The sequence below is a fragment of the Lichenostomus cassidix genome, chromosome Z (genome assembly GCF_008360975.1).
Source record: "Lichenostomus cassidix isolate B80296 chromosome Z, HeHo_3.0, whole genome shotgun sequence".
NCBI lineage: Eukaryota > Metazoa > Chordata > Aves > Passeriformes > Meliphagidae > Lichenostomus > Lichenostomus cassidix.
The window spans coordinates 19,108,831-19,253,009 of NC_139511.1; the positions used below are offsets into that span (position 1 = coordinate 19,108,831).

At 38.3% G+C, this 144,179-nt stretch overlaps 1 protein-coding gene across 2 annotated transcripts; it reads left to right on the plus strand.

Annotated features, from left to right (window-relative positions):
* Positions 1 to 8,977: 8,977 nt before the first annotated feature.
* Positions 8,978 to 72,476, plus strand: HSD17B4 (hydroxysteroid 17-beta dehydrogenase 4). 2 transcript variants are annotated; one of them, XM_085043243.1, is made up of 24 exons: positions 8,978 to 9,132; positions 12,002 to 12,055; positions 16,127 to 16,234; positions 16,751 to 16,810; positions 17,806 to 17,827; positions 17,936 to 17,982; positions 18,726 to 18,810; positions 20,584 to 20,771; positions 23,182 to 23,273; positions 23,864 to 23,888; positions 25,520 to 25,648; positions 32,659 to 32,765; positions 33,449 to 33,682; positions 34,088 to 34,139; positions 35,450 to 35,521; positions 37,020 to 37,123; positions 39,802 to 39,867; positions 49,513 to 49,582; positions 53,560 to 53,666; positions 53,983 to 54,069; positions 56,758 to 56,847; positions 59,334 to 59,472; positions 69,856 to 69,983; positions 71,961 to 72,476. In XM_085043243.1, exons 1-24 carry the CDS (start codon positions 9,078 to 9,080, stop codon positions 72,048 to 72,050), a joined length of 2,211 nt encoding a protein of 736 aa, XP_084899369.1. In that variant the 5' UTR covers positions 8,978 to 9,077; the 3' UTR covers positions 72,051 to 72,476. The 2 variants fall into 2 exon arrangements, with proteins under 2 accessions (XP_084899369.1, XP_084899370.1); XM_085043244.1 differs by lacking the exon at positions 8,978 to 9,132 and adding an exon at positions 11,671 to 11,737 and having other exon boundaries at positions 71,961 to 72,380.
* The last annotated feature ends 71,703 nt before the right edge of the window (positions 72,477 to 144,179 follow it).

A 144,179-nucleotide genomic window follows, 5' to 3' on the forward strand; every position in this document is an offset into this window, starting at 1 on the left:
TGCTGAGACCCCTCCATGACCTCTCTGTGCTGGCAGCCAGAGAATGGCTGCAGAGAGAGACAGGGGAAATGGGGAGGATGACCTGTCTGCAAGCAAGGCATCTTTGGTCACTGCAAAAAACTTCTATCTTCAAAGCCCCAGAGACTTTTAGAGCACTAAGGCTTTGGGGAGGCACCATCTGTTGGAGGCCATGCTTTTGCATTGTTCAGTGAAAGGTGCTACAGATTTTGACGTGGATTCAATATCTAGTTCCTGGTGATGGTGAGAAACTTCTTCCCCTTCACTCATGTTTGCAGACAAGTCTGTGTTCCCAGTGAACAGGCCTTTGCAAATCTCCATGAGCAAAACCATTTAAAAAGCAAATAAAGTACTTGAAAATTAGCTTTATGATCCAAAAAGATCTTTTAGCAATATTAAAAAACACAGACTAAAAGAAAGTCAGGCAACTTTTTTATTCCCTCTGATATAAAAGTTTCCAAGGTGCTCCCGCCTCCAGCTGCAGACAGTATAAACCACTTCCAATGGGATTAAGACTCCTACAGAACCTACAACACATGCAACCTACTAGATTATAAAAGATTTAAAGAAAAAAGGCCCAACCCAATTATCTAACCTATTAATCAGAAGAATGACGTTAGAGCACACACCAAATTTGTTTCAGTGCACAACATGAAAATTCTCTGTTAATAAAAGTTACCTGCTCTAGGCATTGAAGCATAACAGGAAGGAAACATTATCACATTCAGTATTACAAGGTACTGTGTGGGGTTTTTGGCAAATATTTCCTGGTGAAAAATGTCTGATATGTCTGTATAAATGTTAATATATGTCAGTTCACACTGCTCACTGAGAGACAAAATAAAGCAAATTTCGTCCTTCTTTTTGAACTCATTTATTTTGCTACCAGTTTCAATGAGTTTAAACCCTGTCTGGCTGAGTTTGGAATGTAGATATCCTGCTATTACTCTTGCACCATGGCTCAATCACTGAAAAACCACTGTGACACCTGCTCTTGATTTGTGGCTTGACACCTACTCTCTTCACGTTTCCACCTGAATTCATGTTTCTACCATCACCTCACTTTGGTTAGCAGCAAATAGTAGCAACCCTCATACCTTGTTTCAGGCTGATGCAGATATTTTCTGATAGCCGTGTGAGTTTTGGAACAAAGCTCTTCTGACTGCTAATGGAACCCATCAAACACCTTTCCATCCTGAGTGGTTCTTTGTATTTCGGATGTTTTTAATACAGACAAGTTTCACTTTAAAAACGTAAACTATTGAAGTGATGTACTGTCTCTCCAGTGCACTTTTGTGTTTTACAGGGAAAGACCCCAATCTGTTCAGGAAACTCTTGTTTGTTGTTTTGAGGTGTCAGCTCTTTCTTGATTTTATTCCCAGTCTATGCACAAAAATAAGCTATAAAAGGTCCTGACTTGCTAACAAGGCCCGTTTGTTTGGTCTAAAGAATGAATTCTTCTACAGAACTACCTCAGGGACTGGTTTTATTTGGGCCATGTAACTACTGACTTCTAGGTAAATTCAAGAGTAAGTCGTGTCCTTTAATAGCCCATCATCTATAAAAAACAGGAGATGGAAGACTATGGAATGTGAAAGGCTAGAGCTGAAATGGCTTATTCAACAACATGTATGATCTGGTGCTGGACAGAATCAGCACTGAAAATGAACCAGGTTCTCTTAGGACTTGTTTATAGAAGCGCCTACAAATCTCCACTGCTCTAGATTGATATGATGACATGAGGGATAATGCAAATAAAATTGGTTCTGAAAGGATGACCAGTCCTTGTGGGTATTTCCAGTCTTACTAGATGCTGCTCTCTCAGTATCCTGGGCACTTCCCTTTCTTTTCCCAGGTGGGAGCCCAATCCCACGCTGTAGCAACGATAAACAAAATATTGAGTGTCGAGGCTAAACCAAAGCTCACAGATGTTAAGGGCTCAATCTGTTACTTCCTCCGACAGAGCAATTGCAGTCTGACTCACTGCTCTGCCCTCCTCCCCCCAGGAAAGAGCTTCCTCCTGCGGCCAAGCACAGCACAGCCAAACCACAGTCTGCGATGATCTCTCTGCAAAACACACCCAGCTGCACCGAGCCTCTCACTGCTGGGAAATCCGCTATCCTGTTGAGCTGCACTGAAACGAAACAGTCAAACTTCGGAAGTTTAGTTAGCTGCGAAGGTATTTTGTGCTGTCACACAGTGTAACACACTGCCAGTGCAATGGGCTCCCTCCGTGCACACTCAGTAATATTTCCCACACTTAAAACTTGCGATTCGTTGTAGGCTATTTGCCTAACGCATGTTGCCTTGCGTGCCTCCAGAAATGTGTTTTTTTGGTGTAGTTTCCAGCAGTTTCCCCGTGGGTGGTACCGTGAATGTGGCACTGCGGCAGTTTCACCGTACCACGAGCTCGCTCTAGTGCTCACAGCGAAAGTTGCACTTGGTGTTTCCAAACCCCTGCGAGCCCAACGCTGGGCCATAAAATCACACACCATTCGCCTGTTCCTACTGTTTCTGAAGGAGTGATTGCCACACAGAATCACACCGAATGAACTAGGTTGGAGAATACATTTGAGATCATCAAGTCCAGTCTGTGACCTAACACCACCGCATCAACTAAACCACGGCAGTGAGTGCTACATTCAGTCTTTTTGTATACACATCCAGGGACTGTGATTCCACAACCTCCCTGGGCAGATGATTCCAGTGCCCAATCCCTCTTTGGCTGAAGAATTTTTTCCTGATGTCTAACCTAAACTCCCCCTGGCGCAGCTTAAGACTGTGTCCTCTTGTTGTCGGTGGTTGCCTTGGAGAAGAGGCCAACCCCCACCTGGCTATGACCTTCTTCCAGGTAGTTGTAGAGAGTGATATGGTCTCCCCTGAGCCTCCTCAGGCAAAAAAACTGCAGCTGCCTCAGCCATTCTTCACTGGGCTTGTGTTCCAGGCCCTTCACTACCAGTCTTGCTGCCCTCCTCTGGGTTTGAGCATCTCAACGTCTTTCCTAAATTGAGGGGCCCAGAACTGGACACAGTGCTCAAGGTGCAGCCTCACTAGTGCCAAATACAGGGGAAGAGTGACTTCTCTGCTCCTGCTGGCCACACTATTGCTGATACAGGCCAGGGTGCCATTGGCCTTCTTGGCCACCTGGACATGCTGTTGGCTCATGTTCAGTTGGCTCTTGACCAGTACCCCCAGGTCCCTTTCTGCCTGGCCACTGTCCAGCCACTCTGTCCCCAGCTGGTAGCACTGCAGGGGATTGTTGTGGCCAAAGTGCAGACTCGGCACTTGGGACTTGTTAGACTTCACGTTGTTGGACTCAGCCCATCTATCCAGCCTGGCCAGGTCCTCCCAGAGCCCTTCTACCCTGCAGCAGATTGACACATCTCCCAGCTTGGTGTCATCTGCAAATTTACTGATGGAGGACTCAGCCCCCTCATCCAGATCATCAGTGAAGATAGCACTGATCCCTGGGGGACACCACTTGTGACTGGCTGCCAGCTGGATTCAGCAGTGTTCACCACCACACTCTGGGCCCAGCCATCCAGGAAGTTCTTGACCCAGCAAGGAGTGCTCCTGTCCAAGCCATGGGCTGCCAGCTTTTCCAGGAGGATGCTGTGGGACACAGCATCAAAGGCTTTGATAAAGTCCAGGTAGACAACATCCACAGCCTTTCCCACATCCACCAGGCAGGTCACCTGGTCGTAAAAGGAGATCAGGTTGGTCAAATGTGACCTGCCTCTCCTTAACCCATGCTGGCTGGGTCTGATCCCCCAGTAGATGCTGTGTGATGGCACCAAGGCTCCATAACTTTGCCAGGCACTGAGGTCAGGCTGACAGCTCTGTAGTTTCCTGGATCCTCCTTCCAGCCCTTCTTGTGGATGGGCGTCCCATTGTCCACCTTCCAGTCACCTGGGACCTCCCTGCTGAGCCAGGACTGATGGGAAATGATGGAGAAAGGCTTTGCAAGCTCATCTGCCAGCTCCCTCATCAGCCTAGGATGGATCCCATCTGGTCCCATAGATTCATGAGCATCTGAGTGGCTCAGCAGGTCTCTGACTGCTTCCTCCTGGATAGCAGGGCAGCTGTTCTGTTCCTTGACACCATCTACCAGCCCAGGAGGACAGTTGTCCTGAGCACAACCTGTCTTTCTGTTGAAAGTTGAGGCAAAGAAGGTGTTAAGTACCTCTGCCTTTTCCTTGTCTTTCATTACTAAATTACTTTCCACCTCTTATAGAGAATGGAGGTTGTTCTTGCCCTTCCTTTAACTATTAATGTGTTTATAAAAATATTTTTATTGTCCTTCACAGAAGTGTCTAGATTGAATTCTAACTGGGCTTTTGCCTGTCTCATTTTTTTCCTACATGCCCTAGAAACTGCCTTAAGCATTTCCTGAGATATCTGACCCTCCTTCCAAAGGTGATACACCCTCTTTTGCTTCTTTAGTTCCTTCAAAAGCTCCTTGTCCATCCAGGCCTGTTGTTTTTCTCATCAGATCATCTTTCAGCACACAAGGAGAGTCTCTTCCTGTGCCTTCAAGATTTCTGTTTTGAAGTACATTCATCCTTCCTGGACTCCATTTGTATTTAAGGACTCTTCCCAAGGTACTCTCCAAATAAGTCTCTTGAATAGGCCAAAGTCTGCCCTCCAGAAATCCAGTGTGGAAGTTTTACTGATGTCCCTCGTTTCACCAGATATTGAAAACTCTATAATTTTATGATCACTGTGCCCCAGGCAGCCTCTCACCACCACATCTCCTACCAGCCCATCTCTGTTTGCAAACAGCAGCTGTAGCATAGCCCCTGCCCTGGTAGGCTCACTCACCAGCTGTGACAGGAAGTTGTCCTCCACACCCTCTTAAGAACCTCCTGGACTGTCTCTTCTCTGCTGTGTTGAGTTCCCAGCAGATATCTGGCAGATTGAAGTCACCTACAAGAACACTTTTTGGTGATCCTGAAATAACTTCCAGCTGCTGGTAGAGTAAGTTACCCAGCGCTTCATCCTGGTTGGATGGTCTATAACAGACTCCCACCAGGACATCAGCTTTGTTGGCCTTCCTACTGAATTCTTACCCCTAGGCACTCAACCTTAGTATCATTAATCTCAGTTTCCATGGTGTCGAGAGCCTCCCTAATACAAAGAGCTACATCTCCACTTCTCCCTCTGCTGCCTCTTCTGTAGAGCTTGTAGCCATCCATTGCAGCGCTCCAGTTATGCGACTCATCCCATCATGTTTCCATGACGGTGGCTGTGTCACAGCTTTCTTACCTGTACCATGGCCTCCACCTCCTCTTGTTGGTTGCCCATGCTGCTTGCATCAGTGTACATGCACTTCAGCTGGGCTGCTGGTTTCACTCCTTGCCCTGGCCTACCACCCTTGGGCTTGTTTCTGGAGAGCCAGCTTGCACCCCTTCCCCCTCCAAACCTAATTTAAAGCTCTCTCCATCAGTCCTGCCAATTCATGGGCTAGAATCCTTTTGCCCTTGAAAGACAGAACAAGCCCATGTGGCTCCAGCAGGCCAGGTGCCATAAAAGTTGCCCCATGATCAAAGAACCCAAAATTCTGCCAATGGCACCAGCCCTTGAGCCACTTGTTGATAATGCAGGTTCTGCTGTTCCTTTCATCATTTGTCCCTGACATTGAAGGGACTGAGCAGAATACCACCTGTGCTCCTGCCCTATCAACCACTCGACCCAGAGCTCTGAAGTCCTTTCCAGTTGCCCTGTGCTCTTATTTTCAAGCTCATCTGTGGCAGCGTGGAATCACGATTCACAAGCGGCCACCCCACGCTGCAATGTGCAGGGAGCCGCCCGTGGCCAGAACACGCCAGGCAGACACGTGGCTGTAGCAGGCAGTGGAGCTGCGGGGGACGCGAGACTCCGTGGAGGTGTGGCGATGGAAGAAATGCAGGATCACCATCTGAACTTTCCAGGGATTTATTAAGGTCCACAGTCGAGGGTCAGAGGAGGGTGGAGAGGGACGGAGAGGCCGGGGAGGGTTCGGGGTGCTGGAAAGCCAAGATGTTGAACCCCCTCCAAGATGGTTCCGCTCTCTCAGCGGGTTATCAGGAGAGGGAACAGAGGCGTGGTTACTCAGAAGAACCAACTAGGGGAAGCCAGAGGGGAGGAGCCAGGGAGGAGAAAGGGGTAAACCAATAAGATTACAGCATGGGATGGTACAGGTTTCTGCTGGGGAGAAGTCTCTAGAACAGCATAAGCACACAACAGCACTCATCACTGCCAGCCTGGAGTATCAGCAGTGGGTAATAATCAGAGGGCTGAATCAGCCCAGGCAGTCTCCTGGTAATATCCCATACCCAGGCCCCAGGGAGGCAGCAGAGCTCCCTGTGGGATGGGTATGGTCAACATAGAGGGCCCTCTGTTCCTTTCAGAAGGGAGTCACCCACTACAACTACCCTTGTTTTCTTTTTTGTGCTAGAGGTAGAGATCTGTCTGACAGATGGAGTGGAGTTGGGAAGCTCTCTGGGCAGATTTTTTCTTGGGGGTCAGGAGGAATTTTCATTTCCTCCCTGAGTAGGGACCCATTTCCACTTGCCTTCCTCTTTTAGGTCTCCACCTTCTGCCTAATGGTAGGGAGGCATGGGAGTCCTGTGACTCCTGGTGGGCTTCTCTCAGGGATGGAATGGTGAAACTCCACCCATCTATTTCCCTTTCCCTAATACTCCTTAGTCTTTCTACTTCTTCCCTAAGTTCTTCCCCAGACAGAGATCATTCACCTGTTCACACCATGGGCAGGCATCTTTTGCACCATCCCCATGTACTACTGACAGGCTCAAGCACTCCTTACAGGAATGTGTCTGGACAGATGTGTCCTTCTTGGGGCTTTCTGTTTGGGTTGGCACACTTTTACTAGCTATAGCTTTTGATCGTTTGGATGCCATTGCTGAAAAAGACCAATCCCAAAACAAACAAAATCCCAACACAAAATAAAAACCCCACTAGCAGGACGATGACTGCAACCCTGCCTGGTTGCCGTGCCTGCATGAACTGCCACACAAACTGCCATGCCATGCTCTCAATGATGTGCCACACCCATTTGCCTGCTCCTATTTGCCGAGCTTGCTAGAGCCTTCTTGTAATTGCACCTCCGATGGCTGGAGGAAGCTGCTCCCTGCCCCTGAATGGCTAACAAGAGGAGAATGATAATTTGAGGTCAGAAATGATAATTTATTCTATTTTGGAAGTCTCCAAATAGCTGTCACTCAGGAAACTATCACTTTTCTTTAGTGTAGACAGTAAGGTATTCACAACCAAGAAGATATCAAGGCAGCAAAACCAATTTTCCTTTCTATTAGCTCAGAAATAATCCAAAGTTTACAAGAAAGGTTACTCGTCAATTAAAGTTCATCTGTGCAGAGGGAATAAGCAGATGATTTCCCCCAAAAATATTTCTGTGTGTGCCTTATGCAATCCTCTGCTCCCTGAGCACCCCCTAGACATAAGCAGTGGCCCTATGAAACTCCAGCACAGTTACATGCTGAATAACAGCATCTCACACTACTCCTGCAATAATATAATGATTAAATGTGTACTTTTGTATTCAGCCCACCAGCTGGCTCAACTACACACAATGCACTCTCTGCTACTCTGTCCACCTCACTCTTTCCTTTGCTTCACCATGGGGTCACTCCCACAGGCTGCAGTTCTTCATGGACTGCTCCAGCATGGGTCCCTCCCACAGGGTGAATTCCTCCAGGAACAGGCTGCTCCAGTCCTCCATGGGATCACAAGTCCTGCCAGCAAACCTGCTCCAGGGGCTGTCTCACTGTGGTGTGTTCTAGGCGCTCCGGGGAACCTGCTCCTGCAGCTGAAGCACCTTCTCTCACTCCTCCTTCTCCAACCAGTGTGTCTGCAGAGCTGTTCCTCCCTCATCTTCCCCACTCCTTCACAATGACTGCAAAATAGGTTTTATCTTTTCTTAAACACGTTCCTAGAGAGGCACCAGCAGCACCCGCTCCGAGGGTCCTTTGGATGCGGCGGGAATGCTGTGCCTGGCACTGTCACCCCAGTGCCCTGCAGCCCCCGGGCACTGCACCCAGCACCGCCCCCTGCTCACGGGCAGCCAAACCCGCCGGGCAAAGAAAGGGCGGGCAATTGCACTTTAATTACTCGATACACAGAGTTCTCACAACCAGAGCTGAAAACAGTGATTTGGATTGGGAAATAGTAAACAGACCAAAGAAAACTGCACACCATGAACTGTAAGATTAATATGAACGAAGTAACTATGGATTAACTTTAGGCAGAGGCTGATGTCTTACACCAGGGCAGCCTGGTCTCGCAATCCCGCTCCGCAGGACATCCATGTCGGGCAATCCATGCCCGACAGCACAGCCCACTCTTTCCCACCTTTCACAACCAGCCTGGAAAAGCAGTGCTGGGCGGTGCTGATCCCGGGCACCACCGCCTCCGTCCCGGGGCCTTGCCTTGCACTCTGCATCCCTTCCGTACCTTTCCTCTTCCTTTCCCCACCCCATCCCTTCCTTTCCCCTCCTTCTCCCTTCCTCTCCCCTTCCCTTCCCCATCCCCTTCTCTCCCCTCCATTCCCCATCCCTTCCCCACCCGTTCCTTTCCCCTCCCCATCCCCTTTCTCTCCTCATCCCATCGTATCCTTTCCCTCCCCCAACCCTTCCTCTCCCATCCTTCCCACTTCCCTTCCCTTCCCTTTCCTTAAACTTCCCGAAAACTTTCCTTCCTCCCCTCACCCCATCCCATCATATCCCTTCCCTTCTTTTCGACAACCCTTGTTCCTTTCTCTCCCCTCCTTCCCGCCCCTCCATTCCCCATCCCTTCCTCCCCGCTTCCCTCCCTCTCCCCTCCCAGCCCATCCCGTCCCATCGCGCACTACAGTTCCCAGCGGGCGGCGGTGCTGGCGCATGCGCGGTGCGGCGGCTCTCCCCGCCCCGCGGCGCCTCTCCCGGGGGCGGGCCGCGCAGTGGGGCGGGCCGGCGGGGGAGTGGGGCGGGCCGGCGGAGCGCTGGGGCCGAGTGGGCGCAGCGGGGCCAGGCCGGCAGAGCAGTGCGGCCGGGCGGCGCGGAGCGATGGCGGGGCTGAGGTTCGACGGGCGGGTGGTGCTGGTGACGGGCGCCGGAGGAGGTGAGCGCCGGCCGGGTGTTCCGCACTGGCGGGAGGCGGCGGAACTGCTGGGGGAGCCCGGGCGGTGCGGGCTTCGCGCAGCCGCCGCTGCCCGCGGCCCTGGCAGGTGCCCCGGGGGGGCCGGTCCGGCTTCGCCGGGACAAAGCGGGTCGTTTCTTGCAGAGGAGAGAAGCGGGGCGGCGGGGGAGCGCTTGCCGTGCCGGGCCCCGGCCGTGCCAAGGCCGTGCAGGGGTCACGGCCGTGCCTTCTGCTGCCCTCGGGAGCTGCTGCCCTCCGAGCCCGGCCCGGCACTGCCCAAAGTTGGTAACCCCCCTAACGCGTGATTTCTGCTCTTTAAACACACGCAGGGACCCGCGCCGCTGCGCCCCTGTCAGCAGTGGATGTCCTGCCCCAGCCAGGATGTCCTGCCCCTGTCCTGATATCCTAATTCCTTCCAGCTGTGCCTTGGACCCAGTGCCTGACGCGTGAGCCGCGGTGGTTTGGCACAGCCAAGCTCCGGCCGGGGTTTCGCGTGTGCCATGGGTGCTGGGCAGAGCAGCCACCCACCTGCTGCTGCCTGCCCCGCCCCGGGTCCCGGAGCCGCCTGGAGGCACCTACCTGGGGGCGGGCAGCCCGGGGCAGCGGCGGCGAGAGGCAGCGAGAGGCCTCTGACAGCAGCAGCGGGCCGGCCTGCGCTCTTGGTGGTCTGCAGGCTTGGGCTCTCCAGGGAGCGTGGTCTGCAGAGGAATGCTTGGTTTTGCCAGGAGATGTTTTCGTATTTGTTGTTATGGCGTGGGCTTGGTTCGGGTTTTTTGTGGTGTGCTTCCTCCCCGTTTTACTATTTTTTTTCCCTTCCTCTGTGTCCATGCTTTGACCTTTGCCTACTGTGATAGTTAAGCAAAAATATGATATGTCAGTGTGGACGAGTGAGAGGCAAAGTTTGTGTTTGTGATGAGCTGCTAAAGGAGCTTGTTCTGCCATTCTGTAAGAAAGGTTCTGCCCTCCCCACAGTGGAGTTTTGCACTCATTTTGTGGTGCTTCATATAGCCAGAGGAGTCATTTTGGGGCCCTAGATTAAGTGATGTCTTGTGAAGAAGGGGCTTTGCAAAGCACTGAACAGTTCATGTACATCATCTGAAGGTGACCAACTTGATAATAATTGAGACCAAGTTATTTATGGTGCTTTTCTGCTTTTACCAGATCTGTATTTATAGGCTTCTTCCTAATAGGAAGGTTCACTAAAGAACAGGTTAGGACCTTGCGTAATAGCAAAACAAGGTCACTGTGACAGTAACAAAGCTTCTAAAAAGCATTGCACTGAGTAAAAGTTGCTTGTCATAAGTGTGTGTACAGTGACCCTTGTACTCCTAGTATTAGACTGCTTGAAAATTGTTTGTTAATAGAGAAAACTGCCCTTGGATGTTTTATTTCACAACAGCTTTTTAATAAGTGGTTGATTAAATTTAAGCCAAGATAAAGGGAGGTCCTATAATCTGCAGATTAGTTCTCATTTTGCTTTTATTTAGTTTACAACACTGTAGTTAGACTTCATTACTAATAGCATGTTTTTCAGCATTGATTTTTTTTGGATGCTGGTGAATAGATCGGAGCTGGGAGTTTATTTAGACATTTGTATCACCAATTTATGTTAAAGTGATACCTTTTTTCACATACACAGACATCTAAAAAGTATTTCTTTTCACTTTGAGCATGTCTCTTATGAATTACTGTTCCTGCCTGGCTTTTTAAGATTAGTTTTGGTTCTCAAGTGTTCAGTCTTTCCTTAGAAGTTGACAAGGCCAGCACGTATAACATGGTCTTGGTGTTGTGCACTTCTCAGTTGTATGGCTTTTCAAAACTAAAGAAAAAAAGTTTTCTTTGACTTGCATTACATGAGGCAGGGGATGTATATGCACCTCACATGTAAAACTATTCATTGCAGGGGTCTAAAGGAGTCTTAAGAAAATTTCAACTTGTTGCTGTGAGATTAGTGTGCTTTAAAACAATCTAAACAGTTCTTGTTTTTTAAACCACTGTTTTTTTTGAGAACTGGCTTTGAATGTTCTGGTGAGGGGCAAAGAGATACTCTTTGCACTCTGAAAAAGTTTTTTCTGATCATCATTCAAATCTCCTTTTCTTTTAAAATGAATAAAAAAAGATTAGTGCCATTGATCCCAATAACTTTTGACTGGTACAATGGATAATACCTCAGTAAATCATTTATTTTAAAGAACCACTGATGTCAAACACAACTAGAATCTAAGCCTTAATGAAGGTCCACTGCACTCACTTTTGTATGTAATGCAGAAATTACAGTCTTAGGATAGGCAAACTATGTATCTGTTTGGTTAACTGAGATATTAGGCACTCCTTTGTATCCATTTTTCTCAATGCATCTTCAGTCACAGTTAAATTTTGTTCAGTTTCTTTTTCAAATCTTAACTTTAACTAGGGAAGTATCTTATTCACTTGGAACGTAATTAATTAACTTGAGACATCCCCTCCTTCTTCAGTGTTACCCCAGAACATTAAATGTTCTTCCTTTCAAGTGTGTTTCTCAATCACAAGCACAAACTCAGCAGCATACAGCTTTCCCAGATGCATCTGTTGAATCCAATAACAAGAAGTAAGCATGGTTTGTTTGGTTTTTTTTACTCTTGACTGGAGGTTTTGTTTACTGTTTATCTGTTTGTTTACTTTTATATTTTGTACTTAAAAAAGACTTGGAACTCCTGGGGGAAATAATGTTTTACTTTGAAGGTGCAAGGTATTTGTGTTGAATTGGTGCATTTTTCTTGATGCAATTAATTTTTGTGTAGCTTTTGTCTGAATTGTGATCCAGGAAATGAATTCACTCTTGTTTTTAACTTTTTCTTTTTTTTTAAACTAGGTTTGGGCAGAGCATATGCTCTGGCTTTTGCCGAAAGAGGTGCTTCAGTAGTTGGTAAGTTTTATCTTAACTAACTTCATCTAGACTGTAACCTTTGCCTTTTCACAAAGCTTTCACATAGCTTTGATAGTCCATGGCCTTTTTGACAGTAACCTTTGTTATGTAATGGTTTTCTTCTTATCTTTTGCTGTTTAAATTTTGCCTCTAATCTTTATTCTCTTATGAAGCAAGTTGCCCAATTTTTTCCAAGGGCTTACCTTTGCTGGAAAGCCAGTTCAAGTCAAATAATTTCCTAGATTCGACTTTTATGCATACAAGTCTTCAGCACAGTCTTTGGCCAGAGTGTATTTACCTGTTGTCTCAGGTAAATACTGCTCAGAAGCTTCCAATATGACCATTTGATTATGTTGTCTTACAGAGCCTTCTCCCAGGAAAGAAGTTACTGAAATGTAACTCAGTAGCATTGCTTCTTTCTGCAGCTCATGGGACAGAAGAGCTGTCTGGTCTCAGTGCCAAAGAGCTGTCAGGAAAGGATTTCAGATGGTTTTGTAGTTCCTTGGTCGAACCTTCTCAGTGCGTATTTAGTTGTGAAAAATGCTGCATCACAAGGCACTCCTGAAGGTTAAGTTATATTCTTGGGTACTCACCAGCAGTCAGCACTGCCATTTTTAGATTGGCTGTTGGGAAAAATTTGTTCACTTTCTGAAAGGGTTTTCAGGCGCTGGAACAGGCCATGGAAGTGGTCGAGTGACCACCCCGGAGATATTTAAAAGATGTGTAGATGTGGCACTTAGGGACATGCTTTGCTTCTGGACTTGGCAGCGTTAGGTTAATGGCTGGACTTGATCTTATAACACTTTTGCAGCCTAAATGATTTTATGATTTCTCTGCCTATGCATGAATTTGTACAGGTATTGTTGATGAATTCAAGATGAAATGCTTAAAGAGATTACGGACAAGTAATCACTGCTCTCTGCTTTTTAGTAGTTTTCTAATGAACATCCCAATCTCAGTTTACAAAATTTGATAAAATTTTTCTTAATTGATTACAAATGAGTATGTGTGCAGACAACTTAAAAAAAAGATGTAGTTTTTTCTTTTTATTTTCTGATAGTTGCCACCTTTGATACTTGCTGTATTTACTGTGCATGTCAAAAATTCACATTTAGTTCTTATTTAACAAAAAGTATGTCACTAAAGCAGCCCAAATATTTTATTGACTATCTGTAGCTGGTGGTGGTCTGACTGTCCAGAATGATCTGAAGGAAAATGTATTATATTGCTAATACTTCTTTAATAACACAAGCTAATACTTTTTTATCTCTTGGCCTTACTGTGTAATAGCTAAACAGTAAGTTAAGAATTGACTGTAAGGGCAAATTCTTGTTTTGTTTTGGAAACTTCACCACACTTTAGCTTGTCTTGCAGTATTGCTTTACAGTTAGCTGTACATGCTTGTATTTGTTTCTCTTGTTCTCTTATGATTCTGACTTCAAAGAGTTGAGAATTTACTTGTGTAAACATGTAGTTTTTTAAAACTCAAGCAGATATGAGAATCATGCCTTGTCTCTTTTAAACAAGTTCCCTTTTTTCAGTTATGGAAGTGAGGTTACATTGTAAGAATAGTGATCAAATACTCTGGAGGAATATTTTGAGGCGCTGGAAGAATATCAGTAGGTCCCAACATGGCTCCTCTTCTGTCCAGTCCTGTGTCTCTGTTGAGTAAGTTGCTGTTGGTGTCGTTAGACTGACAAGAATAACTTAGATGGAAAAGTCCCCCTTCTCATCACCCAAAGGTTACTTGCCATTACTGATTTTTGTCATGCTTTGTATCTTTCATGCCTCTCATCAGGAAAAGTTGAAAGCAGGGGGGAGGGATGGTTTGCCTTTGTCTTGCAACCTATGTTGTGTTCAGACATACTGTTTCTTTCAGTCTACCTGAGGGCTCTTCTGTGTCGCTGTTTTTGTTTGGTTTAAGTAATGCTTTTGAAGTGTCTCTCCTGATGTGTATCTTACTTGTATTTTTGTTTGCATGGTGAAATGGTATTGAATTGCATGAGTCCTTTAAAAAACAAACTGGAAGATGCAATCAAGCACTACACCTACATTGTTCCACATGTGTGTTTGGTTTGTGACACCAGACTACAGCAAGAAATGAGCTGGCTTATTGTTTAAAAAACTTGTACAGCACCAACTGTTTCACCCTTCACATTTGTTTCTGCTGTTCTACTAATGGCACACTCATAGCCTTGGAGGAGTTCTTCTCGAAGGTTCAGACTATAACCAGGCTGTGTCACAGCTACTATTGTCTCTGACTCTTACCTGCTGCATGTTTTTGACTGAAAATTGCATGATGTAAAGCTTGGGCTTAAAAGAATGTAATTTGTCTATTTTATTGTTCGGGGTTTCTTTTAATTGCTCTATCACACTCATGGAATTATTTTATTATTTTCAAAACCTAGAATGACTCAATTCTTTCTTGCATATTCATTTTTGTTTCAACTCCATTAGGGCCTATGCTCAGCTTGAGGTACTTTCCTGCCTTGAAAAATTTTCCCTAATATTTAATTACGTTTTTGTCCGCAAATCACTGTTGAAGTGCAGGATAAACATATGTAAACTTGTCTGTGGGAGATAGTTGCAAGGTCTTAACAGGACTGAATGCTTTGTATGTATGTTTACCACAAAATCATTCACCCTTCTTTCCCAGGACAAAGTAGGAATCCTAGTGTTGTTCCTGACTCGCTTTCCGTTAGTATCATGGATGTTGTAGGTTGAGCAGTCTGCCTGGGTTGCCTGTCCTAAGACTTTACTACAATTAGAAATTTTCCTTATGAAATGCTTCACCCAAACTGTGTTAGCTGCATGTCTGGACTGTTAAACACTGATCTGTTTAGCTTGAAGATCTTGTCTCCTTTCTTTTTTGCATCAATATGTTAATATATTTGTACTGCCTGCTTCAGGCTGAGCATTTTTTGGTTTGGTTTGTTGTTGTTTGGTTGTTCGGGGTTTTTTTTGTTATGTCGTGTCCCTGCCCTTTCCGTGCTGACTTCTACTGGGCTTTGGCACTTTCAGTTACTCTTAAATTTTCTGGAGACTTTCTTGATCTAGGTAAAATAGAGGGATTTTGTGAGGTGTCCTGCAAGCTGTGTTCCTGTTTACATGGAGAGTTTAAAAAAAAAAGGCACAAAATGGGTCTTTTTCATTTTGTGATCACACAACAAACTTGCCATTGCTGTTTATCATCAGGACCAGCAAGAATATTTTGTGGATTTCACTGAGTCTGGCTTCTTGAGGTTAGAAGTTAGAAGGCAGAAAGCTGGAATTCACCATATCAAAAGACTGTTTAGCAAAATGGCAGTGTTGCATGTAAATTCAGTCAATTCTGGCTTTCTTACAATTCCATTTTGAACCCCTTTAAATAAAGCTTCTTACCATTTTTAGAAGCTCTTTTTCCAAGTACAGAGTTTGTGTGTGATTTTTTGGAAGTGTTTTTGTTCACCTGGTAATTCCATGAAGCTGTGGGGTGTGCAAATACAGGAGTGCAGCAGAGTGTGGTGATGGTGCATTCCAGCTGCCATTAGTGATGCGCGCCCCAGTGCAGAGAGCAGAGAACAACTTCTCATGTGTTCAGGTCGCTGGATCTCTTGTGTAGTGGTGTTGACCATGAGCAGTTTAGCTACTCTATTAATAAACAGGAACAAAGTATTCTCAGTCTTGCTGATGGTTCATGCAGTAGTTAGAGCAGTTTGACAAGAGACTGGAATAAATTGCCTATGATTTGGTTGTAATCTAGATCTTAATCTCTGAACTACAACACAATTACAGAGGTAGCCTGGGCAGGGCAAGCAAGTGGAATGCATGGTGAAGGGGGGGGAAGAAAAGTTCTGTTTTCCACATTATTTAAAAAGGGGGTAATCTATGTTGCACTGCTTTTCAAAAAAAAAAAAAACCAAAACACATGTCCTACTATTATTCTCTCATCACCTGTAGTTTCCAGTAAGATGCAGATGCAGCAGGCCTTATTAATACTCCTTATAACTTCCAGTATGATAATGAGGTAAGGACAGACCATGAAATCTAATCTTGAGTGTTAACAACAAAAATTTCATTTGTCATGCACAGTGAATGATCTTGGAGGTGATTTCAAGGGATATGGCAAAAGCTCCTCAGCTGCTGACAAAGTTGTCGATGAAATCAGAGCAAAAGGAGGGAAAGCAGTACCCAATTATGGTATGTTATTTTTCTAGACGAGTGTAATACTTTATCTGTAGGAGAAGTGGACATGTTAAATGAAAAATTGACGCTGCTTAGTAGAAGAGCACTGCCAGCTTGCCAGTAACACCTACATTAAACAGGTGTAATATTGTGTGAAGTGGGAAGACAGATGCTAAAAGCAATGTATTAATTGCTTCTTGTTATTGAGATTTGTCTACTAATGCCCTTCTCTGATTTCATAACATTGAAGTGTCCATCTGCAGTTTTTAGAAGCAAAATGGGAATGGATGATTCTTGCTTGCTTTGCTTTGTATTTTTCTTACAATGGTGAATGTTGTGCCGTTTAGACTTACTGCACAGCTGTGGGATTTGCTTTAGGCCACATGCAGACAGGGGCTGAATTTGAACTTAGTTCTCACTGGGATTGTACACAATTTATTCTTCTTAGATCTATGGAATTACTCATTAGTATCCTGGAAGTGCAGTGTATCTAGTTAATTGTCTTTGAAAATTTGTACTTTCTTCTTATAGATTCCGTGGAAGATGGTGAAAAGCTTGTGAAGACAGCCCTGGAGGCTTTTGGGAGGATAGGTACAGTTGCTTATTTCATGGTGAAACTTGTTTGCAAGTGAAAGCCATTACAAACAGTGCAATTAACAATGTGTATGAAATGCAGTGTGACAACAGTAGTATTCACCAACCCTTGATGCCTATGGTCAATGAAATTGGAATAAGGGGCTTTCAGGTTTTAATCTGAATGGTCAGCTTTTCTGAATTTTTTGGTAGTTTGAGCAGAAGTTTAAAGCTTCGTATATGATTCTTGTTTTCCTGCCCTTCAGAATTTTGGAACTTTTAATTATGGTTAACAATTTCTGTCACAAAACACAGAGTTTATGAAATGTTATAACTAGCTGCATAGAATTAGCATAAATAATGTTGCTGAAAGCAACACTCTTATGTTTTGGAAGCTCTTCTGCTTATATAAGGTCAAAATGTATTAACAGAAATGAAAAAGAAAACCCTGAGGTATTTTATCTAACAATAAGAATTCTTTTTTAACCGTGTGATTGCCACTATATTAAACCACTTAGTGGTTTTAACTCAGGGTTACATGACTTAAAGTACACATAATCAAAGCCAAAAGGAACCTATTTAAATTTCTGACAAGAAATTGTTATGATCCAGGTTGCTTTTTTAGCTTTGTGACTCTGTGGTTCCTCTAGTTGTCATTTGGGCTACTGCAACAACGATGGTGGCCCAAACTGCATAATCGGGGCACTCTGAAATTCAAAGCAGGCTTCGAAACTGTACAGGATGGCTAGGCAGCCAGCACTTCATAGCTATGCCTCCCTGTCAGGCTTTGTCCTGCTGATGTCCCAGTCAGGGTGAGATTTGCCTGTCCTGAAGTATTATGTTGTACTTACTCCTGAGGTGTAGAATTCATGAGAACAAGGAGCTATAGAATATATGTAATATGATTTATATGTCCAGTGTTCTGTTCTGTATATAGGTAGAAGTCGGAGAAAAATAGAAACAAGCTTGTATTTTATCAGTGCATTGAATTAGTTTACTTTTTTTTTTTTCAGATATTGTTATAAACAATGCTGGGTGAGTATACGTGAGGGTCTTGTCTTGTTTGAGTGTGGGCTATCCCTTATGTTTAAATAAATGTTGATCTTGTGTTTGTGGTTTTTTTTTCCTGATGTTGCATTTTAGGATCCTAAGAGATCGTTCGTTTGTTCGGATAAGTGATGAAGATTGGGGTGAGTTGATTTTAAAATTACTTCAAAATGTATTTTCTCTGTGAAGGGTGACGGGTACATCCCCCACACTGGAACAAGAAGACAGGGAAGGCTTACCTTTTTCCCTGCAAATTTAGTGGTAAGCTTCTTATGTTCAGTGTGCAAACCAGGTCTGTGCTGCAATGCATTGTAGGTGTATGTAGTTCCAAAGGGGAAGAAGGGCTTTTCTTCCCACTCCTGGTTGCCAAAAGCGGTAAGAAAAAGAGCCATGTGAATTACACACAATAGTTTTTGTGAGCAGAACATTCCAAGTGCCAGCACTGAGAGGCTGAATACTAAACAGACTTGAAAGACCCAGAAGGAACTAGAGAGGAAAGCAAGCTGATGTGCCAAGCAACAGAAGAAAATGCAAACCCTTCAGTTAGATTGTAGATGGTGATAAGCTGATGGAGAATACTTTGGCAAAGATAGACTATCTTCTGTAGTTCTTGTCTGAGTCTGCTAAGTGCAGGAATTTTGAATTCTGTGCCGGAGAGTCCCATCTAAGAGGCAGTGTATGTGGGCAGCCCCCTCATGATCAGTGTATGTTCCGGCAAGTGCTGAAAAATGGTCTATCAAAAGAGAAAAAAGAGCCCATCATTCTTTTAGTAACAGTTTCAGAGTATGAAGAGATTGTGTTTTTTGTCATGAAGAAGACACATGGTGCATTTCAAGCTGGGAGACAAAATCCTGGAATTACTAAACTGACTTCAATTTCTTCCTAGATATAATTCATAGAATTCATTTGAGGGGATCGTTCCTGGTCACCCGAGCTGCATGGAATCATATGAAAAACCAGAAATTTGGCAGGTAAAAATGTGTCTTCTGTTTTGCATTTTTCAGTAGGGTATAGCAGACTGATGCATACCCAAACAGTGAAGGAGTTTTGCATTATTTTCTTTCACTTTCCCAGGGGTGAAGCAAAATCAGTTCAAATGCATTTTCAGTTCTGATCCCCTCTCTCTACCTGCCTAGCCAAATGTTTAAAGGGGTTTTTTTTTTCCCATGAATTTAAATATGTTTTTCTGACTGTCTCAGACAGAAGTTGTAAGACTATAAAAATACCATTTCTGTTCATGGTTAGAAATGTTTGTAACTTGTATGTTACTGCTACTCAGGAGTACTGTGGGACTCTTGTCCTGCTCCTTCTCATTCAAATGACTGGTACATGCAGTTCTGTCCATAGATCGTGGGGTTTTTTGTTTGGTTTTGGGTTCTCTTGGATTTTTATTTGTTTGTTAGTTTTAAACCTTTGGACAAATGTACTTGTCTTAGAAATTATGTGATTGTTTTTAGTCTGTTTTTTGTATGTATTACTGTTAACTCAAAAAGAGTGCAGTGAAATCAGATCTTTTATGTTTTTTCATTGTTGTTGTTTTATCAGAAACCTTATCAAAGCACAGATGTTGTGATTGTATTAATCTTAACCATACCCACATGTTGAAAACCTGTGTGAGCTGTTTTCTCTTCCTGTGGCCTAAATAGCATTCACACTTACCTGGGGAACTGAACTGTGAGGATAGCAAAGGTCTTAAGTGTGGGAGTTTGAAATTTAATTATTTCTTCAAAAACAGTTTAAGTCTAGAGTTGCATCCATTTAAGAAAATGCTTTCCTGGGCTTCTTTTTTGTATTTGCTCAGATAAGTGGTAGTGAGTGTTTCTGCAGTTTGTGTATAGACATGTACCATCTACAAAATACTTCCTTTACAAAGGGTTTGTAGCTTTTCTCCATCATGTTGAGCCAATACTTGCAACACATTTCTTTACTTAGATTAAAAACATTAGATTGTTGGCAGTGAGGCAGATAAAAGAAAATGAAATATACGTTGATCCCAGCTGAGCAGTATGTTTACAAGTAGATTAGAACAGAATCCGATAAGGATTCCTTTAAAAGTGAAGTTGTAGACCCATTTCTTTCATTTGAGATGACCTGCAGCACAACTTTTTCTTTCCTCAAACCCGCTGTGAACTGCAGCTGTTTTCAGAGGTCTCATGTGAGCAGTTCAGTCACCTCCACAGCAATAATGGGGACAGTAAAGAGCAAGACTTTGTCTTCTTCTGTCACACATTTAATGCATATTAGAATTCTCTGAATGTGAATTCTTTGAGAATGGGTCTTCAGATATTACCAGGTAGATAATAATAAGGGAAATAATTTTCAGTATAATATTCAGTAAAGAAGTTTTCTTCTAAGTGTTGAAACCATTTATTAGTTGTAAGAATAACACTACCTGAAATGTGGTTAGAAATGAAATCACATTTCTCTGTACTGGACTTAGAGTCACAAAATAGCTTCCCTAGTTTTGCAGTATAACTCAGAAAACCTCAGGACCTTGTTAGTTTTCTGTTATCTGACAGTACTTCAAGATTTACCATGTTTGTTTTCTGGCAAACATTAAATAGTTACCTGATTGTTAGCAAAATCAACAAATAATATTTTCTTATTTTGCATACTTTGTTTTGTGGAATATGGAGACTGTAATGCCAAAGCTGGAAAATATGGTTGTGTAGAATCAAATAACTTGAAGGAATAATTGATTTTTTTTTTATTTTTTTTTTTTTTTTCCTCTCCTCCCTCCTAAGAATAATTATGACATCCTCAGCTGCTGGAATATATGGAAACTTTGGTCAGGCAAACTACAGTGCTGCAAAACTTGGCCTTTTGGGTCTTGCAAACACAATTGCAATTGAAGGCCGGAAGTATAACATCCACTGCAACACAATTGCTCCTACTGCTGGATCCAGGCTGACCCAGACTGTCATGCCACAAGGTGAATCATTTGAAGTCTACATGTACTGATATTTCTCAGTGAATTGAAGCACAACAAACTTTCTTACCTCTTAGAAAATGCAAGTCCTTCATATTTCATATACTACAAATCCATTGTTCCAGTATCTTTTTGTCACTGAAGTGTCAGCTTACTTTGTCTGTTGTGAGAAATTCTTATCTTCTGCCACAAGATATGAGGCAAAGTTTCTCATTTGCAAAAGCAATTTCATGTGGCAAACCTCTTTAATGGTAATCTCTTCCAAGCTCCTCTTACAGTAGTGGTGAGGCTTGTTTGTTTCATCACATGTGCAATCAGGTATGTGCATAAGGTGTCTGCACTTGTTACAATATTGTCTAATTGCAAAATACTGAGTTTTTGCACAACATACCATGTGTGTACTTAGTGGTTCCATGATCAGCAGGAGATGATAGTAAGCTGAGTTTCCTAATTTATTGCACAGCTACTATCTTTCAGTGTTTGAACAGGTTTTAACAGAGTATTGCATTGGGAAGTTAGTGTAAGGAACATTTTAGGAGACAGTTGTTTGTAAAGTGTAAATTTAGGATAAATAGACTGACTAATTACTTTGGCAAATGACTAGAAGAAAGAAAAATAATTTGGAAAAAAAAGTCTGTAAAAGAAAATTGCTCTCAGAAAGTCTTCTAGAATCACTCCTGACCTTCTTTTCCCTGATGATAGGCAGATTTCAAAGCCAAGGAAATAATCACATTTATCAAACTGGTAGACAGGGTACTGGTGAGTAATATATTTTGTACCTCATGCGCAGATTGAATGCTTGATTTTGTTTGACTGAAGTAGCCTGGTTTAAATATAAATAATCCAGGTGGTCATGACTCTAGCAGTCTTACAGGTTGTAGGTTTCAGTGATTTATTGCACTTTTTTACAAAAGATCCAAATACATTAATCATGCAGTGTAAAATGGAGTACAGTAGTTGGTATGTTCTGAAGATATTTAATCTACATAGGATGATAAAGAATACCTCATAATTTTCTTTCTCAGTCATTTTAAGAAGAGTGAGATCCTTTGGTCTTCTCTGTAAAATACTTACAGCACTCATAACTTACTTGTTGTCTCATTCACTCTGTCCCTGTCAGTTTTCAAATACTCTTAAAAGATTTGAAACTTTAAAGAACATTTTCAGATGTCATATCAAATTATCCATGTTATCTTAGTCACTACTTTCCTGTTTGTCTTCAGATATGTGGAGGCATCTATGTTTTTTCATTGCCAGTTATGTGTGTTCAACTTGGTCCACATACTGTTGTTCTTTCTAAGAGCTCTTAAATGTAGTTTGCATCTTTGGTGTTGTTTCGTTTGTTTTTTTTTTTTAAACTTCTACTACCTACTTCTTAATTTCTACTACCTATTTCTTAATTGCTTTAATAGTGGATTAAAAACATTAATGATAACAGTCTAGTGCTAATTTTTGAGACTAAATTGTGTGTGGCATAAGGTGAAATATTTTGGAAAAGCCTAAGCAGTTTGCTATGCAGTTAAAACATGCTGTATTAAATGGAATTCAGCTTTCTTCTACTTTTATGTAACTTCTAAAAATGAATTTCTGTTTACTTTAGTTTTGCTATTAAAGTCGTACTCAGAATGATAAGCTTTCCCAGCTCTTCATCTGGGAAAATCTGGCTGTAATTGAAAATGCTTGATGACCTTTAGCTGAGGAACAGCTATATTTCTGTTGCTGCTGAAAGAATAATATTCTAAAAGCTGGAAAAGGAAATTAGGCAAAGTTGTTATTCAGACAGTGGATAGAATATGTGCCAAGAGCTGCCTGGACAACCATACTCTGTTCCATGACAATGTCTCAATTGTCAGATAGTTTTCTGTTGTGCCAGATATCAATGAAAATCCCAAAAAAGTATTGAAATATAAATTTAGCAGGGCTGATAATTCCCTATATCATTTGGAAAAAATCAGCATTTCCAAATGAGATAAATCTTACACATTCAGCAGCTGCAATTATTTTTGTCATGGCTCATCTGTATAGTGGACTAGCGGACTGAAAGCAAAATTTCTCAGGTACATCTCCATGAGGATAATGTATAGCTGGCTTATTCTTGTTTCAGGCTGCCTGTCAGATGGAAATGTGTGAAGGTTATCTGCCTTTGCAGTCTGCCCGAATTCCCAACCTTTAAACAGGCTTTCATCTCTCTGGCTGAGAAGCAATATCATGGGGTTTGGTGGCATATATGTATCTCACAGGATGTTCATATATATTGAATCTTCAAATGTTTCATTTGGTTTGTCGTTTCTGTGACAGAACACTGTTGATTAAATTCTCCTGGCTCTGCTGTTCATCAGAGGGTATTAGATTAAATAATTTGGGGAAACTGTGGAGTATTTCTATTTCATGATTCCCCTCCAATTTCCTCTAGATCTGGTCGATGCATTCAAACCAGAGTATGTTGCTCCCTTAGTAGTTTGGCTTTGCCACGAGAGCTGTGCTGAAAATGGCAGTCTGTTTGAGGTAATTTTTTATTTTCCCTTCTTCTCCCTCTTTCCCTCTCTTTGCTCCTCTCCCCAGAATCAGTTGTTTTATGCTGTTCAGTCTTAAATTTCTTGCTGAAGCGAAATTATTAAGTATGAAAAACATACTTATCATAGACAGATGAAATGTTGACCCTGTTGTGCTGTATTTGACAAGTAATTCAGGCAGTAGCAGCCTTGTCAAATTCTGGTCTGTGCTCAAAATGCTACCCATTTGATTGTTACAATTCTTACTGTATTCTTTTAAGGTTTAAAAGAAACCAAAATTCAAAAGACATTTTTGTTTTCTAAATCATTTAAACATGGAAAGTAACTTGCAGGAAGGATTAATTACCTAATTATGATATTCATTACAGGTATTGTCTTTAAGCTGCTAACTCATACATTGCATGGAAACTGTTTTATGTTGATCACATTCAGGTGCTTAACTAAACTGTTAAATACAACCAGCAGCAGTTCAGAAATTTTTAATGTTGAGTTTATTCTGGAATATAGTTTTGTTTCCCAACATTACTAAAGCTTTGCTTTGTGGCACGTTACAAACTGATCATATTATTTTTTTCTTGGCAGGTGGGAGCTGGATGGATTGGAAAATGTGAGTACTTTTTTGTTGCAGGATGGTTCTTTGAATTGACATCAAAGCTGTGCAGATTTTCTTTACAGTTAACCTGTATGCTCAAGACATTTTTTTTCAGGTGAGAAGATTAATAAAAGCTCAGGGTTCAGAGGAAACTGAACCCTACTAAACTTACATACAGTAAAAGTAACAAATCTAACTTCATGTGGGAAAAACTGGTAGGTTAGGTATGTGCATTGTTATGCATTTGAGCTAACAGTAACAGAAAATCTGCCTAAGTACCCTTAACTCTTGGATCCCAGGCATAATTTGAAGTAGAATTTGTGTTGCTAGGTATACATTGCTGCCTTTTCTTGATAATTTTATTTTTTCGTGATATAAAAGTAGCACATGCTGGTAAACAGGCAGCTTTTTCAATGCTTTCTATGTTAACTTACACTTCTATTAAAGTAGTGTGTATGCATGTTGAGGCAATTAGTCTTCTTAAATAACTAGTTGCCATGTCACCTCTGTATTTTCCTTGAGTGACTCCAGTAACTATGTTAAGTATGAATGTAAAGAAAACTTGCAGACAATACTGAGGACTTAGGGAAAGAAAAAATATTCAGCGTATGACGTATCTTGACATTCTTCCTAAATACATTGAACAAACATTAATTTTGATAACTGTTCCACTTTTCAGCCTACATGGGTATCACCAGTGGCTTGGAAGTAGGGCTGTTAGTTCAGGAAGTCATTTTATTTTTTTGAAAAAAAATTTTTTTTCCTTACTTGATAACCACTTACTTTACTACATTACATTACATTTCTAACTAACTGCACATGTTGTGTGTAACTGGAATAGTGTTTCCAGGAAGTGTGGTAAACAGTTTAAAAGAAGCAGGACAGCAGTACAAAACATCTCTCTGACCTGCACAAGGAGTCAGGTTTTAGTACAGCTGAAAATCTGCACTTTGAAAAAGAGAAAATACCATTTTTTGTCATTATAATGGCTATCGTTGAAGTTACTGAAATTAAACCAGGTTGTTAATACGGTACCAGTATGGCCTTATTCATTGGCTTTTGCTAATTGAGGACAAACCCTACGTGACTGTTTAAGTATTAGATTTACAGTTCAGGAAGTCTGTATCCTTATGGAACTAATTTCACATTGGCCTGACCAGTTTCTCTGAGGTTACAGTGTTGGAATACAACTTCAGAGACCATTTGGAGATCCTGGCTACTGGTATTAATGTTCTTTCATAGCTAACAAGTGGTTTTCACTTTTTCCCTGTAGTTTTCCATTCTTTCAGAAGTCTTTCAGAAGATGCCTAAGCGTTAGTAGTCAAAGTCATGTCAGAAGAGAAATCCTCTAAGTATATACTAAATACAATTTTTCAGCAGACAGGATCCTAAAACTAGTATTTCTGGAGAGTCTTTTGTAGCTTCAGTGAAGTTTAAAACCAGTGCTGTTCCCTTTCTAAATGCTTGTGAAAGCAGAGAGCCCTTTCAGTCCAGCTAGAAATTACACTGCTGAGTTACATTGGAGTACTTAACACGTTTCCTTTATTATACCATCTTGAAGACAGTGGCTGAGATGAAAGTTACCTGAAGTAATGAAAAGCTTCTTTGTCTCTAACTTAAACTTTCTGGCTCATGTTTCCCATTAGTGCGCTGGGAGCGATCCTTGGGTGCCATTGTCAGAGGAAAGAATCAGCCAATGACACCTGAAGCTGTGAGAGATAAATGGGAGAAGGTGTGTGACTTTGATAATGCCAGCAAACCCAGAAGCATCCAAGGTAAGGGAGACTTTTGAGAGCTGGGGTTGTTCAGCCTGGGGAAGAGGATGCTCTGGGGAGACTTTATTGCAGCCTTTCAGTACTTTACAGGGGCCTATGAGAAATATGGGAAAGATGGGACAAATATTATAGCAGGGCCTGCTGCCATAGGACAGTGCGTAAAGGTTTTAAACTAAAAGGGGATCAATTATATTAGATACAAGAGGGAAGATTTTTACAATGAGGTTGGTGAAACACTGGCAGAAGTTGCCCAGAGAGGTGGTGGGTGCCGCATGCCTGGAAATATTCAAGGTCTGGTCAGACTGGGCTCTGAGCAAACTAATTTTCTTGAAGATGTCCCTACTCAGGGGATTTGCAGGGAGGTTGGACTAGCTGCCCACTGGAGGTTCCTTCCAACCCAAACTGTGCTTTGATTCTCTGTATGTGGTTCCAAGATACCAAGCTATCTGGGGTAAGCAAAGCTTGGAAGAGCTTTCTTTCAAACATTTGCTGAAACTTCAAAACCTACAGAACCAGTGAATTTTTTTGTAAATGTGTTACATTAATAATTTACTGTTTCAGTATGATCAGATCTTTCTAAAGAAACTTTTATGTTCTTACCTATAGAATTAAGACATAATTTATCTTTCTTCAGGGTTTCTAGAGAAGTGACATCACTGTCGTTTTAAGCATTACAGTCAGAATGATGACAGTGTTTCGATTGTGCCTACATGCATTCAGCATAGTGTAATAGAGAGAATATATTTTCCTTTCAGTCCTGGAATCTTGGTTTTTGGTGAATGTCTCTCTATCAAAAAGCTCTGATTAAGTCTTGGGATATATCACAGCAAATAAGTTCTTATTGTGCCTTGTGTTCTTGGGTCACATCACCCTGCTGGCTGGAGACCAAAATGTTTTTCAATGCTTTGTTTAATTTGCTTGTTCCTTGCCAGCATTTAAGAGTGTAGGGCAGGAGGGAAAGAGGCATACTTATGTACAATGCCAGTTGAATTTCAAAGATACTTAAATGCACAGTAGATGTTTAAGCTGTCGATTCAGAAATCCATTAGGACGTTTTATTAAAAACCTTAGGGGTAGGCTTCTAGATGCCTATACTAAAACCGGGATATGGAAACACTTTCCTTTCCCTCACATCTTTGCACACTGGGAATGTAGCCATCCAAATAGTAGTTCTAGGTCACCTTACTGATCTTTGGCTTACAGATACCCTGTTTCTAAATGTGTGCAAGTTTGTACATGTTGTCTGTTCTGCTATGGAATGGTATTTATAACAACATACCAACTTTATCCCTTCTAATCTGTTCTGCAACCTGTCACATATACTGTGTTGTATTTATGCGTTGCTAGCAGAAAAGTGTTGTAGATGGGGATTTCTTTTCAAAGTTGCTTCAACATTATATATGGTATTTCACATCTGCCAGTTGATGCCATGAAGAATAAAAAAACTGAAGAAGATTTTGAACTCCTGAAGTAAAAGTGCTTACACTACAACGTGGCAGGTTTCCACTAGTCAGGAGGTCGTAAATACTACATTGGCATGAAATTTCCATGCCTTAGCTTCTTTTTCTTTATGAACTTAGCCAAGTTACAGCTTTTTCATTTTGGTGCCATCAAGCCACAGGTACTGAATAAAAACTTGTTCATTAATTGTTGTATTGTGTATTTGTGAGAATCTGCATTAGGGTTGAGGAAAATTCTCAAGTTAGCTGAATAAAATTTTTAGTTTTACTAGAAGTTTTTCTGCTGTCAAAGTCTCCACTTTATTGCATGAAGGTATCTGACTGTGACATAATGGAAACTAATTATAGTACTTGCATTAAAAATTAAAAAGTACAATCCTAATATCTGCAAGTTAAAACTCTTCCTGCAGAGTTCATTAATTTGAGTGATTTGATAGTGTGAAGAGCAATTGTGTACTAAACTTTGTATCTAGTAAAAAAGACCCCAAGCCCCCCAAAAAAAGCAATTAGATAAAGTGTTTGCTTTTAATGTAGCAGAAAACCTTGTAATCCAAGATGCTAATTTTGGTATTAATATATTTGCTATATTATATAAGAGAGGCTTGACTTTGTATTCACACAAGCAAAAGACACATAAGCAAAAAGACCAAATCAAGTGTGATGCAGAAGCTTCTGAATGTGTGGTGCATGGTGCAGTAGGTCACATGCACTGCATGTTGGTGTGTTTTCTCCTTGCCTCTGTGGTGTACTACTTGCTCTTGTATCATTGTCCAGTTCTTCCTGTTGTGGAAAGGGAGTCAGATTGTACTGTGATAGGGGCCATTCCTATCTTGCAGACTGTATACTGTACACAGCATTCTGTAGTATCTGTGGCACCAGTTAGCATGTTTACTTGTTCTGTTATCTGGGGAAGCATGTGTTACCCATATGAGACATTCTGTCTGAATATCCTCTTCAGTTGTGATGATGTGAGCCAGTTTCAGCTAAATAGAATATTTTATAGGTCTGCAATTGGCTCTTAGAAATTTGTGTGCATTTTTAATTCCCTTAGAAGCTATCTATTTACAGAGAACAACTTGAGTACTCTCATTGTTTGACTTATGGCACATCTCAAAAGCGTATGTCTGACATAGAAAATATTAATGCAGAATACATAGAATATGTGTGTATGTATGTAGGCACACTTTGTATATTAAAAAAGAATTTGCATAAGAGGAGAAGTGTTCCAGCTTCAGTGTCAGCTTTCCTTATATGTGTTAAAAAGGGTTTAAACGCTTGCACTGTTTTCTCCATTGTAAAAGCATATGGTTCATATGCAATGTCCCCTTTGGAAGGAGACCGCCTTTGTTGTGACTATTTTCAACCTTTGTTCTCCAGCTTAATCTTTTCCTGCTGTCTGCTAATGATTTGCTGTATAATAGCAGGCCATTCGGAGGTGGTGAACATTTAAGTTTTTAGCGGTCACTGGTAGTATAACAATTTAAAAAATACCCCCATACCAATAATAAAATAATTGTGTTAATTAAAAGGTTTTCTGCTGGGTTTGTTTCTGCCAAAATTATACCCTTTGGTGTAATTGTATATTTCTGGGGTCTTAAAAAGAACCTTACTCAGTGTGAGGAGTCTTACGTTAAAAAGTACAGATTGTCATAGTTAAGTCTACTGCTGAAGCCGTAATTTCAGATATCCTTCTGTGTTTACTGAAAAGTCTTGTCTTGTAACGCTCTGCTTTCCTGCTCAGTTTCAACTGGTAGTACTCAAAATGAATGCAAAATTTATCAGTGTCTAAACTTCACTTACCGGTTTAATTAGTGTTTCATCTTTCTTTTTGGGTAGTATGATATTGCATTGCTAGCTCATAATGATGTATTTGATCATAACCCTAAGTCCAGTATCGTATGCCAAGCAGCAGAAATGTGGGGAAGACTGAAATAAATTATGTGTTGAGACATCACACTTGCATGCTGCTGCAGCAGTCCCTGGAAGATGAAAGGAATATGTCAGTACTGGGGCTCTTACCTGGAAAAGTTATGTAACATAGTAATTCAGGGAGGTGGAAAAAGAACTTAACTTTTTTTTTCACTTTATTAAAAAAATCGAAAACAACAGCAACACCCTTCCCCCAGTTTTGCTGCCTGTATTTGATGATATTCTAAGAGCTTGCTTGAGCATCTTCAGGCATCCCAAAGGAGTAGCATCTTAAAAGTAGCTTTGATACGAGAGGATGAAAACCACCTTGAAACATAAAGAACAGTGTACACTTTTTGCTGATACTTTCAAAAAAGTTTGGGCCTGGAACCGTAGACATACCTCACACAGCTGACGTCTGTCATAGATACAAGGGAATAAAACCAGGAGTACTTGAAAGAGCATTTCATATTTGAAAAGCAATAAATGTGTTACTAAATGATTCTGGTGTAATCCAGTTCAAGTGCTTTTGCTGATTACAAATGTAACAGTAGGCCACAGTCTTTAAAAAATCCAAAACTAAAACAATTTTGATGAGACCTTCGGCATCAAGGATGGACAACATCACATCATACATTTAAAAAAAAATCAGAGAGGTGGGAATTCCCAACTTGTCAGTCTCACCTCTGTGCAGGGGAAGATCCTGGAGAACAGGGAAGTGGTGTGAGACAGCCAGTACAGATTCATGAAGGGCAAGTCCCGTCTGACCAGCCCAATGGCCTTCTGTGATGGAGTGACTATATTAGTGAGTAAGGGAAGGGCTATGAATGTAATCTGTCTGAACTTGTATAAGGCCTTTGACACAGTCCCCATAGTGCCTGTCTCTCTAAATTGCAGAGGTACAGATGTGATGAACTGTTCAGTGCAGGTGGTGTTGGTTGGTTGATCACATCCAGAGGGTAGTGGTCAGTGTCTCAATGTCTATGTGGAGATCAGTAATGAATGGTGTCCCTTGGGGGCCTGTATTGTGAACAGTACTGTGAGTGCACACTCTGCAAACTTGCTGAGGGTGCACTGGGCTGAGTGGTGTGGTGACACACCTGAGGGATGGGATGTCATCCGGAGGGACCTGGACAAGCTTGATGAGTGAGCCTGTGGGAACTTCATGAGCTTCTTCAATGCCAAGTGCAAGGTGGTGCACCTAGGTTGGGGCAAGCTCCAGTATCAATACAAGATGAAGGCATCAGAAACATCCCTCTGGAGAAAGACTTGGGAGATGCTGGTGGAGGAAAAGTTGGACAAAAGCTGGCAATGTGCACCTGCAGCCCAGAAGGTCAATTGTACCCTGGGATGCATCAAAAGAAACATGGCCAGCAGGTTGAGGGAAGTGACTTTGCCCCCAGGAAGTCTCATCTCTACTTGGAGTACGGCATCCAGCTCTGCAGTCTTCAGCACAGGAAAGACACAGACCAGCTGGAACAAGGCTAGAGGAGGCCTCAAAAGTGATCAAAGTGATGGAGCTCCTCTCCTAAAAGGAAAGGCTGAGAGAGTTGGGTTTGTTCGGTGTGGAGAAGGCTTCAGTGACATCTTTTTGCAGTCTTTTGGTAGTTAGTTTTTTCGCAGGGCCTGTTACAGCAGGATGAGGGATAATGGCCTGCTGTAACTAAGAGAGGGTTGATTTAGATGAGCTGTAAGAAGTTTTTTACAATGAGGACAGTTAAAAACTGGAATGGATTTTTCGGACAGGTAGTAGATGCCCCATCCTGTAAACATTCAAGGTCAGGTATGCCGAGGCTCTTGAGCAACTTCATCTAGTTGAATATGTATCTGATCGTTGCAGAGGAGTTGGTCTAGCTAACCTTTAAAGGTCTCTTCCAGCCCAAACTATGCTATGATTATGTGATCTCCTTAGTGTTCAGCCAGACATTAGTGAGCTCAACAGTTTTACTGTCCACTCGTATCATACGTTCTGGAAGAGGGACTCCTTGAAAAGGAGATTGTAGTATTGTGCACCATTATTAATTTACAGGTTACCTTTATATTGTTGGTTTTAATTAAGACATTTTGTCTAAAATGCATGTTGTTGATCTTTGGGTTTCACCATTAAAAGTGATCATTATATTCATTCATGTGAGTAGTTTGTCACCATGCTAAGTTGAGGAAACATTCAGGTTTACTTGGAGGTCAAGCCTGTGTTTTCCTGTGAAGATTTTAAAGTGATGTGAAACCTTCCTTTGGTTCCTGCAGAAAAAGTAGAAACAGTCTGTTACTTCTCCCAGTGTTGCAAAACCATGAATAAAAACTTTAGTAGTAGTCATGCTAAGGCTTGGAGGGATCAGTAGGCCTGAGTGTAAACACTGTTGTGTAGCGAAGTTGCCAGTAGCGATCAAAAGGATCAATAGAGCATACTGATGAGGGGAGAAAGACTTGTCTAAGGAATGTAGCTATAGAACAGTTTGTTTATTTAAGTAATCTGCTAAGTGGAGTGTGTGACTTATCTAATAGGGTGTAGTAGATTAATGATGATAAAGAATGTTCAGTTAACGAAAAACAAAGTCACAATGTAATCATAAATCAGGTAGATGTGTCTAGAAATCAAATTCGTTAAGATGAAGCAAATTGGAAAGAAAACATATATATACTCAGTGATTTTGTAGCAGGTTTGGGGGGCTCTGACTTTGGACATTAGTCCTCAGGTCCCCAGGGCCCTCAATAAAGCACCGCATAAAATAACTTCGGTTGTTTTGTGTTTCCTCGGTTCGGGCAACACCAGTAGCTCTATATTTCTTTTCTTATATTCATTTCATGAAATAGTTTAGGAAAACAAGATTCTACAAGACAGCATGCAGTTACCTTGCAGTAATAACTGCAATAACTTAGTAATAACTAAGAGTTATTGGAGCAGGGCTGTGTGATAGAACAGCATTGTGTTAGTCCAAACAGCAATGCAAGTCAGTGTGGGCACAGGGGTTTTGAAGTGGAGGAGAGTGACTCCAGATTAAGGTAGTTAAGTAATGATTTTGCACTCCTCTGATTTTTATTTTTCTGTGCAAGATTCTCATCACCTTTTGTATGATTCTTTCTAATGCTTAATATTGATCTTTAGCCATATTATGCTTCAAGGAATAAGCTGCTCTTGATGGCCAGTCTTTACCTTAGCTGAACTCAGCCACACATCATCTCACTTAAAATTGTCATTGTTCAGTCTCAGACTTACTTGCTTTTCTGTCTGTCTGTCTGATTCCAGAAAGAAGGTAACAGTCAGGAGATTAGACCTGTGACTTGTAGTGTAAATAACTTTTGTGATAAGATAATAGGTAGTAATTTTCAGATGCTTGTTTCTCTGAGAGTTGAAACATACAGTGCTCATTATCTTCTCCTTAACATGTGGAGATAGGTGTCATGGTTGATTTGTGGATGCAGAACTGATGTATAGAAATCACTTATGCTCTATTTTTGTGGGGGTGCTTGTTAAATACAGCACTGTGCTCAATTTGCAGATGTATATTTATTGTGTTTAAAAGTGAACTGAGAAATACCAAGGCTATATCGTACTTGGTAATGTGTTTGTTTTGTGTCTGTAACTCATGTGTGTCATGTATGGTTATCTATAAGTGAGTTTTCTTCAATTCCTTTCTCTAGAGTCCATAAGTGTATTGAGTGATGCTCTGAGTCAGATAGAATCTCAAGGGAGTGTTTCTATGAATTCAACAAGCTCTGGATCAGTGGTCTCTTCATCTGTTGACACGGTAAGTATATCTGTCTACCAACTGGACACAAAGGTGGGTGAAAACCTTGAGCAGAGAGACTTGTGCTGCTGGCCAGCTTGTACTATGGCTTGCTGTCTGCCAAAAGAAAGGTGGGGTTTAAACTGTGAAGGAGGGAAGCAGAACAAAAAATATCTCCAGGCTTCAGTCTGTATTTTTCTTATTAATGACTGGAAAACTTATGGGTGAATAAACTGAATAATGCAGAATCTAGGTGCTAGTAATCTCTGTTAGGCCTCTTTAATTAGGGTATTGTTCAGAAAAGGGGCAAGGCTTGGGTGGTGTTCGACAGTGTCATTTTGCTCTGGCTCCTTCTCTGTGGGTAATTTTTCCTTGTTACAGTCTTATGGTGTTAATTATTTCATCTGTGGCTTGTTTTAGAAAAAATCTTGTGCACTGCTGGGAGTGCAGCTGTATGAAGCTACACCATTTATTCTTGAAGTAGATTGCCTGAAGCAAGGCATAATGCCTTGCATTCATTCATTGTATTGCAATGAATTAATTAATATTTTATGGTATATTTATTACTCATACTTAATGTGTACATGTGACTGTAAAGAAGATGCTTAAATGTCAAGTTTGTCTCATAGAAGAATTATAGAAAGAGTGCAAGTTCAATATTAACTATTTTTAATTTTTATTTTATATTGACTTCTAATTTCCAGGCAGGCATTGTTGGCCGTGAATTGGCTACCAACGTGTATAAATATACTCACTTGGAGCCTATTCTATATGCTCTTGGTGTGGGAATGTCAACTAAGGATCCAGACCATCTAAAATTTCTCTTTGAAGGGAGTGAAGAGTTCTGCTGTTTACCCAGCTTTGGAGTAATTCCTGCTCAGACTTCCATGTTTGATGGTGTCCCTTCTCTTCCAGGACTAAATATTGATCTTGCAAAGGTATGGAAGAGTAAAGTAACTAATTTTGCTTATGTGTCATATAACTGTATGTTGACTTCAATTAGTATTTTTGTAACATTGTTAAGTACCCTTTGTTCTAGAAAAGTAAAATTCAGTGTTTGATATTCTTACATCATAAGAAATTATTCATTTACTTCATTTGTATAATGTGTCTTCCTACGATGATATGTATGATGAATTTGATATTAGATTTTAATTTCTGTTCACTATGCATTTTTTAAACTGCGTAAAACTTTATTTGAAAATACTTTGGGGATGAAGTTAGAAAAACAAAATAATAAAACTTGGGTTTTTTAAAATTTGTTTGCTCTCAACACTTTCTAAAATAGCTGTATATTGACTTGGGGGAGAAAGCCATCAATTGATAACACTTTCTTTACATAGATGCTGCATGGTGAGCAATATCTGGAGCTTTATAAACCATTACCAACTTCAGGTCAGTCCTTCTGTGTTGCTGATTTGTTTTTCACTGTGACAGCAGTTCCTGTAGTCATATTGTAAATGGACATAGAGAAGCTTTGTTTGAAACTGTATTACTGCATATCCCTTTTACAAGAAGTGGGGGAGAAGAGAGGCGACCTGTTGTGTCCTTGAAGGAATTCTGAAACTGCGTTTTGAGATCAGGTGTTGCTTTTCTATACTATACTTAGTAAAGTATGCTTAATCTTTGATACAGTAAGCAAATACACTACATGCCTATGTATTGTTCATATAATTTGATACTAATTACCAGAACTTTAAAATATTTTGGTAAGATTGTATCATAAAACTTTTGGGATGTTTACCTAAGAGCTCTTCAACATTGATTGCATCTGTGTGTATTGTGCCTATAAGAGGATAAGATTTAAATTATGTGTGTAAAGAAGAAATGGACATCTTAATGAGGAGGCTAAAAAACAATTGCTTTTCTTCCTGCTACAATTCTCGAGGTATTAGTTGCTGCAGTAGCAAATTCTTTTCAGAGATGGCTGACTTTTCATAGATTACAGCACCTGAGAGTTGTTAGAGTCATTCAGCATATGCATGTGTCTGAATTTCTTCATAGGTAGTTTTTAAAAATTAAGTTTTTGAGAGTGTAGCAGAAAAAAAATTGCAAGCCATAAACAAATGGCAGGACTTTTGCTGAAATAAAAAAGAGATATCTAAAAGTTACATTAACTTCAAGGAAATCCAATAATTAATAACGGATTGCCAGGATTTCATAAAGCTTTTTATTTTGGCATTCTATAGGCTGATGTATAAACATGTTTTTTGAGCAATGATCTCTTCAGCGACAAACTTCAGGGATCCCTGGCTCTGAGCTGAGCTTCTGTGGGACTGTGGTTGTCTCAGCTCTCTTGAAATCTGTGGACAATCCTTACATGATCAGCTATCTTTGACTAATGTGTTTGACTCTGAAAAGTGATGTGTGTTTAGCTCCAAATACATGAACTATAGCAAAATTCAATTAAAAAAATGCTCAAAACTTATTAAAAAACCGAAGCAAAACAATACTCAGCATCTTCAAACCAAGATATGCAAAGATTTCCAGATGCTGTTGTTGTGGTCGTGATGATTGTGATTACTGATTATGATGATGTTGATAATAATAATTACAATAATAATTAATAATAACAGCAACAATGATGATATTAGTAGGTAAGGAAGTTACTAAGTAAGATAGGTAGTAATAAAGTGTAAAGGGTTATCTATGGGCTTCATTCCTGAAGCAAAATGTTACAATGTGTCCATGTTCTTTTCTTACAGGACAATTAACTTCAGTTTCAACTGTTGCTGATATTCTTGACAAAGGATCAGGAGCAGTCTTGCTAATAGATGGTAAAACAGTTTATGACTTTTGAAGGGGGTGCAGTAAAATTTATTAGGCTTCATTTTTCAACTAGCTGTACCAGTAACTGCCAGCCCTTGACAGGAAACACTTGTACCTTATTAAATCTCAGTGAGATGTGGCTGTGTAATTGTTCTTGGGCAGTTAACATACTGACATAAGAACACTTTCTTCCTGTGTAGGTAGAACAATGCACCATGCAAACTGATCAAAGTGTAATTGTTCTTGGGTAGTTAACATACTGAAATAAGAACACTTTCTTCTTGTGTAGGTAGAATAATGCAGTATGGAAACTGATCAGAGTTCTTTAATAGTGATGAAACTTTTTCTTGCCTGAAGGCAGCCAGTTTATATTCTGCCACCCCACAGTAAGGGGTGTGTGTTTGCATGTTTGCATGTGTTTTGTGGGTGGTTTTGCAAGGGTTAATCAAATGTGCATGTTGTGTCAATCCATCTGAAAAGTGCTGATCTTAAGGAGCATGTCCTTAAGGAGCATTCCTTTTTCATGTCTACGTTATTTTATTCTAAACAAAACCCATTTCCTTCCTCTTGTATCCAAGTTAGAGGATCAGAATGTCTCCAGAAGTTGATAACTTGTAGTTTTCGGAATCTTGCTATCATTAGATGTGATTTTACCAATGTCCTTTGGGAAATCAGACAGCAAGAACAGGTTTAACAGGCAGTGAATCTCTAAATGCTGTTGACCTTTTATTCCTTCACTGGTCAGATAAAATGACAAAAGGTTTTTGCTGACCATTCCTCCTAGCTGTGTTTTGCTTTCACACTGGGCTAATGTGAAGCCTGTCTCTTCCTGCAAAATGCAAAAATTCTTTTTGTGAGCAGAGTCTCAGGAGTTTTTAAATTTCTTCTGGAAGTGGAAAGGAACATTATCAACAAACAATGCTGTGAATTCCAGTCTAAGGTGTAAGGGAATGAAATAGATATGAGCTGGAAATAGGAAGCTGAATCTCAAGTCAGTGTAAGAAGTCTAGCTTGTTCAAAAGAAGGGACAGGTGACCTTAAACTCTGGAACTCTTCTCATACAAGGTACTAGTACCACTTGTATGAGTTCATAATCTACTTTACACACTGAGTATTCTTAATAGCTTCTAATACATCATATTTTATGGTGGAATTCTATATTTAAATAAATTGCTAATCTGTCTGAGGTATTGAAATAAATCTAATTTCAGCACTTTTTTGTCAAATATTTTAGCACCTTGAATGTCACCACCATTTTGATCGCTCATTTTTTAATTTTAATGCTTTCATATAGATAAAGTTCATGATATTATTTGAAACAGATCATGAGTCTTCCCTCGTTGGGAAGTGACTTGCAACGGTGAAAGTGTGACCACTGTCTCTTCAGTTGCTAAAATGAACTTTTTCATGTTTCCAGCTGAACTTGTCTCATGTAGTAACACATGCTAGCTGTATGAAAAAAGAGATTGAAGACAATACATGACCTTCCTCTTTTTTGTCTTTCAGTGAATACCTATTGTGGAAAGGACCTAGTGTGTTATAATCAGTTCTCTTTGTTTTTTGTTGGAGCTGGTGGATTTGGTGGAAAACGAACATCAGAAAAGGCCAAGGTAAATTTACACATTTCCATATAAAAAACCAAAAAGCCCCAAAGTGCATGAAGACTTTTGTCAGCACTGCAGGAAAAATACTTGCTAAATGAGCTAGGAGGTATAAACTAGCATTTAAACAGTTTGGCTATGCAAACTCAGATGGAATTAAAATGCTTTTGTTCACTGCAGAACCTGAGTGAAAAGGTACTGTTCAGGACTTAGGAAACCAGTAGTTTTGTTTTGAGAGTTAGAGAGAAAAGTGAATTTCTAAACATTAAACAGATGAGATATTCCTACATTCAAATATTTGAAGTGGTAGATAAGGATTATCCTAATGGAAAGCAGTGTCAGGGTTGAGCTTGTAGTTTCTAGAAAAGATCTCTAGGTGTAGCTCTTTCGAAATCTATGTGTTTGCATGGAAGAGGCTTGGAAAGCATAAAGAGGAAAAGAGAAGTAGCATTACGGTTTGGAGCTGAACTTTTCTGTTTTTGGAGAGTTAGCAAGTAGTAAACAATGTCACATAAACACAGAATGTGTATGTCAGAAAGCCTGAAGTAGCTATTCAGGTACCTGACGTTGTCCTGTTCAATACCATGTTTGAGGGCAGTGTCACCTGTGACTGCATATTGTTTTTGTGAATTAGAGCTTTGAGGCACTACAGTAATAACAAGTTGAGTAAGTGGGTATGTTAAGCTCAGTATTTTTGAACATTTATAATGAAATACATAGGTTTCATATATCTGAAATACTGTAGATGACGTTCTTTGCGATTTTTGCATGTAACCTGGCAATTTTTTTTACTTAAATCTGTGCCAATTGTAGAGAAGTTTTACCATATATAACTTTACAAATCACATCCTGAAATGCCTGCTGCTTCAAAGAGCCTCTGTACAGTGTAAAAAAATTCACAGGAAATTCCTGCAGATAGTGTATGGAGGTCGTTGAAGGAACCCTTAATTCTTCTGCAATCAGATTTTACAAGCTGTAAATGTAAAAAAAAAACTAAAACAAGCCCTATGGTTCAAAGGAAAGGTGGCTAACCTATAGTGGTGATGTCAGTGAGTCCAGTATAGTACCTTGGCACTTCTTAGTTAAACGTTGCATTTTAGACAACTGCAATTTCTTCTCTCTATTTAGTGAAGTATAAGAATGTTATGTGAATTTACATTTTTAAAATATTTAGAATACCTGTTTCAGGTAGCTCCTTGCTCTGATAGAAAAAATCCCACAATGTAGTCTCATTAAAACAACACAATGATACAGCAATTTCAACACAGGCACCTGCATGCAAGAGACCAGTTTCAAATGGTGAATTTTCCTACTTTTTTTTTTTTCTCCTTGCAGCCCTTCCCAATTAAAAAGAGTTTCATGCCCCTCTGTGCAAAAAGAAATCCCAAGCTGATGAGGCATGTTATAGTGTGACTTCTTGTCACTTTAGACTTTTATTGTATTTGAAAATTTTATTGCAATTTCAGAGGAACAGGTTGAGGTATATGATGAGCAGCATGTTGTGTAAGTCTCTTCTTGAGTTGAGGGTTTCCTGACCTGCTGATAAAGGGGTTTCATTCATTATTCATATGTTGACTAATTTTCATGGCTCAGTAGGTAGAGCTGAGCTTCTTTAAACCAGCTGGAATTAGATTGGCAAGCCATGCTTGTTTTGAAAGCATGTTCAGGTAATGTTACCAAGCTGGTTGTGTCGGTCCACTGTGATTCTCTGAAGTGACAAAGGAGGAGTGGTGTTGCCAAGTCTTCCACCCAAGAAACAGTCTTGCTCTGCTGTTAATAAACAGGGAAGAGCCTTTGCTTTTGTTAGACATGAAACTACACTTGGTTTCTTTTGATTTTGCTTTTCTTTGGTAAAGACCTTACACAAATTAAGTAAAATTCATACAAGTGAGAATCAATTTGCTTCTTTTAATTTGAGAGCTTATGCCAGTTTCTTTCTGAGGTTTTTTGTTTGTTTTGAAAACACAAGGATAGAGGAGGAAAAAAGAATTCAGTTACCTTAATAGCTTGAATTGGGTATAGTGTCCTTTATGTTTATCATGGTCTAGGATGTTCTCTTTCAGTCTGTTGGCAAAATGTATATCTTCAAAACTGTACTATGAAGCTGTAGATTGCACAAAGAATAGCTTTTTTTGCAGTAATGTGGGGCTTAATGTGCAGCATGTAATTGCAAAAAAAAAAAAAGAAAAAGAAAAAAGTGTGAAACAAAAAGACACTGAAAGCTCTTAAAGGTGAAAAGTGATGTAATATAGTCCATGGGTGAGGAAATAAACAATTTTGTTCTTCATTGTGCCTTTTAAAGTATTATTTTAAAAGCTTCATTTGTGTTTCTGTGTTCCAAGACATTATATTCTGTGAGACAGCTGTTTTTTTCTGAGGGAATAGTTCTAGCTGGAGTTTTTTTTGATAACTTGGAAGAAATGTTATCAAACTCATCAGGTGTACCATGTAACTGTAGGCACGATCTGATGCTTCAGGATCACTATCTTTGTAAGGCTAAGCTTGATAAGAGATCTTTTCTGGACTAAATATTTTTTTCTGTTTGTTCATAAATGTCAAAAGGATAGGAGGACCCTTGAATTGGTAAACAGTGTTTCTTTTTATACATAACTGGTATATTTCTGGCATTAGGTATGTATAAAAACTTTTGCTGTGAAATATTAATAATACTGTTACTTTTGCTTTAGTTAACAGCAGATCCACCCAAGAGACCCCCTGATGCTGTAATATCTGATGTCACAACAACTGATCAGGTAAAGCTTTGTGTGCTTTAGGTGTGGAAATCTTTGTTTTGTTTGGAGAAAGGCGTTTTAAATGATACTAACTAATAGTTCAGGTTTTATCATATATCTCAGGTATTTATTTGTGTTTATTTATGTTTATGTCTGTGGACATGTATGTGCGTGTATGGATGTATAAAGCTTTCTTCTAGCTTATGACAGTGTGTTCAATGTACTACGTAAAACATTTTTTTCTTGAGACTGATGAAGTTTTATAATTGTTTATTACAAATTTTGCATAGAAGGAGGAGATGAATGTTTGTATTCTGTTGTACTTTTTGAAAAAAAGGTTCAGGTTTCCTGAAATTTACCCCACAAGATGCAAGCAAACACATTGTAACAAAAAAAAAAGTTCTCGTAGCTCACAGTTTTGAAAAAAATTGAATTTGTGTAGTAGGAGGAGTAAGGGTATACCTGAAATACTGACAGACACCTGTCCAGGTGTGTTTCTATCTGTCCACACTCCCAGTGTTGCACAGGCATCTGCTTTCCCCAGGCAGAAGCCTGTGCAAAGATATAGAAACTCCTTTCAAGGTAAATATGCAGGTGTCAGACAAATGAGTAAGTCTGAAGCTGCCAACATTAGGACACTAATGAGTAGTGTTTTCTAAAGCAACTTAGTCATGGCAGGAGACTGTAGCTTTTGAAGACAGAATTAAAATATTGACCATTAGCTGAACTGTGGTAATTGTGATGTCTGCTTAGCCTCTCTCTGATTACATATGGAGTAATTAAGTGCTTCAAGTCCAGGTTAGCCCTACACACTTCAGCAAGGAGAGAGCCAAGATCAGCATTTTTGTTTCTCTCACTGATGTACTAGCTGCATCCTAAAATTCACAGCATCAGTCTAGGAGATAGAGGTGTCTAATTCTTGTCACGATTGTTCATCCAAAATTGGCAAGGTGAGGAAGGAGCAGGGAGTGGTGAGGGAGAACTTTGTTCCTGGGAGGTGGCTAAATGTAGTGGAAGGTGCTCTCCAGCAGCTGACCCTTTATTAGGTAAGATACAGCATCTCTAAAGGTCCTGTATTTAAAAGTATTTATTTTGACCGTTGGAAAGGTTCTCCACTGCATGATTATATTGGAACTAATTCCAGGCCCATAAATTTTCATACAGTATTTATGATTGCCTTCTTCATATGGGAATTTTAGTTTCTGAGCTTTATGTCCAGAATTGTTATTGTGTATAAAATGCTCAAAGTTCATGAGATAAAAGATAGTAATGACCCTATAATGGAGAAGCTGGGAAGCTTTGCTACTGCAGAATTGATTCTTGGAAATAAAAAGTAGCGGAGAGTAGTCATTTCACTTGGTTTATTTTAAGATCTACTCTGACAGGTAGTTATATAAAGAGAATTACAGTCCAGTTAGAAGTTAGAGAAGCCACAGACAGTGGACTTCGATAATCACAAGAAGGCTTCTCTACTCAATTATTCCATAGCATCTGTGTTTCAGTGATGATGACAGGAGAGGTGTTCAGGAGTGGGGAATGTGTAGTGCTCGGGAACTTTATGGACAGATACAGACTTTCTTGTGAAGGACAGCTTGGGAAAAAGTTTTACATTTACCAAGATTTTACATTTATGTGGAATGACACATAGCTACCCGAAATCTTCTTTAAAAAGTGGAAGCTGGCACACAAATTGCTTCCAAGTTTCTGAATTTCTTAGTGTTTAAATGAAAAGTGTGTTGGCAGAAATGACTGTTCAGCTATTCAGATAGCTATTCAGCTATTGAATTGGTACAGAGTATAAGACAGACTGGAAGAGTCAGTTTGCAGATGGCATTTGATTTAACATAAACTGTACTAATATCCAGTGATATTTGTCACACTCAGTTTTTGTGTTAACATAATTACATGGCTAAACTGCTCTTCATAATTAGCATTTTCCCCCTTAACTTTTCATATCATGACCATGTAATAAACTCTCTAATAAACAGACTTCCATGCATATTTTAGAAATATTTACACACCTGTTTCACTGAACATAATGATAGTGGTTACCTTGAGAATTTATTCAGTTCTAACTCTGTTGCAGTGGGTTTTTTCTAAGAGGAAGAATGTTCGAGACCAAATGAAGCACTGCTTTAGTGAAGAGGATACTGGGACTGGAGGGCTAAATAACTGTTTTTGCCCATCATTGTGTGTTCAGTGTAAGAGAGGGTGCAGCCACCTACAGTTCCTTGAAAAGTCTTTGTGCTATGTGACCATTGACGGAACAAAGTAATCCCTTTGGTTAGTGTTATCAAAGACTAATAGCAGGAGGTATAATGTATGTTTATCCTTCTCAGATCTGTACTCATTTCTGAGAAGTTCTTTAAATTCTGGCCAGTGCTTATGAATGAGTTGCAGTGCCATGATGTAAGCTGCTTAAAGGTGAAAGTGGATAAGAAAAATTTAGAAGTATCTGATCTTCTAAAAGCCTTTAGGGTTTAAAATTACATCTTACTGAAGAAGGACATAAAATATTTCTTCTATATTCATTAATTCTTCTGCAAAGAACTGGATGACAGTTTTTCCATCTTGCCCCAGAGATGTGCATGTGTGGCGGTATTTTTCTAGCTTGTTCTCTCTCAGTAACCTGAGCTTTGCTTTACTAGACATAGTGCCATAAATCTTTTGAATTAAATAGACCTTCTGACAGAAGATCAAGACGTCTAGAGGGTGTTTGACTATTAGCCATTAGCAAGGAATGAATCATTCAATTTCAACCCTATAGGGAATGTTTAATGTAGTTACAGAGCTTTTGTCCTGACGATTTTCAGACTGGGGGCTTAAATTAATCAATCAAGCTGATTTTGCTGAATGGTTACTAATGCAATGAAAAATAACAGGCAGGGAATGACCTCTATCTCTGGAGAATTTTGTCTTCATGTAGCTTTCACTCTCTTCCTAAATGTGTTGATTTCTTGGGAACTCATTTTCTGGTGACATACAAGGTAAGCTGCAGTGGTGATTTACAGTAGATAATACCTTAAATAATGCAAGTAACTTTTGAGGAAGGAAACAAATAAGATGTCTTCAATTTGTTGTGGACTTTGTGGTTTGTTGGAGGTTTTTTTTTGTTTGTTTGCTCATGGAAAAACTCAGTGTTCTGATATTTTACAAGTTTCCTTCCAAAAAACTGTTCTCTCTCTTCAAGTATCAGAAATAATATTCAGAACACACAGTGTAGTGACATCAAATAAACAGCATAGCAGTACTGCATAAGATGAAATTTTTCATGAAGTTGTTCCACTTTTACTGTTCTCTGTTTTCTCCGCCCTTTTCTGAAAGCTACCTATTTTGTGTGCTGTATGATAAAACTAAAGCTGTAGTATGTGGAGTTTGCAGGACTTCCAAGTTGCTGTTAGTGTCAGGTCATCTCAGTAGAACATCTAATAATTTTACAAAATATTTGCCAGTAGAAAAATTCTCCTTGCTTACAGCAGTATAATGTATTTCACTAAAACGGTCTGCCGCATTGAATTCTGACTCTATGTCCTTGTTACTTGTATCGATAGGGAGAAATAGACATGAAAAAAGTAAAAAGGACCATTTAGACAGGTTTTGAGAAACATGGTGTCTCAACCTGTAATGCTTTTGAACCAGCATGTATACATGCAGCATCATGTGAGCTATCATGTGTAGATTTCTGCCACAGCTACTTTTCCATGCAACTTGGGTGTCTCAAGCACACGGTACTTCTGCTCTGAGGCTTCCAGGGTCAGGCAGTTTGGCCATTTTTGCTTTCAAGATTTTTAAAGTCTTCTTTAGAGCTGGTGAAACTTAGCCTGATACTGGTCTCTTGAAGGAGCTTATTTATATCCTGTCATTTTTGAGTTGCTTTAATTTGGAAAACTGTGATACTGTTTTAAGTGTTACAGATACTTAAAAAGATAAAAATTCCAAGTAAAGGTTGTGGGTTTTGTAGTCTTAATCTACTTTGTGTGCAATGTTTAATGATAGAGTTTTCAGTGATACAGGCATGAATGGTATGTTTGTTTCCCTCTTCTTCAGGAACTCATTCCACATTCGAAGGAGAGGGCTGTAGGCATGAGATGAGACAGTGTAGGAAGTCAGTTTTCCTGTGTTGTTTCAAGAAGTTATGTTCTGAGAAAGAGTAATGAGAGGAAAACTATCTCATTGTTAGAGACTGATTGGCACTGCAGTTTGACAGTGGATTTTCTGTACTTTGGTCTGTCGGCAGCTGTCGCTGAAATATCCTCAAACGTGGGTGCTCCCTAATGACTGGCAGGAGAGGATTGGATGGTGGAATTTGGAAGATGGGAGTAGTACTAGCAGGAGGATATCTGAGCATCACAGGCTGAATTTAAATCAACAGGGGCTGTGTTCTGACCTTGTACACTATACATAAAAAATGTGTGATGCTTTAAAAAACTAGGCCTTCAAATGTTGCACTGGGGGCTGGAATTTGTTTCTGATGCTGACAATTACAGCCCTTTCTCCTGTAGTTTCTAATCTATAGAGCAAGGATATTTATAAATGTTTGAGGCATTGTAATTGTACAGAGAATGTTAAAAGGAGTGGCATATGGTGATACGGTGATTCTTCTGGATGTGATACAGTGAGCAGCATAAAAAAGAGACATATATACATTCTGTATATGTTAGTGGAATATAATGATTCTTTATTCGTTCAGAGATTTTGAGAGAGATTCAGTAAATCATTCCTAGACTAATCTGAAAAAACTGTATAAAGCCTTCAGTTCCAGGTGTGAATCTAGCACTGATTGACAGCATGTGAAGAAATTGCTGGTTTTTAGTGGTTTGGGGTTTTTTTCAAACATATAGTTATTTTTCAGTCTCTCTGAAAGAGGAGTATATAATTGGCCCCTGTCCTGTTTGAAGTAGTGTTATCAGCATCCTGTGACTAAGACTGCGGGAGTCACTTTCCCTTCCTGAGTCATTCTCAGTCCTGCAGTCCTGCTCATACTGCAGCTACCTGAGTTTAGTTTTTCAGTATGTCAAATTCAGCTAAAATTACAGTTCTTGATGTAGCTGGAAACAATTGTGAAGACAATTATGCAGAAATCTAGTTTGTTGTAAAAATGTGCACTTTCCAATAAAAACATACTAAAAAGAATTCTTGGAATGAAAGAGGGGCATGGGAAGCATTTAATGAATGGTTAATGAATTATTAAGCTAAAATCTACTGTGAAATGTTTTCTGCCTGTTGCCAGCAAGTCCATTATTGTGAGGCTTTGCTTTATGTCTGAGGATGGTGTGTTAAGACCCTTACAAGCTTCTGTGCAGTTGGAATGTAAATACTTCTCTGTGGAAAGCCATCTTTTATTCTACAGTCTTCATATGTATTTTCATCCTAAGCATATGTAAATATTTGTGTTTTTAGAGAATGATGTGGGAAGAAACAGAAAGACCCAAATTATCAATAGCTGGCTCCGAGCCTGGTGTCAGTGGCACAATTTTGGCTTTTTTGATCGTGGGTCAATTTGCACAACAGCAGGCCTGCTGTCAACAGATGGGGTACACCTGTCTCAAAGGGGTAAAAGATCCTTTGCATTGGAGTTAACAGGGCTCATTAAATGAGTTTGTTTAGTAATTTCAGTGTGTAGAGGTGGTACTCTCAGAACTATTGTATAGTGTTTATAGCAGTAATAACTTTGAAAATTTGCTATATATTATGATACTAATGCCAAGGTTTATATAGCCCTCAGTTGTCTGTGTTTATTCCTGTGGGGAAGATCAGAATGTAATTTTTTAATCATGGCAATTGTGACAAATAGTTGAGGGCTTGGATTATGGTAGAATTTTCTGTGTTAAGGCGATAAAAGAAGAAAGAGTACTAGTCTGGTAGTCAATTTGTTTAAACATGATGGTCTTCCTTACCAACTTTGTTTCCTCCCCTTATCTATGTGTGTCTTGGTGGAGACTATAAAAATTGTTATTCCATTTGAAGGTGCCCAAAATGAAGTGATTTTTCCTTTTTAATGTAGAGAGGCGTTGTTAAGGGAAAGGCTTCTTGTATATTGGCCATGCTACTGAAAAATGAGTAATGTGTTATGAAGCCTCTGTCAGAATATGTAAGTTGATACAAAATTTGAAGAATATTTGGTATGGACAAACAAAATACATAAATAATGCGAGGTGGGGAAGTTTTATATACAGTGAATTACTTAAGTACTGTGGTAAATTTGAGCCATTGAAGCATCACCACTGCCAGTTTAACTGGAAATTTTCACTGTTCTTAATGTGAGTGAGAGCTCATTGGCACATGCAGACGAGGTTGTGGCTGTTTTTCTTCACAAGATGGCTTGACTACTTTTGCTCTTAAATTCAGCTGTTAAAGTATGCATTCATACATGTCCGTGGACATACATACATGAATTCATATATATAGACATGTACTTGGTAAGGTAAGCTCTTGGGTAGAGCTATTGATCTGCCCAGCTAGAAGGGAAAATACGTGGATAGTTGGCTTCCTTTTTCAGTAGCTTTACCACTGACCTTTATTACTGTCTGCAGTAAGACTGAAAAATTGGCACAGACAGGTTTGATATCGCCTTTTTATTGTGGTCTGGCAGAACTCCTAAGTTGTTAGGAAATGAGACTTGACAGTTTGTGTTATTAATTGGAGAAGAATTTAACTATATTATGAGGGACTTCAATCTAATGCTCCACATCAATTGATTCTTGTAATCCTCTAAGGATGCATCTTTGGTTGGTTGGTTTTTTATGGTTTTTTTTTTTTTTTCCCAGATGCTGTCAAACATGAAAAGTCCTTATTCGAGAAACAGGGAAAGTAGAGCCAACAAGGCTTTAAAACAGTTCTGTTACCATGTTGACTGTAGTTTATATAAAGAAGACTTACCAAAAATTGTAGTAAATGAAATTGGTTGGCACACCTGATTTGGCTGCACTGAATCTGAAAAAGCCTACTGTAACTGTTTTATTCAGTTCAGCCTGTGTGTTTTCTAGCTGTGACCATTGCCACTGTAGTTATTGAAAATACAAAAAAAGTATAATTTCCCAGAGTCATATGTCAGACTTTTAGTTAAATATGTGGACCACATTTAATTCTCTGAACCCAGTCATTTTCTCACTGCTACATTTGTTTTGTTAGCAAAGCACAAGTATCTTTTACTACAGTAATTTTAAAAAGCATTTGGTACAAGTATTGTCTCCCAAGTAGTGCTTACTATCACTCTAAATAAATGGCTTGTTCTTACTACAGCTTTAGTAAACAACATCTGCATAGCTAGATTTGAGTTTTTGGCTTAACACAGAAATTTGTCTTTTTTTAATGATACATAAATTGAATTTTCCAGTACTGAAATGAAATGTTATTTGGGTAGAATTAAAATTTATTGCAGCAGCTCTTTTGTGGAAACAGCCTCCTTACAACTTTTGCAAAAATTCAAATTAATTAAAGAATGAAAGTAAGACCTTAGAATTTTAATTTAGCTAAGAAGTTATTTAATTATTTAATATGTGGCAATTTTTTTCTAATTTGTGAATGTAATTTTGCTGTTAGATTTTAGACTCTTTTGAAAGAAAACTGCAGTAACGAAGGGGGATAATCTACCTTGTTGAGAATTCGGTTGAACAATTCTCTTTGGATTGTCAGTTTTAAATTTACTTGTTTGAAAATAAACTATGGGTCTGTCCTTCAGTAAAAATCTCTTTCATAGTGTTATAACTTTGATATATTCAGCAAATTATTTGCCCTCTCTGTAGTCCTTTTCAGTGTGAAACACAGACCCAACTGAACTTCAGTCTTACACTAGTATGAAATTTCCAGTCTTCACTATTTTCCTAAGAAATTATAGGATTAATTAGAAGATAATCGGGAAAAAAAAAAAAAAAAGAAAAAAAATAAAGTTTATAGTAAATACACATTTTGGGCAAAAGTAAAATTACAGTTAGACATTTCGGATCCCCTGATGTCATCTTATTGATACTTTTTTTTCAAAAGGAAAAGTGTTTCTAAGACAGTAAACAAATATGTAAACAGCCACAGAGAAGTATTAGCTTACTATTTGCCCTTCTGATGTTTGCATGCTTATGCTATGGTGCAGTCTAGGATTTTCTTCTTGCTGTTTTTAATGCGTGTCTCCAACGCTCAGGGAAAGCAGTGACAAGCTCTTTATATTCCAGCTTAACTGAGACTCAAACCACATGCTTGTGTTGATGAAAGTTGCTATGAGAAATAAGAGAGAGGTAGAGCTTAGTGTTAAAGCTGTAGATAGGTGAAGAAATGACCCGAATATTAATGGATTAAAACATAAAACAAATGGATTATGGTTTAAAATTATAATACCAGTTCAGAACCTCTTTAGTAACACTATCTGCTTCAGACTTGATACAATAAACAGTGTTACACATATTTTGGAAAATTCTTGCTTTTGTCCATCTTTTTTTTTTATCCTTGCCTTTGAGAAATCTGAGCTTCTTTCTTCCAAACAGAATTTGGCCCAGTTTACCTTCATTCAGATAAATACATACAATTTTTTATAGTCCTAGTTCAAAATGATGGGAAAAAATATTTACTGATAAAGTGTTCCAAAGGCCACTAATGTGCTTGAATAAAATACAAATTGTTTTCAGTTAAAAAGCTTTTTTCAATTAAGTCCATGTTCCATTTGTATATGTCATCAAGTTATGCTACTAAATTCTTGGAATCTTCATTAGTTAATATGGTGTACTGATTTTCTCTGTACTTCTGGGAAATTTGTACTAGAGAATACACCACAGTCATTAAGTCACTGGATTTCACTGGAATCTGTTGATCAGAGTTAAATTTTTTTTGCAGAAGTATGCACAGGTTGGCTTTTCATATTTCTCATAATATGGACTGCTGGCTGCTGTGCATGTACAGCAAATACAAGATTTGATAATGAAAATGCTGAAGCTCCACAGGGACAGAAACCTGAAGTATAGTAGCCATATTCTTTATGGTTTCTCACGTTAATTCACATTCACAGTGTATAAAACACACAAAATCTGTATTTCTCTACTTTTTTACTAATGAAAGAGAATATTTAACATGAAGCAAAAGTCTTCTAGAAAGTATGGAGTGTTACTTTGGGGTTTTGTTTCTTTGTTTTTAATACTGGGATCAGCTACCCATGAATCTGCTACAAGGGAAGTGTATCACAATTTAAAAGGAAAAAAAATTAAGGATTCTTCTGATCTCTGTAAGACGAATCTGTTTTTGGAAAAAGATGATTGTGTGTGTTACAAAAAAAAGTCATATATATGCTTTGGATTTACATTGTGGGTAAATTTGTCATGGAAAACACTCTATAAAATTAGACGTCAAACTGAAGAATCCATGAACAAATTGTAGAAAATGCATTGCTTCACTGTTGCCAAATTTTAGTGAAGCTGGATCTGTATTTCAGCTGAGTAGGTTATTTCATTCTCCCATTAAGCACTTATATTATTTTCTTTTGGAGTAAGACCACACATAGTTCTTAGCACATTTTCCTGGAGCTTTGGCAATTTGCTGCGCGGTTATAATTAATTTCTATTTTACCTACTTTGTTGTCGAGTATATTATGTAAGGACTGTTAAAATGGATTGCGATACATTTCTTAATCTGACATGAACTTCAGGGTGGCTCCTGCTTGTTCTGACTCCTTCTCTGTTTCTGCAGGCTGCCTTATATCGGCTGAGTGGGGATTGGAATCCTTTACATCTGGATCCAAGTTTTGCTGCTCTTGGAGGTGAGCTGCGTGGTTAACACCCCTCACCATTGTGTTAATATTTGGATGAAGGATGAAGTAAATGTATTTTTAATCTGTTTTTCACTTTGACTGTACATCTTTAAAAATCTGGAAAAAGCAGTGCTTGTTTTATAGCTGTCCTTAGAGTCACCATTAAATATCTTTACAGTTCTGCATGTCACTTCAGTTTGAAGAATTGCTTGTTGTAGCTAGAAATGGGAAATGGTGTTTGGACTTCACTTACAATGGAAACATTCCCTCTAAACTATTTTCCTTTAAATCTTGTTTATTGCCACTATCCTGCTTTTACAGTCTGTTTCATAAGCAGAAATAATTCATTATCAAAGCTTCAGAAGGGATCCCATAAATTCTTTGATATGTGGTTCTTATCTAAATAGTTTTGGGATTATGTGGGTGTCAGTGGAACTTTTTGTTCTTCAGTGTAGTCTTCTCAAGCTGACTAAAGCTGGGAAGGCAGGAGAGAGGGAGCTTGTTAGCACTTCTTTCCTATAAAATTGCTTAACTACACCTCTTGCTAGTGTATTAGCTTGTTCATGTACATAATTCTACATGCAAAAGCACCAGGTCAGAGGCTGCCCTAGCTAATTCTTGAAGAGGTGTAATTACTAAAAAGGGGTCTATTTTCTTAAAATCCCATTGCAAAGTTATTTGTTTTAAATTTTTTTCAGGCCTTGCAAGTAGTATGGTGTGATTACTCCAGGCAGACAGGCATTTGATTTACTTAAGAAAATTTCCTGAATATGTATGCTATCATCATAAACATTGCATGAAATTACTAATCTGTAATAATTGGCCAGCAGTTCTTTAGTGAATTTATTTTTAATATGCAAGTATCACTATATGGCGTTCTTACCAAGATTAACAGAGCAGAGTTGTGCTTGCTTGTTCAGATCACACTTAATACACTCACAAATTATCTAATTTCATAAATGCATAGTAATTGTTTTGTTAATTCAGTTTTGTATAATTCTATGTAAATTTGTATTCATAAGTAATGATTGTCAAATAGTGGAGTCCGTAAGAGATTTCGCTGATTTGTTAAACCATTCTGTTTGTTAATGGTGTTGGTGGTTTTGGATAAATATTTCTTCTTGAAGATGCTGGAGGTGAAACATACATGTTTTATAATTGAAAGCCCAGTGTTCAGAATAATAATGGTGATAATACTTTAAAAACCTTACAAAAGAAGAGGACTTGAAATCTTCTACCTGCTCACACAAAGTGCACTGGCATTCAGTGAAGATGAAATTTTCACTGTAGATGAGGTGTCTCTTTGTCTCAACATAAAAATTCTGCACTGGATTTGGGAACTATGACAGTACCCTACCTATACTAAATGCAAATACAACCAAAGAAGAAATGACTGTAGAGGTATTCCACAAATATTTGTTTCTAGGTATGCAAATGTTGGTTTTTTTCTTAGGGCATATTCACACATCTTCTTGTCATGTAACAGTCTCTGTGAATGTTCTCTTTAACTGGCTCTCACCAGCATGTACTGGAAGCAAGCATTCAATGTAATGCATTCAGGTCATTCCAGGATTTTTTAAAGTCTTCCCATGTCTAATGTTTCAGAAGATAGACACTATGTGAAAACTCCTATTTACATGTTTGTGCCTTTATTCCTATGTCTTTTATTTCCAGATACTAGAATGTGAAAGCAACATTTACTTTGGTTTTGTTTTAGTCTAGATACAAAGTAACTTCTGGGATTTTTCTTTGAGTATGCATTAGTTTTATAAAGAAAATACTAGGAAAAGTAGGATTGGATATATTTGGCTGTTTGTGAGTTCTGGGTAGAGTGGTTGGTTTCTGGTTTTTGCATGGCAAATTGAACTGAGTTTTTAAAGAGCTAGATGTCACTATAACATTCTGAATGATAGATACTGAAAACTGATGATGTAACAATAGTGCAGTAACCTGTTCTAAAATTGACTGCATGGTAGCTTTGTGCTTTCGAAACAGTGCCTGCTGTACACAAAAGTGAGTGCCATTAAAAGTGTGCATACTCAAATATTTCACAGGAAAGAAATGACAGAGTGATTAGGCTGGACTACTTGCAGTGAGAAAACAGACTCATGATCCTTTAAGCCTGTCCTTCTGTCATGTCTTCTAACCTCATATGTCAAAATTCTCTTTCTCACCTGTAATCCTGCTAGCCTTGTCTTTCCTTTGGTCTCATAATTCCCATCTTTCCCAGCATTGAGTCTTTCATGGTTTAACTTCAGCTAGCAATTAATTACCACACAGCCACTTGCTCATTCCTTACCTCTCCCCTCCCCTTTTTTCCCTGCACTTCCCTTTCCACCCCCACCCCCATTCCCAGTGGAATGGAGAGGAGAGTTGGAGACGAAAAAAGGTAAAACTTGTGGGTTGAGATGAGAACACTTTAACAACTGAAACAAAGTAAAATATTATACTAGCAATACTAATGCTGCTGTTACTACTGCAAACAATATTGGAAAAGACAGAGAAAAAGTGAGAAATAAAACCCAAGAGAAACAAGTGCACAACACAATTGCTCATCACCTGCTGACTGGTGCCCAACCCATCCCCATGCCATGATCGATGGCTCCTGGCCAGCCTCCCCCGGAGTGTATCCTGGACATGAGTTCTATGACACAAAATGTCCTTTTGGCCAGGTCAGTCCTGGTTATGCTCTTCACAGCTTCTCGTGCACCTGCTTGGTGGCATATCATAGGACACTGAAGAGTGTTTGGCTTAGGTTAGGCACTACTTAGCAAACATCTGTGTGTTACCAACATTACTGTCACACTAAATTCAAAGCACAGCACTCTGCAAGCTACTAGGGAAGAAAATTCATTATAGCCCAGCCAAAGCTAGGATGGAGTCCTTGTGGCTTTTTTATCTGTGTTGAAGGTGGTTTCTTTTCATTTACGTCGTCCATTTCTCTGCAGGCTAGACTTTCTTCTGTCTGAACTTTTTTTTTTTTTTTTTTTGCTTGCTTTTGCTTTTGCTTTTTCTCCCAGCTGTTGTCCCTTGGGGGAGAGCATTTCATGCTGTGTAGATGCTATGGGAAGTTGTTTAGAGCTCAAGAAAAACAGACTGGCAGACAAGAATAGCAGATGAGTTCTGGGCAAAGCAACTGTTTTCATTGCCAAGGCTGGACAGATGTGTCTGGATTATAAGGGCTGTTGCAAGTGTGATCAATTACTGTTTACCTGCCTTGTCAGGTCAGTACAACCTGTTACAGGAATCAGAACATACAAGCAGCATCTTTATAACTTCACTGTTGCACTTTAGTGAATCCGAGGCCAGTTTTCAAAGGTTTATTTTGTCAGGCTTGGACAGTACTGAAAAAGGGTGTGTTGCTAATATAAAGCATATCCTCTGCCAAGGTTGAGCTCCTGCCTCAAAGCATGTGTGAGGAAAGTAGACAAAAATGTCAATATAAAAAAAAACAGACCCAAACCTGTAAATTTTCTTCTTTTTTTTTTTTTTTTTTTTTTTTCTTTCTTACTTCTAAATAAAGATAAGGTAATCCTGAAGTGGGATTAGAAGGCTTTGACCAGAAATAGGAATTTAAAACAGGAAGTATCAAAAATTCTTAGTATTGCCACTTTTTAATGATTGCAATACGTCTTACCCTTGATACATGTACTTACCTGTAACTGCATGTCTGGTGTGCCTAACAGATTATCTCCTTATTTTTCTTTTTGTCAGCTCTACAGAAAGGGTCTAATTCTACTTGTGAGTGCCACAGAGCATAGGCAGTGCTAGAGTGCAAGTTGTCAGTGAGAAGTTTCCTTTGCCCAAAAGTGGAGGAAGCAATACATTGTGACAGACACCTTTTCAGTAAGATAAATTAGGTTAAAAAGAAAAAGGATTAAGAACCTTATTGGAGGAAAATACTATGAGTAAAATGTAGATATTAATAGAGGCTGCATTTTCGGGTCCTAATACTAAAAATGCTAAAATGTTACTTCTTTAAATAGGATTTAAGAAGCCTATACTTCATGGACTCTGCACCTTTGGGTTTGCTGCTAGGAACGTTTTGAAGCAGTTTGCAGATAATGATGTGAACAGATTTAAGGCAATCAAGGTCTGTGAGTTCATTCTTTGCAGTTAATTTTCTCTATTTTTTGGTTTTAGTACAAAAAGAAATCTTCAGTGTGAGACAAGTCTTTCATGATGTCTTAACTGCCAAAACTGCTTTTACTTATGGCTGCATGCATTTTAATGCCTCTGTCTTGTATGTTTACTTAAATATTTAGGCTTTCTACATTGGTAGTTGACTTAATTTTCCTCTTTACTTCTTATCATTTCAGTAGAGCCTATGTTTTTAAGCTTTTCACCTACATATGACAGGCAAATCTTTCAACAACCCCACTTTTTCCCCCCCTGTTTTTTGGTTTCAGGTTCGCTTTGCAAAACCAGTCTATCCGGGGCAAACTTTGCAAACAGAAATGTGGAAGGAAGGAAATAGAATCCATTTTCAGACCAAGGTCAGAACAATCTCATCATTGTGGGCTACAGAGAAAGATTTATTGGTTACAAGACTGGGGGTATGAGGGGGAGCTAACTCATTAAGCACACCATTGGCGAAGGCTTTGTAAAGAAATGAAGTAAACAGAATGAAATTGTCTTAATTATTTTATGGTGTCACTAGGGTTCTTGTGGCTACACAGGCCCTTTCTTGAGAACCTTTTCTTTCCCATGCAAAATACGAAAACAGTAAGATGGGTTTTTGTAAATAGTATTTGAACACCTGCTGTTTTTCCAGATCTGTTTTGATTCCAGACTGTGTGTTTGGAATTGGGTGTTGCAGGACTTCAGCCAATCACCCCGGGGGGTGGGTGACTGCTGTCCAATCACCTATAGGCTTTTACCGTACATAAAGAGAAATTACAACAATAAACTTCTGCTGCTTTTCTCGGAACTGGGTTTGTGTGCTGCGTTCCAGGTATTACAGCGACAGGTTCTAACAGAAGTACCGTTATAGTCACAGGACTTAATACCCTCATATTAAATACTCTTTTCATTGTGTTGCATTGTTTTTGTCCACTGGGAAAGAGCAAAAAGCAGTCGTCCTCAGGTCATCATAGTGTGTACTTGTTTTCTGCAGTTACTCATAATTTTGTAGATGCATCTTTTATTTTTTAACCTTTATGTGTTGTAATCAATTCCTTGTAGCTTATGTAGCTACAGATTTAGCTTAGATTGAGTTAAACTTCAGCTGCAGCTGCAAAGAACAACTTCCTAAAAATGGAAATTTCGTAGTAGTTGGACATAGTAACGACAGTAAAACAGAGTATACATTTCTATAAAATCTGGGTTTGCATTATTCTATTTTCTTTGGTCTTGCTACTAGCATTTTAAGTGGGTATCCTGTAATCTTCAACTCCATGTCATAGGGTATTTAGTGGAGGCTAAGGGTAAAACTCCAGATAATGGGCAAAAAGCAAATGTTCATTGCTTCTGTAGCATCGTATGACATTGTCACTTTCTTCACCTGTGATTTGATACTGTGATTGGTATTTGTCAGTGTTTGCTTTGGCTAATGCAGTGCAATTTACATTGTTTTGCTGGCCAAAGTTTTGCAGCCTCATCTGTGTAAAAATGTAGCCAGCTGTTGGTTAGTGAGTATGGCAGCAGGTATAGTTGCAGCTGCAGGGAGGATTGGGCAGACAAAATCAAACAAGGAGAGTCATCACAGGAACAGAGGATTGCTGTTTCCACAGGAGTACAGCTTTCTGGGGTATACATTGACTGAAGGAGGTGAATTTTAGTTTGCAGACTAAATTTTAGTTTAGCATCAGCAGCTATAGAATTTCAGAATGATAGCAGTATAGAGACCACTGCATACAAGCTCTCCATCTCTAATTACTAGTAGTAGATAAGTAGTTTGGTGCCTCAAGTGAACTTTGGAGATTACTGTAGCTATATTTAAAAGGTACTACCATCCAGTCCTGACAGAATTTCTAGAATTCATATATTTACTTTTGACAGTTTTCATGTACCATGTTAATTAATAGAGTTCATAATATGCTTCCAAGCCCTTTCAAATTTGTAAACAGGGTGAGTTGTTCTGCTGTGTTTAAAGGCTGAATTTGTAATTATGCATGGTTTAGTAATTGCTAATATGTAGAGTTTTGGTGAATTTTGCTAAGGTTTTTTTTTCTTCCACAACTTTGGAGTAGCTAATTCTGGATAGAAATTACAAGTTTTAATGGGATTACAGAAAACCGTCTTAAACAGTTATGAGTTGTGCAGAATTTGTTTCTTACTGCATGTTGGATTTTTCTGAATTAAAGCCATCTTTGTGCTTAAATTAAGTCTGGTTAAATCAAACTAGAAGTGGACATACAACTTCGATAGGGTGGCTTGAATCCACTTTCATCATTGTCTGAAGTACAGTGGCAGCAGGTGACAAGCTGTTAGGGATGATTTGAGCAATTGTTAATGTACTGCAATAAACTAGGCTGTGATACTTGATATTCCTCCAGCTTGGCTATTTATTGTGCATATTGTAATATGCATTGTCAGTGAATCAATTTGTCATCTTCTGTTTGCTGCCATAAGTCAGTATGGTTTGTTACATCTCTCAAAGAAGCAATGCCAAATTGAAACCCACTTTGTTCTCTGAATTAACTCTTTAAAAAAATTAAACCAGGAAGGAATTCAGGTATTTTCCATCGTTCTTTTTGTAATCTTTCTCCTTTTACAATGCTTAAAAAACTGTTTCTAGTGCAAGTTGCAGTATAAGGCATGTGGAGATAGTGAAATGGTATAAATGGACTCTTGACAACTGAATCTCTACCTCAAGGAAAAACATTTTAGAACAATGTCTTTCTAAGAACTATTTTGAAGAAATATTGACAGCATCTTATAACACTTGTGGTAAATAAGGTTTTTCAACTATTTTGTGAACAGAAAACCAGCAGTATCTTTTAGTACAATTTCTCCAGAGGCAAATAATTGTTTTGTTTGAAGAGCAGTTTGAAAAACATAGTATAACAACTTGCCTCAAGATTACAGTGCATTTATGAGGTGGGTTTTTTTTTTCCCCTTTGTAACTTTTGTTTTCTCTTTATCTCTGATTTTAAAATATCAGGAATACTCCTTAGATTCTGTTCTGTTGTGACTTCTTGCAAATATGTCACGTCTTTAATGTATTTTTCTCCCCACTACAGGTCAAGGAGACTGGAGAAATTGCCATTGCAGGGGGCTATGTGGATATAGTAGCAGCCTTGGATAAATCTTCTGCTCAGGAGCATGTGATGGTAAGGGGAAGCAATAGAAGCCTTGACTTGCAAAGAAGCATGGTTAGGCTTTATTTTTGTGAAAAAATATCTAGGTCACTTACCAATCTTATTTGCAGTATTCAGAGGAGTTATGAGTTCAGAGATCTGAACACACACATTATTTAAGATACAGATGTTAACTGATGTATTTGGGAGGTAAGTTTCGGGTTTTTTAAGATACAAAGGATGGCTGATGTCATTTGACGTGCTTGATGCTAATTGATCTCTCAGGATATGCATTGTGCTGCATGTTACAAAACAAAGTGGGGCATGTACCAGTGAGGACCACATGTTTTGAGCACGTGCATAACTTAAAATTGAAGTCATTTCATATAATATGGATCTGTATCTGTAGAACAAGAATTTTGTTTTTATTTTGTAGACATTGAAGTCAAACTTTGTGTAGGATGTAAAAGTGTGTGGCCTTCTCAATTTTTTCAGAAACATGGGGACAGTGTCAGGAATGCATTAGCATAATTGAAAATGAGATAATGTAGTGACAGAAAAGAACAGTTTTGTCATTGAATCATTTTGAAATAAGACTCTGAGAGTGGTTTGTATATGTGATTAGGTCTAGCACACAATATGCACTTTATACTGTGTGTATTTAAAAAAATCCTCTACATACATGCATGCCTTTAAGCTTTGGGTATGGGACTTGCCACAAAAGACAGCATTGTACATGCAATCCTGAGGATGAGCTGGGTTCTTAATGTGTTCTAGAAGGTACTTAAGGCAATGAACAGTGTGTTGCCTTAATAAACTGTGTCTTTTGTCCCCCATTGATTCCTGCTTGCAAACAATGCAACTTCAATGCCCTGAAATTTATGAAACACTGAGATAGTAACATTCATATAAAGCTTGTGATCACAGAATGGAGAATATTAGGTGATACCTGGGCTGCATCCAAAGCAGTGTGAGCAGCAGGAGAGGGAGGGAATTCTGCCCCTTTACTCTGGTGAGAGCCCACCTGGAACTCTGCATCCAGCTCTGGGGTCCCAGCACAGGAAGGACATAGAGCTGTTGGAGTGGGTCCAGAGGAGGGACACCAAGAAAAATAGGGGAATTGAGCACCTCTCCCACGAGAAAAGGCTAAGAAAATTGTTCAGCCTGGAAAAGAGAAAGCTTCAGGGTGACCTAATTGTGTCCTTTTTAGTACCTAAAGGGAGATGAGAGTAACTTTTTACAAGAGCATGTAGTGACAGGATAAGGGGGAATGTATTCAAACTGAAAGAGATTAGGTTTAGAGTCTTAAGAAGAAGTTCTTTACTGTGAGGTTGGTGTGGCGCTGGAACAGATTTCCCAGAGGCTGGAGCATCCCTGGAAGTGTAGAAAACCAGGTTGGATGGGGCTTGGAGCAACTTGGTGTAGTGAAAATTGTCCCTGCTCCTGACTGGGGGCGGTTAGAACTAGACTATCTTCAGAGTCGCTTCTGATTCAGGCCATCCTATGTTTCTGTGATTAATTCCAGGAACCGGTTTCTTTTTGCTGCTTGTGTTTTAACTTCTGACATTTAGAATTCTTGAATGAAGTTCAAATACTAGAACTTTTCTGAACTGCTCAGATTTTCATTTTTGGCAGAATGGGTGTTTTTCTTTAGGCTTATGCCGAGAAATTAAGGTGCTTTGACAGAAATTTGCTGGCAGGGTCAGACACGCCACCCACCCGCTAGCCTGACTGAGGGAAGATTGGCAAATTTAATTGCCATTGGGGACCCTGTTATAAACTGGAGAATGTTAGGCTTAACCAAAGAGGTGACAAGATAGCAGCCTGAGGAGTCTTGTGTTCTGGTGTGAAGGTAGGTAAAGGCAAACAACTAAAGCTCTGGGACCTTCTTTCCTTCAGTACCAGTTAGACGAAAAATGTGACTGAAGTCCTAATGCGTAGCTGTTTATCTGGTACAAATATTTGTTAAAAGAAAGACAATGAAAGGCTTGCAAAATAATGGGTTTGGAAAAGTTGAAAGGGTAAATGTAGCTCTTAAATTTTGTCTGCACTGGAGTTTTGACTGTGTCCATTGTGCAGTGTGTTTTGAACATCTTCCATGTCAAAGTAATATGTTGGTAAATACATTTTTTTTTGTTCTAAAAACTAACATGCTATTCACTATAGAAAAGGAGGCAGTGGTTATCCTCCAAAGGAAAAAAAGGGCAATTTAAGAACTCTTAGAGCACTAATTAAAAAAAACATGTCCTAAATTGTAATGATTAATGACAAAAACTGCAAAAGCAGGATGTGAGATAATTTAAACGAAAATTTGAAATGAAGCATTTTCTGCTTGAATGTACTCTTCAGTGCTAATGGTTGCTAGAGGTGATTATTTTGTGGTGGAAGAAATCTCAATTGCATTTGATAATTCTGCTACAGATACTTTCCTTCACACAATGCTTGAACTAAGAGACATATTCAGTATCTTTTAACAAAGTTTCAATTTTAAATCCTTCATACTTTTTTTTTTTTTTAAGACTGAAGGGCTGCAGAGTAACCTTGTGTTTGAAGAAATTAGTCGTCGTGTAAAAGAGATGGGAAATGAACTGGTAAAGAAAGTAAATGCCGTATTCCAGTGGGACATCACTAAAGATGGAAAAACAGCAATGCAGTGGAGTAAGTTGTAGCTTTTATATAATACCCTGATGCACTTCTGTTATGAAGTGGGATTAATTGTATTCACTTTAATTAAACTGATAGCTTGGAACTAAAAATAATGTAGACTAGATAAATATTCACTGATAACTGCAGGTCTGAATGCATTCTGGGTGCACAAATGACAAGGAGCGCAGACAAAGTTTGCAGTAACTAAATTTTCTAGGAACATGCTTCTGTAACTTGCCTATTTAGATATAGGCACAGACAAACCATTCTTTAGAACTTCTGTGCATTTCTATTTACATTTTCCAGATTGGATTGCCACTGCACTTAGGAAAGCATGCTAAATTAGCCTAGTAGGAGTGTTACAATAATTAGTCTGCTGGTGATGTACATGCTAACTGATCTAAAACAAATAAGTAATTATTTCTACTGCATTGTTCTTGTCACTTCAGTGAAAATGTAGCCCAATTTGTCTCCATTTAAATTTTCTGAGATCAGGGTTTAATGGAGGCATAATCATGATTTCCCATTTCGTTTAAGCATGGGACTGGTTGATGATGAGAGACTAAAGCCTGTAATAGCAATGTGTCAGAGCAGAACTGTTTTCTGATAAAGTGAATAATAGAATTATGTGAAATGGTCTGATAAGGGCCAAACTACTTTCTCAAAAACCTTTTCTTCTTAAATTCTCCTTTTCTCTCTTTATTAGGATACTTTAAAAAAAAAAAACCAGCCCAAATCTAATTTTATTAATTGGAAATATTTTATTATCTTTGGAAATTGTTTTGGTTTTATTTAGTTGATATGTCTACTGGTCTGTTAGTGGAGTACAAAGTTTTTCCAAAGGGAAAAAGTTTAGTTAAGGTAAAACTTCCAGGCTTTGTTTCTTTTTTTGTGGAGAAATGAAAGTCTTTGGGTCAAGTCTATTGCTTAGATGTCTTCATTTGATTAGTCTCAGTGGTTAGATGTAGACAAAAGAGTTTTGGGGAAGATGCGGGTGAAGTGGGCTGCCTTTTGACAGGCTGAGGGGAGAGACTCAGAGTAGGTCAGATCAGATCTGAATTGTGTTTTGTTCTGCACACTGAATTTTTTAAACTACTATTAAGTTTTTACAATGTCTGTTCTCAAGAAATTGTTATATTTAAGAAAATGCTTGTCCTTTTACAGAGCAATTTAGATGCCTATAATTTCACTTTATCTGTTCCTAATGTTAACCAGCCAAGATTTTGAGTAGCAAGACTGCTGCTAAGTTTCAGGAAAAATATTATACATAGATTGATCAGGATAGTTGTGTTCTACTTCTATTGCTTTTTAAGCAGTTTTTGAGGCATAAGGAGTGACTTCCACTTGTGTAGATGTTAATCAATATTCTGAATATGCCTGTGTAGATTATGCAAGCTGATTGCCTATATATCAAAATGAGACTGGGGAAATACTGCATAATCCAACTCAGAAGTTCTGTCTTAAAATTCATTACTGCTCTTAATCATTTCTACTGTCTGCAGTTTTCCATTTTTGCATGAAGTAATTTAAATTATGGGCATGGTTAGAACTTGGATAGAAGACTTACGAAGTTTTTCTTGTGCTCTTGCTTACATTTTTAGATGATAATTAGAAGTGCATAGGTTAAACTCCTGAATACTTAAAGTGGAAACTTGTGTATGTGGGGCAATCAGTCTGTACTCTACATCAGTCCTGCCTATTGTTTCATGTGTAACTAAATTTGATATGAGTGATGGTCATGTTTATAATAATAACCAGAAAAGTATTCCAGACTGATTGATCACTGACTTTTACTTTAAAATTGCTTTATTAGTCATCTAAATTCAGTAGTATGTATGTCTAGAGAATAGAGGGACAAGTAAATGAAGGAAAAATCTGCTGAGAGGTGTTTCAGGACATGAATAAAATTTTTCACTCAGGCAGTTCTGAAACTGCAAATTGCTGAATGCAGAACAAGCACACTTAGAGATTTAGGCCTGAGCAGTGCCCTTACCTGCCTCGTGAGACCAAGGTTTACTAGAGGGGAAACAGGTGAATGTTCTTGCTATTGTATTCAGATCAAGAGAGTGCTTTCTGCTATGAATAAATCAATACTCAGCCTTTTGTCCTCTCTTGTTATTCCTACTGAAGCAATAAGAGGAAGGTGCTGCCTTCTTCCTATTCACATGTCCCTAGCTAAAAAGGATTAAATAGACATAACATTTGTTTGTCCTGTTCCCTCTGCTTCTGTTGTAGTGAAAATTTTCTGTGCTATTACATGAATTTGGAAAGAAACCTAAAGTTCCCCATGGGATGGAGAGTGGAGGAGCTAATCTAATATTTTAAACATTTCCTGTTGCTGATGACTATTACGAGCTGAAATGAAATATTTCCAGAATCTTGGAAAAGTTACTGTGAATATTTTTATAGTGTGGTCAGTTCCTTCAAGCATATGAATTACTGTAGTCTCTGTGGTGCAGTAAATATGTAAGGCTGAGTGTAAATATCTAGGGGACCAGCAGGGTGTGTGTAGAAAATGTTGATTGCTTTTCAGGAGCATTGGTATAGTAGTACTTCTTTTGTATATCACTTTTTTGAAAGAACTTTCTATGTCATACTATTTCTGTATTTGTCTGTGTTTTCTGAATATTTTTGTGTGTCTCTGAAATTTCAAGTAATTATAGGATGAAGAAAATAGGAGTTGGTTAGTACTAAAATGTTAAACAGGTAGTCTAAATATTACACTTTTGTATTGTCAATATGAAAAATAGTTATGAAAACTCATTAGCAGAATGTTAGGAGTTATGACAACTGTAGCGTCAACCCTCACCATTTGTCCTTATATGGATCAAAAGCCTACTGTTGTTGATGTCTGTTTAACTCCAATGATACATTTTTAATGTTAAGGTAAATATCTATCTGCATGATACAGTTTTTATTTAGGGACTATTTAAAAACCCTTTCCTGCCATTAAAAACTGTGTACGCAAACACGAAGACCTTCCAGAGGCAAGTACTTGAGATTTATAAGCAGTTGCCAACTAAATTATTTTTGTATATTTGCGGATGTTATTTTATTATTCAGTATTCAAGAGCATGATCCTGTACTGTCTCTTCTTCCAGATGCTGGTATAATTCATTTTCCATGGTTAGTGTGGAAGAAGAGAGTAGTTTATAAGTTTACATTCCAAGGAAGACAGCTTCTGTGCAGTTAGGATATTCTCAATAGCCCAAAAGATCTGACTGTACAGGATCTTTATAAGATCTCTTGATGGTCATCAGCAAGACTTTCATAATGCAGATGAGCAATGGCATTCAAAATACGAACATTGACAATGCCATTTGCTGACGTGAATGCTTGACTTTTTCAGTTATTACTGTAATGTAAGCTTCTGTACATAATTAGAAGTTTTAGCCTTTGACAAATTAATTTTCTACTTTAAAAACTGAAGATGGTAGTAAGATGCTACCTTTGCTGTAGCTTGAATTTATTTCTGTGTCACTATTTTGACTGGTTTTCAAACATGCTTCAGATTTTAATGTTACTCAACTCAGTACAATTGCACTTCTTTACTGTACATTTAAATTTGGCCTGGTGGTTACTAATTGATCTTTTGTGCACAAGAATTTGAAATAATTTTTGTAAATATTATGCTGGAAGATTAGAACAATTCTGAATTACCTTTCTGTCTTTTCAAAGTAAAATTGCCGTTTTGAAGGGCCGATTCCATAATGTACATAGCTACAAGAAAGAAAAACAGAAAATACGACACTAAAATTGATTCAGAGTTTGGTTCACGTAGCTAAATATTACACACTATTTCAGTGTATGGTCAAAATTCTTGACAAGTTATCACTGAAACAACTGATATGGGAGGAAGCATATTATTTTGGCTGAATGTTTTGTTTTGTTTTAAGCCGTGACTTAATGTTATTATCTATCTTCTTTTTAGGCTTCTCTTTCTAAGCACCTCCCAGGCCTTTACAAGCAGTGCTTCTGATTCTTTTGGGCTACCTGCTAGGCCTCTTTCTCTTATTAAATGTGACATATAGTTGTTCTGTTTTGTGTTTTAATTTTTTGACTGGTCACTTTTGCACAGCTTTGTGCTGTTGTGGTAACTGCAGCAGTTGACAGTGCTGGAAACAATCTGGGCCCTGCAGCCCATTGCTGTCTTACTCAATGATTGTAGCTCCAGCATCCTCTGCTAATGTCCTTCATCCTCTTCAGATCTAGGAAGAAAGCAGATGAGAGAAGGCAGCAGGATTAGGGACTGCTGTTGCAGCCACAGCTTGAGTGCTGTGTCCATTTCTGAGCCCCTCAATTCAGGAGGGATGTTGAGGTGCTGGAGTGAGTCCAGAGAAGGGCAGTAGAGCTGCTGAAGGGTCTGGAGCACAAGTCTGATGAAGAGCAGTTGAGGGAGCTGGAGGTGTTCAGCCTAGAGAAAAGGAGGCTCAGGGGGTCACCGTATCACTCTCTACAACTGCCTGAAAAGAGTTTGTAGCCCAGTGAGGGTCAGTCTCTTCTCTCAGGTAAGAAATTACAGGACGAGCAAGAATGGCCCCCACCTGCACCATTTGGTGTTCATGTCAGACATGCATGGAAATAATGGGCTGTCCAGGGATGTGCTGAGGTCACTGTCCCTGAGGTGTTCAAGAACTGACTGAGTGTGGTGCTCAGTGGCATGTTCTAGTTGTCAAGGTAGTGATCAGTGAAAGCATGGACTCAATGATCTTGGAGATCTTTTCCAACCTTAATGATTCTCTGATTCTGTGGAATTCATTCTTGTGTATGCAGTCATTCTGGTATTTTTCAAACTTTAAGGAACCAAAAAGTTTTGGTTTTTTTTTTTTTTTTACTATATTTACATTTATTTCTAGTGTTTTGTTTTAACTGCAGCTGTCACCTTTTGATCTCTACTTTCTGCAGTAAATCAGGATTTTTATTAGTTTAAATGAAGTGAAATTTGTGAATTGAATTTGGCTTTTGTTGTTACAGAGACACCTCCTGATGGAGGCACTAGTATCACTAGTCTGTTAAACCAGCAATGGCCTTTCCTTTTATGTAGCTCTCTCTGGATGGTGTGAAGCCATGGGGAGGTGTAGAACAATTGACTGTGCACTCAGTATGTGAAATTTTGGACGGCTCATCTGCTGTGTAAACAATGTTGAACTGTAACCCCTGACAACTGGCCTTAATTAGTGGTATTTCTGTGTAAAAGCAATCTGTTGTAATTTAAGAGGATGCTGAAAATCCTTTTAAGAAGCTAAAACAAGTATGAAAACCAAAGAAATAAGTGTAGTGGTATTGGAACTACCTTCCTTTTGTCTGTCACTTTTAAACAAAATCCTTAATTGACATCCACCTCAGCTTTCTCCAATTTGCTTCACTACCTAAAGCATGCTTTGCTCTCTCTGCATATTTATTACTGTACAACAATTGCCTTTGTTTTCAGGGGTTATAAAATATTAATTTTTTTTTTTTTAGAGTTAAGGTACTTCATTTCAACTTCTTTTTCCATAGAGAAAAGGTAATGCTATTGAGATCTGTTATCTGATAGTGAATGGCTCTCCAGAACAGTACTCAGAAGAGATTGCCCATCTGTTGCTTTTCTTCTTGTTTCTGAAGTTAATGCTGAAGGCAGGAGATGTTTCTGTTCCTTTCCAGTTCTCAGAATAATAAAACTTTGTTATGAGAACTGGAAAGAAATTGTTACATATCATTGGTTGTGAACAGCTGACAAAGTGAAATTGCTCAGTAATTTATGATGCAATATGACTTCAGGCAATGAAGAGTGGGTGATACTTCTTTTCATTTGCTTTAAGGATGATTCTTGTATTGCCCTTACTCACCCACTGTAAAGCAGAAGAAAACCCAAACCAGTCAAAAAAAGGTCTGTCTGTTAAGATTTTTGTCCTAGAAAGGGTGAGACTCTCTTCAAAGTCAAAACAAAATCTGTACACCAAATACAAGATCTTTAGGTTTTTGGCAACCTGCTATAAAATGTCAATGTCTAGTGTTTTATGTAGTGTTTTAACGCCTATATATGTGAATTTTTTTTTCCTTTTTATTAAATCACTGACAACAGCATCTGTGGATTATAATAATTCATAGATTTTTCATTACTGTAATATAAGACATATCCAAGAAAAAGCAACATTTAAAGGAAAACTAGCATTGCACACCCAGTACCCCGTCATCATGGAGCTGGCTGCCAGCTGCACTGATGGCAGGTAGCTCTAATCACAGAGTGTCCAGCAGGGGTGTGAGGCCACTTGGATAGTCTTGCATCAAGACCATTTCCTGCTACAGTAGGCAGCTGTGTTATATGTATACATAGCTTTATCTCATAAGGTTGTATTTTACAAAAGAGGACTCTCTCTGGTCATTGGAAAGCTAGGATTTTTCTGCTCTGATGCTTGGAAACTGTTCTGGCATTTAGCTTATTTCTTTCATTGCTAGTTTAATTTGTCCATGAGCCAGTGCTCCAGTTTAGTTCTCAATTGTCTTTTGAATATTCTAGCCTTGGAATAGGTCAGGAACCAAGAAAGTGGATTGTATACATTTCTAATCCTTCTGGTTGTTTTTCTGCCCTGCAAAAAAAGCTGAATGAGCAAGTTTTTGGGGTAGTTTTTCATTCTTTATAAGGGAGGGGAGTTACTTTCCTTCCCCAAATACCAATATCTCATACATTTTGGATCACTTACCACTGTGGCTTTGCTTTTTCTTTTTTTTTTTTCTTTTTTTTTTTTTTTACTACTTACATTAGAGAGGTCAACTCATTTATGGTGAAGCCTGAAAAAAAGGACGAGTCAAGTAACAATAGAAAGTTCTTCAATGTTTTTGTGGAAAAGACAGTTTTGCTGTCAAAGAGTGCTTTGCTTTTGAGGCTGCTCTGTGGGGAATTTTTTTTTTTTCTTTTTCTTCCTTGTCAAAAATCTTAATGATCCTTGGAAAGCATACAGGGGAAGTGAAAATAACATTTTCACATAGAAATGTGAAATCAGTGGTACAAAGAATGTGCCATTGGATTGGTCCTGTTTTTCTTTTGTTTCTTTCCCCCTTCTTTTTTTTTTTTAACTTAGAATTTCTAGTAAGATTATCTTGAGGTGTGGTTAAGGACTTGAGGTGATCAGCTTGACCTCGCTGCCCAGCAAGGTTATGGAGCAGATCTTCTTGAGTGTGATCACTCGGCACATATGGGACAGCCAAGGGGCCAGGATCACAGCCAGCATGGGTTTGGCAAAGGCACGTCCAGCCTGGTCTCCTTTTGTGATGAGGTGACCCACCTGGTGGATGTGTCTATCTCAGCAAAGCCTTTGGCGCTGTCTCCCACAGAATTGTTCTGGAAAAGCTGTCAGCCCACCGCTTGGACAGGCATCGTCTTTGCTGGGTTTAAAAAGCTGGGTGGATGGCCAAGCCCAGAATGTGGTGAAGCAAGTTAGTAGTGGTGTTCCTCAAGGCTCAGTGTTGGGGCCAGTCCTGTTTAGTGTCTTTAATATCATGTTTGATGATCTGGATGAGGGGATTGAGTGTCCCCTCAAGCAAGTTCACAAATTACACCAGGTTGGGTGCGAGTGTTGATCTGCTGGGAGGTAGGAAAGTGCTGCAGAGGGATCTGGACAGTCTGGATCAGTGGGCCAAGGCCAACTGGATGAGGTTCAACAAGGCCAAGTGCCAGGTCGTGCCCTTGGGTCACAACAGCCCCAGGCAGTGCTACAGACTGGGGAAAGAGTGGCTGGAAAGCTGCCCTGTGGAAAATGATCTAAGGATTTTAGTTGGCAAGTGGCTGGACATGCTATGGGCCAATATATGCACAGGTAGCCAAGAAGGCCAGTGGCACCCTGGCCTGTATCAGCAATAGTGTGGTCAGCAGGACCAGGGCAGGGATTGTCCCCCTGTATTCAGCACGGGTGTGGCCTCACCTCGAGTGCTGTGTCCAGTTTTGGGCCCTTTACTACAAGAAAGACATTGAGATGCTGGAGTGAGTCCAGATAAGGGCAGCAGAACTGAAGAAGGGTCTGGAGCACAAGTCCTGTGAGGAGCTGCTGAGGGAGCTGGGGATGTTTATGGAAAGAAAGGAGGCTCAGGAGAGACCTTACCACTCTCTACAACTGCTTGAAATGAGGCTGTAGCCATGTGGGGGTTGGCTTTTCCCAGGCAACCTGTGACAGGACCAAAGGAAACGGCCTCAAGCTGCAGTGCAGAAGGTTCATGTGGAACATCAGCAGAAAATTCTTCACAGAAAGGGTGGAGTCCCTGGAAATGTTCAGGAAACAACTTGTTGTGGCATTTAGTGCTATGGTCTAGTTGTCAAGGTCATGACCAGTCAAAGGTTGGACTCGATATTTGAGGTCTTTTCCAACCTTAATGGTTCTGTGATTCTGTAAAGAGGAAAGGTTTGCCCTTGGTACTGTGATTATGCAATGTTTAAAGGCATGTTTGTGCTTCGAGAGGTTACTATTAATTTTAGATATTGATTGGTCTTGGGATCAATATCAGTGGTTTTGTGAGTTAACTAGGAAATGGAGAGGGAGAATGAGTACTGTAATAATATTAAGTAATATCTTAATGTACAATGATGTAACAACTATGTTCTATATTCAAAATAAAACATTGGTGGTAGTAGAATTTTCTGAGTCACTACACCTTTTTAATTTTTTTTATCATGTAAACTTGACACTGATGAGAATGATGGACAGGTATTATTAATAAGATGTATCAAAATTACTTGTCAGCCATTACTTAGTGAAGGAGAAGTTGTGTCTTGGGAGTTAGTATGTCAGGCTTTCAGCATCTGAGTCCCTTCTGGAACACTGTAGGGAGGTTAGGGATAAGGAAAAAATTTAATGCATGCAGAATGAAGTACAAGTATGGATTCCTAAGGTCCAGAAGTAGTTCAAAACAATCAGTTAAGAACTGTAGGCACCATAGACACCATGCCTGTGTTTTGTGAATTAATCTGTTGGGCTTGCTGACTTATTTGGCTCACAGGGAGCCCAGTTTGGCTACACTGGTATGGTGTGTAACATTGCAAGTATTTAGAGGTGTATTTTAACAGCACATGGACCGTAAGGCATGGTTAACTTAGTCTGAGAGCTGGTATCCACTGTGAAGCTCACATTTCATGATTCAGTAGATTTTTTTTTTAATAAAAGTCTGTGCCTGCATAACCTACAGGAGCAATGCTGAAAGGCTCATGTACGATGTTAGACTACATAGTAGCTGTTTTGGGTCACAAGTGTGTTACGCTATGCACAAACACAAATATATAGATAATTCATCTGGTGCTTAATAATATTTTTAAATTTCTTTCCATATTGCGTGAAGTTAGTGATATGCATTAAAACTGTTCCAAAAATTATAATTTCCCTTAAAATCAACTGGATAATAATAATCCAGTATGTCACATCTCACTGAGCAACACTGTATACTTAATTCCCCTTCTAGTACTGTTGCAGCTGGCTAAATATTACTTAAAGCAGATTTCAGAAAATGAAAGACTTGAATAGACTAAAGCTACTCCCAGTCTTCATAGTTCCCCTTAACCTTTCAAAAAATCATTTGGAAAAAAGTTGCACATAAAATAGTTTATGCAGAAATAAATCTTCATGGTTAGGTGAGGGCCTTAAGGTTTGTCCATGAAGAGCAACCAACTGGCAGCCATGACTGTGGCTAGACATGCCATGTTCTTATGTGAATATCCACGTGAATAATATGTGGGATGGGGGGGATGACAGATCAAGAGGGAAAGGTGTAAAGGAAAGATGGGAATTTGCAAAATCTGAGAATTACTTGGCAGAGCACATCCTGTCAAAATACTCTTCTAAACAAATGACACAATACCTGATAGTGTTAGCTTTGTAATAGATTATTTTGGCAGGTCATTTGGCGTGGGAAAAGACACATGGAGGAATTCTTGTCTTTCCAGAAGAGAAAGACAGATAATTGACAAGGCTTTAAACATTCCTTGCACAAACCAGAATAGGCTATATTATATTGCCTGTGGTGCAGAACAGGGAAAATGCAGCACTGCATTTGAACACCACTACATTTGCCTTTGTCTGACTATAGGATGTTGTTTTTGAACTTCAGAGCTTTATTACTAATTTGAATGTTTTTGCAGTAAGTGCACTAATTAGTATCTTGGGCATCTTTAGTGTCATTTGAAAATAGTTTTTACCATCGTTGCAAGAATTTTAAATGGCAGTCCTTGCTGTAAACACCCTCCACTTTAGTACAGGAATAATTTTCTATTTTTCATGGAAGAAGAATTAAACCCCATTCATTTTCAAAGTGGCTGATAGCTTAAGCTTTATGTTTAGACTGGATGCTTTATAGTAATAGGTAAGGAAAGTATTGTTCGTAAGCCTGAAAATTTTATTTTGAAATTAAACTATCTTTGCTTTTGCTTTTCAGCAATTGACTTAAAGAATGGCTCTGGAGCAGTGTATCAGGGGCCTGCCAGAAATTCTGCTGATACTACCTTCACTCTCTCGGATGAGGATTTCATGGATGTGGTACAACAAAAGATCAACCCCCAGAAGGTAAAGCCTGAGTGTCACAGATGTACTCCCTTGTGTATGGACATATTATCTGCCTTGAATCAAGCTGTGATTCATGACTGTTTGTATTCTGAAATCCTAAACCCTGGGATGTTTTGACAGTGCAGATCAGAGTCAAGTGAGGTATAAGCACATCAGTACCTTACACTGAAAGCCAGAAGCATGATGAGGCATTTATGCTATCTTTATCATGCTGAGACAAAGATAGCCATGAAGAGCTAAAGAAGGGCCCTGATACAACTGAAGTTGTGGGTTTGATACTTGTGTGGTCCATTCACTTAGGAGTTGAACTTGGTGACCCTTCTGGGTCCCTTCCAACTCAGACTGTTCTGTGATTGTGTGACATAAAGCCTGGCAGTACAAAGTAAGTAGTTTGTTTGCTTCCTGGTACTTCACAGTATATAATTTGCAGGCTTAGGTTTGTCAGTTTGATCATTCAGGCTGTTTCGATTGTCATGTTGCAGGAAGTTGATGTTTGTTGCAGTGGTCTGATTTATTTCTAGTACTGCAGCAAAGAGATATGTCAAGACAGTGCATGCATGTAGATGCCTTGAAACTGGTCAAAATCAACCAAACTAGGATGATTTTTCAGGGAAAGAAAGATTTAAGGAAGATTTATAATCTGTGTCTGCACTTTTAGCTTCTTGGAGTAATCAAGTGCTTAAAACTACTAATTTTACTAATAAAAATGCCTTGTGTAAAAGTAAATTAAACTGTCACAAATTTAATATGTCAGCTTACAGATTAAAGCTTGAGCAAATGGGAACTTTAATTAAGCTCATCATATATCAAACAGTTCCTTTTCTTTGATCCCAAGCAGAAGTTGTTGCAGACTTTGATTGTAAAATTGTAGACTAATGATCATGGTGAATGTTTGTTAAAAGTCTTATATTCTACATGAGTAAAATCCTTTGTATACAGCAGGCATAAGGCATAAACAAACAAGATGGTGATGTGTAATCATCAGAATACTAAAGAACAGTGATTGCATTTCAGGAACATTATCTATGCTTAGGCATTAGTGTTTTCTTTGAGTTTCTGTGAAGTTTTCAATCTAAAGAAGCTCAAAGCATTTATTCAAATTCTTTTCTGCTGGCTCTATTCTTTATTTGAATGTATTTCAAGCTAATGGATCTATGGAGCACATTTAAAGAACTTTCAAAGAGCTTTCAAATGGCAAAGCCACAGCAAAGGAAAACTAGTTTTAAAAAAATACAAACTACATTGAAACAGGATATACATGTCTTTGAAGTAGGGACAATAAAAATGTAATATACCAGCAATGAAGTGAAAATACTTGTTGATCTATGACTCTGCAAATGCAACAAAATATTGCTTATTTCCTGTTTGTTGTAATATGCTATGTATAAAGCCATTGCATTTCTTTGGAATATGTGTGTAATAAATTGTGCAAGTTTGTTTGTATTTGTTATGAATTAGAGTGTGTACTTATATTTTTATTAGATCTTTAATTTTCATTAAATTGCTTTTTCATTCCATTTTTTCATTTCTTACAAGGATCTGTGGATGTCTGTAGCATGAGGGGACAATGCTGGAAGCTTTGTTTTTGTGCCCCACTGAAATTTTTCTATCAGCTTTTGATGAAGGCATTTGCCTTGCACCTGGAGAAGTCCTCTGTGCTAGCCATAGAAAAGAAAGAGAGGCCACTGAAGTTGCTTTGCATTTATTGTATTTAATTTTTGCAAGTCTGAGTGACAGACTTGGCATTGTCTGTAGTATGGATAAAAAACTCTGGTTCTGAATGGTGCTAGAATTGATCTTGAACGGTTTTCATTAATAACTGATAACCAGTAGGCATTGAGCACTGAAGACTTACTTCCTCCTGAGTGCTAAACAGCTATTCTTATCTTTGGCTTCTTGTTTTGTTCTAGTAACTCTTTGGTTTATGTGTAAACAACTGAACACATGCTTTTATTTTCTCTCTCCTTCTCTTCTTAGGCATTCTTTTCTGGCAAACTAAAAGTGAAGGGGAACATCATGCTGAGCCAAAAACTGGAAATGATCCTGAAAGATTATGCCAAACTCTGAACTGCTTGATCACCTACCACAGCAGTGAAGAACTTTAGAAGATAGAAAGGCAATTAGTTCAGTACCAATGATCTGAAGGCTAGTTAACATCAATGCACTGATTCATTATACTGCTAATACACAAGCTGATTTAATCGCTGTAGACCGAAGTTATGAAATGAACATAATTGCTACTATTGTCCCTTTTTAGTTTCTCAGCAATGGTAGAGAATCATACTTTTCTCATTGCACATCTATATCTAAATAAAATGTATGTAGTTCTTACGAAAAAGCATATATTTCTATGTTAATTCTGAGGAAAATTAAACCAATAGACTTCTTTAATATCTCCTTCTATGTGTCTGTTACTCTTCATTCATGTTGCCTTAGATTTAGCTTATATGAGTCTCTCTGGTTTATTATTAAAACGAATGTTTTCTGTCTTGAGCTCTCATGGTTCTATCAAAATAACTGGAAGATGAAAGTAAATTCCATATATTTACATCTTTTCATTATGTGTTTTTTTTTCTGTACCAAAAAAACTTCATGGAATTTTGGAACCCATATTGGTCAGTCATTTTCATATGTAAATCACTTAGAAAATGGTTAATGTTAGTTCTTTAGGGCAAACCTTCTCATGTGAGAGGGATTAAGACTGCACCAGAGGCCATCATTATAGCCAAATGGTTCTTCATGTAGATTGGTTCTTACAAGGGCCAGCACCATAGCAGCAGGGAAAGATGGAATTAAATTCCTCAGTTTGAACCTATGGCCAGAACTGAGTTAGCAGCTGTGGCCATATGTTTTCCTAAAGAAAGTATGCTCTTAATCACTGATTGTCACATGAAAACCTGGAAATTTGATTTCATTGATGTGACCAACATTTTGTGTGCTCTTTTTTTCACCTTCACATGTGTTCTGTGTGGATACCTTTTGAAGATGGAAGAATTCAGACCATCTAAGTCTTGGTCATCTAAGTCTTGGTCAGAGGAGACCTTAATTTAGAAAATGAAATCTTTAATTTTTTTTTGTCCCCAAACCAGTAGGTGTTTCCATTCCCTGACTTTGTGAGCAGACTGTAGCCATTAAAGAACTTTGTGGGGCTGAAGATGAGCTTGACAGTTTGAGAATAAATTGTTCATATTTTAATACTAAGTCATATTCTCAACAAATTTATTTCTTCACAGCTGTACTGTCAGCCATGCTTTGGTTCAGGTTGAGAAACATGAATCTCATGTCAACAAGTATCTCACATAATTCACATTATGAATAGATGGGAAACAGAACAAGTATGAAGTTTGCCATCTCAAAGAGGCCATCAAGTAGAAATGATTGAAGAAATGCCTGAACTGCCCAGCTTCTATTTATCAAGCAGGTTTGTGTCAAGTAGGTAAAGGTGTCTTCTATTATTTTCTCTCAAGAAATTTTATGAGAGGGAGAGATTGATTGCAGCTTTGTAATTTTATGCACACACCTGGTAAACCAAAGCTGCCATTTTTCTACATACGTCTTTCCTGCCTATAAATCTCTATATAATGCCATAAAAAATGCGTGTATTAAGGAAAAGGAACTGTGAGGAACTAACTTTGAGACTAGGAAAGCTAGTCCATTTAAGAATATGGTATTTATTGTAAGTTACATGGTAACTTGATAATTCACAACAGGTGGTTTTTTTTCTTTTCTTAACCCCATAAATAGTCTGAAATCTGAAAGTACTGCTCCGCAGCAAGGGAACAGAGTGCTAATAAGCTTTTTTTCTTTCCTCTATTTCAGTGAGAAGCAAAAATATTCAGACAAGGGCAGTTGGTAATGTTGAAATCTGTTGCAATTTAACAGGTTAGAGATTACTAAAGAACATAATTTTACTAAATGTGTTGGTATGTGTTGGTCGAGGATGAAAGAATAACCCATTTATGGCTACTCTTGTGATGATTTCTACCCTGCATACATTCAGTTGGACACAAATCCACATGCCTCAGTTGTATCCCAGATTCTGGCCTTAATTAAAAACATAGAAGATACACTCCAGAGTTGCACTGGTCTTTGGCATCTATACATCCTTGACTTTACTATGGCTTCAGCTTTCTCCTGCACCATGAATTGGTCATTCACATTGACTGAAACAGAAAGTCCTGCTCTTCATTTTGCTTCCCATACCCAGGCTACATGAGCATGACTCTCAGTGTTGTGATAGACTCTTTCCTGGGAACATAATTTAGGTGTTTAATTTTTTCGTCTGTTTTATGGCCTGAATAGCCACTATTATGATTGTTATGGCATGTTGGTTTTATTTCTAGTCCAATGTATTTACCCTAAGAACATTCTAGTTAGCTGATGCTAGCTAATAACTTGACCTGTTTACTGTTGAAGGTAAGGTCAGTTTGCTGTGTGGAGTATATAGATGACGTGGTTTGGAGGTTTTAGTTTTTGCTTTCTCCTAGTACGTGGAAACCTTCTGTTTATGGTTGCTAGCTTTTAGTAGTAGTAGTCTCAAGAATAAGTAGTAAACACAGTATTTTTGTGAGCATCCACGCAAGGATATTAGTGGGTGTGGAAGGTAGTTTATGTGTGAATGATTCTCAGCTGCTTTCATCTAGAGCAGTTTTTCTGATTCGGAGTATTGTGTTTCAAACATGTCCAGGTATCTTTTATCTGGAGTGGTTTTGGAGACCTTTCTTGTCATACAGCTGCAACAATACCAGTGTAGTGGCAGGACCTAGAGACATGCAACAGCAGCACACTACATCGTTTTGTTTCAGGGTAGCTGCTGCTTTGAATATTCTTTCTTTGCCAGGAGTGGGTGCTTTGGATTGAAAAGCCACACTTGTTTACCAAACAGCTCAGATAGCTCTTCAGTGATTTTGCAAAATTTAGTAGAAAATAAGGAGGCTTTTTGTGAGCAACTCAGCAGTAAAATTCTTAACGGTACACATACTCTCTTTAACGTAGAGAGTAGAATGTAGATTGTCTGGCCTTTATTGCAATATGTACCTTACAGTGTTCTGTTTAATTCTGTATACACGTAAAGAAGGTGAGGTCTGGACATCAGATTTCGTGACACTGAGATAAGAATTCAGTTGTTCATCTTTGTGGTACTACTGAGTTACTGCTAAGCATGGCACAGTGTAATTTTATTTCTCTTTTTCCTTCTCCTTACATTCATTACAATCTTCTGCTGGCTTGCAATCCTCTAAAAAGTAAATTGTGGTTACACTGACATATGTCCTCTTCAGTCATTTATGGGTTTTCTTAGTAAAGGATGAGAACAGTAATAATGGATGGGGAAACTTTATGCTTTCTAGTCAGTGGAATTGTTCTTAATTAGTTTATTTCAGAGGAGTTCAATACACCTTCCAGCTATCATCAGTAATTACAGTCAACAGCTCTTTAAAAGCTGACAAGTGCATTCATAATCAGTGAATATTAAAATGAGTAAAAGTGGGGAGGAGCAGAAGCATGAGAGAGTGGTAAACTTGAGCAACTTCAGACAGAGGAACTTCAATGCTGAGTCCTCTAAGGCTTGTTCACACCCTGCTTTGAGGAGCTCACTCCTAAGGGTTATTTGTATTCTAGGTCATTGGGCAGCACTACTTGTAAAAGGTTCTTCATCGCTCAAGAGTCACTTAATTGAATTAAAACGCTTTGTAAAATGGTATTATTCAGTGGTATAATATATAAAGTATTATAAGTTGGATAAACAAACATTTTTTTACATAGTTTAGCATATTTATTTTTTAAAAAATAAGGCTCTCTAATAAAATGCTATGTACCCCAACAGAGGTTAATGTCACTGAAATTATGTCTTCTATTTCCTTCCACAACCCTTGGGGGCAGAGCAGCATTCAAAAGGTGATGACTTTGTTTTTACATAACATTACCGCTCTCTAGCATGAATGAAGATCTGTGTAATGAAAGGATAAGTCTCACGGCAGTGATTTCTTTCTGATCACAATCTTTGAAAGGGTAAAGGGAGAAAAGGAAATATTAATCTCTCTGCATTCATGCAGTGGCTTTTTTATTATACTTCAGTTGGTGCAGATATCTTGCTCACACAAGAATCAGTTCTCCATGGTTCATCTGCAGTAAGAAATTTTTAGGCCATTGGCTGTTTCTCCAGCAGACTGACCTAAAAAGCATTGGACATCAGCATATATGAAGTCAATTAGGAAAAACAAAGTAGACTATGAATGTGGCTTCATTTATAGAACTTCGATATTACCCTCATGATACAATTCGAATGTTTCATCTGTCTAAAATCGGTTCACTGAACTGGCATGATAGAATCTTAGATAAGTGGGTAGGCTGAGCTCTCTAAGAGGTGCAACTGTTTGTGTCTCTCAGTGATTACTATCGAAGTTCCCATTGTCTGCTACCTTAAATACCATATTGAAAGGTCATTGTGTCTCACAGATGGAATCAAGCAAGGTATAATAATACATAAAATTGTCTGAATTATATGGTGTAATGGTCTGTGCATCTTTCTAAGGGCCATTTTAGCATACTAATTTCCTTATATTTCCCTATGCTACATTTCCCCTGATCACGTCAAGAGCCTTTTTTTCCACTGGAATCAAAAATGCGCATCACATAAGCTGAAAGAACAATTGAGAATACCCACATTTAAGTAAATATCTCATTTAGGTTATGATTACATGTTTTCAAATTTCTAATTATAGATACGTATAATTCTATACAATCATATTTTTAAAAGAATTTCAGCTAGTCAGTGTACTGAATTTGTCTTTTTTTTTTTTTACTCAGTATTTCCCCTTTCCCTGCATGTGCTCTCTTTTTTTCTAGTTCTCTTGTGAAGGCATGTCAGAAGGAGCACGAACATAGGTTAGCATAGCAGTGAGCAGTTTGTGAAAACTTGGATTTGGAATGGGAAAGGACAGTCCATTGTGGTAACCTAGATCTTGTCTGGATCTCACTCAGTTTTGGATCATGACAAGTGAAGCTGCCATAAGAGTCTTACTGTTATGATTCCAGCACTACTGTGAACTAAGCAAAAAAATGGAGTAAGTAGATGTAAGTTTGTGTTCCTGTCCAAGTTTGTGTTTCTAACTGCAACCCACTCAAAGAAGAGTATGTTACTATAAATGCTAAAAAAGCAATCATAGAACTTTGCTGAGGCTTCATTGCATGCTCTAACTTTAACCAGAGAGTTTCCTGCATGTTTACAAAGAAAAAGGGATGCATTCATCTCATACTAAAGTCGAACAGTCTACAATCTGGTTAGTGTTTCCAAAATTATTAGGACAGTAAGTACAGATAGAAAATAGAAATCAAGCTGCTGCCTCTTTCAATCAATGCCTAGGCTAGATTTTAAAGCGCTACACAAGTGTTTTTCTCTTATATTGCTCTTTCTTTGCTGTTCTTTGCTTGTGGTCTCTTCATTGAGATGAAGTGCATGAGACTTGTTATCTGCCTGACCTTTCATGGAGTTGCATGACCCTTCTGTTCCTGGCTCCCCCACATCTGCTTCTTTTCTAGCCAGAGCTGGTCTGTGCTCTGCACATTTAAGTCTTCTGCTGTGTGAATCTCAGCCTGATTTTCATGAACAATGGGCAGTGCAATTCTGGATATCTGCTGTAACCTTATCTGAGCTCATAATAGCTCTGGTGCTGAGAGCATTGTAATCCTGTTAGGAAATGATGATGAAAGATAGCAGAGTTTCTGACTGGGTGTAATACATGTGGGTTTTTAGGTATTTCTTTTTTCATGAAGATAAAATGAGTCCACCTGAGGACTATATCAGGGAAAATATAACCTCCCTAGCTCTAAACATACTTTAAATGAATTTTTTATTACTTCTTCAGTCTTTTTACATATGTGACTAAGCACAACAAGCAAAACTATAAATGTAGTAAAGAAGGAAAAAAACCAAATGAACAAAACCCACTTGTAATTTTTCCTCTTTTTGCATTAAAAAAGAAGAGTTTTGAATGAGGATGTATGTTCCTTGTGTGGTCTGGGACCAACAGCACTGACTCAGGTGGATTAAGCAAATGCCCAGAAGTCATTTGTCTCTGAGGCTGCCAGCTGTCAACACTGACTAAGGCCCAGTTTTGCTTTACAAAATTCTTCTGATGGCTGCTCTTACTCATATCTGGAGGAAAACCAAACATTTGATCACTTGTCGTAATTCAAAATTAATGTGGGATTTTGGGGGGTTTTGTTTTATTTTCAAAAAAGATGTGTTTATCTGCATGCCTTTTGCAACTTCAAGTGTGATGATTAATTCCAGGCCATTTAATGAGCCTGCAGTTTCAGTAGTTCTCATTGTAAGAATACGAGGCCAGTGTTGTTTATTATCAAAATACCTTCTTTTGTAAGGAGCTACCAATTTACAGTCAGAATGGCATGCTTTTATTTAATTTTCCAGTATTCCAAAAAGAACTGCTGAAACTGTTCTTCAGGGGTCAAGCACTCGGTTAATCAAATCCCTGCTTGATGGTGTGAGATCATATGATGGCCTCTTGCTATTTCCTAGCAGGACTGTGATTAGTGAAGGAATTTTCATTTATTTGTGGCAGTTTCTGTCACCATAGTAGACAATCTTGCTAAGGTAGACTTTGAGAGTCTGCTGCACGCAGGGAAGCTTTTGAGTGAAGGTCAAGAAGACCTCAAGAAAATTTTTTTTCACAGTGGTTTAGACACCAGGAGCTGTAATATATCTTCATAACTCTTCATGTAGCAGCTCTCAAATAACAGCTTTGCACTTACGCAATTGTAATGCAATATATGTAAGTGTGTTTCAGCTCTAAGCTGCAATAGGAAATGTATTGTTACAGCCAGTTAGAAAGTAATTTTTGTTAAGTGCCTTCTCAATTTCTGAAGTGTCTAAGAAGCTTTCGTGGTTTCTGAGATTTTGTAGCTATGGTAAAAATGACATAGAACATTGGTTTTGGGGGCTGATAAAATACTGTTTTAAGTAGACCAAAATGGAGACATTAACCCATGCCAAGCTAACAGTACTCCCACACAATTTGCTCTTTCCTCCTCAGAAGCGACAAAAAATAAAAGCCCCAGTGGGGTCCTGGGTTTTGAAACTCTTCTGTGTGGTAGGTGCAAAGCCTGTTCTTTACATATAAATTTAGACATCATGAAAACAGTCTGTCTGTAAACATCTTTGCTATGCTCTCTACTCCAAGAGGTTTAACATGTATATTTTATGGAGCACTCTGTTGCTAGGTGATTGACAGAGACAACCAAAATACATGCTATATTATGTTATTTTCACTTATTTTTAATTTTAATGCCTGAATGGTCCAGTCTGTACTTTGATGGTGTGGTCACTGATTTGATTATTAAATCAAATAATCAAAGTTGTTCTATAATCATAGTTGTTCTATGAAGGGCAACTAAAAGTAGAACACAAAATATCGTAATGACTCCAGACCTGGCCCCTCAGTTCTGCTCCCCAAGAAGACCTTGGGCAGGCAGTACTTTGCATATTTCCTGGTAATTTCTTACTTGCATTTTTAGCATTTGAGTGCATTTTTAAAGGTTATTTTTGAGTAACGCAAATGTTGTGTCAAGTAACTGAAGTCACCGTGGCAGAACAAACCACACTTTGAGAAACATCAGTTCAAAACTTCTCAGGTGACAGTTCTGCAATTGTTCTTTACTGAAATTCTGCTGGTACAAAGATGGCTATGGATGTTATCAATAATTAGTAAACTCAGTGCTGTAAATAATGCTTAGTTTGCTCGTCAAAAAACACTGTATTATCAGTCTTTAACTCCAAGCAACAATGTGCCTTTAAACAATGCACCTTTTTTGCCTTTTTTGGTGGTCATGAAGGAATATGCAAATATACACTGTTTGAAATTCTGATTTCATTAACAAGCATTGCTATGTAGATTAGAATTATTAAAATGTACATTAACTTTGTGTGCGCCCTGCGTCTTGAAACTGCCAATTCCTTCTTTGATGCTTCTAATATGAAGAAGTGGCATTCAAATATATATATATAAAGAGTCCTGATAATCTCAGATAGCAATCTCAAGGCTGCCAGTTAAACTCATTCTGATTCATCTGTTCAGCAATCTGGGAGCTCATCTGGGTGTTCAAGGCTTGGGGAAGGAGCTGGAGAGAAGGAGGGTGGCAAATGAAGCCAAAGTTTTAGTTATTTCAGGCACCAGATCTATTGTCTGCATGAATTTAAGAGCCTCTGCTATGGTCCTCTCACAGCCTCACGGTGTATGGAAAGCATCAAATACATTGCTTAAACTTTTGAGACCCATGTGGTAAAATCCACCATAAAGGCAGCCATAGATCTTTCATCTGAACACTCATTTCAGTGCTGCCTTCTGTGTAACCACTTCTTCACAATTAAATCATGATGGAAAAAAAGTTTATTGTCTAGAAATGTTATTTATGTCTTGTGCTATTGGAATATCAATATTGCTTAATTATATTCTTTATGGCTAAAGATGAAAGCAATGTTGTGAAAAAACCAAAATGACAGGCACAGTACTACCTGTTGTTCCCCACCAAAAATCTGTGAAGGTATTGTTCTGTGATCCAAAAATGAGGGAAAAGCCAGAAACTCTAGGTAGCCTGTCTAATTAGTGGTTAAGCACAGTAGGACTGGTCAGCAGTATAAATCATTAATATAGATGGAGTGTGTTAGCAATATTATTTGGCTACCGGGATAATTGAAGTTTTAAAGGGTCATCAAATCTTGTGTTTCTCTGTGTACTCTATTACGAGCATAATTGCTTTCATTGATTGCTAGTACTGTTACAAAGCAAGTGGAGTGATGCTAATCAATCATTGCACAGAACCAGAAGAATAGGCTCTGATAAGAAGTTCCTTTAAAGTTTTTGTTCAATTAAAAATCCAGCTGGACAGAAAGAAGAAAGAAATGAGCACTGCTGTAGTATGCTTCTTACAGATTTGCAGGTGAACATTAACTCCATTCTGGCAATACAGTCAGATGGAAAGCTTTCCCTGGGGGGCTTAAACAATAGTATCTTCCTCCAGTACAATTCCTTGCTAAATTTTGTTTGCATTCATACACATCAAGATAAAAGTTCAAGAATAAAAAGGTTCCAGAGATATACCTTTTAACTTGAAGAAATTATGATATTATTTTTCTGGGTTGAAGTGACTACTGGTTAAAACAGTTACTTTCTACCCTGAATTTTTTTGCAGTATTTGGTTTCAGGAGATCTCTAAAAAACGTGTTGTCTAGGGATGTTTTTTGGTAGATCTTTTTTAAAAGCTCTTCCACAGGGATTCTGGTGTTGATTTGGTACTAATAATTTCCTTGGTCAGTGCTTGCCCAGTATTTCTCTTTCTGCCGGTATTGTTTACGTAGCCTCCATTTTATCAACTTTTAAACTCATCAGAGTAAGGGACAAGTTTGGTTCATGGAAGCTACCTGACTTGCTTGTGGCCATGTAACAGATGAGTGGAGCAGGTTCTTTAACTAAATTTCCAAAGTCCTGCTCTGCTGTGCAAAGACCTGGGAGTTGTTTTATCTTTCAATTTTTCATTTCCTCAAGAGAGCCATGGTCTAAAGATACTGAAACAGAAGTGTGTAAGAATTCCAGTTTTTTAAGACTAAAGCTATATAACAACTTCTATAAAACTGGGTCTAGAATATCTGAAAATACCAGGAATACGCAGACTGGAATTTCTTTCTAAGAAGGCAAAAATAGGCATTGGTTCCAATGCTGTATTTCTTCATTTATTTCTCTGATGTTCTTTGTTGCATTAGTAATAATCTCATAAATATTTTAAATCTTTTCCCAATATGCTGATGACAGTGCCCTGCATAAATATCTCTTTGAAATGACACATAGATACCTGTCACAGAAGAACTAATTTAAAAAAGAATCTTCAGCAGCAGGAGTGAAATCTGAGGGAAAGTTTATAAATCATTAATAATGTGAACGCATTAAATATCCTCCAAGAGGTAAAATGAAAATTCATCTGTTAGGTACAAATGTAGTGTTTATTTAGCAAAGATGATACCTACATTTTTGGAAAGAATAATTTGTTAGCAATTCAAGAGTAATCTCAATGGCAGATTGACATGCAAGAATCTACATGTATTAGGATGACTATTTTGTCTTGGTGCTCAAGTGCTGCAAGATTTCTTCCTGATGCATATATTATTTGTGGATTTTCCTCTATCAAGTGGTATCATAGATGCTGTGTGTAGGTGGTAATAACAATTTTGGTGGTTTCTCACTGAAGCAGCTATTGATTATTATTTCCTTCTTCAGTTTTACAACTGAGATGTGCATTTTATGTAAATTTTACTGAGACTTTAGAAATTTATGTGTATCAGCAGGAAATACAGCACGTCTCACTGTTCACTGGACTTCAGTGAACAGTAATAGTGCATTAAGACCATATGCATTCACAAGAAGCAAATAAAATTTAGCTTATTCTGAACAAACTGGAGCTCATATATTGCTGAGCTTAGAAAAATTCCCTATTAAATCTACGTAAAATTTCAGTAGCCACTACTTAAATGCTTTGTGATTAGAGGGAAGATTTTTACTGTTAGGATGTCTTTTAAAAAGTCCATGGCATTTCTGTTTTGTATTCTTAGACATTTGGTCTCATCTGTCTGGTTTCATTCATTCAGTGCATGTATGAGAGAAATCCACTGATAACCAGTCTGTAATTTTATTGCACTAAACTGAGCCCCTTAGAAGCTGCACTAGGGAATGAATAATCTTGCCCTGAAAACAAACATACATGTAACCTTATGTTTTTCCAAATATCCTTTGTTAATAGCAGCAATGCTTTCTGTTGCAAAATTCTGAAATAAGCCCATGCTGTATGAAATACCACAGTGTGTAAATCTCCACAAGGGTCTGGGTTTTTGCTTCCCTTTCATCTCCTGACTGGGAAAACTTGAAATATCCCCCTTTTATTCCAGGGGTGAGCGCTGCAAATCTGGTGCTTCCCCTGTCCCAAGAAAACTATCCCAATAAGTTCTGAAGGTATCTTGCCAACATTTAACTCTGCCTTCTTGTAATGATATTTTTTTTTCTGATAAGAGTGAAAATGATGCACTTTTTTTCCCTGTTCAAATGTCTCCAGAGCAAAATCCAGGTTGGTGATTCTTAGACTCAGGAAGCTGCAAGTAATTTTTTGAATAATTGCTTTTCTCATTGGTGTATTCTGATAGAAGACTTCTCTCATTGTGATAAAAATCAGGGATTAAGAAATAGGTTGATGACTTTGAAGTCAATGGGAGTCCATGGTTTCCAGAGAACTGTATTGAGGAAGAATTTTGCATTATGAAGGAGAGAAAAAGCCAAAACAGGATCAAATTATGAAACCCCAAGAGTAAACTAGAAGAGGATTTAACAATATGAGCTGTTGTGAGATGGTGTTTAGTTGCTAGGTGCAGCCACATCATGTTGGTGTTATCTGCACAGTGCTATTCTTCTAACATGGCAATTATTAATATTCCCTGACTCCAGTAAAATCAATTTAATTGACTTATGTATTGAGCAAATGGACACAATCAAGTTGAAACTGTTGTGTGTCTTTATGGTAACAATATCTGGGTTATTATCATCCTCTGTTTTGCTATACTCACATTTCCTAAAGGCACTACTGTTCCCATAGCTGGCCATATCAGAAGATGGAGAAAGTTATATTTTGCTATAACTTTGATTCAAAGAACACTTATTTTAAGTTAACTGTTAAATTACTTGAATCATCATTGCTTGAAAGAAAAGGTCCTTATCTGAACGAGTAAGAAGCCATGAAATTTATATGCTCTCTTTCAATGCCTTTCTCCTTCATATATGAAGTACTTCCATTAGGGAATTGTATTTTTCACCTGAAGTGTTACTCTGCCTGAACTCTGGCTGGTCACGATGAGCATTTCTGTACTGGACATGGTCAGATTTGTTCTGCTGTGTGCTGTGTAATGGGCTGTGTGGCATGATTAAATTACACCTGTCTGTGCTCCGAACTGCAATGAGAAAATCTTCTGCTTTTGGTTTTGGAGAACATAAACGATTTGTAACTGCTGTGAAAATCCAAGCAGCCATGAGAAGGCCTTGAAGTCTTTAGATGACAGGCATATTTTTATTGCAGTATTATGCATGCTTTTGTACTCTGTCATTTCAAACATTTTATATAATAGATATTCAATATACAAGGCAGGATTTTTTTTAACCATTAGGTCATATAAGAGAATAATTTTTATGAATGAATCCCCTTCAAAACCCGAGGTGTGTCTAATGTCTCTGCATTCATTTGGTGAAAAATTTGGAAGCTAATAGAAGTGTTTTTTAACATTGATCTGGATTATTAATCAATTTTTAGTGACTCTTTTCAGCATTTATTAATGTTTTGATTTTTTTTATATCTAGCAGTATCTATTTTTGTATATATAGTTGCAGCAGAACAGAGAGTGAAACTATTGCTGTAAGAATTGCAGGAGAAATACTCAAAGAATAACTCCACCTTGCTCAAATTCCTACATGTATGAAACATGATGCACTAAAATTACCTTGGGGTGGACAGGGGAACCATATTAATTAAATAGGGTACCCCTTGTGGAGACTGTGGTAGTACAATGTGTTAAAGTATGTTTGTTGCAATACTGTTGGTGTACATACAGTTCCCTGAAATGTTGTTTTATATATTTTGGCAGAAGAAGTTTGATTTGCATTCACATGCTAAAGGGGCTGTTTAAAGTAATAAGGCCAGTTTTAGCAGGAACACCTCTCACTGACAGGGTGGCCCAAAGAGCTTCAGTTAGGAAGTGGTATGTGCAAATAGAACTTTATTTGGCATCTTCAAAGTGACAGAAGGAACCACTAAATTGCTAACTATTCAGGAACAGAGCACCTCAGATCAGGAGAGTGGCACTCTTTCTCCTGTAGTAAAAATTGCACCACCCTTCTCCCTGTACATGCAAAATGCATAGTTCACTGATGCCTCAGTGAGCAGGCAAGGTCTGCAAGTACTGGGCAGTCGCCTTACAGACCAATACTGAGCAACAACTTATCACCGAGGGTGAAGGTAGTGCCCAGGTCGGAGAACTGGTGTCTGTGTGGAGTGTTTTCAAACATGAACACCTGTCCTTCTCTCCTGTCTTCATCTATACTGGTTCCTTTGAAGGGCTGTACTGAATGCCTTCTGTTCTGGGAACAGAATGAGTAGGAGGTAAATGGGATTCCGGTTTGGCAGAAGGAGAAGTGACAGAACATCTCAGTATTTGTGAAGAAAGGTGACTTTGCAGTAGCATGGATAGCTGCTCACCAAACAGGATAATCCAGCAGCCAAGTGGAACAACAAAGTAGGCAAACTGACCACTCCCTCCATTAAACTAGGAAGGAATAACTGACAACTGGAAATGCCTCCCAAAGTGGCTACATGGGAAACAAAGCAACACTTAGGCAAAAGACTTGTACCTAGAGGCTCATGCCCAAGGCTGGACTGTTACGTGAGAATTGCAGGACAGGCATTTCAGCCTGCACAGAATGTGGAGTCTGACTTGAGAGACACCCCTTAGAGGAGCCTCCACTACATCTAAGAGAAAGAGGAGGACTACAGGAGGCTTGGCAAGTTGATTATATTGGACCCCTTAGGAGATCAGAAGGGAAACAGTATGTGTTAGGGGTGGAAATAATTCCAGGTGGGTTATTCCTTCATTCTGATGTCATAGTTATGTTCCTGGCTCCGATGGGACGAAGAATCTATTTGTTTGTATTATGGAGTAACTGTATGCAGTGTTAATAATGGTTAATATTGTTATTGTTCAGTTTTGAAAGTAGAAGAGCATGCTGGACTAAAGTGTGAAGTCAGAGAACTTAGTACACAAGTCCAGCAGGCTTCCAAAATGACTATGCATAATATTAAATTTATCTGTGAATTGTATATTTCTGTGTTACACAATGTTTAATATGTTAAGAAATCTAAGTCGTTTAGATACCCCTACCTTCTCTCTCTCTCTCTCTCTCTCTCTCTCTCTCTGTGTCTTTCCCTTTTCTTCTGCCTCTGAGAAATCTATTAAAAAGAATCCATCCCAACTCCCCCTTTTTACAGCGGGACGAGACACAACTGCACACCTAACACTTCTGCACTACAACATGCCTTTAAGTGGTACACCTGCACAAGTTTTAAATACCTCCAGGGGTGGTTATTCAGCCACTTCCCTGGGCAGCCTGTTTAAAGTCTTGACAACCATTTTGATGAAGGAATTTTCCATCTAGTCTCCCCTGGTGCAACGTGAGGCCATTTCCTCTTGTATTATCACTTGCTGCTTGGAAGAAGAATCTGAGAAGAATCTCACTACAACCTCCCTTGAGACTGTTGTATAGAGAGAGTGCAGAGATCTGTGCTCCAGACACTTCAACAGCTCCATTGCCCTTCTCTGGACTCATTCCAGCACCTCAGTGTCTTTTTGTAGTGAGGTGCCTGAAACTGGACACAGCACCGGAGGTGTGGCCACACCAGTGCTGAATACAGGGGGTCAATCCCTGCCCTGGTGCTGCTGACCACACTATTGATGATTCAGGCCAGGGTGCCACTGGCCTTCTTGGCTACCTGTGCATATGCTAGCTTGTGTTCAGCCATTTGCCAACTAAAATCCTCAGATCATTTTCCACAGGGCAGCTTTCCAGCCACTCTTTCCCCAGCCGGTATCCCTGAATTGGGTTGTTAAAACCCAGTGCAGGATTCCACTTTTCAGCTTGTTTAGTCTCATCCAGTTGGCCTCAGCTCATCAATCCAGCCTGCCCAAACTTCTGCAGAACCTTTCTGCTCTCTAGCAGATCAACACTCCCACCCAAATCATTGCCATCTGTGAACCTGCTGATGGTGCTCTCAATCTACATGTCCAGGTCATTAATAAAGATGTAAAGATCCCTGGAGGACACCAATAGTGACCATCTACCAACTGGATGTAGGTCCATTCACCACCACACCCTGGATGTGACCATCCAGCCAGTTTTTAACCCAGAAAAGAGTATACCTGTCCACACCGTGGGAAGCCAGTTTCTCCTGAAGAATGATGTAGGAAATGGCGTAAAATCTTTACTAAAGTCTAGATAGACACATCCACAGCCTTTCCCTTACCCATTATTACCTTGTCATAAAAAGAGACCAGGCTGATCAATTTGCGAGGTAATGGGAAACCGGGAAATTGGAGTCAGGGAATTTGTAGAAAATCTCTCTGAAATTTTGATGCTATTTGATACTGGCTGGAAACCTTAGTAAAAATGATATTAGCTGCTCCAGAGCTCCTTACATCTTTTGGTATCTTTCATTCAGAACAACCTTTTCTTCTGCGTTTTCCTTTTTAACTACTAGGTGTGTGGAAAGATCAGAATTTAGTTTTAGCTTTGCAAGCATTCCCACAGCTGCAGGGCTGCTTGGCAGAGGGATGCCTAGCAACTCCAGAATGGCTCCAGGTGGGAGCTGCTGGGAAGCAGAGCTCAGGGTGGGCTGACAAGCTTGTACTGACCTCTGTAGTCCTGCTGGCACCTGCTCAGGCAAAGATAACCTGGTGTGTTTTTGCCAAACCGTGGTCACTATCCTTGCTTTGATGGTAAGGCTTGTTCTGAAGATTTCATGAAGATTTTTCTCTGTGGAGACAATGAGATTTATGTGCCTTAGCTGTGTGATTTGGTTCTGCTGTCCTGCTTCACTGTGAAAGCTGCAGTTTCATCCATTCAGCTTCAATGCGTGTGAATCTGAGATACTGCCCATGTATCTGTGAGCTAACACAAGGCTTTCACCTGATAACTGGGCTAAGCTTGCTACTTGCTGGTTGGAGGACAGAATTGTGAACAAGGCATCTGGCAGTTGGTGTTTTGTTCAGAGACCTGAAAATGGAAAAAATGGATTGCTATTTGTGTTATTTGTCATAACAATTTAACTATTCAAGTTTTTTCTTAATTATTTCCCTGATATTAACCATTAAGGAGGAAGCATTCAGCAGGATCATTCTGTTGGGGAAAATTCCCTGCCTGCCTTCTGCTGACCTGATGAACATAAATGTCTCTTTTGGTCTTCTGATCTTTAAACAATGGAGAGGGAAATATTGCTCCTTTCGGAGCAGCAGGTGTGAAACATTCCAGGAGCACTGCTGCTGAGGAAATTTGTACAAACCTTGAACAAGGTTTAGAGTGGTTATTTTACTGGGAGACGTTGATATAATTGTCAAAACATTTGAAGTAAGGCCAAGAGACATAATGACTAGCTCATCATTGGTCACATTTTGAACATTGCTCTTTGAATATTGCTCAGATTAATGCCATTTGATTACAAGAATGTTGGCAGTTGGTTTCCTCTAAATAAAGAAATGATAGCACAGTGAGTTCAAAGTAATTCTAGGTTGGGGTGACTTAATAATAACAAGTTGAATGTACTAGTGTTGCTTTTTTGTAAACCTAGACAACTTCTTTTGATATAGAAACAATTAGAACTATTTCATGCAGCAGTAGCAATATTACACAGCACATTTTCCAGTTGTTAATTTACATGCACTATCAGTGAAGTGAGCTGCCCTGTACTTGCTCAGGTAGCCAGAGAGCAACATGACAGAGTCAGTAGCCTCTAAATTTATGATCAGACTCCTGCCCTGAGAATAAACACTGCTAAAAACACTGGCCCTTCCATCCCAGAGAAGCAGAGCAGCATGCTGGCAGCTGTGGTTGGTGCCACACGTGTTCTCCTCAGGACTGCCACTTTCTCTGCTTGCTTTTCCTGCATCTGTTTGCTGCCTCTGTCTATGTGATCCCACCTGGCTACTTCCAGCTTGGTCCAGCTAAACCTTGTGACTAAATGCGAGGTGTGGCTACAACATTAGATCTTTTCCATGTGTCCCCTATTGCTCTTGATCTCAGGATTGTGAAGACATCTGAACTTCCATGTATACAGCAACAGCTATGCCTGCCTGGGGATGGTGTGAAACCCAGCCTAACACAAAGAAAGTGATACTAATGGCATCGCTCTGCTTCATGTTGGAATTTTTGATGTGGTCATTTGCTTTCTCTTTCTGTCCTTCAAACTAGTTCTATCAGAAACATCTCTATTTTGTTTGTGTGGGAGCAGGAGGTGTGGATGCCTGAGGGCATAAACCTTTGCTCTTGAAGTCAAATGAACATAAAAATTATTTTAAATTATTAATGGAATTTCAAGACCTGTGATTTAGCTGCATTTATTTGAGTAGTCCTGTGCAATAATTTACCTCATGAAATTAATTACAACATCTACCAGCTCTGTCAATGGTATATGTAGAACAATATGAATAGTTTCTGAGAAAAGAAGCAAGAAGAGTTAAATAATTTATCCACTTTTTAAAACTGAGTTGAAATTTAATGAATTTATTGAGGGTTGTAATTTGATGTTTATCTGTGTTGTGCCTACCAGAGTGAGGTCATGCTCTTTACCAGTGTAAGTTTTAAACAGCAGTTAAACACAGGCTCTTGACTATAAAGGGCCTGTAAAAGCATGTAGATTGAGACAGGCATTTTGCTGCTCTGTATGTCAAGAATACTCAAGAATTACCTGCACTGTGGTAATTGTTTACAAAGCAAAAGCACCTGTTAAGCAATTGAAGGTTACAAAACACTTTGAAAAGGAGTTTGGAGTCATATGTGCTTAAATATTGCTAGATAATGTGAATGGCTCAACATCTAAGTGCTTTAGGGGAAAAAAAGAGCTTTAAATTTCTTAAAAATCCTTTCACTTTTTAAATTATTTGCTTCTTACAATGGCATAGGCAGTTTTTACAGTTGTGGTTTTCTCTGTACTTTTTTAGTGAGTAGCACTTCATTTGTCAGTGATTTACATACAGATAGGGAACAGCTCATTTCACCCTGAATGGACAGTATTTTAATGAAAAGCTTAGAAAAGTGATTATATATCAAACAATATTAGCAGCATGTGCGTAAATGATAAAATACTGCTTTGACGAGAAAAAGGGATTGGTAGATTACTTTTAATATTGGCACATTGCCTGAAGGCCAGTAGCAATGAGCACATTTGGAGGAAGGTATTTTTCATGTCAGCGTTGTTTATTTTAACCACTTTATTATTATTCTTCATATCTTCTGCTTTTCTCTCTTGCCTGAACCATTTTTTCCCTCTATTTTCTCTTACTTGCTTCAGCCTTGACGGTGCTTTGATGTTCCATATATGCATTTGTTGAAATGCTAGAGGTTTATTTTTTCTGAACACACCTCATCTCCAGTTCTGAGGGAATTAGCACTATTAATACTTACCTAAGTAGTACACTGTTGAGGTCCATAATCATATTTCATACTTTTTTCCTTTCCTGGCAAAAAGTCCCTGCAAATGTTTTATTAGGTGTGCTTGAGAAAGATGAGTACACAGAGTAATTACTGCACTTTCAGTTAAAATATTCTGTTTTCAGTAGTATGTCTGTGACAGCACAAAGCAGCGGGATGGAAACCTTTCTTTCAGTGCATATCCAGCTGCAGACCTATATATTCTTTTCAAAGGTAACTTTGTGTTCCCCTATAACTATTGCAGAAGTTTATGGATGGCCCTATTATGCTCTTTCAGTTTTTTTTTTCCTTATGTTTTAGTTATTTCTGAGAGATTACAGAAAAGGAAGTTTTTCTTATCTACAGTGAAATGTAAATGTAATCAATTCTGATTGAACAGCCTTTTAAGTTGACTTTCTTCTGAATCCTGGGTAAGTCCAGCTCTTGCAGCATAATGCTATTCTCCCTGCTGATCTGAAAAATATGCTGGCCTGTTACAGTGAATATTTTTTCTTTTGGAGAGAAGAGAGTAGTAAAAGAGCACAGATCATCTACTCTTAAATCTTCTTGCTGAAGGAAGAAGTAGGTCCCTCTGGATTTCTCTTGGTGCAAGGGAAAGAGGAAAGAGAGTGCTAACCTGAGACACAGTCATTGAAGAATGTGATTCACAGGCAGAGAGAGACTCAACACTTCTAGGAGTTGGAGGGACAAAATGCTTGAGGGACACAGGGTAGTTTGAGAGGGGTGTGCAGCACAGTCAGTGGCCTGGCACTGGTCCAGAGAGCAGTGTGTCTCTATTCTTTGAGTCACTTTCCACCATCCTGAAGAAAAGGCTTTGTTTCTTGAAGGGAAAGAATTATCTAGATGAGTGAGGTGGGATGACAGAGACTGTTCCACTCTCTAGATGCCCTCAGGGTGTTACTTACACGTCACAAACACCCCATGATGAAGGTTGACTGGCTGTGTGTGTACCTCTGTGTCCAGGTGTGCACATCTGGATCTCGTCTGAGCTATACAGTCTTCCACTATGCACACTGTGTGTTCTGTTAAACAAATAAATAATTCTGTCACCTTGAAAAAGTGGTGAGCTAGTTTCCTCTCCTTAATTATCTCTGCAGGAGGAAAGTACAAGGCCAGAACACCCCAATTCTATCATTTTTTACAGCATCTCAACATCCCTGAGTTACTAGTCACTGTTTTATCTCCCTTGCAGGACATGTGTGCTGTATTCTGAACTTTCAGACTCACAGGCCTGTAATATCTCTGTCCCTAATAGCAGCATCATTATTCTTACCCTATTTAGCTGAAAATGTATTTACCTGGATACAAGCCAGCCATCTTGTCTAATTATCACCAGCCGTCTCTGCAGTGCTCCCTGGAAAATCTTTGAATTCTTCAAGCATCCTTGGCTGTGGAGAGCAATGGCAGTCAGAGGTCCTAAGGAGCTTTTGATGTCCCTAACACTGTAATTAACCATTTGTTTTTCTCCTCATTCCATGTCCATTATTTTTCCTAAGCACTATTCTTCTGGTTTACGATTAATGTGAAAGCTGTAGTTTAGCTGAAAACAATTGTGAGAGAGGAAAGCATGACTTCAAAAACTGCTTGTGTGGCCAAGTGCAGTTATTTAATTTGGCTTTGTTTCCTTACTAATTATCTCTTCCATGAGGGATCTCAGAACACTTTGTTATGTTTCATTATTCCTTGTTATCATATTTTACAGCCTGAAGTTAGTGACAGGATGTTTGCCTTCTCTTTACTAAGTTTCATCTTTTCAAAAATTGTTATATTTGATAAAAAAAAAAAATCAGTGTAACTTGAAGCTGTACTCGACTTGAACTCAGCTGTACTTGAAGCTGGGAATTTGGTAAAAACTATTAAACTATCTAGCTGTTGATATGAAAACTGTCAGTCTCCTGGTTAGAGTTAAACCAAATATTTTTAACAGTGTTTTAAATATTATAAATAGCTGTGGTACAATTTTGTGAAAGCAGAAGTGAGTAATCTTGTGTGTATCTACACTCTCCCTCCTCTGCAATCTTTGGGAAGATGCATTAGGACAAAATTTTTGATCTTTAGATCTTTAGCATATAATAGTAATAAAAAATAATGGCAATAGGAGTAACACACTTCCTGGACTGTATGCTCTGTGTTCCATAAAAGTCTGGCTTTCTAGACGTCTGGCAAAACAGCCTGTGATGTCTTCCAGGTCAGTTAGTAGCAATCTCAATTGTCACTCTGCAAACTCATTTAGCATTTCAGACCCAATATTGTTCTTTTTTAACCTCGTATCATGCAAGAGATCTTGTTTTGATGCAGTGGGGTAAACCCACTCACAGAAATTTAGTTCTCAACTTGAAAATAGCTAGCATATTTTTTTTCTCACATACCAGAGGGCAACACAGACCTATGTCTGATGTTGCTCTCAACATCTGTTTCAAATATTTTTGGAGAGAGTTCTCTTTTTTTTTATGGTAGCTTGTAGTGATTAGCATGTCATGCATGGATGCTTTTATGCCAGTAAACTGAAGGATAATATGCCTATATAAGACTGTGTCAGCTGCTGTTAAAAGCTGCAGCTTGGGGTGTGAGGCGTTTTTCCAAAGCTGGTGTCTGACCTTGATCTGTAGTCATAGCTGAAGTGTTTAATCTCCCTGAACCTCGTGACCCCTCAGTCATGCAGCATTAGGCAATATTTTGTAGGATTTAAAAATTTTTCTGTAATCCTCAAGATTTATTTATTTTTTTCCTTTTGTTTAAAAGGATATTGATCAATGGCATTTATTTAACAGCAGGATAGACTCATCTCAGTTCCTGAAGATTTACAAATGTTGTAATCATTCCTGTTTCTCATGCATTCAGTGTTGACATGGATCAGTAAAAACAATGCCTTTCTTATTGTAGCCGTTTTTACATAATAAACCTCACTGAAGCCTCTCAGCCTCAGTTAAAAGATATTTTTCGTATTGCTCTGGATCCCACTTGTGTTGACAGTAGAGGGTAATGCTTTCAGCAGAAACTCCAAATGTTTCAAGGATGTGATAAATATAGTTCTTTTTAAGATGAAGGAGCTGAATGAAAGAAGTTCATCATGGAGATCAACACAGGAGGAAAGTCCACACTGTCTTGACATACCTGTGTCACTTCCAGACATCACTTCCAATGTCTTTTTTAGAGACTGCCACAGGAAGAAACATCTGTCCTGACTTCTCCTTGTTGCAATTTAGATGCACAATTTAATTTTCCCTCTACTGGAGAGTTTTTCCTTACAGATTCCTCTGTAAGGAGACAATTATTTCAGTCATATTTGTTTGGTTAAATTTCTTTTCTAGGTAGTTTGAACTCATAGCAGCTCCTTGCGTCTACTGAAATTAGAGCTGAGATTTTTTGGACAGTTTTTTTTTTTTCAACAGGTATACAATTTCAACAATGTTGCTTTGGTCAATAAAATCTCCAAACAATTCTTTAAAATAATAAACATTTTTTCGGTGAAGCATTTTTATATTTTAATTTGAAAGCATTTTTGAAAGTTTTTGTTTTGAAAGTACTTCGAAAAGTTTTAGTATACTCGTCATGTATCTGAAGAAGATTTTTAGTATACAAAAGTGCATTTGTTTGCAAACATCTTGTTACCACAAGATGTCTCTATCCTTGCATTCCCTATAAATGATCGTGCTGTGCTGTTAAGTCACAGCTGAAAGAGAGGAAATTCAGTTGAAATTAAAAAAATATTGTAAACCAGAAACAATTTTCAAGTTTTAATTTTCTCTCCATCAGTTCTGAGCTATAAATTAGCAGGAGGTTTATATACTTGGAGTGTTACTCTCTGAAATTATTATATAACTATCAGGGAATGTTAAACATAATCTCTCCTTAGATTTAGATGGTTTTAAATTGGTTTTATTTTAGTCTGCACTTTTATAATGGGTATTTCTAGATATAGATTGCAATGACAGTCTTTTGTTTGAATAAACTGGAATAAAGTAACTGGAATAAGTAAACAGGAAACAAGATTGAAGACATTAGAGTCAAAAGAGTGTTTAAAAAAGTAGTAAAGCCCAATGGGACAAAAAGAGGAAAACAGGTAAATTGCATGATCAAGTTCTGAGGAGCAGTTTGGAGAAAAATTATGATTGCTTTAGTTATTTCATAACATGAAATCTATTCCCCTCTGTTGCAACGTGTAAAAATTCAGGGACAGGGCATACATTCATTTTCTCTCCCTTTTTCCTTCTCTCTCAAACCTGTTTGTTCATTACTTGCTACTTTGTGTGCTGTGACAAGGACACTGTAATTAACACTCACTGTGCGACTGAGCTTGGAGAAATATAATTGGGAGCAAAGGAGAAGGTTCAGGAACCCTCACTGTCCACACTTAGGGAAGCAAACTTTCCATCCCTGCCTGTTTCCGATTGACAATTATTCCTGTCCTGGACATTACAGATTTACAATTCAAAGGCTTTAGTCTCATGAGGCTAAATTTTACAATAGTGCATAACAATCTGTGAAGTTTGAGAGATCTTAGTATTGAAAGCTCTCTAAACAGATTGAAAATGCTTCCTAAGCTACATAAAGTAACTTTACAGCCACTGAAGAAAAATAAAGCTAAGTGTCTGACAATTCTTTTTTGAATGCCAATGCTGTTGGAAAAAAAATCTGACCTTTCCACTGCCTGCCTCTGTCAGGAGAGATACCCAAAGCCACATGAAAGAAAAGTGTCTTCCAACTTTACCTCTGGCTCCATTCCAAGCCTTAGATCTGACAGCCAAGTCCCAGGGTGAGAAGTGCTTCTCAACATCTGCCCTTTCAGACTGCTGTGCAGAGGGGAAAGCATGCAGCCCCGAACTTAAATGCTGCAGCAATCAGGTTTCCTTTGTATAATATGTGAGGCCTGAAATACGTTGAGTGTGTTCAAAAGTTCTCATAACATTGCTTTTCCTCTATGCTAATCAGGCATTCAGTAAAAAAAAAAAAAGGTACCTCCTCAGAATCTAAGACTCACAACTGTTTAAAACCTTAGCAAATACCACAGTATGTGTATACTCTAAATGTCAGCCATATCTTTTCTGAGGAGATTGGGTTTTTGCAGGAGAGAGTCAAGAATATCGATCAGCTGTAGCCCAGTGACCCTTTACTCACTGAGCTTATTAGCAGATGTGTGTGCAGCTTTAAATCAGTGGCAGAGATGACTGCTTTGGGAAGAACCTCCTTGAACCATGGAAAGTATTTTAAGCGTGTGGAGCCTCCTGTCATTTTGCCTTTTTTAGTTTGGCCTCATTGACTTGTAAATGAAACTTGATCTCCTTCCAGATATTTTTGTGGGGCTGTTTATTGGTTCTTAGGGGGACGTAAAAATTTCCTGCAATCAGTTTCTTGTAAAGGATTGAAGTTTTCACCTTTTGTTCACCTTCTTTATTTCTAATCTCTACCATAGCCTGGCTTGCCTTTAAAAACTGTGTTCTTGACCAACTTGACCAGCGTTTTCTGTGTTGATTCTCTATCTCATCTTGCTGGTAGTGCTCCTCAATACTACCACTCATGTAAATAGCTTCATCAAAGTTGATTTATTAGTTTTACTGGTATTATAATTATTACCCCCAGATGATATACTCATCAAAAAAGAAGTCGGGAAAAAAAATCTATTTATGCCGTGCTGTCCAAGAAAATATTGTCTTCCAAAGTCCTTGCAGAGCTTTGACGATCATCCATCTAAGAAACGGCAAAGGTCAAAGAGATGGTTAAAGCTGAACAGGGAAGATCTGACCTACAGCTGCCTTTTTTCTGTCAAAATTCTCTTTTCAGCTCCTGAGACCTGAAGCAGAGACTGATTTATTTTGTATGCTACCTTTCACTGTGGGAGAGTTGTTATAAGTTAGCTTTTTACTTAGCTGCTTGACCAGCACCAGATTCCTGTAATAATTCTCTTGCACTCCAAGCTTATGATGTAAATTTAGATACATTTAAAAGCATATAAAAGAAACCATTATTCTGTCAAGCTTTCTTTAAGAATCAATGAAGGTATTTGCTGGGCAGTGAAGACTCATTCATACTTTGGCAGAATCTAAAGGTGCATATTGTTAAATCGCTGCCCTTTTCATTTGAGCTCCATGTGTTTTATCTGCTTTCACTATTTTGGTCAGTTGGCTGGTGCCAGATTCTGTTCAGCCAGAGCAGCAGCAGGATGTGCCAAGCAGCAGCTCAGCAGCCTCAGGAGCTTTGGTCATCTCTGCTCTTTCCCAGAGCAGCCTGAAACTGGCGCATTTTCCCTTCATTTCAAAGTCTTTGCTCACTGCATCTTGCTGGTCTAGAAACTGTCACCTTCATGTGCTCACTCTAACCATTTTTCTTCTTTTCAGGGGGCAATAACCACAGATGGGGTGGAAAAAAAGAATTGAGTACAATATTGCACAATGAAATTTTAATAAACCTCTTCCTAGAGACAAAATCATTGGAGTTTTTTCTGCTTTGAGTTTTTTCAACTGTAAATAAAATGAAACACATTTAGGATGGAAAAGCCTGTGTTGTTAAGTTTGTCTGTAAGAAATCCAAAGTGAAAGATGTATTTTGTCAAACCTGCATGTAACATCTTTGAGAAAAGGTTATATGAAAATGCCTTGAAATAAATAGCTGTTTTCTTAGCACATCCTGACACTTTTTGGGGGATCCTAAATGTTAGCATATTGAAAACTCAGAGCTACCCACACTGACACATGGTTAATTTTGCAAACTTACAGCCTATAAGACCTTGAAAAATGTGATAATCTAGTCTGAATGGTAGTAGACTAATGTAATTTTGTGAATTTGCATTCAGTTATTAGGGGAAAAGACCTAATGTCACATGGCCAATCAGTGAGATTCTTTTATGACCTGTAATGTAGTTTTGTACTGTGTGATCTGACTTTAAACAGCTTCACTTTCCACCCACTTCACGATGTTATGTTTCTGCTACTTACGATATGTGGAGATTTTGTAACTTTTGTTAGGAATTACAGTGTTTTACCCTTCTGTTTGAGAAATAAAGGAGATTGAAATTCTGCAGTTTCTCATAAAGCGTGCATTACAACTTTATTATTTTTGGTGGATTTTTCAATTTCCCTTTGATTTAGCACCTTTCTTCCTAAAGTATTGACACCAGCTCTGAATGTGGTTGTAGAGTGCTTAGGGTGGGTGATTGAGGTTTCTCTGTTTATCCAATCACGATGAGCAATTGCCCTCTTGACCGAGGAACTGATGCTCAGCTTCTTACTAGATGTGATTCTTAAGTCCTGTTTGGACTTGCAACTTGCCAGTATGATTCCCCATTTTGTAAATATTTACTTCACTCTCTTATTGCTCCGGTTTGGGCTAACATAAAATACAGACTGTTGCTGTGCTGTCTGTGGCAGCAGAAGAATAATTTGTGATTTCATGCAAGCCAAGGTAAGGCATTCCTTGTTTTCTTTGTGAGGTTATGAGCTGTCATTCTTTTTTCCACCTCTTTAATTTCTGTAATGGTATTTTGTAGCCTTCTAGTTAATAATTTGGACTTTTTTTGAGTGTTATGTTAAGTGTTTTATAAAGGTGTGGCTAAAAGTGCATTGAATATTTTGTGGTGAGTCGACCTTGACTGGCTGCCAGTTCCCACCAAGCCATTTTGTCACTACATTCTCACCAAGAGCACAAGCCAGAAAAATGTGACAAAAAGCTCATGGGTTAAGATGGGAATAGGGAGGTCACTTACCAATTACTGTCACAGGCAAAATGAACTCAACTTGGGGAAATTAATCTCTTGACAGTCAAAATCAGAATAGAATAGAGGACAAATCTAAAGAACACCTTGCCCCTTCCCCACTTTTCCAATTCTTCTACCTCCTCCCTGCTGAGCAGTGCAGGGGATGGGGTGTAGAGCTTGCAGTAAATTTGTCACTTTTTGTCTCTGCTGCTCCTTCCTTCTCATGTTCTTCCCCTGCTCCAACATGGGGCACTTCCATGGGTGCTGTCATTCAGGAACAGGCTGCTTCAGCATGGGTCTCCCATGAGGTCACCAGTCCTGCCACCAAAACTGCTCTGTGTGGGCTCTCTCTTCACAGGTCCACATTCCCGCCAGGACCCTGCTCTAGGATGTGTTTCCTGTGGGATCACCGCCTCCTTCAGGCATCCACCTCCTCCACTGTGGGCTCCTCCAGGGGCTGCTGCTCCATGGACCTCTGTGGGCTGCAGGGGCAGAGCTGCCTCACCATGATCTTCATGGGCTTCAGGGGAATCTCTGCTCCAGCACCTGGAACGATTCCTTCCCCTCCTTCTTCACTGATATTGGTGTCTGCAGGGCTGTTTCTCATACTGTTCTTCCCACTCTTTGCTCTTGCCTCCTGCTGTGTGGGTGTTTTTACCCTGTTCTTCAATGTGTTACTACACAGATGCTTCCACTGTTGTGAAGGGCTCAGGTCTGACCAGTGTCAGCAGCTTCTGGCATCTTCTCACAGAAACCACCTCTGCAGCCCCCTGCCACCACAACATTGTGACATTACCACAGTACATGTCGATAATTATTTCTGGTGCATCAGAGGCTGGACATGATCCAGCCATGGGTGCTCACAGCCCAGAAAGCCAAACACATCCTGGGCTGCATCCAAAGCAGTGTGGGCAGCAGGGGAGGAAGGGGATTCTGCCCCTCTGCTCTGCTCTGCTCTGCTCTGCTCTGCTCTGCCCTGCTCTGCCCTAGTGAGACCCCACCTGCACTACTGTGTCCAGCTCTGGGGCCCCCAACATATGGAGGACATGGAACTGTTGGAGCAAGTGCAGAGGAGGGTCACCAAGATCATTAAGGGGATGAAGCACCTCTCAGATGAAGAAAGGATGAGAGTTTGGTTTATTCGGTGAGGTAAAGGGAAGGTTTCACAGTGACCTGATTGTGGTCTTTTAATACCTGTGAGGATCCTACAAGACAGGGCCTATTTACAAGGGCTTGTAGTGACAGGATGAGGGGGAATGGATCAAACTAAAAGATTTAGATTAGATCTTAGGAAGAAATTATTTATTGTGATGTTGGTGAGGCACTGGCACAGGTTTCCCAGAGAAGCTGAGACTGCCTCATCCTTGCAAATGTTCAAGGCCAGGCTGGATGGGCTCTGAGCAACCTGATCTGGTGACAGGTGTCCCTGGGGGTTGAAACTAGATAGTCTTTAGGGTCTCTTCCAACCCAAACCATTCTATGACTCTGTGACTCAATAAGTTGTATATGTAATATTACAAGGTAAGATGAGTTTATAGTTGGGCAGAATTGGTTCTGAATGATCTTGTGTCAGACTTACCGTTTTTCTTTTTACCTCTTGATTAAATGATACCTAAATTAGCGGATCCATTATTTTGACGTCAGTGACGTTTCTCAGCTCCTAAAGTACAATGTGCTCTCAGACTTGTAGGAGTACAGCTTTATCCAGAACATTTGAATCCCTGCTCTGGGAAACAAAGAAAGACAATGTCATATTTTTGAGGTTTTTCCTCCTTTCTCTTGGCTGCAGAGTTACTTGGCAGCTGATGTTTCTTAAGCCATTTTACTGTTGTTTATGCATCTTCAGTCACAGATGCTTTGAATTATCACTCTATCATTTTTACAGCCCTTCATTTTCCACACTATTTTATCTGAGCCCTGTGAAGGATGCTCAAACCACTCCGATCAATTTGTACCAAGGGCACAGAGAGCTGTAGTATTATAATAGGGCTAGCCATTTACGGGGTACTATTTGCATTTGCTTAAAAGAACTATTTGTTCCTTTGGCTCCCTGTTAGCAATATATTGTGAATTCCTTTGATCATTTGCTGCTTTTACTCTTGAATCCATTTCCATTTTCTAGATATGGCTTTTACTACCAGCCCATTTTCCTTAACCTTCATTCAAGAAATATTTAGTTGTTATATACAGTGTGCAAAATCAAAGTAGAATCTCATCTTTAGATGTTCTGTTTTTGTCTCACCTTAGTTGGAATTTGTTTATGATAGACTTTAACTATTGCTTGATGTTTATTGTAAGATGTTTATTGTATGATGACATGGGAAAACACTAGAAATATATGTCCTATACAAAGTACTTATAAAACTTATGTACAATTCCAAAAAATGTTTGTGGGTTTCTTCTCACTGGTGCTCCAAATAAAAATAGCTGTAAATTAGAAAAGTAACAGCATTGAATTACATTGTTGTAAAACTGTTCTGAGTTTAGCTTAATGGTACAAGCAGTTCCTGCCACTAATTTAATTTGATTTTGTCTGTGTTAAAATGTGCAAAACTTTGTCACGACCTTTGGGTGTAAGGGAGGTACAGGCTACTCTTCCACTCTTGCCCATGCCATGTCTGTGCATTAGCAGATCACCTAATTGCACCATTAGATTTATATCTGTCATAAGCCCATGACAGCATTCCTGTAAGTTATGCAAAATTGCAAGTAACACCATGATGCTTGTGGGAGAACAGGCAACATGTGCTGGAAGAAAGTACTTGTCAAGCAATCGTTTTGTCAAAAAATCTTTCAAAATGTTCTGAGCAAGTTCGAATAAACTGAGATCATACTGATTTAGTGCTTAATTTGGGCTGCTTAGGTCAGAGGCTTAAGAGGTTTTTTGTGCAATAACAGCCTTGTTAAAACATGCCAACATGATTGCAAAGGATCATCTGCTTTGGTCATAGCTTGTAGGAAATCAAACTGACATTCTATGACTATTTTTTTGTGTAGTGAAGAACTAACAGCTTAGGCTTATTTGGGCTTTTTAACTAGACTATTCAGCAGGTTTTTTTTTAAAGAGGAAATACTGACCAGGAGGAGGCTATTTGTATCATATCACTGTCATTTTCTGGAAAAGTATATGCTGTCTTGTGGGAGAAAGAACGTTGGAAATCAGCAGCAGGGTGTAGGAGGTCCTAGTGAGGGAAAGGTGCAGGCAAAAGGGAGAAAAAAGTAAAAGAGTAATTTTGGGGCTTACTGGAGTGATGACTGCATGTTGAAAAGGCAGGCTAACAAAAAAAAAAAAAAGACAAAAAAACTGTGTTGAGAGATTGGTGGGGATTTGAGCAAGGAGTCTGGCAGGAGAGATTAGAAATAGACCACAAAGCCTAAGTGCCATGGGGTAAATTGGCTGCAGTGTATGGAGTTCAGGCTGAGCCATATAGCCTGCTAATATCCAAGCTCTTTTCCCCAGTAGAAATGCTGGGCTCCAAAAGTCACTGTAAGGAATGAGACAGTACACAAAAGAACCCTTCTGTTGAGGTGCAAGATGTACTGGACTTTGCAGGAGGAAAAAAATGGAGATCAAGTAGGTAGGTGGATGCCTTTGCTTTCTTGGCAGTAATTCTTTGTGTCATGACAGAATGCTCTTCATAGAAAGTTTAGAAATTTCTAGTCACAAAATGCAATCATTTGGTGTAATATTTTGTGTCTAACTAAGGAAAACCTGACTTAAATATTGAATTGCTGTAAATAGTTGAAAATTTGCAATATATTTTCTAAATGTTATGTCAAATTCTTGAAAGATTCTGCATTAGAGTTATAGTGTCATTTCCTGTGACACCCAAAATGGATTTTCCCCCCCTTTTTTACTTTGTTTGGGTTCCATTGCACTCTTTTCTGTAATGGGATAATTTCATACTTTGGATTTGTGAAAATGTGACATTGTGAAATCTCACATCCTGTTATTTCTGGTTTGTCTGTTCCAGACATCTCTTGCAGACCAGTGCTCTGCTCTCTGAAGAGATTGTCCTTTCTGCACTGCCACTTTATTCTGTGTTCTTCACACCATTACTTCTGGTTTATTGACATCAGAGGGTTAGGAAAGTGCTTGTCAGGTGTTTTCCCTGACCTCACCTTCACTCTGTTCCAGAGAGGGTCTTAAAGGTGATGAGGAGAGAGAACTTTCTAAGATCTGATCTCACACAGAGCATAGAAGATGCGATCAAATACAGTGGCTAAGATGAATTGGTGATGTGCTCAGGTACCAAAAGAAACCCCATTCATTTGAAAAAATGGATACAGTTGAGAGCCTCTAAACAGGTAAGAATCAAATGCAAGGAAACAGTTAATTAATAGTTCAGTTTTTCTCATAGTTCCATGTATGAAGTCAATCAGTATTCAGCACCAGAACCCTTTCCTTACTTTCCTCACTTACTCCTCCTGTCTATTCTGGCATGTCCTGCACCTTATTCTTTTCTTACAGAATCTCTATGCTCGCACAAATGTGGAAATTGCAACAAATCAGTCCTCCTGTTTTGACATTTTACATCAACCCATATAATTAAAATTCCTGAAGGACTTTCAGTGTGACTTGTGGTTTTATTCTTACACCCTCTCTAGTCAAAGGGACATTTCACTGCTCCCTTGCTCTTGAGATGAAAGATGTTTTGGTTTACCAATTTCAGTCTGGTTTCTCTCAAGCCATAATTACGTTCCTATTTTCCATACTTTATAAAATTGAAGATTGAGAATTGAACTGTCAGTGCTGGTTATACAGGCACTGTGGAAATAAAAAGGTAAGGAAATGTATGTGCAAGGGTTTTAAAAATGGAAAAGGGATTCTTGGGTAGAAGCACCTTTCTATTCATTTAGGCATTCCTGAGCCTCAGAGCAATAAACCAAGGAGGAAGATGTTGTTTTGTACAAAGACTTAGTTAATAATCCAAGAGTATAATTTGATGGAGTAGAATTAATATTCTGAATTACTAAGAATGAAATTTAAACTACAGGCAGAAATTTAGTTCTCGGATAAGATCAACTGCTATATTCCAGGCAAAAATATTCTCTTAAATGCCATGTATGCACTTAAATTTTCTGGTGCTACATGAGGGTTCTGCACAACTCATTTTCTAACTATACTATATGATTCTCTTACATATAATGCAGGAGGATTTATATATCCTAAATCAGGTTAACCTAATAACACCTAGTATTTTATACATTTAACTAAACAATCAAACAACAATCTAACAGTGTATGTGACAAGTAATTTTTAATTCATCCTGGAAGAATTAGTGTAAAGTGCATTGTGTCTCTGTTCTTTTCCCCTGATGGAAGCTTATCTTAGTAATTAATTGCATGCTGAAAATAATTCTGAAAAAAACCTGGGTAAGTGTAGGTTACTTTGCACTGCCCTTGGATAATGCACCCATGCTGTGCACTTTAAGCAGGATTAACAGAGGCTGCACAGTTGCCACAACATTTTATCCTTATTAATAAAAAAGTGCAGCTGGGATACCCTTAGAAATACTAATTCCATTACTTTTTAAATGCCCATGGGGCATGGTGTGAAGAATATAGTGTCTTGGAGGGCTGTCATACTTTGTTGAAAACCTTGAAAACTGTGTGGAATTGCGTATTTTTTCTGTTATCAACATTTCTTGTTTTACTCTAATAAGGATTCTATTAAGACAACCATTTTACTGTCCTTTAAAATCCTAATGAAATTATATTAAAAAATCACTAAAATGTCAAGATGACATTAATTTTCTTTATAGTCCAAGAACTTAAATTAGTCAACATAATGTGCTGTTTTAATCTGTTGCCTCATTCTCTTTTATATTTGCTTCAGTGCTCACTATTAGCAAAGAAAAAATTAAAAACTTTTATTAATATTTTATTCCTATTGTTTCTTAGTCAGTAAAGGAAAGTCTTGGATTATAATGCAAATTACAGCTTTTCTGCTATATGCACAAAATATGTGTGTGGTGGTTTTGATTGGCCTAAAACATCAGTAAAGTATTTTTTAACATCTAAGAGAAATTTAGACCCCTCAGAAGCTGTTGTGATAGGCCTGGGGAGGTGTCTGAGGAGTGGGGAGTGGCACAAAGATGGCTCCTGTGTGTCCTGAGTGCAAGTTCTGGAAGTTTTTACATCAAGTCCAGCAGAGCCAATCTCTGATGGCTCTGAAGGTGATGGACATGCTGCCGGCCAAGTTTGGGCCAATTGGAGGTGCTGGTTATGCCTCTGTGAAAACATATTTAAGAAAAATTCAAAACAAAGCAGGCGTGCACTTCTTTCACTTCTTTGTAGTTGGAGGAGGAGGAGGTGGAGGTGAAAATATGTGAGAGAGAACAGCATGGAGAGTGCCAAGGTCAGTGAAGAAGGTGGGGAAGGAGGTGCTCCAGGCATCAGAGCTGAAAACCCTCTGCTAGCCATGGTGAAGGCCATGGGAGGGCAGGAGGTTCCCCCTGCAGCCCATGGAGTCCACAAGAATGCAGAAATCCACCCACAGCCCACACCAGAGGAGCAGGTGGATGCCTGGAGAAAGCTGTGATCCAGTTGGAGTCTCATATAGAGAGCTAACGCTGCAAAGGCCTTGCAAGGGAGAGACAGGCCTTGCTCCTGGAATGGAAGCAGCCTGGCCTCAGCTCAGAAGAGTCTGCACCTTACGGACAAGAGGACTCATGTTGCAGCAGAATTCGGGTGGGATGTTGCTCGTGAGATTGGACCCACGCCAAAGAAGTTCTCAAAGGACTGTCTCTCATGGGAGGGACCCCATGGCTAAGTAGAGAACCTCTTTTCCTGATTGGACTGACCAGAGGACCCCTCAACCTGCCCCTGTCTGTGTTGCTGGTTTGGAAAGAGGGAAGGGGGATGAGCGGAGAGGCTGCTGCTTAAAAGGGTGGGGGTGAGAGCAGAAGAACTGTCTGGAGAGAGAGAGAAAAATCAGTAGAGATAAGGAGTATTTGTAGTAGAATTGTGGTGATGAATAGATTTATGGACCTGCTCTGTGGACTGAGAAAATACCCCATACCCTGCCTCCCTACCCGGGCTTGTTGGTTAAAAAGAGGAAAGGGGGTGAATAAAAATGGGTTCATAAGGGGGGGGAGTGAATAAAATAGTGTGTGAAAAGTTTATTTTTGCCTTGCATTTTATCCTCCAACTCTGTTAGGTAATTAAATCACTTTTTGCAACTTTAAGTTGGAGCCTGTTTGCCCTCTTTTTTTCTTCGTGTGTCCTCCTAGCAATGTCCTATCTAATTTGACTCACGAAATTGAAGTGTATTTTTGCACTTTTTTTTCCTGCAGCAAGAGAGAGTCAAGGTGCCTGGCATTTAGTCAGGGTCAAACCCCGACAATGTGAAATAACTCTCAACATATACAAATATATATAAAAAATGAAATTGTGAGGGCAGAATGATTAGTGGAGGAATTTCTTCTGCTCTTATATGGTTGTCACCATTAATGAGCAGATGGGCTTGAGAAGACCCTTCTAGCCTGCTGTGTCATGCTGGAATGGGAGATGTCACAGGTTTTCTGGAGCCAGGAGCAGATTCATTGTCTCATGCAGTGCTTTGAGGCCATGGTGCTGTAGCCTGGAGAACGTCTGAGCTTGTAAACACCATGAGGAAGAGGGCTGAGAGCTGTTTACTGGGAATAGCAGGCTGGACAGTGGGAAAAGCACTAGTTATAAGAAGAAAAGACTATTAAAGAGTATGAAGATTGATAAAGACACTAATGAAGAGGATGGTAGTGGAGAGAGGCTGGTGCAGCTGACAGCCAGGAGGAGTTGACTGAACAGGGATGGACCCCTGTTCCTCTGTGTCCAGGCCAGGAGGGTCCCCACTTGTCAACTGTGACTGCCTGCCTTTCTGCCTACAGCCTCCTAAGACGTGGGACAAAAAATAATCTTGTCTCAGCCCTTATCTACAGGGCATATAAAAGTGTATCAGAATCTGGGTGAGCTGGAAGGCTGTGCTGGGTGTGCTTGTGGCACTACCTGGGGAAGTCTCAATAGATGTGTGTTGCTCATGAAGCAGCTGTGCAAGGGACTGAGCAGAAAGTACCGAGTGCTTGGTTGATTTGAGATATTGAGATATTTTGCTCAGCTCAGGACCTGTTCCCTGAGGCATTGTACAGCTGTGTCCTGCTGTGCCATGGAGCTCTGTCAGGTTTCAGCCTGCCTGGGCTCTGTCATGCAGCTTGCTGCTCTTGCTGCTTGGAATTGAAGCTCTGTAAATTGCTAGAGCTGTCTAACATCTCACAGGAGGTTGCTTATAATGTACATGTCTGCCACGGTCAGGCTGAGGCTTTTTATCACAGAGAAGTGTTTCGGCCTCTTTGTTTCTGGTCGCCCCAAATGGATGAACTGTTTCTGATCACGAGAACAGGGAAAAATATTGCTTCTTACTGTATATTAAATAAGAAATTCGTGGGGTTTTTTTGAAAGTGCTACCACATCTCCAGGTTTTGAGCTTGGAACCTGAACTCTGTCAGTGTGGTGTCTGACAGTTGGCATAACTGTAAAAACCTGTCCAGATTTCTCTTTTTTAAGTGCTCCAAAAAGGTATGATCAGGAGAGACTTGACAACAGCTGTGTTCAACAGCAGTTTTTCCTAGTTCTGGGTATTTTCCTGAAAGCCCATGTAGTGTTATCAGTGACTGTGTATGACTAAGATGATTTTCTTTATAACAATGACTAGGGTGAAGAGAGGTTGGCAACTTAACCATGACCCTTTTTCTGCTGCAAAGGGTGGTTCTATTTCAGGCTCAAGAAGAGCAAAGGAAAAGGAACAAAATTTAGGAAAAAATTAGAGAAAAGCAAGTTAGGGTGAAAGAATTGAGTGAGATGTCAACTGGAGTGGGAAGGTCAGAAAAATCTTGCCCCAAGTTAGCGGATACTTAGGGTAATTAGGAAGAGAACCAGGCTGGGAATATTTGAGTAGAACATCATCACCTTTGACAAGGGAAAAGAGGCTAGGACTGTTTGTCTGAACTGTGGCTTTTCAAGTGGAGGGAAATCTAACCCTTGTAAGCTGCACCTCACCAAAAATGTAGAGATATCCTGGCAGTAGTGTGATGAAATGAAGGACTAGATGCTGCTTATGGCCACTGTGTTTTTAGAAAGGGATCTGAGACCAAGACCCAAGTGTATGGTGCTTGAACTTTCCCACTGAAAAAAAATCACCAAGTGGTCAGGACTTGGCAAGACACTAAAATATATTTGATGCTAGAACTATCTCAGTTTTGAGTTAACTAACGTGGACTGTCTTGAACTGTGCTGCTAGCATGATTAGGTATATTTGGCTGTACTCATGTCCAGTGGGCCATGAGTCTTTTTTAGAAAAGGTGCTCTACAGCCTGGTTGTCCTTTATTAACATAAAGCATCATCTTCTAGTATGATTTAACTCCTTGGCTTTTCATGGGAGACAATATCTCACACAAGTAAGATAAAAATTCTCTCTTAGAGTAGGTTTCTTTCATAAGAAAACATTCTGAGATGATAGACATCTAAAGTTCTATGGGTTTGCTTAATGAATCTTCAGGTGGATATCAAATCCATTGATTTCTCCATCCATTATTGCCAGTGATATATTTTAAAATCTGGGATTCAAGCACCCTGATATTTGGAAACGTTTTTTCCCTTAATCTCAGCAATCTATATACAGGATTTGCTCTTCCTGAGTTTGGTTGTGAATTTGTCACCATAAACAAACCAAGCAAACAGACTGCAGCTATGCATTCAAAACCACCACACTGTTGATGTCACTTTAGTCCCTTTTGTCTTTAATTTATGTAAGATATTTGCTCTGTTTGAAGCCTTGATTTTGAAAGAGAATTACATACTCAAATATTCCATGATCTAATATGTATTTGTATATTGGCATGCAAACCCCTTGAAATAAGACAGCAAGAAGACAATAAATTTGGAGTTATTTTTTCATGTTGATATTTGAAATTATTTACTTGAAAATGTTGTTTTGCATAGCAATTAAGGAGTTTATATCTGTTTTTTTATTATTTTTTAAAAATGTATTTATCAGCATAGTAAGCCTTTCAGCTTTATTTTTTTCTTGACAAATTGAAAAATATTTTGCTTCGTGGGATGACTCAGTAAGTTTATGTTATGGGGTGAGAAAACTTCTCCCTAATAGACAGTTTCTCACTTAGCAGTTTTGGGGGAAATGAAAAAGCCAGTTGCAACTATTTTTCAGCAGGCAGGAGGGCTGGAGGAGAAACAAGTAGAGTATACAGGCAAAGCCAGCACCCAGCACTGACTGGGAGGACTTTCTTGTACCCTTTTTAGGATGATATGCAGGACCTAAATATCGGCAACAACTTCATTATCGTATGTTGTTCTTGCATTATCTGAAGGACTCTGCCATAGCTGGTTGCATGTATATGTGTTGTCTAGGGGCCAAGTTAAAGGAGACAAAAAGCAAAAAAAAACTCTGAAAATTTGGATGTTAAAAGAGGTAGGAGCAGCTTGAGAGCATTTCAAGGAGGACTTGGCTAGCCTGAGCATGGTGCTGTACAAGGCATTGTAGTCTACTGTCCTTTTGGAGAAGTGGCTTGGACCCAGGGAAGGAGCAGCCTTTTAGCAGAAAGAGCTTGTAAACCAGCAGAAGAATTTGCCAAAGGCAGCCTATCAATGTCCAATTTTCTAGTCCTAATCTCTGCTCTTGAAAAACTGCAGAAAACCATAGACTAACATTCACTGGTCACTGTCATGCCTTTCAATGAAAGTTTTAGTGGTGTGTTTAAAAGGCTCATTTGCATTATAAAAAGCCTTGTAATCTTATTATGCTGATAGATACAGCTACGTGTGCTTAATTGATAGAATTAAGCAATTATTTTATGTCAGAAGTGCCTAGACTAAAAAAAACTATTTGCTGGAGCCTGTTAGCTCATATTTTTGAAGCACTGAGGAGCCTAGTCTAGTTAACAAGGCACTTACTACAAAAAAACCCTTTTATTTAATGCATATGGGTTTAAAAACAAGCCCAGAAAAACAAGGAATATATTAACATCCATGCACTGACATCTAATTCAGTTTATGTCAACTTATCTGAGAATGGATTTATATGAATTTAAGGAATTAATATCTGTAGCCTGTTACTTGGATCTGAAATCATTCAATGTTTTGTGAGCAAAGATCAAATATACAACCATCATGCAATTAAAAGGTTAGTTATTATGGCAAAGGTATTTACTGTGCTATACAATCTGTATGTAATTGGATTTTGCTCTACTGCTCCTAAGATGAGGATGTGATATATGTGCTTTGGGATGTGGCCTACAATTTCTCACCTGTGATTATACTGCATTTCTCTACAGAAATTGGATTTTTTTTTTTTTTTTTCTGGCAGAGAATAACTGGATTCAAGAAGGCAGCTTGAGTATGAACATTCTGGGCAGTTCACATCATCTTCATCATATCTGAGAATGCCAATAAATCTTCACCTCTCCGCCATAGCCTGAAATAATAATTGGTATCTCATTACTGTTTCTTCATATCAAGAGCTGAGTGAAATTTACCCTCTAAATTTGCACTGTATGAAAAGAATGGGTGAATAGCTTTTTCTGGACCTTGTTGTGTCATTGGACAAATGTTTAGCGTGCTGGTCTTTTGCAAATTTTCCACTGTAACTGTAAAAAAAATCTGCTTTCCACAGGGAAGCTTTTACTTGAATTTTGGCTGCTTTTAGTTATAGGTGCCAGTGAAATATGGCATCTTATTTCACATCTCACATGCTGAACTGTGAGCCAGTTCAGCTCACAGTTCAAATACAGTATGTGAGCCACTCAAAACAATTATTCTGTTAATCATATTTAATATTTTTAACTCCAATTTCTAGCAATTGTTTGTTGCCATTCTTATGACATTCTTGTTTCTCGCCCTAGGAAATTGCTTCCATATCCACCACAATACTTTTTATGTTCTCAACGAAAAATGAAGCTTGTACCAGATAATTTCATAAACATTTAGGTTTTAGGAAGATGAAATGTGTCTATCTGTTTTCTTTCGTTATGCATCATTCTTAGCTACACTGAATATCAGAACTTCAATATTTTTGTTTATATTAAGATTAAAAAACCAAACCAAACTAAAACAAATCTGAAAAAATGGTCTATTGCATACCACCAGTCTGATTTCAGAGTATGTAAAGGGTTAGTAATAGAAATGTGTTATTGAATCATAATAGTTAAACGTGGAAATTTTGATGCTTACTGATCTAGATGAGAGATTTGGGGTGAGGAGATGTAGTTTGAAAGAAATATAGTTTGAAAAAGTTTATGACATCTAAAAATGTATGACACATATACTTTGAATTTCTTTGGCAGAAATTACGTTTGTGTGAGGTGATAATTACTGGCTTTTCATTTACCAGCTGAGAATCCCACAGACTTCAGCAAGGGTGCACCCATGAAGGACAGGAGAATCTTGGTAAAACAATACATCCATCAAATCAGCCTTGAAGGAAAATGTGAAGAGTTTGTTTTTCAATAAATTTTGGGTCAGGGAAGGTTTAGGGTGAATATCAGAAACAGATTCTTCACCCAGATGGTGGTTGGGCACTGATCAGGCTCCCCAGGGAAGTAGTCACAGCACTGGCCTGACAGAGATCAACGAGCATTTGGACATTTCTCTCAAGCACATGGTGTGTCTCCTGGGATGTCCTGTGCAGAGCCAGAAGATGGACTTGATGATCCTTGTTGATGCCTAAAGCAGGCTACCTGAAACAGAGGCCAAAACAATTAGGAATATAAAAAGCAGACAAATTTATTCAAGGCCTTCAAGTTACATTTGAGCTAGCAAAGTCCTCCTCGAGGGACTACACCCAAAATGGACACTGGGCTACAAGTTCTTCACCTTTTGTAAGTTCTGTCCTTTCAGCATGTTGGTCCCTAATTCTCCAGTCACACCTTCAGTTGATGATATTGACCGCTCCAAGTGCTGCTTTCCCCTTTCCACCCTTATTTACATATTTTTGGGCCCTAGGGTAGCTAATATGTCCTTGAATCTCTATCCAGAGAGCTTTGTTTTGGTTAAATGTGTTGAGAACTGAGGTTTTCAGCATTCTGTAAGAGCACAGAAGTACACCAACCTACAGATACATGAAGAGGAAAAAAACCCCGAAATTATTAAGGTATCATTGTAGGCCCTTTCCAAATCAGTATATTCTGTGATTCTGTGAAAAGTGATCTTTTCCCTTGGTGGTAAACAAAAAAATATTGGGAATTGAACTGAAATTGGCTTTTATTTTTTTTTTGCCCATAAAAGACAGGAAATGAAAAGAAAATAAATGAAAACATGCTGATGATATTGTTAGACATAAATGTAAAGAAGTACTGTCTTCACTGTGAAACAAAGCATTTTGCTATGTCAATGACCTTTCAACAAGTCAAATATATGTAAATCTCGGAGTGATTGCTTTTAGAACAATGGACTTTGTTTTCTTTAGGACCTTTCAGGACATGAAATTATCAAATGATTCTATTTTGTTTCTTAATATTGATTTGAATGTGTGGACCATTGGACCTTTTCCTCGTGTGTTTAACATGCTCTTAAATTTACTGAAAAAGCAAATTTGTTCACTTTTTCATTTATCACTTCACACTGAACTATCACTTTCCCCATTCTAATAATATATGATGTTTTGAAAACATTTTATGAGGAAATAGGCAATTGAAACAGAAACAGGTGTTGCAGCATAATTTCTCTAATATATACATATATTAGAAGTCTGTGCTATGAGCAGTAAGCACATTTACTGAGGAAGTCCTCATCACTGTGACTGTAGTAAATCAATGATGTACACAGACCGAGAGAAAGTCCTGGCTGTGATCAGTGTTTCCAAGCCACGTGGCCAGCCCAGGTCCCAGTCCCTAAAGGATGCCCTCTTTGACTTCAGTAGGACTGCAGGTGTGCAGCCCACACCCTCTGCAGGTCACTTACTGGCTATCTTTGTGCCCTCAGAGTATCAGCCTTATCAGCCTTCATTCCTACTCTCTTTTGCCTAAGAGAGTGACCTGCCTGGCTTGGTTGCTGTCCTGAAGGTAGCCTACATTAGCTTGCAGCTTGTGTACTGTTAATGTTCTGCAGTAAATGAATTCTCTGCTGTTCTGTGGTTTGATAACACAGGGATGATTATATTGAGAGAGACTTCACAGCTGAATTGTGCAAGTTAGTCAGTACTGAATGCTAAATCTCTTTACAGTGTTTGTCCTCTTCCTTTTCATTCAGTGGAAATTTAATTTAAAAACAGATGACTTCTGTTCTTTGCAAATGAGGTACTGAGAACTTAATAATTCTCTTAGTAGTTTTCTTTTTGTGCATCCTGATCTAACAATTCTGTAAAAGGCAGTTTCTTTTTTATCATTCCTAAAAAACAAACAAGTCCAGAGAAAAAACTTTGTTTGTTTTGACCAGGTTAGGGATATAAAAGCAGGTTACCCTCTTATTGTAGCTAGTTATTTTTGCATTAGCATATGTTGTTTTATTTCTCTCTCTTTCTCTTGTCACACTGATATTCACTTCTTGTCACACAGTGATATTTTTCCTCAGTTCCTGTAATTTTGAGATAGTTCAGGCTGAGTGCATACTCTTGTTGATGGGACAGGCATGCATTTTGACTGCCCTGCCTCTGACACCTTTCCTTAATTTCAAACTGCCTCTGGAAAAGCTTCCCTGATTACCTGCAACTCTTCACTTCAATCTCTTCATCACTTCAATCACTTCAATCTCTTCATCAGCCTGCAGATTGTTCCTTGGTAACCTTTCCTTGTCTCTAGCAAGTGGGTTGGTTTGTCTGCTGAGACTTGTTTGAAGCAGTCAGGTGAGTTTCCTCCACTTTCACTTGAGAGGCAGTTTCAGCAGTTCTCCCCTGTGTAGACTTGACTGCAGCCAGACACATCTTTGTTGCTGTTAAACTAGAAAATTGCTTTATCCTGGAAAACACTCAGGCATGCTTTTGCCAGTACAGGATCAAAGTGGAAGGATGCTGTCAGCTGGTGATTTATAAAATCCAGCCACCTCAGCTGGTGCTCATAAAGAAGCACAAAATCATAAAAGAAGCTCACATTATCCCAGGTGATATCTCTGCTCATGTTATCCCAGGTGAAATCCCAGAGACAGGTAGAGAGCAAAATTATTTTATACCACTGATGTTTCTGAAGACACAGCAAATACTATTTTCTGGCTTTTTAATATCTATGTTGACTTGAGAACTGTGTCATACAGAAGTCCTTTAATACTTCAGATATGGAAAAATACATCAACATCCAGATACTTATTTGCTTGCTCATGTTTCTGAAATACTTAATGATATTGTGGTGTCTACAAGTAAATGTATTTTTAACTTTTGCCTGTTGCCTAGCCATGCCTTCAGTGAAATAGAGTCTGGACAAACTTTTTTGTTCCAGCAATTATTAATTTCATCCTGGGTAGAGTAGGGTTGGGATATTCTTCCTTTAAAGGCAGGAAGAATAGACAGGATTATGTCTCACTTGGTTTCCTTGAGGCATACTAAAATGTTAATTTTTCATTTAAATATTCACCAAAGAGAATATTCGTTCGTTTGTTTGCTTTGTTGGTTTTCTTTTTTAGTGAGAAAACTCTGGTTTTGTTAGGAAATATAGAAGTGGAAATTTGTGAAATTCTTATCTAATTCACAAAGTAAAAAGAACGAAAATGTGCATACCATGTAACAAAAAAAATGTGTGCGTAATTACTTGTTTTAAATGCTGACAAGGTTATACCCGATTAGTATGGAATTTTGTGGAATTAGTTTTGGTTATAAATCAAGTTAGGTTTTCCCCAGCTGTTTCTTTGTTCACTCAAGCATGATTTTGAACTGAGCTTAAAATTGACTGGCTAATCAATACAGACTGGCTAAAATCCTGTCTCATTTCTTGGAGCAGAAAGGTTAAGAGGACAGACGAAGCAAAGGCAAATGGTATCTTCTCATTACTCCTAGGAGATCTCACCACTAAAGATCTCCCACACCTAATATGTAATGAAATATCTGCTAATGTCCATATAGCCTCTGTGGCATTTAGCACTCTTCGTTTTATGTTGTCTGGTTTTGAAGCCTTATAAAGTGTAATGTTCTGTAACCTTTCAAGAACGTTCATAGGTGTGATGTCAATGTTTCCCAAGTACTCAGCTGTCGTTATTGTAAGCCTGACTTTTGTTTACAAAGCCCAGCCTGCAATTCACTGCCTTGCAGGAAAAAAAGGGGAGGGTGAAAGTAATATTTTGCATCTTAACACTTTCTGTATTTTCTCTTTGATGTTCCATTCGTCTTTGAAAAGTGAAATGACCTTTTTAATGTTCATTTATTTAAAACTCTTTGATGCGTCCTGTACCGTTGGTGTTATTTATCTTAACATTTTAACTTGTGCTAGTTTTTTTCTTTTCCTGGCTATCATAATTACCCAATAAAAGTATCCCTTCCATTTTTGTTTGTTGCTTAATCCAAACTTAAAATGGTCTGTATGATTAAAGACTAGTGTCCTAATAAAATTTATTTTTATTTTAACATACAATTTATATGTTGGCAACTTGTCCATAATTATAATTTCTTTATGTTTTTGCTACTCCTTTGGTATGATATTATTTTCGTAGGTAGATCTTATCCTATAGTGTTGTAGTCATTCTTTTTTTGTCCAGCTACCCATTTGGAGAATTGAAGAAAAGGTTTTTTTTTAAATTAATTTTTGCCATGTCTTTGGAAGTTGTTAATCTTGTTAGTCTCTGTTGCAGGTCTTGATGAGATCTATTTGCACACTGAATATTGAAGTCAGCTCAGGAGCAGTCACAGTTCTGCCATCTTCTCCACTCTGCCTTTTGGGAAAACAGAGGCAGTTCAGCAGCAGCAGCAGTCATTTCCAGTAACTGTGGTATGCCTGGGCAGGCAAGAAATTGCTCTTTCAGGGAAAATGTAAATTTTTGTTTATTGTGTGAATACTCTGAATCCTCATGCAGTGTCAGAAAGTTTTCAGTGTGAGGGTAAAGAGTCTTATTGGTCATGAGGATGCTGTTGGCCATTTTTTGTTGGTATGAAATCATGGATGTGCTGTTACTTCATCTGCAGCCACAGCATGGTAATGTCTTCCTTGGAAAAATGTATGGACAGCAGCTGTTGACATATTGAAAACTTCTAGTAACAATAATTGTGTGCTCGTTAACTGATTCCTTTAAATAAAAGTATTTGTTAAAATCCAATAGTTTTATTTCATACCAGATTTTTGATACAGACAAAATGTTTAGCCAAAGCAATTTCTATTTACCACCAAATATTACCTGCTTTAGGTAAGCTAAAATATATTTTTGTTTTATTCTAGTTTACTTCTTTATTCTCTAGCTTTCTGATTTTTTTTCTGCTTTTCCATATCTAATCTTCTTGATGGTTTCTTTCTCATGGGAAGGATGGTGAATTTTGACCAGAAACATGAAAGCAACATTCAGTAGAAAAGCCTGATTTTATTTCATTTGAGGTATGTTGATGGACTGTGTTTTAAAGGGTTTATAGCCTTCCAGAACAGTAGGGAGATGAGGTCTTTTTTGTTATGGTCAACATCACTGAATTCCCAGTGTGATGCTCAAATTTGATATACAAATAAAAGACAAATATATTTCAGATTTGTATGTAACTAAATGGAAAAGGAAAACCAAACTCTGTAGGGATGAATCCTAAATTTACAGGGTCAATCAAATTTATTGTGTTGGAAAACACTTTTTACTTTTTCCTCCCCTGGAGGTTAAAAAATAAGCTTTCTGGCATGAGTGGCTTTGCTTCACTGTTTTGAGATCAACTGTCTTAGGGAAACAGAATATTTACTTGAGTGAATGCCAGATGCCTTTGACAATTGACTTAAATTCTCATAATCTCTGTTTAAATTAAAATATGATGAATCTAGTCCATAGCCTTTTCTACACAAAAAATTTATTTGTTATTTATTTGTTATGCTTATTGAAATACAGAAGTTAATGTATTTGTCATCATGGAAAATGGTAAAATTCAGCAAAATATAGGAAAGGGTTTTTTAAAATTTGCTTTGCCTTTTAAAAATTTTTTTTGTTTGTTTGTTGGAATGAAAAGCTACTGGAAGTAGAAATTCTGAAGTGCCTGAGTAAACACCAGATTAACATATGAACAGTGTTTTGCCTGTCAGCTGTGATTGTAGAAAGGCTGAATTCAATTAGTTGAAAATTTGACAGGAATTCTAATAAGTGGTAAAATAAGCATATAAAAGTTTCTGCAGGAATTGATTAGGATAAATTCAAGAACATTGTAATTCTTTGCTTTTGCTCTGTGGATCAAGTTAATAACAAGTGTGAAACTTCCTCTCCTGCCCCTTTCACCAGAACCTTTAGGAACAGGGACATGCAAAAGAAATCCCCTTTCTTGCTAGGATTTTAATACCAAAATTTAGCTGCAAAAGAATTCAATCCTTTGCTGCATAAGTGAAAAGTCTTTAAAGCTTCTGGCAAAAAAACACTTCAGGCACTGCAGGAAATGAGTTCAAATGGCTTACCTATTTCCTTTCATCTGCTGAAAATAAGATGCAACCTCAATTGTTTTGGCTGTCTTCACAGCTAAGGAAAAATGTTTCATTTGTAATAAAATTTCCTCTCCTACATAAAGAGCATGACAGCACCATTCTTATGGATTATAAGCATTGAATTATGAATATTTGAGCTTTTTGTTTCCTTTCACATTATACATCTAACAGTTTCTGGGTTTTTTTTTAGTATGGAGGCTGATATGTTGACATGCATGCCCTTTATCTCTAGAAATACAGTAATATTGATAAAAGTGGGATTAACAGAGAAAGCTAAGGTTATGGAAGTAGTATTCTTTGAAACTGCAAGGAGAATTGATTGGACCACATGGAATTGTGGATTATTTATTTAAGAAATATAAGAATTTCTATTTTACAACACTGAAAATATCCTTGGAATATATAATTACGTGAGGGAAACTGCTTTGGCATGGTATTTCTTCATTGATTTTTAGCTTGGTAGTTCTGCAGAGGAAGAAACTCTATTTTTACTTCTACATCACTTCTACTAGAATTTTGCTGAGCCTCTAACCCCATGTCATCTGTAGTAAGTATTGTTTTTCTTTCCTCAGTTCTGCTTTTCTCTGAATCATTTAAGGGAGCTTAGGTACTAAGGGAATTAATCTGTATATTTTTCAAACTCAGTTGATCCTTGCGACTGTTTTTTTTTTTTTTTCAATTAAATACTGTGTACATCACAGAAATTCAAAGGAAATGCATGCAGCTGTTTTGCCAAGAGACAGTCAAATTATTTTCCTGAATCACAGAATCACAGAATGGGTAGGGTTGGAAAGGACCACAGTGGATCACCTGGTCTGAGGTGCCAAATTTAGCTGTCTGGTTGTTGACAGATTGCATAGAGGGCTGCACTTTTAATTCCATTTGCAGCACCTGTTATTGATTTATTGCTGGCCATTTTCCTGATATGGTCTCATTGTTCCAGCATAGGTCACCTTTTCTAGTTTTACTGGTTGTTCCTTTATGTATTACTCCTTTTCTAGAAGGCAGTTTTTCATTTTCCAGTGTTGCATTTTCTGTAATGAGAACTTGCTGTGGAGGAACAGAATTGTGTTGTAAGGCCTACCTGGAAGACTTCCATGCTGAGAAACACTCTCTTAGTGCACTCATTTATGTGAGCAACCACAAATAAGAGGCACAGATGAAAGAGAATTATCAAAAGCCAGGTTTTGCTTTGGGTTCAGATCTAAAAGTCCCAGACTATTCCTGAGTCCTGTATGCACTGCCTTTGAGTTTGCAATCACATCCTTGAAGTTCAGTGCCCTTCATGGCTGATTTTCACTAGAAACCCCTTTAAGTTCTGTTTCTGTGCTTAACATGTGTCACTACTGTGAAAAGTGATTATCAGACAGAGACTTTATTATTCAACAATTGTGTCCTTTTCTGTATTCAGTGACATGTCTGCTGACTTCAGTTATAAAAGATATGCTGCATTTATTCTACCTAACAATGCAGAGTGAGCACAGCTGGGAGAAAGTTAAGTTTGATTCTAGCCCATTTGCACTTCAACAATAATTTGGTCCTGTTTGTCAGAGTCTATCTCTTATGTGCCTGGAAATTTGACACATTATGATACACCATGTATACCAACCATAATGGCTACTTATTACCTGAAAAGATAAAAATGTCCTAAGAAAATAAGAATCAGTAGCTAACATTGATTGTTCTAAACTGCAAAACCAGGAAAAGAGTCTGGAATTTCAAAAGCTTGTCCAAGAGATTAGAAAAAAATCATTATCAATTGGATGTCCCAAGTTAAATTACAACATCTAATGGATGCCTTTAAATGGTGGTGTCCTGAACCCTCTTGTGTCTCCATGATATAAAAATGACCTGTTTTCCATTCAGAAGGGAATTCAGAAGGCATTCAGAAGGGAATCTTCTCTCTGAGAACTTCCCCTAGTGCATGCAGTTTTCCTTCTCCCAAACAGGTTTAGCTCTCTGCATGACCTCTCTTCTTAGCTTCTGGACACTTGCTGTGGGTGCCTGTCTGACTCCAGACTCTGTGACTCAGATCACCTTGAAGTGAGACTTTTTTATTTATTTGTCCTCCTCTGGCTCCAGTTTGATTTGTCCTTCCCCGTGAGGTGTTTTGGCCCCCATCTGGATTCTGTTTAGTGCACCTGGTACCATGTAAGTACAGAAAAGTATTTTATTATGAGTGTATCTGCTCTCATACAACTGATGCTTTGTAGTAACCTGTACTGCTACAGGTATGCTGGTTGATGCTATTATTGAATACTGCTGTTATTTATTATTGCTGTATTATTCAGTGCATGTAATAATTTGTAATATCTTGATACAAAAAATATATATATATATTTGTATATATATTTACCTAATATAGTTCTACTGACTAATGGTGATTTTCTCTGTGATTGAAGTAATTTCTAATAAAGCAGAGAAACACAGGAGCTAAAGCATAACTGTTACACAATCCTATGAACCCCTGTCACAATCATTGTCATCCTGTGCAGCATGAGTGACCCATTCAGTACCCATTTGTGAGAGCAGGCAGCCTGTTTTATGTAGGACAGTGCTGCCCATGCTAGAAACGACCCAGTTTAGCGGGTTGATTTAAGCAAACAATTAGGAAACTAAAAATATCTATTCACTTATGGTATTACTTTTCCCTTGTTTTAATCTTTAAGATCTGACTCCTGACTTTTTTGGGTTTTTTTGCCTAAATTATCAAGATCCTATAGATGGTACAAATGTATAAACTTGTACTGCTCGATGCACATATATTCTTTTTGCTTATACACATTTATGAAAAATCTTCACAGCAAATTTTCCTTATTCAAAAACAATATTGAATTTCTTCGCTTATCTCAAATATAACCTGAACTTAAAAATAAACCACAGATAGGAAAACTGGGTGAAATTTAGGAAAATAGGCTCTTTGGCCATGAGTATATGAAATCCAAGTCTTTGCATAAAACAAGAACCTTTTAAATCAAAATATCCTGTTTCTGTCCCAAAATTGTTGCTATGTAACAAGCAGGCAGACTGATATGAAAGCAAACCATACACATTTTTAAGACATAATCTTTACATCACAGTAAAGTTCTGAGGCTACCCTGTAATGCATACCTATGGTTATGTGTGTTTGGGTTACATGTGTTCAAGGATAACCATTTGGGAAAAAAATGCAGGGCTTTTAAGCCTGCCATTTTTTGGAAGGGGTAGAGAATCCATCCAGTACAAAGCATAAGGAGGTTTTGTGTACAGTCTCCACGATTGTCCACACTGTCCTCAGAAATATCATCCACCACACCTCTGGGAAAAGCCCATCTCAAATTCATTTAGCACTCCTTTGTGGCTAATCAGGCTATGAAATAAAAGCCATCTATTCCTGTTCTGTCCTACAGGGTTGATGTTTCCATATGCTAAGTTGATTATGAATATTCTTTTTTCAACATTTATCTCTTGAAAAATAATTTTTCAGAGTAGCTGAAATGTTGTGGGAATTAGGGTCAGATTTCCCAAGTAGTTTGAATGCAAGAAGATGACCAAATATATTGAACTCTTGCAACAAGTTAAAGGAATTTCAAAAACATTTTAGGACACATGGAATAAAATTCCTTGCGCATTTCACTGGAAAGGTTTGTGGTGGTAAATCCACAGGAGGCTTAAGACTCTTAACATTTCTAATTGATTCAACACCTAAAAAAACCTGCCAAAGCTTTTGGAGATGTTGTTCGCAGGACCTTACTCTCACCTTTTCTGGCATGCCAGAGCCCCACAGTCTGAAACAGAACCTTGGGGCAAAATTAATGGCAATTATCTCCTGCAGAGTTCAATGTCTGTCTTCCTTTGAAGATTCTGAGTCTCTTGCCTCTCAGTGAATCTCAACACCCTAAGTCACTGTTGGTTATGAAACTTTGTGACTTGATGGGCACCTAAATATTGCTCTGAAAAGGCTGATCCACTAAAGCACTTGCTTGTAATAGGATTACATGTGTTACAGGTCAACAAAATGTGGTAAAGTACAATTTTTGCACGCAGGTTAAATCATTGACAGGAGGGCCAACAGAAAATAGGAGGCTGAGGTTCTCTGTGGAAGCACAATAAAAGAGACAAGGATCTTTTAGATGTGACTTAGTGGTCATCTGAAATGACTTTGCTGCTGACTAAAAGACATCTTTTGGTGACTTTTGCAGCTGCGGTTTAGCCAAATGGACCTAAGATATAGTGGACTAAAAGATATAGTGAAATAACTACAGAAAGGTTCTGTAAGATTTCCAAATGTCTTACTATGTAAAATTCTGTTATATTCAGCAAGTTTATGTGACATAAAGACAGCATAAATAGCTGTAAAGTTTTCTTAATCTTTCCATGTATCTTCGTGGGAACACCTAAAAATTTTAAACCTTTTGTATTACTTTGTCATGTATTTCTAAATTACTGACACTCATGAAATCAGAACAGCTCTTGCATACAATTACTGATGTAGATTTAAGCTTTCAGTGTAAGTGATGCAAATAAAATATTTCTCATGGTCTAAAGATAGTTCATCATCAGTAATCAAAAACCTCAATATTATGTGTTTTCTCAGTACTTGTGTCAAGAGCAATGCAGAGCAATTTACTCCAAGATTTATAGCCTGTGAAATTAAACATTTGTGAATCACTGGTATAAAGCTGCTCATATTTCAGAAAAGGAGAATTTAATTCCACAAAATAACTTTCTATTGTATTTCTTGTAATGACCTCTAAAGGCCAGATATTGATGAACTGTGTTAATACAATAATTCTTTTGCTTTCTTGGCATATTTCATGTTTTTTCAGGACAATTTGATTTTCTCTGAGAAGATAAATGTGCTATGAATATATTTGGTTTATTTCCTCTTTAACATTTTACCCACTATCTCACATTTATGACTATGTTTCTTACAGTATATCAGCAAAAGATGAATTTCAAGTGTGAAGTTTGTTTTCAGAAAACATTTGTAAAACCTTATGACACTGTAATAGATGTATTAAAGTCATTAAAGAAAAATTTGCTTATTTTGCATTATTGTTGACCATATTTGCTATCTTGATCAGCTTGCTTCATGGACATATTATGGACTGTAAACATAGCTTCAGAAAGACAAAAAATATTGCTGTAATTGGAAATGTATTTAAAAAATATCAGGCTGCAATAGAACTTTAGAACCTAGATTGTTTGACAAGTAAGAGAGCAAGGAGGAAATGCTCATTCAGACTGTTTAAGACTTCCTTTTTTCATTTACTCTAATTAAAAATTTAAGAAGTTGATGAAAAAAGGAGTTTTCCCCCATTTAAAATTACAAAAGCTGTTGAAATGAAACTGAAAAGTGAAGTTGTGAAGGCCAATAACTTTCAGAAAACTAGGCAAAATAAAGTAGGTAGTAAATAAATTGTATAGACTACACACATAAATATCTGTATCTATCTCTATATTTTATTTACCTGAAAAAGATAACTCCAGTACTTTCAAAATGAGAAAAATCTGTTTACTTTTTTCCAAATATGTTTTTTCCCCTTGCCCTTGCATTTCAATTTGCATTTAAGGTTTGCTTTACAGCCTAAAAGAGAATATCGTTTATCTTGGCAAGAACATGTGTATAGTTTGATATTTTTTCTGCTGATAAACTAGCAAAAACATTCAAAACAAAAAACAAAGCCTATGGAGTGGTCCTACATTGGATCAGGTTGTGAAAGAATGTGATGCAAATGAAAAAACTTATTGTAACTTATGGGAGAGGAAAGGCATCTGAATCAGGTGGAAAGGCATTTCTTGCTTTGTGAGACTGATGTGTTTGTGCAACAAACTATGTAATCTAAAAAACAACCAACAAGAGCAAGATGTACATTGTGGAGATCTTGATTTTAAAAGTAAATAATCTCACTTTTGTTGTATTGTTCTAAGTTGCTTAGATTTACTTTTTAACTCTGGGCTTCATCATCTCTCTGGCTTTGGGTGTTTTGTGGGCAGCTGCTTGGGTGGGCTCACTGAGCAAAGCTTTATTTGAAGCCAGAACATCATGGAAAGAGGCACATGAAGATGCCAACTGGAAGGTTAGAGCCTGTTTGAGACTTCAGATTGCTTGCATGCTTAAGGCATACTTGTAATGACTTGTTTGTGGAGAGGGGAAGAATAGCTGATTTCCTTCAGAACAATCTTAATGACAAATGTTGATCAAATATGCTAGCCCAGAAGGCCCTGGTGTGGTCCCAGTGCTACAGGAGTAAAATAATTTATTTTACGTTCTGGAAGCCACTAGGGCTTGCTATAGGCAAGATATATGTATCAAGATAGTCTTTGGGTCCATGTTAAATAAAAGATTTGAATAGCAAATATGGAGCATAGAGAAAAGATGCTGTCAAGTAAGATTAGTTTCATAGAGATCACGTTCCTTGATAAATGTAAACACTGCAAGAATGATGTTTACTTTAAAGATAGACATTACTATGGTGACAACTGCATGATTCAAAATTGTAGATGTCCTCTTACTTGAATATTCCCTGCAGTGAGTAAGCAGGAGGCATGCATTTGCCATAATTTCCAAAACCAGTTTTTGCAAGACATGAGATTTGTATACTAACGGAGGTTAAGAAATACCCTGATGATGTATAGGTAATTTTATTATTTTGCATTGTTGTATTTTTGATTTTTTAATTTGTTTGTTTTGCAGAATTTAGACTATGATACCTTTTTTTCCCTCATGAATAATTTATCATTCCACTACCTGGACATCTTACAAGCCATAAATGCATGTTGGCTTGCTATGTCTAATGCTGCTAAGATTTGTTAAACAATTTACCAGACTGCGAAAATTTGCTTCAGATAAAGGGGAAACCTTGTCAGTACGGGTTCAAATGCCCATAAACAATTAAAAGCCTTATCAGTAATTTAAATATACTATTTTAATGTTTTTAAAGAAACTGGTAGAAAACTGTCTTTTAAACGTTTTTTAAGCTTTATTTTTAATTTTCTTACAATAATGGTATCTCTGTGTGTTAAATTTTGATAAGCTACCACTATGATTAATACTTATTTATGAGACAGAAGTTATTTCATTTAAAACAGGTAATACACTGCACTGCATTCTTAGGAAGTTGAATGTGTCCTGTTGTTTTGTGCCAAGGTCTTCTTAATACTGTGATAATATAGTCAATTTGCCTTCAGCTTTGAGCTGTATAGGATAAGAAATGATTAGAATAATCCAATAGGTGGTCCAGGGTATTAAAGTATCCCAGAATTTGTGGCAGCAGTTGATAATATTCTATGCAGTTTTCTATTTTGAAAGACAAATAATCTCTGAGGTGAGAAGCCTGACAACTATCTGTGCTTCCCTGCTGAGAAAGTGTGTGGAAAAATATGTAATAATAGTGATTATCTAAAGTTTCTGGTATACTGTGCAGAGTCATGGAAATGCCATGATTATCCTGACAGTGAAGATGTCATGATAAAAGCCAGCACTGGTTACCACTGGACTGTGGTAACCTTTAAGTAACAACAGTCCAGTTCCTCCAAAAGCCACTGAAAAGCACATCAGACTGTGAAATTTTTATTGCATTGAGGAGTATCAGACTTGTTTCAAAATATTGGTCCCCAAGTCCAAAAAATGGGCCTTCAGTCATTTGTTCTGTATTTTCTTAGGCCTAGACTGCCTGTGTTAGATTAGCTATTAATAGGTCAGGTATTTACAATGCATTAGATACTGCTATGCTGTCTGTTTAATAATCTGAATTTTTGGAAGTGAGTGCTAGTATGATGAAATTAATTTAAAAGATCCAAGAAATACCAAGCCAGAAAGTTTGTTTTTTCTTGTCACATCTTTATGTGTACAGAGTAGGGAATCTGACAGTCACATAGCTGTCATAGCTGGCATCACACATATACACCAGAATTTGCTGACACATTTTGATGAAATATGTGTTTATGCAATTTTGATTATTTTTTTCTTTATCATTAGTCTTTTGTGTTTTGTATGTTCTCAATTTCCATGCCTAAAGAGCTGTACTATTACATGGCTGATTGCTGTGAAGGGACTATCAATAAATACACTGCTGTTTTCTTTTTGTTCATTTGCGTAATTTGCAGCATGTGGCTATGGGGAACAGAAAATGATTGTATTAATGAAAAAGTTTTCATAATTTTGCTGAGGATTACCTGGGGCTCTTAGCCTGACACAGGAAGATAAAGTTAGTGACAAGGTTCAGAACTTTTGATATAAAGACTTTTTAGTGAAAATGCCACCATTCTTGGAAGAAAAAATCCTGTCCAAGGTTGAATTAACTAAGTGTGATTTTTCTCTCGAGGGTCTCCCTAAACAAAAACATGACCTCAATAAATATGAATTTTTATTCTAGAAACAGAGAGAAGACTGAGAAATATATTCAAATTTATTTGACACAGTATCAAGGCACCATTGTGTTTCAATATGTTTCTTTTAGTTAGGATGAGATATACAGTTACTATTGTCTATAATTAATATATGCTCTTTTCAAAAGACTTTCCTTTTTTCACTAGCAGAGGCCACAATAAATCACGCTACCTTCTGTCTATTTTTTTCTAACTAACAATGCCAAATCATGGTATGTCCTGAATACTGAAAATATAAGTCTATAATGTAGTCTATAATATTTTTCCTGATTCTTAATGTAACACAGTTAAGATAAAGTGTTATACCAGTATAAAGTTTATAATGTTAAACTGCGTGACTGTAAAACCTTTTGAAGTACCTGAATTAAAAAGACATATAATTTCCAGGGAGTGAGTCATGAGGAAGTAAATGAAAAGGTCAAAAAATGTGTGGTGTTCATGAACAGCTATTGATACAAACGCAAGAGGCATAGAAGTGGCAGGCGTTCTGCTGCCAGTCAGAGTGCTGTATGCCGTGCAGGAACTCAGGATATGTCATTGCACACAGCTCTTCAGGGGCTTGCAAATGTTAGAAAATATCACATAATGATCTACTGGAAGTTTAAAAACACTTCTCAGAAAGACTTTGCTAGTGCACTCCTTGTAGAGGACTGAGCACTTCAAAGAGACCTGATGTGAGCAGATGCTCTATAAAGCAAAAAACAAGAAAGATGTCATTTCAGGTCAATTGATGGAATGAGAGCTGAGGGAAAACCAAGTGGGTAGAAGTGTAGATTTATTGTTGGACTGTGGAATGTTGGGTTCGGAGTTGCAGAGATGAAACTCTGCTACTGCAGAAACAATGAGTAGAAATCTATCACATTAATTATATTATTTAAACAAAACAAAAAAATCTCTGAATAATCTCAAAGACTGGGCACTGTCACAGGATGCCCTAAGGCGCTATGGGGTATCCCAGCTGAAGTATCCCTTAAAATTACTTAAAAGATGTCAGTACATAGTTCTGGCCAACCTGCTCCAGGTGATCCTCCTTGAAAAGGCAAGTTGGACCACATGATCTCCAGAGGCCCTTTCCAACCTCAACCATTCTGTGATTTCAAGAATGCAAATAAAATTTGCTATGAAAATTTGAAGCAAAATTACTGGAGATATAGACTGTGGGAACCCCACAATCTACATTTTAAAATAAATCAAATAGACTTATAGTCCACTGTAACCTTTATCAGCTTTATTTCTGTGTAGATAGCTGACTCAATAATTTAGAAATTTTGGTGGTTATTCTTAGGAAGCTTTTCCTAAAGGACATATGTTTTTATGACACAAAGGGTTCCAGCTGGTTCCACAGGAAGCCCACCACAGGACCTGGCTGAGCCCATCAGCCAAATGTGTGGTGCCTCTGTGAAAATACATTTCAAAATCGTGAGGAAGACCAAGAGTGAGGAAGAGCAGGACCAGAGAACAGGTCCATGGTAGAGCCTGAAGGCAACCTGAAGGGAGTGCAGACTGTGGAGGTCCTGTGTTGGAGCAGAGGAAACAAGTGGGAAAGAAGGAGCAGCAGGAAAGCATGAGAAATGAGTGTCAGAGAGAACCCTGTGCTGTGCCCTGAGCCCAACCTACGGCATGCCTTTTGCCTCACTGAAGGGACTGAGCACAACCTGCAGGGATAATGAGAGGTCTGGAGACTGGGAATGGAGGAGGAGGGTATCTGTAGTGAAGCTGAGACTAGCAAATGTGGAGGAAAGGTGTCTTCCTTAAGTATTTAATTTTTTCTTTCTTTGTTTCGCAATCCTCAATTCAGTAATTAATGTTTTATACTAAGTTAAATGTTGAGTCTGTTTGCCTGTGATGGTAAAACCCATGAGCTTTTTTGCTCTTGTTCTTCCTATTTTTGTCCTTTCCTACTGTGGGGAGTGAGTAAGAGGCTGTGTAGGCTGTGTGGCTGCCTGGCTGCTAGCTGGGACCAACCTGCCACAATATGATCTGTTAGCATTGAATTTGCAGCCTTTTTTTTTTTTTGTCATGTGTTGCTGGTGGCTCAGCTTTTATGCAGATGAAGAATTAAACCATTCAACAGAAATTATTAAAAAATAACATAGAGAAAGGAAGGGAACTATTGAAAAATTCTAGGGTACTGTGTGAGAAAAAATTTTCCAGTTATTCTGCAAGATCAGGATACTGTGTTATGCTGATTTATAAAGGGAGAATACCCTTAATCTTATTGATCAGTCATCTGAGAGCTACTAAAGACAACGTTACATGAGTATTGGGTCAAGAAGTCCAAAAAGTTTAAAGGACTGGGGTTGGGGAGAAGTAAGCTTGTGCTATTCTGGTAACTTAATCCATCCACCTTTTAAGAGAGGTTAGATGGGTCTTTACTCTGCTCCAGTGCAGGTGCTTGAACTTTCTTATATTGTCCAAGAAAAGAGTGGAGGTAATTCTCTTTACTGTGGGGCTCGTCTTATCAACAGCAGTACTGGATATGGGAAAAAAAAAATAGAATACTATAGATCACATAGAACCAAAAAAGTAAGGTATGGAGTCTCAGGCAGATGTCTCTCCCCCCCAGTTTTTCTAGTGTAATCTATTTTGAGAGGTTTGTTTTGCTCTGTTCCAATGAAGGTTAGTCTGGGCTCTAGAAAAATAATATGCAGTGATATTCTTTATTTCACTGCCTCTCTCAAGATGAAGGAGGTTATTTACCTCTCCAAACTGCATTGTGGGCAGCCCAGAAATGCCTGTATTTAGGAAGGTCCTGGAGATGCTGAGCTAACCCTTGGCAGAGTTATGGGGGAAAGGGCCTGAGATTTGACAGAATATGTGCTTTTCTTCTTTCCTGCCTCCCTTCCCCAGCCAATGACAGTGAAGCAGAGTTAACTAGTGGAGGGACGAGTAAGGAGATGCTCTTGGAGACAGTGGGCTCCTGAATAGGTATTCCAGTAAAATAGATACTTAAAGTCATAGGCCACAATGAAAATTAAAATGTGCTTCAGCTTTCATTAAATACTTAAAAAAACTTCATTTTAAAATTGTCTCAGAATGTCATGATACAGAAGAAGGTACTATTTATTTTAAAATCTTATTGTCTTAAACATTCTTCTCTGTTTAATATTGATTCCACATAAATAGCAGTATCAAAATCAATGTAGTGTGATTAAAAAGCATTTTATTGACTGCAAGCAGATGCCAGGCTTTATTTTGTACTTAGATATTCTGTTTCTTGATACACACTACAGAAAACTTTTTCTAACCATGAGTATGTGTTCTACTATTGGAGAATTAAAAGGAGTTGATGAAGTTTTGCTTAATTTGCTAGGCAAGCAAAACTTCTAGAAATTTATCGTATTTGACATTGTCTTCAACATTATGCTAGCTTCTGAATGCATTGTAGCTGTCTGTATGTGGAAGTAGATTTGGTACAAAGCATGATACATTTTTGGCAGCTGGTATGTTCTCAGGAATGTCACACGATAAAGATATGACTAGCAGATATTTGACTCATCCTTAGCTGACTGCCTTGTTGACATATTTTGCTGAACTGACTTATTTACTGGTTTTGAGAAGTTATATAAATTTCTGGAAATAGATATTAGAATAAATAATAAAATAGTTTGGGTTGAAGAGACCTTGAAGTCATTTGGAGTCATTTAGTTCCAAAACCCCTGGGAAGGAACACCTCTGACAATTAAATTAATGTTGACCCTTTGCTTTAAAACTAAGACAGAGTAACTCCTTTAATTAAGAATAACTGTGTGGTTTGATCTCTACAGTGCTGTTAACACCTTCTTGGGGTTTTCAACACCAAGAGGTGATTATTGTTTTTAAGAACACTTCAGTTATTGGCTCATTCTGTGACTGACAGAAACTAGTGAAGTTGCAAGTGATCTTCAAAATACAAACCAGAAAACTAAAACTATATATGTATATAGTTTAGTATATATATATAGTTTAGTATGTATATATATACACATACATATACTATATATATACATATATATATACACACATATATACATGTGTGTGTGTGTATATATATATATATATGTCTGTATGTATATATGGCCAAAAAATTTTTTTACAAGGACTAGCTTTGTAATCTAGTATACTCAATCAGAGGGGCATCCTGTTTGATTAACCACTGAACAGGCAAATGCTGTTGCACCCTCTGTGGCTGAAGTGAATGGGTAGTAAGGAGATAGTTTGCTGTAAAGAAGTAGAAATGCTGAGCTCTTCTTTTTCAATTGAGTCTGAATATATCTGACAGAACACAGACACCTAGACAAAAGTTTCATTAGTAGGTTCTTGCGATTCATATTATGGATTTGCTCAACATCCCTCCTCCACACAAGTGTGCTCTGCCTGGTGCTCAGCTGCCTTCAATGTGGCATCTCCCAAAATACTCTTGAGGGCAAGACTTTGAAAAGTTGGTGTGAGGATGTGAAGGCCATAAAAAAGAGAGAAGATGCTGGAAAAGTGTATTTAGTTTTCATGGTTCCATAGCAACCTGGGGTCACAGGTCAACACTTTCAATGAATTCTAGAGTACTTTTGGGTTTTTGTCAGTACTTTTTCTGTGAAGAGTAGTTAGTCATCATTGGTAGACAAACTGCCATTTTTTACAGTCTACACAGAATTCAGCAACAGAGGTGTGCACTGATAATAACCTGCACAGCATCTACCTCATCTACTGTAGTGTTCAAGTTTGTCTTTACTTGTTTTTCTGCCTTTGTTAATGATCACAATATTGTTACATAATTAACTGAGTTTATGGAACACCAAAGGGTCAGTGACCATACGTGCTGAAGGTGGGGATGGTCAAAGGGTAACTGCCAGATGGCGAGAAGGTCAGCTGGGAGCTGACTGCTCTGAAGGAGGTTTGTCAGCTTGTCAGTCAGGGAGGGAACTTAAGGAACTGGCTCTGGTGTAGAAGACTGCCTACTATCTTGATGTGACCACGGTGTGTATGCAGGAGACTTGGAATCTGCCTGCAGCAATGGAAGTGTTTTGTTTCAGTTAGTGAAATTTAACTTTAATATTAGGTTTAATACTTTTTTAATTGGCATGAGAAATTAACGGAATGATGATATCTGTACCCTAGTGCATCCCACATGAGATTAGAATGCTCTCTGGTTCTTTGCTGGACATTATGAATTCTGCCTGCTGTTCTGGCTGTCATAGAAGAAACACTTTATATTACTGTGGGAATTTTTGGCTCACCAATATACAGAGATTGAGCAAAGGAACTCTGCAGAGAGCCCTAGAACTTGCCAACCCACTAAAATCCTGGCAGAACGTAGCTTTTATTGTTTTACAATAGCAAAACTGCACCAGTTCCAAGTTACACATATGGAGAAATATGCCAGCTAAACCTTTTATCAATTACATCAATGTACTTGTGTCAAGAAAATTGATTTCTCTCTAGTAAAGGCACGAGACAGAAAAAGAAAACTTTTATTTTTTTGTTTACATGACATTTTTTTTTCATTTAGCAAAGTCCAGATGTTCATGCATTTTAAAGGCAACTTTGACACTCATTTGGGCCTCTTATTAGAAAACACCAGTAGGTTATGTTCCAGAAACCTTTTTCTCCTTTTTGAAATTGAGGTTGGATTAACTGGCTTTGCTCATGACATTGCATACTGAAAGACTTCTTTGTTCACATGTGTTCAGTTTGGTATTATAAATTCTACTATTGGGCACACACAAAGTTTGTCTTACAGAATACATTTATTGACTTGTAATGAAAGTGGTTCTCTTACTTGTAAAGGATAAAATTCATAGGTCTCATCCTTCTGTGGCTCTCAAGAGTTCATCTTTTGGAGTAAATCCTTTAGATTTTGAACTGAAAAGAATGATGAATCTGGATGTTCCTCATTATCATTTAGATCAAGGTCTTCTTGTTTTTAGGGAATAATTTTCTCTGCTGAGCAGGTTTTCACTAGAGACCGTTCATCAGAGCAGCAGAGTGCCAAAGTAACTAAATTCTTTGTCTATTCCTGCATTTAGGTTAGTTTTAGATTTTTTTTTTCCTGTGGGTAATTTTTCAGATGTATATTGTTACAGCATACTCTCATTTCAGTGTAGGTACCATCTAAAATCTAAAACACTGATTTCCCATCCATGGAAATGTCATTATCATGGGTGTTTTTTTTTTTGTTGTTGTTGTTTGTTTTGTTTTTTTGGTGGGTTTTTTTTTTTTGAGAGAAGAATCTTTCTCAAAAAATACTTTCTGTGTATTTTTACAAGAGAAAACAGGTAAAAATGAGATATACTTCACTAAATTCTTATTTTTGGTCAATGCCTTTCTGAAATTGTTTGGGGAAGACTAATCTGATGGGACAAAATTTTTGGTGTTCATGATAACATGGTCAGAAAGGATTTTCAGCTTGGGAAGATGGGAATCAACCCTCTGCACATTCAACAAAGCATTAAACCAAGGTCAAAGCCATTGCTGAACTTACCAAGACATTCCTAACCCGGAGAAGAGTAACACAAGATGTTTATATAATGTTTGCCTATAGGGGTGTGTATAAAGTTAATATATAGAGGTAAGATTAGCCTTAAAATTTCCCCTCCTGGTTGTTTCTTGTGAGGAAGTCAGGTATTGGATGTGGTCTTTCAATCTCTACTTAAGCATATTTATGTTTATAGAGCACTAGGATCACATCTACGCTAAGCAGCCAGCAGCTCTTGGGATTTTTTATTAATGTTGGCACCTTTATGGCAGTATTATGCAGTTTGATATTGAAGATAATGGCACACAGGTACTAGAATGTTTCCTTTGTCAAGGTGTCACACAGTAATTTTTCATATACAATGACTCTGAATCAGACAGCTCTTTTGTTACGAATTTGGTGCCTGTTAGGCAGTAAAACCATGTTTAATTGACAGCTTGAGTGGAAGGAATTGTAGAGATGTTCTCTTATGAAATGACTGCCTTGAATTTTGTTATGTCACCAGAAGTCTCTGGTGAAATGTCAGCTTTTTCACCTGGAACATTGCTGATCGACGCAAAGCTGCACTAATTGCTCTGGCATTATGAAAGATGCAAAATGCAAAGCTAGAAGTTCCTTTACCAGATTTCTTTTGGGATGGAAAATGCTATCAGCTTCTGATAACTTTGTGATAAGAAAGAATTTATAGCCATGTATTGCACTAGGAAATATCTGTGCTGGAAAAAACCACGAATTTTCTCTTAAAATCTGGTGTCAGTTGTGCATGTATGTATGTATTTATTCATGAAGTTACAAAGAAAATGTGACCTTTACATGCAGATAATTCTAAATACTAAATATAGTTGTTATTATTATTCTTTGTTTTTAAGTAATGGTTTCTCAATTGGTGTCCTGGCAATATCCTAGGTCAGAAATTGTGCTTGCCTCCAGTGACCTGCAAGCATAGATATTGCACCTCTGTGAAGTTCAAGACAGGTCAAATGTTATATCTTAGTGATGAAGGAACACCCTTTTTTTTTTCCCCTTTGGAAGCATTGGCTTTAAAAGTGAACTGGAAAATATCCAAGGTTGAAACGAAAGAGCCAATCACTGATTTTAGCCAAGGTGATACACTGTTTACCTTGTAATGATAATGCATGCAATGAGATACATATTCTTGTCACTTTGCATTATTTAAAGCTATTCTGATGATGTCTCTGGCATTGCATTATTTATGGTTTTATCTTTCATGGAAAATCACTAAGCCTAGCTCTGGTATTACCTGAAGTAGAGCTATGCACCTGTTTACATGCAACCTTTAAATTTTAGTCAGAAGCAAGATTACCTTTAAAAAATATAATCATTTTATCTTCGCAGACTTTAGCTGCTGGAGAATCATTGCAAGAATAAACTACAGAAGGTAAATTATTCCCTCTGCTCTGGATATGTCCTCAGGATTAGTAGAGGGAGAAGACCAACCAGATCACTGCTTGCAAATCTGGTACACTGAAGTTTGGCAACTCAAACATATCACTGGAATAAAGGATTGGTATATCTGTACTATCACCAGGACTTCTTATGTTTACAAAGTTAAACAGTGGGGGAATCAACATAATTTTCTATTCTGTTGGAATTCATAAGGTCCTTTAGAGGGAGATAAAATATAGCCTACTGATAGCCAGCTTCTGTCACTGGGTATACAGCAGATATTAGTGATTTTTTACCTTCAGAACGGAAGAATAGACTGAAAATCCTTTTTTAAACTTTGCCTTTTCTGTTCGGTGCTATCAAGAGACAGTACTATACCCTACATAGGTAACAGAGGATATACTGGTTTTGCCAGGCCTGGCTGTAAGTGTCACAAGGGGGCCTGAGCCAGTTAAGTTCAATGGATTCAGTGGAGTTTCATCAGTTTAATTCCACTTCTGCCCATCATTGCATATATGGGAATGTATGGGGTGGCAACAATATTGCTGTGGATGCAAAGCGTCAGACTGCCCCAATATTCTCAAAATTATTAGTCAGTTTTTCTGACCCATGAGCTTATTAAACACTGAATTAAAAGAATAATGAATGAATGAACAAAATTGCAAAGTGTTACAGAATGCTGCATTTAAAGAGTTGTCAAACAGTAACTGAGAGAGGCTGGGCCATTAACATCTCTTCCTGGGTTACCTTTCTTGGCCTTGTCTACAACCTGGACTTCAATTTCTGTGACTGAATTTTGCTGCAATTTCTTTCCTCTTCAGCTGGTGTGCCTTTGTACAATTCTTCAAATCAGATTAGCAAAGAGCGTATATTATTTCCTTCTTGGTTTTAGCAGGTTTCTTCTTTGATTTCCTTTACTTATTGTAAAACGAACACCTTCCCAGTTCATTCTTGGCGGTTGCACCTGAGCCAGTAACATAACTCAGAGAAATTTCTTACCTCATTCTTCCTCCACAAGTAGAGGGTTTAGAGATTTACTGTTCTGTTTTACTCTGGTCGTGCAGCCACAGCATGAAGGATCAGGTCTGCACCTGGAGAAGGAATCAGCTACAAAGCTGACAAAATAAGAAGGAAGATATTTCATCAAAGCTAATCCTTTGCTCCTTAAATTAAAGCAATGGTCTAAACTGATATCCATAATGCTTCTGTTGGTTAGTACTCACAGAAATACTGTTTGCTTGTCCCTAAATTTAGAAGCTATAGGACAAGACAGGGCAATCTTAAAGTTTACGTAGTATAAAAAGGGTGTCAGTAACTGTGCATAATAAATGTATAACATTAGCAGACCCTGAAAAATCGGGGTAAGATGATGAGAAGAAAAACAGGTCACCAACTCTTGTAAGCAGCTGTCATGAATAAAATAGAATAGATTTTTCAAATCCAGGTACAGACCCTTAGAATCTGATGTCAATAGTGAAGGCCAGTCACTCCAGTCAACTATATATCAGCTTCTCCTCAGCTGTTTTTTTTTTTTTGCTGTCTGGTGTGGTGTAATTATCACTACACTCATGATGTCTACCTGATACTAGTGCTGTCTTGCTTATATGCTTGTCAACAAGTTGATGATGCACTTCTGGTGTTCATTAGCCATTATACAATCTTAGTAGCTACATCACACCAAAAACCTGTTGTAACTCTCAGACTGACATATTTAAGTATGCTGTACTTCAGAAGTTGCCACAACCCCCCACTAGATTCCCCAGAAATGCCTTCTTCTGTACTGTCATCTTTCTGAGCAGTCAGATTGAGCGTTAGGAAGAGTTTACCCTCATCCATCACACCTCTGTGTGATGCCAAGTGCAGTGACCAACCTGGCAGGATGATGCTGGTAGACTGTGTGTGTGGGAAGGAGCCCTCATTTCAGCCTGGTGACTGAGAACCCAAAGAGGAGGGATTGACGTGGTGCCAAATGTGGCTGAAAAGCTCTGTGTTGTGTGGTGTTGGTGGCCCAGGTTGCTGACAGCACAAGCTATTTTTAGCTTGTTGAGCTGATATTTCCCAGTATTCTCTTCCTCCCCAGCTGGGCTGCGTGGCTGTGGATGCAGTGGCCTCTCTCACTGGCCAAGCTGGCCACAGTAATTCAATTTCAAGTCGTGGCCTGCAGGTGTTTGCTACATATTTCAGGGCACTTGTTAATATTTACTGGTTTTTTACATTCATGTGTTATATTTGGTGGTTCTCTTGCCTTAGGCATCTAACAACAGCATCATGTGCTAAATGATGGGTAGCTGCTGTCCGTCAGCTGTCAGCATTATGCTTACAGTTTTAACAACCATGCTTATTAGGTTACTGGTGCTAGAATGTGATGTAGCAGTGCACAAATTTGTTTTGCTTTTATAAACAATATGATCTGCAAATACTTTGGGTTCTCATTTGGAAAATACTCAGCTGTGGATGATGCAGGTGATGAAATGGTGATTTGAAAGATCAGACCCAAAAGAATTGTGATTCTATGTTTATACCTGCAATTAAATCTTACAACTCCAAGCTACTGGAAATACCAGTAGCTACTTTGGATGAAGTAGACCTGGAAAATTTTAGTCAATATTTTATTTATTTAAAAAGAAAGACAAAGCGGATTGTGAAGCAATTTGTTCAGTGTTTTCCTGTTCCCAAAGATAAGAACTACTGGCTACAATTCCCAGACCTGGATGGAGTTCTGATGTCAATGAATTTGTTCTGGTTGAAGTCCTGGGCACAGTGCTCGCATGATTTTAGTTCTGATGTTTATTATAATTTGTACCTGATATTAGCATCACATCTGAGAGATATAACCCCAATCCAACCATTTTAAAAATTTAAGGTAATTGCTGACCACATCTTACAAGCACAAACAGTACAACCATATGAAATATTGTAATTACAATACAGTGCAAGTATAGAGATAACTAACTTTTCTGCATCACTGTAGGTGACACTGTTATGAGATACAAATAATTGTTTAATGTAAATATGCAAAAAAATGGAACTACTGTTTTACCTGGGCATTTCACCTTATTGTTACTTTTTGAGAGTTTATCCCATCTCTCTGACAATTCAACTCATGCAGATAATAGAAATGAAATTATTACCTGTGTACTGCATTTTCTAGGAAAAATCCATTTTTAGAAACCAACTATTCATCAGAAGCAAACCCATTTATACCTTCATGGGAAAACTTGTTAGCTAAGTAGCAAACAGTCCACAGTTTCAAAGAACACAAACACATAAAATTGAAATTATCATTCTCAATGCTGCTATGACTAATTATGTCATGTAGGTACCTTCAAACCACCACTAAACCATATCACAAAGGAAGAGTATTACAGTTATTGTGTGGAATAATTTTGAATGTCAACACATAATTTAATGTATTTTTTAATATTAAAGAATAATTGTATAATATTTGCTAAGTAGGAAATTAGGTGGCTTTGAAGCTGACAGTTATTTCTCTGTGTGTCTGGCTTTCTGATCCCAATTATTTTTGGGATATAATTATTTTTGGGATATAAATAGCGTGTGTGTTTTTTCTTTGTCATAAGCTATCACTACTGATATATGCACTAATTAATTTTGTATAACATGCCCTAATAGCTGCCTGTATTTAAATTTGCAGGTTAGTTGCCCAGAATATATAGTTTTGTTAATTCTCTCTTATTTGGAGATCTAATGTTAATAAGCTGGAAGTAGCAGCAAATTCTGTTTCAAGCTATCTTTTTCTGCACAAATTTCTCCACTGACTGTTTTTCTAAAGTGAGGCATGTTTTTATGTATTTCGTATTTGACATTCATGAAATAATCTGGATAGTTCTGAGACACTGTGAATATAATAAGGAAATTTCAAGGAACATGGTATTAATTCAAGTCTTAACTTTGTTTCATTAACCTTAAGTTGGAGTAGGCAGCTGCAAATGAAATAATTTAACTGAGTTCTGGGTTTAGGAAGGTCCTTTAAAGTCCTTTTCTTCTGTGAGCTCATACACCTGAGGGTTCTGGGTTTAATGATTGTGCTTTATTTTTCTTCTCTTCCTCTCTTCCATGCAAAGCCACCTCTGGATGTATGTGACCAGACTTAAAAAATGTATCATGATGTAGTCATGAGAATAGTTAAACCATTAATCTTTCTATGTTTCTGAAGGTTTGTAATGCAACTTCTCCAGTAAAACAGTTCATTGCTTAGTCCCAGGCTTAAAAATCAGTTCCAATATTTCGGTATGCTGGAGATTTCCTCAGATCACCACTTGACAGAGATTAATACCATCTCCACACCACGTCCTGTAATCACTAAGACTAATGTAGAAGAGAAGACAGAGAAGTGAAGGACACAGTCAGGCTCAAAAGGGTTGTAAAGCTTTACACACATAAGGACAGGCAAGGAAATGTTTTCCAAGTGCACCTAAGGCTTCTATGTTAGCTCTCCCTGATCGCAAAATTTCTTGTAGTGACCTCAAGCAGTTTGGGAGAAAAAAAAATCCTTGATAATGGAAAAGAACAGTTTATGCTGCAAATAAATGTCCAAAAGCAAGTGAAAATACACATGTTTATGAAGTGTGGTGAGAGTACTTCCAGACTAAATATTTGCCAAGAGCATAAAATTGTATCTAGGTTATTTTAGTTTTATGCTATTTGAAATAAGAACTGTCTGCAATATGTCACCTACTACTGTGTCATATTTGTAAATGATAGCAAGGTCTTTTTATTTGATACAATTTTTTACAGCAGCAGCAGGACCTTTGTCAGTGCATGCACTGGTTGGGAGGCTCTGAACAGGGTTTAATCACCAAGTTTAAAAGCACTGCTATTGTACTTCTCTGTTTTAAGTTCCAGCTCTTTCTCCCCTGTGTTTCACTATATTCTAGTGCTTGCTCTCTCTGGTTAGAGCTGTAGATTTAAAAGAACAGACAGATCAGAAGTAGAAATTTTCAAAATTAGCATAACTCAGTGAAACTCAGAAATCCTACTATGCCTTTATCCATAAGTTTCTGTATCTGAATTCTTTTTAGGCCTCCACAGAAATTTAGATTTAGCAGCTATAGGTGATGAACTTCTAACTGCAAATATTATTTGGCATTTCACTATATAATGGCTCCCTTCCTAGGCTTTTAAATACTTCCCAAGTATCTTGAATATCAGTTGCTTTTTCTGCCCTTTGTGCCCCATCTGCTCATGCCAGTGAAAAAGCATGGTGTTCAGCATACTGCATACACACTTAGTTTGCCTTGCAATGACTCTGCATTTTGAAACACTTGGAAATACCAATCTGTTCATGCTGAATGTTCATGCAATTTAATAATATGTTTGACTAAGTAGGCTTTTTCTTATTACATCTATCAGTTTTCTCTTTTCCTGAGGGGTTTCACATTGCAAAGTAATAACAGTAAGAAGTTATCAAAAGTAATATGGATTAACAAATTTTTGATTCTGTGAGTGGGTTTCTTTTCACATTAAATTTAGTGAACCAGAAACTAATGATACCGAGTGAAAATAATAAGATGATAGTTATCATTTGATGCTTTCTGTGTAGCTAAACCCTACCTATCTTCTGTGTTAAAACATGCTGTAATATGATAAGTGCAAAATACTACTGGGGAAAGATGAATATGTGAAAAGTATGTGAATTACCTTAGTAGAGTTTTTAGGTTTTAGTGGAATCTTTGTAAGATGCTTAAAAAATTACTGTTTGGTCTGCTCAGCCTGCTGACCCTGAGGGAGATGGTTCTGGTGCTGGTGGGAATGCAGGACTGTGACACCTGGTTGGGACAGGATTGGCAGCTCCTGCTGTGTCCTTGGAACAGCTGACCATATATAATATAATTATAATTACAATGGCATAATATGATAAAGTAGCACTATGCAAAGTTACATATAATGTCTGGCAAGACTCTGCCAGATCTGGGGGAATGCTTTGTCCAGCTTTGCATTATTTGAAGGATTTTTGCTGTGCTGAATTCCAGTGCTATTTACCAACTATTTTTATACTCAGCGGCTTTGTTACAGGTGCTCTCAAAGCTTTCATATGTCTTTAAAAAATACTAAATCAAATTTTTCAATGTTATTGGCTGCACAGTTTTGCAGTGGCGTTTATGAATTATCATGACAAAGTCTTATCAGAATTAATGTGTTTTTTGTGTTGTATAATATATTTTAAGTTTTTGATTTTGTAAAAAAAGTAGTAACACTTCCAAACCTCTGGTCTTCATTGCTGTATTCTATTTTAATAGAAACTGGTATTTAAAAATAAATTGAGTTGAAAATATGGAAAAATGCTGAAACTGCAAAACTCCGGGGGGGGGGGGGAGGTTTGGGGGTGCTGCTTTTGAAATTATTGTATTTAAGATGCTTATAGAAGATGATGGAGAACTAGATCAAATTTCCTCCTCAGTCTGAGATCAGTTCCACTCTTTTAGCTCTTTGGATAGGCCTAACTGGCATTGGGAAGAAGTAATGAATTCCATTGTTGAAGCAGGTTTATTTTTGAAAAAAAATTAGTTCATTGAAATATTGGTTGACTTTGAGAGTTCAAGTTTGAGAATAATGAAAAAGTTGATATGGATGCTTACCTTATGTTTGAATTTCAATGCATGCTTTGTCAACAAAAATTTGAAAAATTTCTATAGGAGTATAGTGAGCTCCCATTTGAAGCAATATAATCTTGCTGCACTGGGAGGTATAATGTCTAAAATTATTGGTTTGTCTGAACAATAAATAATAACCCATCCTGCCCACTCAATCCCCAGCATCTTAGGTATTTAATATGGAAAAAGAATTTTAGACTGTGAGCGCTGGAAGCTGAAGTCAAACACATGGTCATGGGTGTTTGGGTAAAAATTCTCAAGGCTAGCAGTATAAATTCTGTTTATTAAGAACTTCCATTATTTCCACTCTTAATACTGAATGTTGATAGTCTCTGAAAAATCTATTCATTTAACCTGTCTGAGCTTCATACCAGAACTCATATTTATTAGTCATTCAGTAGTTTAAATCTTTCTGTATCAGGCAAAGCATTATCTTGGCTTTATTTCTCCAGGCATCATTTGATGCTGGGAATTGATTTCAGTTTCCAGGTTGTACTGTCAGACATGTTGCAAAGTAATTGAATTGGTGAAGACAAACAAACAGAAAAGTAATTATATGGAATGAAAATAGTTACAAAACTGTATTAACTAATGTCATACTGGTCTTTATTTATTTACTTTGCAACATTTTCAGATTTTTGTTCAGTTCTCCTTCAATAAAATGCTGATTTCTTGTTATGCAACTTTTATATTTATATTTTACATATGATATTATACTTATTACATTGCTTTATTGTTGATGTTAATCAGACTCTTTTTCTTCTACCTACAAAAACTTTAAATTATGTCCTTCCTTAAATGACTGATAACTAACACTCAGTGAAACCTGAATAGCATCTGTCAAACTATTTAATTTTTTTTTGACAGACACAATCAATGCAAACAAACATGATTTTCATTTCGTTATTCATCAGCAAAGACAATCTGACAATATATAAAGCATTAATTGCTTGGATTGAAACATTCTGGCACATGTTATGTTATAATATTTAACAAGACTTTAATATTAAAACCCCCTTCTCCAGCACATTATAAAGGATTTCCCTGATATTTGGTTTGTCAGTCTAACATGGCCTCGCTGTCAATTTGTGTGTTGAACAAAGCCCACAGAACACCTGAGATCAGGCCTTGCCTTTTTCTGGGAAGGACAAGAGTTTGATCAAAGAATACAACTTGAAAAGGCAAATTTGTCTCTGTGGCTGAGGGAGCAGAGAGGAGAGCCCTGGCTGGTCTGCAGGAGAACTCATCGCACAGGGCAGAGCTCCAACACGGGTCTGTTCCCTGGTGTACATGTAAATAGTGCTCCCCTGCTCTTCCCCGGAATCAAAAACATGGATGCAGAAGGGCAGGATGATACAGGAGAATGGGGTAGGTAAAGGTGCCTGGACTTTGGTAAGAACATGATGTTTCAAAGGCAAATCACCTGTGCCATTTCTGAAAAATCCTGAGTTGTATAACAAGCAGTGCCTTTGTGAGTCTGACATCAGGTGATCCCACAGCACCATAGATAGTTTATTTTTACAATGTTTTCCCTTCCCATGTTATTTTCTATTTCTCATTCTTCTGTTATCTTCTTTGCTGAGCAAATATTATCACTGAATGTGAGACTCCATATCCATGCCTCTTCTCTGCTTTCTTTTTGTGATTAATACTTCTTATTCCCAACAGATATTTCATGAGCAGTAATGACTGAAAGATTACTTGGTATTTTTATGCATTAATTCTGAATAATTTTATCTGACTTGTAGTGGTAATTATTATCTCCTACTTACACATATCTCAGCTTACTGTACTGCTCAGGTTATTGTTCTGTAATTTATACTTCTCTCTGTCAAGCTTGGAACATTCATTCATTAAAGGACTTATGGTCTCTGAGGTTGGGCTGGCAACGTATTAGAGTTATTGCTATTATTCTCTGTTCTACCTAGAAACAATAGTGTCTCTAAATTTGGGGCAGAAAGCTAACTCTTTCTGGTCCCAAAGGTATCATCATTAAGCTAAGAGTGAGTCTACACAGATGCATGAAGAATCCACTGAATCGATCAACTGGTTTGCTGTCAAGTGCTTTCTGCGCACAAGGAGCCTGACATTTCCTTAGGTTTAGGACATTTCCTTTTATGTCCGTAGGCATAATGGCAAAGAATTTAAAAGAGAAGCTAAGTTGTCAGATAGTTGCCATAGTTCTTATCAAGCATAAGAGTCAGTCGCTGTTTGAAAGTTAATTAGTTTAGGCAGATTAATGGAAATTGTTACAGACCACCAGAATTAGACACCAAAGAGGGACAAACAAGCTCTCCTAGATATTTTTTAGTCAATTTTTCTTCATATTCTTCCTACTTTTTTGCTAAATCATCTGCAATTTGAAAAAAGGCAGTGACATCCAGGATTTTGAAATGGGGTTGCTAAATTAACAGAAAAAGAAAATAATGAGCTTCATATGATGAATGAGAAAAGATGAGTCAAGAAAAGATAAGCAGACACATTTTTGTGTTAAAGGGAGTTGTAGATTTCTCTGGACTACAAAGGCTGATATTTCACTTGTAACAGTTAGCAAATGGATATTTCCACTTTCCTGACATTAAACTTTCCTGTCTTACAGCTGGATGCAGTGTTCTGAAGAGTAACAATTTTTGATGTAACTCATTGCAGAAGTTCTGATGAAAAGAGAGTGCATGGTGGCATGGTAGTTTTTTTTGTTAAAAGTGGCAATGCCTTCCTGAAGGGAGTACTTTTCTGATGTGATATATAGCAATAGGAAGGGGTAATACGTGATTGTAGATTTAATAGACACAAATAATTGAAATTGCATTGGCAACCTTAGTCTAGCTAGGGAAAGAGCTCTAATTAAGCAACATATCCTTTGCACTGTAGCTGTTCTGTCAATTTCAGTATGATATATTTTGTCATTTTTATACAGATGCAACTCCTTGTCTTTAATAGACTAAAGAATTTATGTTTTGGCAGGATTATGAAAGACTCTGTCATTTTACATTAGTGAAAATATGAAAGACTTGAAAACTAAATCTTTATGCCTGGCCTACTCCAAAACAAAACAAAAAAAAGATAAATGTGAAATTTCTCTAATAACACCAGCTAGACTGTATTTATTAGTGGTTTAAAATTTATGTTCTTTCAGAGTAAAATTATGTAAGAATGAAAGTGAGCAGATTAATTAATATGAAAGAGTGTTCAGCCTACAAATGTAATGAATAATAATAGGGAACCTTTAAAATCTTCAGGGAAAGGGGAGGGGAGCTTGCTATTAAAGGATTGTTCACTGCATACATTTTATATAACCCAGTCTGAGGTCATATTACTTCCTTTAAACATCAGAAATATGTTACTTCAGAGAAGCCGAAGGACCTGCGCTGATGTTTTTGTTTGTTTTTATTGGGATTGCTTTCATGGAATCACCTGGAACTCATGCATCATCTTTAATTTTTAGCACTGTGAACAAAGAAGGCATGAAACCCCCAAACCTCTGCAGCCTTTTGCCAGGGAAAAGTTAAAGAGTGAAGCCAGCAAGACTCTTACATCTTACATCTCATCCCATCTTACAGAGGGAAGTAAAACATCCAGGGAGGAGAAACTAGGAAGAACAGAAAATGAGGTGGCTGTAAACAAATAAGGGGAGAGGCTGAAGCTTCAGAAGCTGATCAAGAAAGAGAAAATTACCATCAAAACACTAAAGGACCAGAAAGGAAAGAAAAAAAGAAAAAGTAGAGAAATGGAGAAGGTCAAAATAAACAGCACAAACAGCAAGCATCTACAAATATTCTGGGCAACAGTGTGGAAAAACTGTTATGTAAGATTGTGATGTATTTGCCTTAATAATGGGATTGGATTTGATAAGCTCAGACAGCATGACCAGTTTTGTGCTCTCAGGGTGTTCGGCAAAAAAGGCAAAAGTTTTCAGTGAATGTATCTTTTTTAAGATGTTGGAAAAAGAGTAAGAATGTATCAGTGATAAACTTCTAGCCCTCTAGTAACCTGTAAGCCATTGCTGGTAACCTAAAAGTCTTTGAACAGGGTGTACTTGGAATCTACATCAACCAAATTTTTATTTCACCAAGACTGAATAATTTCTGAGACATTCTGAAAGAACTGCCTGGCCCATTTTCACTGAATTTTGAAATAGTTGGAACATATATGTTTCTAGAATGACCATTAATACCAAAAAAAGCAAAGAGGATTATGCAGATGAAAATAGACTACTTAATATGTTATTCCTGAACGTAGTCACCAAAATGTAAAGGGGGAATTCCACCCAGAGATCAGTTTAAAGACTTTATATATCTTTAATATAAATAAATAAAATTTTATGGGTAATTGCTCTTCTTAAACACATCGAAGGCAGCATGGCCAGCTAGTCAAAGGAGGCAATTCTCCCTCTCTACTCTGCTCTGGTGAGACCCCACTTGAATTGCCAGGTCCAGTCCTGCTGTTCTCAACATGAGAATGATGGGAAATAGTTGGAGCAAGTCCAGAGGAGGGACATGGAGTTGAGAAAGGCACTGGAGCATGTCTCCTAAAAAGCCAGGCTGAGAGAGCTGGGGCTCTACAGCCTGGAGAAGGGAAGGTTGTGTGAAGACCTCATGGCAACCTTGCAGTATCTGAAGGGACCTGCAGGAAAGCTGGAGAGAGACTCTTCATTAGGAACTGTAGTGATGGGACAAATGTGAATGGGTACAAAAGATATTTTTCCCTGAAATAGGGGAAATTTAGATTGGCTATTAGGAAGAACTTCTTTACTCCAAGGTTGGTGAGACACAAGAACAGGTTGCCCAGAGGAGCTGTGGATGC

Excerpts from the sequence above, each read along its gene's own strand:
- HSD17B4 (XM_085043243.1), top strand. The coding sequence starts at position 9,078 with ATGGCGGGGCTGAGGTTCGACGGGCGGGTGGTGCTGGTGACGGGCGCC. Across the intron at positions 12,056-16,126 it reads AAGAGGTGCTTCAGTAGTTG|TGAATGATCTTGGAGGTGAT; the intron begins GTAAGTTTTATC and ends TGTCATGCACAG. Across the intron at positions 53,667-53,982 it reads ACAGATTTAAGGCAATCAAG|GTTCGCTTTGCAAAACCAGT; the intron begins GTCTGTGAGTTC and ends TTTTGGTTTCAG.